General features: G+C 36.2%; 2 protein-coding genes and 1 long non-coding RNA gene across 3 annotated transcripts; 2 read left to right on the top strand and 1 right to left on the bottom strand.

Annotated features, from left to right (window-relative positions):
* Positions 1-32,552: 32,552 nt before the first annotated feature.
* Positions 32,553-39,200, bottom strand: LOC129283157 (uncharacterized). The gene is made up of 3 exons (XR_008586675.2): positions 39,098-39,200; positions 38,626-38,756; positions 32,553-35,011 (listed from the first exon to the last, which is right to left on the bottom strand). It is a non-coding gene; the product is annotated as an uncharacterized LOC129283157 (long non-coding RNA).
* A 30,480-nt stretch (positions 39,201-69,680) lies between these two features.
* LOC129283345 (uncharacterized) lies at positions 69,681-119,848 on the top strand. Its single transcript, XM_054919183.2, has 6 exons — positions 69,681-70,263; positions 74,593-74,919; positions 75,879-76,004; positions 112,304-112,384; positions 113,130-113,203; positions 115,613-119,848. Exons 1-6 carry the CDS (start codon positions 70,194-70,196, stop codon positions 115,802-115,804), a joined length of 870 nt encoding a protein of 289 aa, XP_054775158.2. The 5' UTR covers positions 69,681-70,193; the 3' UTR covers positions 115,805-119,848.
* A 10,460-nt stretch (positions 119,849-130,308) lies between these two features.
* Positions 130,309-137,880, top strand: LOC129283037 (uncharacterized). Its single transcript, XM_064113995.1, has 5 exons — positions 130,309-130,610; positions 131,597-131,802; positions 132,256-132,445; positions 134,169-134,371; positions 135,715-137,880. Exons 1-5 carry the CDS (start codon positions 130,544-130,546, stop codon positions 135,802-135,804), a joined length of 756 nt encoding a protein of 251 aa, XP_063970065.1. The 5' UTR covers positions 130,309-130,543; the 3' UTR covers positions 135,805-137,880.
* Positions 137,881-144,179: the final 6,299 nt, after the last annotated feature.

Below are 144,179 nucleotides of genomic sequence, written 5' to 3'. Positions count from 1 at the left end.
CTCTAGGGTGTCATTTTAACACCTCGGGGTGTGGTCCTCTATTAACACCAACTGGTGTCAGTTTTAACACCACAGTTTTTACAGTGTACACTCACTGTTACACGACTGAACAGTATGATTAAGAAGTATCCCGAAACACAAAATTAGGGAACATTGAATCTGCCAATGATGCTATAATTCATTGATCTATTGTTTTTTCAATGAACAATCCGAGGAAATCAATCAATGAAATAGTCCTCATTGATTCACCTTTCAAATTATCTCCAATCCTACTTCTATACGATAATGTATTAATATATATTTGAAATATTTTTGAATAATTTTTATACTCAGGTGAAGAATCATTTGAGGGTTTCCTACATCAGGAGATTTAAAACGTGGAACGTTGTGGCCCAGTGGATTAGTCTTCGCACTTTGAAACAGAGGGCCGTGGGTTCGAATCCCAGCCATGGCGTAATTTCCTTCGGCAAGAAACTGATCCACAATGTGCTGCACTCAACCCAGGTGAGGTAAATGGGTACCGGTTAGTCCAGATGCTGGACCTTCGAGATTTTGTTTTCCTCCACACACTGCGCTCTAACCACTGTTCGCTTTTCCCATTGATCGCGCGATCCCTTCGGTAGGAGGGTAAATTGGGGGATCGCGCGATCAATGGGAAAAGCGAACAGTGGTTAGAGCGCAGTGTATGGAGGAAAACAAATCTCGAAGGTCCAGCATCTGGACTAGGTACCGGTAGGAAGTAATTCCTTAAAAAGTTGTGTGCGCCGGCTATGAACGCCTAGCTTAGCCGGGTAATATAGGAGCGCCTTGAGCACCTAACAAGGTGGATATGTGCGCAATATAAATACCCTATAGTATTATTATTATTAAAAAAGAAAGAGATGGTCTCACTGGAAGAGCCAAATCATATAATCGAGGTTAAGATAAAATACATGTTGGAAGAGTCATCATAGAATGAAAAAAAAATAATATTTTGCTTCAGATTTTAAGTCAAAATATATCTTAAAGGGGAATGAAACCTTTGAAACAAATAGGCTTGTGTCGAAACAGAAAAATCAAAGAATGAGAACAAAGAAAGTTTGAAAAAAATCGGACAAATAATGAGAAAGTTATGAGCATTTGAATATTGCAATCACTAATGCTATGTATATTCTCCCATTGGCAATGTGACAAGGATGTGTGATGTCACATGTGAACAACTTTCCCTTTGATGGAGTCTAAAATACCCCAAAATGTATCTTTTTGCTTTTTCTTAAAGGTGATACAAACTCTTTATCCATGATGTATTTTTTAAAATCTGTATTACATACCCTCCTATAGAAATAACACGTGATCTACTGATAGATGTGATAAAAGAGGCAGTTTAAGTGAAATATATAGTAAAGTAACGGGTATAGTTGTTATATTTCTTCTATGCCCCCAGGAGGGGCCGTCAAAGAAATAAAATCATTGTCATTGTCATTGTAATTGTCAAGTGACATCACACATCTTTGTCGCATTGCCAATGTGAGGATCTCCATAGCATTAGTGATCGCACTATTCAAATGCTCATAACTTTCTCATTATTTGTCCGATTTTTCTCAAACTTTCTTTGTTCTCATTCTTTGATTTTTCTGTTTCGGCACAAGCCTATTTGTTCCAAAGGTTTCATTCTCCTTTAATGACCAAATCGAAAGGTTGATTAAGTGGTAAAAGAGGTAATCCCTTTAATGACAGAGGACACGACGTTTAACAACTGAGGTATCATGGTATAAAGCATGGTGTAAAACTTTAATTCAGATTTTGAATCTGAGACAAGGTTACTAGACAATTTAAAGGTATTGTTTAACTTTGTGAGCAGCCGATTAAAAAAATTATCAAACCAAGATGAAACATGTGTACAAGTGTATGTATTAGAACTAATAAACACTGAAAACAACCATTATTGAGAATGAAAAGCTAAAAATACAAGGCAAACCCCGATTTTGTAAATAGGCGTCTTATAGACGCCTAAATAGTACACATAAGTGTATGGGATGAAATTAAGATGGTGTTTTCGGTCACTTTATATTTCAATTTTTGAAGCACTAAATAATTATTTTCGAACGCAATTTTTTTTGGCTTCATTTTTGTAACATATCACAGACACAGGTGACAAGTGTGACCTTCTAGCTCAGATTTTTTTAAAGTCAACCAATGTTAACCAATCACTTTAAGGCCCCATTCCAATGGGTAAATACTAGAATGCACTCTTTGTGCATCTTTATTCTTAGATTAGTACTTTGGGGGAAAAAAGCAATCAACAAAAATGAATTGATACTTGAAGCGAAGAAAATAGTGGCGTTCAAATACTTATCTCTCATCGTACAAAATAACTTTCATGACAACTCTTGAAAGTGAAGTTTGGGTGCTTCAGCGTTTGAGCACGATGGAGGTAATAATTGCTGTCAGAGAAGAGCAGCTGCTTTATTGAGGTCAAAATAAGAAATTATTCAATTCAATTCAATATGTATTTCAATCATAAAAATCATCAACTATATATACACAACAAAAGAAGTAATTTCCCCCTAAATCAAATTGCTGTAACTTTTGAACAGAATTATTTTTAGATATGATATTTCGCAGGTGGTTCATTCCACTTATGAAGCAACTCCTGGTGAAAAATGGGATTGATCGGTTGAGTCATGCATGAGTAATTAAAGATTGAATTAAAAATGACCATTTTTGAAAGTCACAAGAGTCGATTTTCAGATTGTGCTAACATGGCTAATACAAATTTGGGCAAAAGTTGTTTTTAGGTGAATTTTATGGTGTTATGCTGTTTTACTATCCATCATTTAGCCACTCCACACACAGTTTTGATATCGTATGTTCATGGTTGAGTGAGCACAATGTATTGCAGGGGCCGCGGAAGCGGGGAGAGGGGGGGGGGAACTTTTTTCCAAAAGCATGTACAAAAATGTAAAAATGACCATACGATTTTGATTTTTTGCATGGTCACCCCCCCCCCCCCCACTTTGAAAACCGTTCCGCGGCCCCTGTATTGTGACGTGTCCTCATAGGGGATTATGGTAGTATCCTCTACAACTTGTTAGATCATGTTAACATTTGAAAATGTTGGTGTCTCCCCCGATTAGCCACCTCCTCCATTTTAAAATTCTGGATCCACCACTGATTTGTCCATAAATTAAACTGATCATGAGAAATTGTTATGAAAAGAATACATTTATTCATTATAAAGAGTATTCATTCCTAAGTTTTCGAATGTGCTCGCTCAACCATGAAAATGTTTAAAGTTCGGAAAGTGTGTGGTGATAGAAATGATGGATGATAAAAACAACAGCTATCAAAGTCACATTTGAAACCGAATTTGCCCCCAATATTCACCTTATTACCCTTTATAATGAGTCTGTGACATTGAAAATACAAATTTTCCCTCTTTGATGCGTGCACACTCATCCATAAAAAACAAATCGATCTGATTTTTACACAGAATTCTGACCATAGATTGATAAACATTACTGCCAAATTACATTGGTAAAGACAGCCTTGAAAAAAAGTTCAACCCTATTGAATAAGGGGGCTACTTATTCTTAAACAAATGCACCCATAATGTACACAAGTCTATGAGAGAGGAAGTCAACATTTTAACAAATATGAAATGAGGGTTTATTTCATGGACGATATTTGTTACTTCTGCCAACAGTTATTTCATGAAACTTCGCACATGGCTTCAGAATAACACTATCCAAAAGGTGCGCACACCAAATAACCATTCGATACGGCACAGAGTGAGGCAAAGGCCTTGAACTTTCTTCTCATTTGCATAATTTTTTAATATTGTGTGCTCACTGATGCATTAAACAGCGGAATTTTCATAAAAATCAAAACAAATGAACTATGCAAGGAGATTTGTGACAGATATCCATAGTTCCAAATTGCATTTTTTCCAATAACGTAAAAAAGAGCTAATCACATCCCACATGTTCATTCAAGCGTGAATGTTTAATTAAACGCCTTTGAATCATTGAAGCATGTTAATTGGTCATGAACATAACGAAAAAAATGAGAAAAGATAATTTTTCAGTTACCAAAATGAAACAATACGTGCCTATGATATTTGAAAATCGTATTTTTTGTTTTCAATAAATGTTCATTGAACCGTGAAACAATGAATATTGTTGAAGATACTCTTCCCAAAATAACAGTCATCATATTCTATCATTTTTATTGATAGAAATGTTTAAACAATCCAATTATAGCAAATTTGGACTTGTGTTTATTCAACCGTGAAATTTAGCAAAAAAGTTGTATCGTCTTTTAGAAAGTACCTTTTACAAACCTTCTGACTATTTTTCATGATGAGAATCTGGAATTCGTTCCAATAAAATGGAATCAAAGTAATAATATTTGGCTTGTGACTTTTGAAAAGTGACATGTTTGCCTTTTGACGGTGCTCACTGAAGCATGACGTAAAATACGTCCATGACATTTACTCAGAGGATAGCTTATAAAATTACCTACACGCTCATGTAAAAACATATTAAAAACTCGCATTGGTTCGGAAATTATTGATGTTTTTTTTAAGGGGGGACTTACTTTTTTTGTTGTGTATATATACAAAGTAACATGAAACAATCCAGATTTAATCTTATGAATGAAATTGGAGACTAATATGAAAGTTAAAAAAACTTGTAAGTCATAGTCCCCCATAGGAATTATAATTCCTGATTGTCCATAAAAGATGTACATTCAACAATGTTACAATGAATTTGAACAAAATTCCCTTGCAATTTAGTGTGCTATAAGTAAGAGAATTACTGAATACATCAAATATAATGTATATTTGATTATATGATTGATATCCAATATTATATCTTACATAGATTGAATCCTGTAAAGCGATTGGTTCAAATAGCATCATGTGACCAAATATATTTCAACTATGATGTTGCGTGACGTCAGACCTCGATATATTTTTTCGGTATACCAATATTCTGACGTATTCTGGCTATTTAGCTAAACTCTCGGGCGCACCAGCCAGCGAGCTCTCTCTCCCGGGCAAGTCCCGCGATGCGTCGGCGCAGGCACTCATCTGCGTTCCGCTGAGCGCGATGGCTCGGAGAATAGTATACAAATATTCAATGTTGATGAGTGCGATCGTTCCGAATATTGCATGAGTGTGCAAGTTGAAACAGTCTATTCAACGACGCGAAGCGGAGTTGAATAGGCTGTATCAACTTGCAAGAATGTAATATTCGGAACGTCGCACGAATACAACATTGAATATTTGTTTTATACAACACCGATAGCTTACACTTTAGACTAGATCTAGATCTATAGGTCTACAGGTGTAGTAGATGACTACCGCGCATTAGGTCTTATTTTGCTTACAATGTTGTCTTTTCCGCGTCGAGTAGATTTACTCCAGTAATCCCAGGAGAGTCAAGTACTTTCAACATAGATCCATAAAGTCATAGATCCATGAAGTCTAATTTGTGAATGAATTCCATAAAACCCAGAAGGAAACCCAGAAGGTACGCAGCCGTACCCTGGGAATAATTTGCTTAGCAACGTACGTACGCGCATTGTGTTCAGCTTAGCAACGTGTATGCGCAGTGCTACGTACATCGGTCAGAGATATACAACAACGTGATTACGTGCGTATACCGCTAATTCACTTAACGTGTACGGGCCGGGGCTATCAATGGGTTCAGTGTGCCCAGGGATCTTGCAGTGCTGGCTCATTTACTTAAGCGTGCTATAGTCGACTATAGCACGAGCGTGCAATAGTCGACTATAGCACGGCTGGCATATCTTAGCGTGCTATAGCTGTTTCCTCTGAATGTCATGTGACACGCTTTCATCCAATCAGCTGTCAAGGATCTATACATGTGTTGTATAATAGGTCATTCAAGGCAAATAACCGGACTTTGCAAGCTCATCGCATAGATTTTGGTTATAAATTATTAACGGTAGGATATAAAACAAACATATCAGGCGTTTAATTCGAAAGCATAGTGGGAATTATTAATCCTCGCATACAGTGGCGGATCCAGAGGGGCACAGGGGGCGCCCCCACTAATATTTGAGCGGCGCCGAAGGCGCCGCTCAAAAAAAAAAAAATAAAAGAAAGAAAAGGTGCTGCTTTAAAAAATAAAAATAAAGGAAAGAAAAGAAAAGGCGCCGCTTAAAAAAATATACACTGATATAATATTAGCAGCAGTAAAGGAAAGACTATCCCCCAGCAAAGCACAATCATATCATCTTCCTTATCTTTTCTTTTACCCACTGGGCAATTTGTTACCGATTACCAATTTTACCGGTTATTACCGGTAATATCACCCGGAAATTTGAGTAACACCAAATATTACCGTTATTACCATGTTATTACCGAAATTATAATTCCTGTTGATACCTGTTACTGTTATCACCCTGATGAAACCTACATTTACCGAGTTACAACAGGGTGATGAGGGGTAATAAGGGTAATGTTGAATGACTTTGATTGGTTATAACATTGCAAACTTTAGTAATAAGAGCAATCTTACAGCAATCCCAGCGAAATTTTCAAAGTCCAAAAAATTACTGTTATCACCCTGATGAAACCAACATTTTACCCAGTTACAAACAGGTTGATAAGGGGTAATGGGTAATGTTGAAACGCTTCCATTCCCAGACAGCAAAGTATCTGGATCATATACGGTTCTTATCTGGGATATCTGGGTCCCATATGGGCCCACATGGAACCCAGATGAAAACATATACTTGAACCCACATGGTGCCCAGATAGGACTCAGATGGAAACGAGACCTCCAACCCATGCGGAACCCATTAATATTGGGTAAATGGAGTAATATCAGATGGTAATATCAGGAAAATGCTGGGAATATTAGTTACTCATGAATATTCATTACTACAATAAATGGCCAAAATTTTAGCTAATATAGCTGTAATAATTAATGTGTTTATGTTTATGCAATTATTCCACCCAGAAAATTTTCAGAAAAATGTGTAGTTTATATATCATATTAGTCATAATCATGACATTAATTTTAGAAAAATGTTTTAGGGTTGAATAATTGTTAACCATAATTTGTCAAGTGTTGTAAACTCGCTCAATATATAGAAGTAAATGACAGGGTTTGGTGGATAGGTGTAGGATATGATTAGGATTAGGATGTAGGATTTTAGGATAGGATAAGATGATATGGCTTAGAGTATGGAGTTGTAAAAATGTGCTTCAATGACCCTAATGACACTAATTGTTTTTTTAATGAGCCGACATTAATTGGGTAATAATGGGTAAACAGAGTAATATGAGGTGGTGATATCATTAAAATGCTGGAAATATCGGTTACATCATACTGGGTAATATTGGGTAAATGGAGTAATATCGGGTCCGGGTAATAACGGGGAAAGATTGGTCTACTATTTCCCCGTTACTACCCACTGGTGTTACCGTGGTAATAACTACGTTATTACCTGTTACAACCCGGGTAATATCGGGTAAAATGCCCAGTGGGTAACTACCCTTTTCCCAACAACTTCGCCGGTTAAAAATAATCAGCAGTGCGCTGCCTGCATATAAAGGCCACCGCACACCTTACGACCCGACCAGTCGCCGACTGGCTTGCGACTGAGTGAGGGGAGATGTGACGTCACAGCGCATGTCAGCTTCAGAGTCGCAGACCGGTCAGAGACAAGTCGCAAGGAAAATCGGAAGGATTTGACATGTCGAATCCTTATGACTGGATCGCAAGCTCAATCCAAATTCCAGCCAATCAGACAGCAGAGTTATACGACGCGTATATGATAAACAACGCGCATACGCAGTAGTAAACGCATTCTCTTTGTTGTTATGCCAAAAAGCAAAAAGCGCATGCGTGAGTCGCAAATCGGATCGCAAGGTGTGCGGTGTCGAGGCTTATGACTACCTTGCGATTCATTTCCCCTCACCCAGTCGCAAGCCAGTCGCCGACCAGTCGGGTCGTAAGGTGTGCGGTGGCCTTAACTGGCGCCAATCAAGAACAATCAGCGCCACCTAAATCTAAATCGGCGCCGGACAAGAATAATCAGCGCCATCTGGTTATAAATCGGCGCCGGTAAAGAAAAATCGACGCTGCCTGAGTTCTTAACCGGCGCCGATCAAGGATAATCAGCGCCACCTATATCTTAATCGGGGCTGGTCAAGAAAAATCAGCGCCATTTGGTTATAAATCGGCGCCGGTAAAGAAAAATCGGCGCTTCCTGAGTTCTTAACCGGCGCTGATCAAGGATAATCAGCGCCACCTATATCTAAATCGGGGCTGGTCAAGAATAATCAGTGCCATCTGGAGATAAATCGGCGCCGGTAAAGAAAAATCGGCGCTGCCTGAGTTCTTAACCGGCGCCGATCAAGGATAATCAGCGCCACCTATATCTAAATCGGGGCTGGTCAACTTAATCAGCGCCATCTGGTTATAAATCGGCGCTGCTTGAGTCTCAACCGGCGCCGATCAAGAATAATCAGCTCCACCTAAATCTAAATCGGCGCCGGACAAGAATAATCAGCACCACCTGGTTAAAAATCGGCGCCAGTCAAGAATAATCGGCGCCAGTCGATTATGAATTACCGCTGCCTGAATCTTACGTGACGTCGGTAAAAATAATCAGCACTACTTGTTCTAAATCGGCGCCGGTCAAGACAAATCGGCACTGCCTTTGTCTTAACCGGCGGATTTGTCTTGACCGGCGCCATCTAAATTTAAATCGGCGCCGGTCAAGTCCTCGGTTGGACTGGCAAAACTACTATTTTTCCCTCGGGCCGGTTCGGAAATTATTGATGCTTTTTTTAAGGGGGGACTTACTTTTTTTGTTGTGTATATATACAAAGTAACATGAAACAATCCAGATTTAATCTTATGAATGAAATTGGAGACTAATATGAAAGTTAAAAAACTTGTAAGTCATAGTCCCCCATAGGAATTATAATTCCCGATTGTCCATAAAAGATGTACATTCAACAATGTTACAATGAATTTGAACAAAATTCCCTTGCAATTTAGTGTGCTATAAGTAAAGATAAAGTCATAGATCCATGAAGTCTAATTTGTGAATGAATTCCATAAAACCCAGAAGGAAACCCAGAAGGTACGCAGCCGTACCCTGGGAATAATTTGCTTAGCAACGTACGTACGCGCATTGTGTTCAGCTTAGCAACGTGTATGCGCAGTGCTACGTACATCGGTCAGAGATATACAACAACGTGATTACGTGCGTATACCGCTAGCCGCTAATTCACTTAACGTGTACGGGGCTATCAATGGGTTCAGTGTGCCCAGGGATCTTGCAGTGCTGGCTCATTTACTTAAGCGTGCTATAGTCGACTATAGCACGAGCGTGCAATAGTCGACTATAGCACGGCTGGCATATCTTAGCGTGCTATAGCTGTTTCCTCTGAATGTCATGTGACACGCTTTCATCCAATCAGCTGTCAAGGATCTATACATGTGTTGTATAATAGGTCATTCAAGGCAAATAACCGGACTTTGCAAGCTCATCGCATAGATTTTGGTTATAAATTATTAACGGTAGGATATAAAACAAACATATCAGGCGTTTAATTCGAAAGCATAGTGGGAATTATCAATCCTCGCATACAGTGGCGGATCCAGAGGGGCACAGGGGGCGCCCCCACTAATATTTGAGCGGCGCCGAAGGCGCCGCTCAAAAAATAAAAATAAAAGAAAGAAAAGGCGCTGCTTGAAAAAATAAAAATAAAGGAAAGAAAAGAAAAGGCGCCGCTTAAAAAAATATACACTGATATAATATTAGCAGCAGTAAAGGAAAGACTATCCCCCAGCAAAGCACAATCATATCATCTTCCTTATCTTTTCTTTTAACTACCCTTTTCCCAACAACTTCGCCGGTTAAAAATAATCAGCAGTGCGCTGCCTGCATATAACTGGCGCCAATCAAGAACAATCAGCGCCACCTAAATCTAAATCGGCGCCGGACAAGAATAATCAGCGCCATCTGGTTATAAATCGGCGCCGGTAAAGAAAAATCGACGCTGCCTGAGTTCTTAACCGGCGCCGATCAAGGATAATCAGCGCCACCTATATCTTAATCGGGGCTGGTCAAGAAAAATCAGCGCCATTTGGTTATAAATCGGCGCCGGTAAAGAAAAATCGGCGCTTCCTGAGTTCTTAACCGGCGCTGATCAAGGATAATCAGCGCCACCTATATCTAAATCGGGGCTGGTCAAGAATAATCAGTGCCATCTGGAGATAAATCGGCGCCGGTAAAGAAAAATCGGCGCTGCCTGAGTTCTTAACCGGCGCCGATCAAGGATAATCAGCGCCACCTATATCTAAATCGGGGCTGGTCAACTTAATCAGCGCCATCTGGTTATAAATCGGCGCTGCTTGAGTCTCAACCGGCGCCGATCAAGAATAATCAGCTCCACCTAAATCTAAATCGGCGCCGGACAAGAATAATCAGCACCACCTGGTTAAAAATCGGCGCCAGTCAAGAATAATCGGCGCCAGTCGATTATGAATTACCGCTGCCTGAATCTTACGTGACGTCGGTAAAAATAATCAGCACTACTTGTTCTAAATCGGCGCCGGTCAAGACAAATCGGCACTGCCTTTGTCTTAACCGGCGGATTTGTCTTGACCGGCGCCATCTAAATTTAAATCGGCGCCGGTCAAGAATAATCAGCGTCCCCTGGTTCCAATAAATAGGCGCCGGTAGAAAAATGAAGAAGGGCCTATTGCCAACCAAATCTAGATCGGCGCCGGTCAAGAATGATCAGCGGCACTTGGTTATACATTTTATTGTTGAATGGTCATAACAAAGCTTATCGCATGCCCTTACAGAGTGGACTAGGGCGGGGGAGTTGCCCACAGATGTCATGAAATCTTTAATTTGTTATTAAAAAAATTCCAGAATCATACAAAAGCGTAGAGCAAATCCTTTAATTTTGATCTTATTTTCCAATGCTTTAATTAAAAAAAAAGGTCAGTCACTTTTCTTCTTTACACATTCCACATTGTGCCACCTCTATGGCCTTTAGTGTAAGACAGCTACCATAGTGTTTTATGAAGATGATTCGATATTTTAGTCCAAAACTTTGCTAAAACCCGTTGCTATTACCGGGAGTGTATAATTACGCAACCATACGTATATTCGTTGGACCTTAAACCACTAAATATCATTTTCAACGTATAAATACAGTTTGCAAATACCTTTGTTTTAATGTTTAAATTTTTACGCCACAAAATTTGATTTATTTTCATCTTCCATTAAGTTATATATTATTCATCTGATCACTCAGGAAGAAGTTAATAACAAAGATAACGATACCTGTAAAACTGGAGAACTATTTCCAAAGCTCTGTCTTGAAGGATCTCTTTCTGAATTCAGGTCATAAGCATCATATCCAGTTTCATCAAAGTAAGATAAAAATTACTCATCATTACCAATAGACCAGTTCGTATTTACACATGGGCAATTTTGGTCAAATGACCCTACATTTCTTTCATTGTGATAGGCAGATTTCAAAGCAAGATATGATGTAAGAATGCCTTACATAGCAGGATGAAGAAATTGAATAGACCAGGGGAGTGTTTCATCAACATTTTCATCCGACAAGTTGTCAGATCTGACATCTTTCTCTGATGTTGATTGGCTGAGAGGTACTGTTACTATGGTAACTGTCGGATAAAATGGGACTTGTCGGATAAAACGTCCGACAAGTCCTTTCATGAAAAGCCCTCCAGGTGACTAGAATAGCACACCATTCAACACTCTATGAAGGTATTTGTTGCATTTCTAATTTGAATGCATATTATAGCATGTTATACAATATACTTTTCAAACTGTGAGATACCAGTCGTCCGTGGACGCATTGTTGTTTTTTGTGGATGTAAATGAAAAACACAATTCAAAAGAATACATGAATAATCAAAAATCAAAGTTGGTGCTTATCTCATTAAATTTTAAACCACCGTGTCACAAATGACAAATGTACAAATGACCTTCGTCTGATCATGCGTAGAATCTTCCGATCATGCGCAGAGTGGAACTACGAACTGGCTTAATGAAAAGCATCACAATATATACCAAATTCTGTATATAGGCCTATACATCATGTACATGAAAATTGAATGATAATATATAAACCTGGATTGGTGATGTATTCCGAATGATTCATGATGTAGTATCATTGTATATACAAAGCCGTCGATCCTGGGGGGGGGGGGGGGGGGCAGGGGGGGGGGGGCGATCGCCCCACCAATGAAATTATTGGGGGGGGGCAAACATATCGTTTTGCCCCCCTCCCAATAATTCCGCATGTGCAAAAATAAAATAAGACAGTAATGTTACACAGAAATCAGCAAGCGAGATTGAGCTGCACAACTCGTTCTTTATTTCAAATCGTGCTCAAATTGTCCGCTTTTCAGATTGGAATATAAAAATTTTCAGCTCGCGCTTCGCGCTCGCATCATTTCTGTAGCAAAACCCCATACTTTTCATGATTAAATAGGTGAATAGAATGTCCCGTTTTCAGTTCTAAACCTCAAAAGAACTCCCGCTTCGATTTGCAATAATCTTTTGTTGGATATAATCTTGTTCTGTATTAAGAACGTCCAATAAACTCTTTTTTTTTTTCAGATCGAAATATCAAAATTTTAAGCTCGCGCTTCGCGCTCGCATCTATTTTTTTTTAGATACCCATCTTAATCATCGTTACCAAAAATGCTTAGAATATCAAGCTTTCTGGTCAGAATATAAAGAAATTTCAGCTCGCCCTCGGCACTCGCATTATCTGTGTAGTGAGATATGTATCCTCCTCAAGAGTTACTACAAACAGTCCTAACAGGCACCTTTTTCCTGTTTCCAGGTCAGTATACTATAAAAATTCAGCTCGCGCTTCGCGCTCACATTAATTTGTTGGTGAGATATGTGTCTCTATCTCATGAGTCATATAAATAAACAAATATATAAATAAATATATATATATATATATATATACATATGAGTGTGTGCGTGTTTGTGTGTGAGTTTGTTTATTTTGTGTGATCGAGCGCCTTTGGAAAGTTCATTCATGATTTTGCCCCCCAATCTGAAAAAAGGATCGACGCCCCTGTGTATATATATAGTATTTAAAAAAAATGTATCTCAATTAATATACAAAGTATTGACCTCATCGCAATAAAAGGGTTAGTACACGAGATTTTGAAATCGCACATAACATGCATAATTTGTGTTACTTTTTGCTTGTTTCTTTCTTTAATAAGTTTTTCAATCTCTCTCTATATGTTTTTGAAAGATTATATGTTTAAATGTATATTTTCTGTTATAATGAGATATGTTTAAGTGGACTTCAGGGAATGGTCGTACATTTCACGAAAACTATGAAAAATGTGCAAATGTGAGATGTGCACCAAATACTTTTATTACACTTGTAAAAAAAATAATCGCCCCATTGAGCAGCTCGGTCCGTTTACTCTATCGTTTTTTTCTTTTTTCAAAAATATGTTCGAGTCTTGCCCCCCACCCCCCCCCCGAAATATTATCCGCGTGTGGTCATGCAAAATTGCATGACTGGAAGTCCTACATTTTGAAAAGAGCATTTGACAGGGTCAGACTTTACCCCTTTTTCAACATTTTCTTTTATGGCGCCGGTGAAGTGCAAAAATATGTGCGCCGCTCGGCAGTGCGCCCCCCCCCCCCTTCGCCAAAAGCTGGATTCGCCTATGTCCTCGGTTGGACTGGCAAAACTACTATTTTTCCCTCGGGCCTTCGCCCCTCGGGAAAAATAGTAATTGCCAGACCAACCTCGGATAAATAATTCCACTATACTTTCTCAAAGCCTGATATATTTGTTTATTGTATTTCCTTTCAAATTGGAAGTCCATAACAGGGCATTTCAGACCTAATAATAATAATAATAATGGTATTTTATTCAAAGACTGTTCGCAGCAAGAGCTGAATTGTACAGAACTTTTACATTAAAACACAACATAAAACATAACAGTATCAAAATAGAATTATAAAAATACACAAAGCATGAAAAATGTACTTTGGGGGTTAATATGAATCAACATAATATTTTCAAATATAAGTAATTGCAGAGGTTTCAAAATTTGCTTAAGATATAGTACATGTATACGAGAAAGCGGATTGGAAGGATTTATGATGTAAGTGAATTGGATTGGATAAATTTGACTTGAGAATATCGATATTTCGAATTAGTAACGTATTCAGAGTATAAGGAGAAATGGAAGTGGGTAACAATGGGTAAATAATTAGAATAAAGTTTTATATACAGAGAGTTTTGTATACTTATTTCGTTCTACTGAAACATTACAGGTAGTCGCTGAGTATTCTAATTCAATAATAATAATAAAAAGTCACATTGCATGGTGAGATAGAGAAAGAATTGGAGAGAATGATGGAGGAAGGGAAAGAGAGCGAGAGAAAGAGAAAGAGATGGAGATGGAGGGTGAGAAAGAAAAAGAAGAAAGAGAGAGAGAGAGAGAGAGGAGATATGGAAAAAAAAAGGATTTAGGAAGAGGTCATAATACAAATCACAACAAACTGATTGTCTTTTTTTATCTAGGATTCATTCAATAAGCTAATTAGATATGGGATTGGACTAAGTTTGTACCTTTGTGTTCTGCATTTAATCTGATCGTAGGGAGCAATTCTTCGGAGTGATTTTGTGTTTAGTCTAGGATTAGGCAACCAGGATCTGAAGGTGGGTGAGTTTTGTAGGGACTTGGCAAATTTGATACACAAGTCCCGTCGTCTTAATTAGAGTGATTTCAGGTTTGTGATTTGTAGGGCATTCTCATAGGTGATGTACAGTGGGCCAAGAATAATTCGGAGAGATCGTTTCTGTATTCTTTCGATTTGTGCTCGCTGTTGGGTAGTCAGACCTGGGTGCCAAACTGGCACAGCATACTCCACCAAAGGCCTCACGTAACCAGTATAAATGGTCAGTAGATCACCCTGTTGGAGTTTAAAAGGTCTGAGCTGCCTCAACATGTAAATTCACCTGTTAGCCTTAGCTATCATTGAACTAATGTGGTCATTCCATTTCAGGTCTGATTGGATAAGGATACCAAGTATTTTCATCACATTTACTTCGTTCAGGGTCTGGTTGCCTATTTCAACAATCAGTGGTGGGGGTGGATTATTCCCAAAGTCCACTCTCATCACTTGACATTTACTGGCATTCAAGTTCATTTTATTTGTATTACACCATACATTTAGCTCATCAAGTGTGTCTTGTACCTCACTGGCTGCACCCCTCGTTTTCACTTCACCTAGTGTCATATCATCTACATATTTCCATAACTCCATTTTGGATGATGCTAGAGCATCGTTGATAAGAACTAGGAAGAGCACCGGGCCAAGCCGTGTACCTTGTGGTACACCTGCGCTCATAGGAGTAATGTCTGATATGACACCTTGGTAGCGGACGCACTGGGTACGACCAGTGAGGAAGTCTATGATCCCTGGGATGATACATGGACGACAACAGAGATCCATAAGCTTCGAAATGACGATAGAATGGTCTACTCGGTCAAAAGCCTTTGAAAAGTCGGTTGTGACTAGTGTAACAGAAGTTGATAACTTATCGGTATGTTTGGCTAGGAAGTTCAAAATGTCAACAAGACAGTGGGTTGTTGATCTACCTGGCCTACTTCCAAACTGTTTCACATCAAGGACCGGTGATATATCAGTCATTAGCCACTTCGTGATGAACAATTCTGCAACCTTCGCGAAGTGGTCGGTGAGAGCTATGGGTCTCAGCTTGTCGATTCTGGCAGGTTGTTCTTTAGGAACTGGCACTACTATTGCCTGTTTCCATCTAGTAGGCACTACACCCTCCGCATACGAACTGTTCAGGATGCTGCATAATGGAGAACTGAGTTCACAGGCAAACATCTTGATCAATCTTGCAGGAATGCCATCTGGACCTGACGACTTTCCTGGTTTGATACGTTTAAGTTCACGATACACTTCCCACGGTTGGACAACAGGGGGCGCCGTTTGTGATGGGAGGAAGGTTGGTAATTTCGAAAGATCCAGTTGAGGAATGTCAGCAGCAACTTGAGAAAAGTGCCTGTTGATGGCGTTAGCTACCTTTACAGTTTCCAGCTGATTAATCCCTGGAGCTTGAATTATTTATTAGAGATGAGTAAAAGGCCTCACATTTTTCTGATGTTGTCAAGGGGTCTGTAACACACACAAAAAAAAATGGGACACTCTATTCATGTTTTGTAAATCATGAAAAAAGATGGAAAATTTAGCCATTTCCAACATTAATAATGCGAGTGCAAAGCGCGGGCAGTAAATTTTTGATATTATGATCTGAAACTGGATAATTTTAGCAGGTTTTGAATAAAGATCAAGCTGCGTATCTCAATAAACAAACATGAGTGCGCGTGTTTAAGAGTAAGGCAGAATCTGGGCATTCTGAATACATTTCATTTTTTATCATGAAAATCAATAATTCGAACGCGAAGCGCGAGTGGAAAATACTTGATATTCCGGTATGAAAAGGGTGAATTTAAGTACCATCTAAAGCACCGTGTAAGGAAATTAAGAAGTGGGTATGGATAGCACTTAAATGATACGAGTGCGAAGCGCGAGCTGATATTTTTAATACTATTTTGACCTGAGACCTGGACATTCTAGGCCTAAGGACATTTTGTCATCATATGAAAATGATGACTATTCTCCTATTCCTCTTCCTAAGCGCGATATGAAACTTGTCGATATTCCTTTCTGAAAAAGGGACAATTTTTTAATTAGGAATTCATGAAAATTTTATCTATCGTATTTATTAATGCTATAAGTCTAATGAGTGAGTGAAATGTGTTGGCATTGAGGCCTGAAAATTTGATATTTTAAGTACTTTTGTCATCATGATTAGGATTTATGAGTTGATATATTTTCAACTATAATGCTAGCGCAAATAGCGAGACGAAATTTTTGATAAACTGTCATAAAATAGGATTTTAAGTAATTTGTTATACAGTGCGTATCAAAAAAAAGTTTACACTTTGAAAAAATCCTGTAAAATTATACATTTGTAATATCCTGAAGATTTTTCTACATTTTAACAATGGTACAGATCCATTTAAGCAAATGACGATATAACTATCAAAAAATATTTCCGCTTGAGCACCACTTGCTTTTGAAAAGTTAGCGAAAAATGATTTGCGCAGAACTTTGAAATAGTTGTGCGAATAAAAGTAGACCATAATCATGAAGAACACATGGAATTTAGCTAGTCAAATTGATATGAAGATATCTTTTACCTTTTTTAACTTGTTTCCTTGCCCAAAACACTTCGAAGAGTCATGGTGCATTGTGCCCCACCCCACTCCCCCACACACCGAGGCCTTTGAGACGATATTTGCTTTATACTGAGCTGTGATTTACATGAAATGGCTAAGGCTTGATTTTCATTTTGTTAATCATTGTCAATCTTAGGATAAGTGTGGAGAAACAAGTATAAAAAATGAAATGTTAACCCACTTTCAATGATAAAAACTTAGTGAAAAATGCTGAAGATGTCTGATGTAAACTTTTGTTCAGATTCAGTTATGTCCTCAGATCCAGCTGGCACAAAAAGGGTAAAGGTTGTGATTACTAAGTGTTGAAATTTCAATTGGGGTGGCAAAATTGTTACAAAATGCTTGAATGTATCCGTTTTATCTAAATTGACTAAAGGTGCAAGGGAAATGTATGAAAAATGTTTCGCAGGGTAAGTTTGATTTCGCCCTTTCCCCTTGACATAGCGTGAAAACAAGCGTTTCTGCGCAAACAGATTTCTGCGAGCTTTACGAAAATGGACAGTGCTCACTCAATTAGAGTAACATTCTGTCAAAACTTTTACTTGCATTGGATAGATGAGACCCAAACCCAAAATTATATGTGAAAAAATTGCCCACATGTTGTATATTTTTTAATTCACAGAGCTTTTTCAAAGTGTAAACTGTTTTTTGATACGCACTGTAGAATTGATATATAAAGAATCTTATGGAATAAACAAAGACAATATGTAGACATACTTGGCAAATCAAATAATGCGAACGCACAGCGCAAAAAGCTGCAAAAGATATTCACTCAATAAAACGGACATTTTACAGAGCACTTCAGTCAGACTGCAGGTCCCAAGAAAGTGGCTTCTTTCATCCAAGTGATATTCATGACTTGAGATGTTTTGCATATTTAATGAGCTTGATGCGGACCAAAACACCTCTTTTCATTCGGTCATTGCTGCTCTAATTGTGCATCGAATTTCATGAATTTGGTACCATTGTAAAGAAGAAGAATCATTCTTTCAGGTCATGTGTTTGGATTTATTCAAAGATTTTGTAATATAGGTTAAAATTTTGATCTAAAATATGCTACAAAATAAATATTTTCACCTGACAAAAGCTGCTATTTTCACACTTTATTTTTGTTTGAGCCCAAATGATTTTTATATCATGATAAAGCTGAATATGTATGCTTTGAAATGATATAGGTTTCAAAATAAGAATTGGTTTAATCGGGTCAAGATCACACTTTTCATTTGCCAAGTACATAAAGCAGCTTGAAAACAAGAATACTGCACTCTGATTGGTCAAAGAGACCGCACACTGGCAAATTCCAACGGTTCCAGTGCCTGGGTTCGTGGGAAGGTCACACTTCCCATGTGGTAATCTCCTCAAATACCCCGCGCCTGTTGTTCTGTGAATCTTATCCAGCCAATCAGAACTCTGGATTTCAGGCAAGTACAAAATTTCAGAAATCTCGTCTTGTACCTTGGTGGGAAAAGTGTGATCTTGACCCGATTAAAAGGTGCTGCATATCAAGAGTGGCATTGTGAGAAAGTACAGAAGTTCAGCTTTATGTTGATATAAATATCATTGAGGCTCAAAATAAAAAGTTTTGCACAATTTGCAAAAGAAAACAGAGGAAGAAAATTCAGTTTTGAGGCACATTTTCAGGCCAGAAATTTACTTATTTAACAAAATATTGTATACAAAATAAATGACCAATATGAAAGAGTAACTTTTACTCTATCTGATGGTGCAATAATATTTCATTTAACTTGAGGTTAAAACAGGTAAATTCTTAGAGAAAGAAAATCTCACGAATCACGAGATTTTGCAAGGAGGAGGATTCAGCCACGAGATGATTTGGATGAATCTGGCCTTTTTGCTCATTAGCATAGGGACCTGCGGTCTGACTGACTTAAACAATCAATTTGTAATTTGGAAATCCTATAATTTGAAAAGAGCATTTGACAGGGTCAGACTTTACCCCTTTTTCAACATTTTCTTTTATGGCGCCGGTGAAGTGCAAAAATATGTGCGCCGCTCGGCAGTGCGCCCCCCCCCCCTTCGCCAAAAGCGCAAAAGATATTCACTCAATAAAACGGACATTTTACAGAGCACTTAAACAATCAATTTGTAAATCTAACAAAATAATGAAAGCTCGATGTCCGAGCTGAAATATGCATTGTATATTTCAAAACTTAATATTTTAAGCTCCTAGTACATTATCAACCTATTGATCAAGATATGTATTTCATCGAACAGGCTATGCGAGCGCGAAGCGCGAGCGAATTTTGACATGAAACATATTTTCAAATCATTTTCCAAGTCTTCCCTATACCTTATTTTATTCATTCGTCTCCCTCCTCTTATTTTTTCCTCTTCTTTTTTCCTCTTTTCCCCTTCTTTTTCTTTCTTTCCCCCTTTTTTCCATTTTTGTTTGCTCCTCCAATAGGAGGGGGCAAAAAGTAAGGTCATCTCCGCCAAAATACATGTATTATTTCGATTTTTAATGATGTATTTCTTTCCATCATAAAAGACCAAAAATCGTAGGGGGACAATCGATATTGTGTCCCCCTACTATTTTGTCCCCCTGTCCCCCCTCCCCCCCCCCCCTGGGATTTCCGCCCATGACTGGTATAGTTATTTACATCGGTATTCTTTTTGTTTGTGACAAAACAAACCATGATTAAAAATGTCTTGTTCTAGAGAACATGTGCATGCAAGAAATCGATTCCTAAACTTTCATAAATGTTAGTGGTCAGGTCAGGCACCTATTGAATGTTAAAGATTTACTTTATTCCGGTGAAATAGTTCTAGGCATATCTTCATGAATATTCAATGAGTGGGCTGATGATGTCACATCCCCACTTCTTTTTTCTTATGTTATTACATGAAATCATATTTGTTTCATTTTTCATGAATGTATAAAATGATGTGTCTTGATTATAATGAAATATGTTGCAGCAATAAATTACTAATGCACAATCAGTTGTCAATCCAATTGTTTTAGTTCTGGGTAGAAAAAGTTTGAATAAACCTAATTTCATGTAATAAAATACAAAAGAACAAGTGGGGATATAACATCATCTGTTAATAATCTGTTACCTCTAAAATACTGCAATAGCCTCTTATTGACTTTTATGTCAACGTTGATAAAATACACTTCGAAATTATAATATTATAAAACAACAAGCTTAATGCACCAAAAATGTGTCTTTATCACATGTACATTTTTATCTAAATAAAAATGACCTCCTATGTGATTGTCAGTCTGGTTTCAGGCCTCTTCATTCGACATCTACCTGTTTGACAGAAATAGTTGATTTTATCTTGAATAACATGAACTCTGGTCGAATAACAGGGGGTCTATTCTTAGACCTACAGAAGGCGTTCGATGTAATCCCTATAGATTTGATTCTTGACAAGATGTATTATTATGGTATAAAAGACTCTGAACTGCAATGGTTTAAAATGTATTTGACTGAAAGACAACAATGTGTTTCAATAAAAGGAACAACAAGTTCCTTTTTAAATGTAAAGACAGGTGTCCCCCAAGGGTCGATACTTGGGCCCCTGATTTTTTGTTTATATGTCAACGATTTAGGAAACTTACCCTTGCATAAAAACACAAAACTCTGTTTATATGCAGATGATACTACTGTCTTTAACAGCGACAATACAATTATTAACATACAAAGAAATTTACAATCCGATCTAGACTTAATTGCCAAATGGCTCAAAATTAATCGAATGTATTTACACCCACAAAAGACTAAGATCATGATTTTCGGTAATAAACGTAAATTACAAAATAATACAATCACAATAACATTTGAGAATACAACTTTGGAACATGTTGATAATATTAAATACCTAGGAATTATTTTCGACTCTCAATTAAACTGGTCTTTGCATATACAATACATCTCTTGTAAAATATCACGCTCTATCGCTTGCATAAGAAGAATTAAACACTTAATCAACAGAAATCAATTAAAACAGTTATACTTTGCGCTTATATTGTCATATATTGACTATTGTTGTACAGCATGGGGAAATTGTTCGAAAAGTAATATAACCCGATTACAGAAATTGCAGAATAGATATGCTCGCTTGGTTTTGAATACAGATTATTCAACTTCACAATGTTCTTTGTTAACTACACTCGACTGGCAATCCGTTGAATAAAGGATTAAATACCAACAATGTATTCTAATTTACAAAATTTGGAATGATTCTGCACCAAAATACTTGAAACCATTATCTGTTATACGACCCATTGTTTATAATACTAGACATTCCGCCCAAAATCGTCTACAAATACCATACCCTAAATCTGAATACAAAAAAAGATCATTCTCATTCACTGCAAATTCTATTTTCAATAAATTACCATTGTCCGTACAAAACTCTAAGTCCCTAAATAACTTAAAAAAACTTTGCAAAACTTTCATTAACATGCTCTAACTTTACAACCTGGCCTAGTTTGGGAGGGAGGGGGGGGGGGGGGCTATACCACGTGCAGCTACACCTAATTATGGTTTTTGTTTATATTTGTGCTTTTGTTTATGTTTTCATTTTTAAATTTTAATTATGATTTGTGTTATGTTATCTATTTCATTATATTCATTTTCTGTAATTTATTCATTTACTATGTTTGTGTTCTGCTTTTCATTTATCATGTTTATGTTTCTTTTTATTCGTGGAGGGCTCCGTTGTAAAACAGTTTTGTAACTGAACCGGACTACCCTCCACTGTTCTTTTTATCGATTTTTTTGTTAAATAAAACATGAATAATAATGTCAAGTCATTCTAAATACTATAAATGTTTTTATGAAACATTTTATATGTTGGTAACATTGAATGTCCACGTTGAGATTATGATCTTAAGGAGATTATTTTGGGAGCTAACATAATTATATCAAATTGAATTCTGGTATTCTTGATTTGCTTGTAACATGCTATCCTCTGAAGACTTATACGAACGTTACGTAATAAAATTCGTAAATTATACAAAGAGTATGAAGTATAATTGGAATTCTATTAGTAATAATGAAGTATAAGTCGAAGATCGAGGATCCCGCCCTGCATGAAAACAATTTTATTTCCTCCCTGATAATTACAGAAGTCAATTTTGAAATGCAGTACATTTGTTGGAATATAAAACGCATACAAAAATATCATAAATACCAAATTATTATTTTGTTACATGTACATTTTGCAAAATTACTTGAGTGGATTGGAAAAAAAAACCATGTCAGTTGTTAACAAGATCCTTTTGTTTTGTATGATCTTAGCCTTCTTTGAAAATATGGTTCCTATTCATTGGTTAGGACCTTTTATAGACACCTGGCCCTGTGTGGATTTTTGAATGCTTTGAATTCCATTGTGTGAATTTTACTGCCTCACACCTGGGAAATGCTATCCCCATCGACTAATACTTCAAAGAACTGTAAATCATATCATAAATTTTCTACATTGCCACTCTCACGGACTTCCGGGCGGCCGATACTACCCCATCTACGTCGAATCAGCGTTAGTCTGAAGAAGCCTGCACACGAAGCCTGCAGAACAAAGAGATTATAGCTAATCTCTTGTCACAGGCATACTAGTATCAGTTTAGAGCAACATCGAGTAATGTATCCTGACAATATCCTTGGTATTTTGGTAAAAAGTTATTTTTCCCATAAAAATGTCAAGATGGCCGTCAAAATTGCAAATTTTCAATGGTCTGCGATGTAAATGTATAAATTCATTCACTAGATACTTTCGGTAATATAGTTTTTAATGGTCAATTTTTTTCTTCTGAAATGATACACCAGAAACACATTTCCGACTATACTATTTCGGAACCGTCTGTAAAGAATGTGAAGATGATTATATTCCACTTTGTCTGTTTATATTTATATGAACTTCTCTCTTGCAGTTGGTTGAGCACTTTACTTACACGACTAGGCCAATGTATTTGGTGTAACAGCTAGGTTATGTCGACCATTGGAACAATAATCCATTTTTTAGGTCTAATTGTCAAAACTCTGCGTATGTATACCAACTGAGCCAACACACCGGTAAATATATATATACATATTGTTATGTGCATGTCGCGGAACAGTTCACTGGTCATGACATCAATTTTCCGTAAATTTAGAAACCTATAAAGGGTGGCGAAATATCATCTCACCCAAACTTCTGTGGCAGTTTCTGTTAATATATTTTGTATTGCCTGGCTCAGGTTTAGTGACTGCTTATTCATTTTAAAGTAAATTTCTACCCATTCGTAGTTTCAAGTTTCAGTATTCTTATGATGAAGAGAGGCATGTTTGAGAGTGGTTCAGGGTGGCGGATGGGGTGGATGCGGTACACAGACTTTACACGCTGTTACTACATATACTACATATACTTATGAATATTGATAACAACAAAACAACAGCAGGACGAGCAATTAAAGAGATTATGTTTTTGCCTGTTTATTAACAAAAATCCACATACTTAACTATTACGCTATGAAGTCAGTGGTGAATTATGAGTATAAAGGGATTTTTTACGGTACCGGTATAATATAGTAACAGATTTCGACCATTTTATTTTGACAGATGATAAAATGTTAAACCTTAACGTGCATTTCTGTATAAGTGCAACCTTTCATTACTGATACATCATAATGAACAATATGGGTGCGATACAAGCTTCCGAATGTCTACGACCCAATCATCGACCATTACGTCACTAAGGTCAAATCGGGTCACATCGCTGACAAAGGTTGCAGTTAGTAGCTGAAAATTTCGAGGTAACTCTTCGTTATTTTCTGTTTTTTGTGTTGTGAACCAAAGTTCAACAAAATCGTTAACAATATGGGTTGTTTAGATCATGAGAGTATGACATTTCTTTTATGAATAAGTAGTTTGTTGATGGCTGTTTTTTGTGAACAACTCTAAAGAGAGTTTCTCGGCATTCATAGCATTATCTCGTGATGAAATACACGTATACACCCTTCAAGAACTGGTAATATTTCAATGAACAAAAATATATGAGTGGGTTAAAAATATGTCACATACAATGGTGTTTATATCATAACCCAGGGGTGTTCAAGGAAGGGAAAAAACTCAAGCACAATACATTCGAAAATCTATACAAAATCTAACACAAAAGAATCCCAATCATTGACCGTATACCGATTTACTCCTGCATATAAGCGAAATATAAGTGTTTATCATTTTTGTATCTATGAGCATTATTGTGGATCAGTGTCTATTGCAAGTTTTATATAAGTTATGGACAACAAAAGGGAAGCCCTTGCAAGGTTTGCATGCCAACATCCCGGAAAATAATCGTGAAAAGGGAGACATATAATATAATTTTATGAATAGTTACAAAGTATCAGCAGTTTTCGACAGTTTTGCGCTTTTTTTAGAGTACAATCAATATGAAGGTTGTATAATTATGAAAATATTGTATAATAATAACTCATTTCTATGCTTGCGTGAACCTGAGATATTAACTTTTCATATAACTCGAATTATTATTATTTTTGTTCCCTTATACCTGTTATGCCGACGAACTAGACAAGCCAAAGTAGAATCTGACTTTATCTTGTTGATCCAAGAAACCGTCGCCAAATAAAAATGCTGGAGAAAGCTGGGTAAAAAAATATCCCACGGAGAACAATTATTATTTTGGTTAATCACCCCCCCCCCCCATGAACATCGATCGACACCCATGAATGAAGAAGTCCTTAATGCATGATTGTGGTGCCCGCGTGCGAAATTATGTTTTCCCACCACAGTTCTCGAACAAAATATGAATATTCATGACTTGCGTCTTCGGAATAAGAGTACGCATTAATTATTGTCAGTGCCTCGATCAGTGGTCGTTAGCGTTCACGTTGCCACGAATGAATCAGCACCCTCAAATTACCGGTACCCTTACATTAGTTACATAGGCCTTATAGGCTTAGATCTATATCTAGATCCAATTCTTAAACACTTATCAAATTAGCTGCCATTAATGACAAGACAAAATGCTAGGCTAGGGCTTGTTACACAAGATAATAGCCACCTTTCGCAATCCTCACGGACGCTAATATTGGGTCCCCTAACACAAAAGTTAACGCTTAATCAGATTTTTAAGATTGATTGTACATTATAGTCAATATAATCAAACGTAGAAAACTGCTCTACCACAATCAATGCTAAGCTTTGTGTTATAGGCCCTACAGATCTGCTTTTCGTGTGCAAAATTCTTTCCCGCGACACCCGCACCATACATGCATGTACATTACGACTGATGGCTGGAGATATTCGAAATGCAGGACCTACAATAGATTATGACATGGATAAGAACGTGGTTTTTCAAACAAATCGAGTACATATTGAGTGAGGAAAGAGTTACTGAATTAAGGCTTAGATATAGATCATTACAGTCCATCAAATCGATATTGCATTTAATGTGAATTATTGGTGGATCTCTGGCAATTGATTCCATGGGTCAAATTACCTCTCCAGACGAAACCATTTCGCATGCGTTGATTATAATAATAATAATAATAATAAGTATTTCTAATGCGCACTTTCTAATGGATCATTACTCAAGGCGCTACATATTGAATAAACAAAAACATTGGAAATAATCACAATCAAAATCATCAAATATAACATTCATATGAGGAAAAGACATGGCCTTCACTAATATGATTGTAAAAATAGGTAATATTTGACACTTGATTGGAATGTCTTCAGAGTGTTCATATTCCTGATAGTACTTGGCAGTCTATTCCACATAACTGGGGCCACATAGCTAAATGCCCGATCTCCATAATGCTTGGTCCTGCTACGCGGAATCACAAGGGTGGTAGATGTGGAGGATCGTAAAGAATAGTGGCACTGCTTCACGACAAGGAGATCCTTGATGTAAGTAGGTGCTGCATCGTGAAGAGCTTTGAACACTAATGTCAGGATCTTGTATTCAATTCTTCTTGACACAGGAAACCAGTGGAGTTCTTTTAGGGTTGGAGTAATATGTTCGTATTTGCCCACTCCTTTAAGAACTCGGGCAGCGTTGTTGAGTATTCTTTGTAGTCTTGAGGCCGAAGAATGTGGTAGACCAGCAAGCAGGGCATTACAGCAGTCCACTCGCGACGTGACAAGGGCATGGATGACTTTTGCAGCATCTGGTTCAGAGAGGAATCTGCGAATCTTCGCTATGTTTCGCAAGTGATAGAAAGCACTTTTGCAGGTAGACGAAATATGTGCATCCATGTTCAAAGACTTGTCAAAAATTACGCCCAAATCTCGAACAGTATTAGAAACAGGCAGAACATCTCCGTTTATTGTAAGTTCTTGCAGGTCGAAAGTGGAGTGCTGGTGACGTGAACCAATGAGGAGAAGATTTGTTTTCTCATTGTTCAGTTTCAGGAAATTTCTCTCCATCCATGTCTGCATATCCTTTACACAGTTCTGAATACGAAGGTATGCATTATTTTGATCAATACCTTGATCGAAAGCCACATAAAGTTGAGTGTCGTCTGCGTAGAGATGGTACTTCATGTCGTGATGCCGCGCAATGTCTCCAAGAGGGGCTGTGTACATATTAAACAGCACCGGTCCTAGCACAGATCCCTGCGGCACACCACAATCTATGATGCATTTCTCGGATGTGGTATCCCCAACTGCTACCTGCTGTGATCTCGCCTGCAGATATGACTGAAACCATTTAATAACATCACCAGTTATTCCAAAGCGGTCAGACATCCTTCTCAGAAGTAACTCGTGATCGACAGTGTCAAACGCTGCTGACAGATCAAGCAGGACAAGAAGCACCATCTGCTTTTTGTCTACAGCTGTTAAGATATCATTTGTTACTTTAATTAAGGCAGTTTCAACACTGTGGCCAGGCTTGTAGGCCGACTGCAAGTCTTCAGTTAGACAACTGTCTTTTAAGTAGGTACAGAGGCGGTGAGCTACAACTTTCTCCAGAACCTTTGAGACAAATGATAGCTGAGAGATGGGTCTATAGTTAATTAGACAGTCAGGATCAAGGGTGCTCTTCTTCAGAATTGGAGACACAAGACCAACCCTGAAGCATTCTGGCATTGTAGCAGATGACAAGCAGATGACATTTGGCGCTTTCTTCACCATCCATGTAGGTACTGGATCGAGAGCACAAGATTTGCTTTGTGATGATTTGATGATCTTTACTATTTCAGCACTTGAAGCTAGCTGAAATCCTGTCCATTGATGCTCAGGAGGTGTTTCAGACATCCTGGAAAAGAAACTCAATCCAATCATCGGTTCTCTTATATTGCGAACTTTTTCTTGGAAAAAGACACTGAAACGCTTTTCGATCATTTGCTCGCGGTTAACAATTTTCATTGTCTTAACTGGAGCATGAACATCTACCATGTCCTTCATTGCAGTGTGGAGGAGCTCTGCTTGTTGGTTGACGTTTAAAGCTAATGTAGTCTCCCCGATTCAACAATGTCGCAACATCCTCCAAGAAAGACGGCAAATCAATCGACCGAAGCTTCCTATATCTCTTAACCACGACGCGCTGCGTTGGCTTGTTGAGTTTACAGAGAAAGTGAACGGCTGCATGGTCTGATAAAAATGACCCAACTTCCACTTTTCTGACCGTTTCACACTGGGATCTTGTGATGATAAGGTCGATGACATGTCCTGCCATATGTGTTGACTGGCTGGTGTGTTGCGTGAAGTTACTGTCATTAAGTCCATTTAAGAAGTTCACTGTCTCTGGATTATCTGGAGCATCCATATGAATGTTAAAGTCGCCCATGAGGACGAAGTCTTCATTCATTATTGATAGTTCGTCAAGAATAGGCATGAATTCAGGAAGAAACTTTTGTCTTGTTAGACCATTTTGATTAGACGGTGGTGGTCTGTATACTATGACTAGTATTAGGCATTTATTTCCCATGTTCAATTGGAACTTGGCACATTCGAAACTCCTGAAAAGCTGAACAGGGCGTTGTAAAATCTGGATTTGATTTTGTGCTATGAGACCAATTCCACCGCCCCTTCCTTTCCTTGGGACTGAGATGAAGCTATATCCCTTTGGAAGAAATTGCTGAGGAGTAGCATCATCTCCCTCGTTTAGCCAAGTCTCTGTGAGAGCCAAGACATCTATCTTCTTCTCAATGATGAATGATTCAATGTCTTGTGTCTTGTTACATACTGATTGAGCATTAAGGAGTACACAATGTGCATTAACCAGATTCTTGCCAATGCTGTGTACATCAATCAGGTTATCATGATTCGCACCATACTGACCGGAAGATAGACATGATTCCCGATGCCCTACGATGACGTTTATTTGCTTGTGCTTTAACTTTCTTCTTCCTCCTCGTTTTCCATGATGCACTCTGAGACGAGTCCCATTTCTTCGTTTGAGGGTCCGGAGTGAGAATTTGTCGCCATCAGTTGCGGTGAGTAGTTGAGCCAGACTCTCTCTTTCTGGGTTGAGACTAAGAAGAAAGTTCCTGTCATACATTATATGATTATCTATCGAAGTATTATGTACTCATCATGTATACGTCTGAACACGTACCAGCCTTTTGTTTACTCCTACACAAACGATATGCCTCTAGCACACAATGTAATGGGCATTGTGTTTTACTTTCCCCAGAAATGGGGGATTAGATTTGAATTCCCGGGGGGACCACTTCCATCGATGAGTGGATACCAGGCACGACCATGCGGTTTCGAAAAGCACCCTAAACAAGGGAAGCAAGGCTTTTCCAGATTATGAAAATGCATCTCTTAACAAGTATTTAGCTTGTTAAACCCTACAAGTATTGAAAACATATCCTCCTTTTCAGTATTTTAAACATCGTTTTTGACACCCTTATAACGTTACATAGGCCTATACGTAACGTACTTGCCCACTCTTTCCCTTTTTACGCGTGGTCTTCTTCTTCTTCTTATGTTGGTTTGAGTGGCGATTAGTCATATTTGACTATTGTCGCCATTGACTCTATTAATAAAAAATCTCACTTCTCACATAATGATATTATTACCAATATGATTTATACATATATGAAATATTATTCTTGTGTATCCTTCTAAGTTCTAATATGGAAAAGGATAATTATGGTATGTACAAAAGTTTGTCGTAACTCTTGTCAAAATGGCATATAAACAAATCTTCACCAAAAACAAACCGCTATCTTCAGCTCAGTTCCAACTAGTATCCGCCTGGTATCCACTCTTCAATGGAAGTGGGCCCCCCGGGCAGCCTCTCGAGCTCTGGGAGGAACCAAATGTGGCTTTGGAAAGTGGTCCTAAATCGGGTATATCGCTGTTACCATAGTAGCAACCAGAATTTTGCACACGAAACGCAGATTGAATGTTTCCGTTCCAGATGCGAAACGAAAAAAAAATATCATGTCACACAATTTGCATTGCAGGACAGAGTTTTACGACCATGACGACGGGCCCAAAGTCTCTTCCAAAATCAACTACCGTCGCAAATAAGCGTTCGCGTTCTCCAACGAAAGGTCGGGAATGTCGAAGCAACTTGGATTTTAAGGCAAATGGATAACTGCATAATCATTGTAACCAGTCCTTAAGTATTTTGAACCCTTGAAATACTAGTGTAGACATCAAAATAATATCCCCAGGTGAATGTTTATTGTTCTATATCCACATTTAAGTAACAGCAGTAATTTAAGACCCCATTCTTTAAAGCAATCCTGGATCTTTGGACATATACTTCACACCCGACTGTTATTTCAACTTGACCCTTTAAACTCTACTGTAGACACCAATATCAAATACACAATGTGCATTTCGATTGAACTATGTCTACTTTTAAGTAACCACAGTCAATTTAGACCCTGCCTTTTGGAGGCCATATTGGATTTTTTGACATATTAGACCACTGACTGTCCTTATAACCTGTCCTACTGTATTATTTGACCCTTATAACCAGTGGTTTAGACACCAAATGACATCTCCAAGGCCGACATGAAATAAGCTACCGGTATGTCCGCTTTTAAAAATAAGTATCAGCAGCCAATTTAGAATCAATTTTTAGAAACCACCTTAGATTTTTGACAAACCAGACCATTGACTGTCCTTGTAACTTGTCCTAATGTATTATTTGAACCTTGAAGCCAGTGGTTTAGACACCAATGACATCTCCAGGCTGATATGAAATGAACTATGTCTGCTTTAAGTATCAGCAGCCATTTTAAGATCATTTTTTGGAAGCCATCTTGGATTTATGGACAAACCAGACCATTGACTGTCCTTGTTACTTATCCTAATATATTATTTGATCCTTGAAACCAGTGGTTTAAACATCAAAATCACATTTCCCTGGCCGATATGAAATGAGCTATGTCTGCTTTAAGTATTAGCAGCCATTTCAGAATAAATTTTTGGAAGCCATCATGGATTTTTGACCCACCAGACCACTCACTGTCCTTGTAACTTTTTCCAATGAATTACTTCACCCTTAGAAATCATTAAACCATTTTTGATGCCATCTTGGAGTTTCCAGATACCCTGGTGTCCTTATCACTCTACCCGTGTCAACAAATTATTTTACATCCTAGACCATGGAGTATGAAACGAAATAGGATTCTAGGGTGGATAACAAGTGAGTCGTATTCATTAATTTTCAGTGAATGGTTGCCATCTTGGATGCTATCTTGAACCACTTTCCCTGATGCGGATTTTGGTAGATTTTTAGTATAATATTCCTGAGGTCAAATAGTACTAAGAACTGTTGAAAAACAATTTGTTGCAATTTTTCCGGGTATTTTTGGTCGTACATTGACTGGTCTATAGGCCCTACCTTAGAAATTGAGGCACAGTGCAGGTTTGTAAGTTCGGAAGTTTTCTAAATCTTGTGAAGAATAATGAATAAAACATTACATATTATTTCAATGCTGATTATGTGCATGTGTGTGCGTGTGTAGGGGGGCATAGAAATATACTTTATGTGTTTCTTTCTGTCTGTCAGTAATTGGAAATTGGCCGAGAAGTTGATATGGCAATTCGAATAGAAGTCCTTTAAAGTGATTGGTTAACATTGGTTTGACTTTTAAAAAATCTGAGCTAGAAGGTCACACTTGTCACCTGTGTCTGTGATATGTTACAAAAATGAAGCCCAGAAAAAATTGCGTTCGAAAATAATTATTTAGTGCTTCAAAAATTGAAATATAAAGTGACCGAGAACACCATCTTAATTTCATCCCATACACTTATGTGTACTATTTAGGCGTCTATAAGACGCCTATTTACAAAATCGGGGTTTGCCTTGTAGTTTTAGCTTTTCATTCTCAATAATGGTTGTTTTCAGGGTTTATTAGTTCTAATACATGCACTTGTACACATGTTTCATCTTGGTTTGAGAATTTTTTAAATCGGCTGCTCACAAAGTTAAACAATACCTTTAATCGTAAATTGTACTCTAGAACGAGTGGCCGAATGGTGAAAGTTGTATGCCAGTCAGGGGGGGGGGGGTATGGGAGGAGGTGGGAGATATGGTTGGTTTGATGGTCATCTAACTGGAAGTCTTCAGATATAAGCATACTAGCCGTCTCGGGATGATAAAAATACAATAAAACTATTCAATTTTTTAACCAGTCGCAAAATTGCTAATACACCGGATTTTAGGGGGTCTTGAGATATGTTATCCCCCCCCCCCCTCAGGCACTGGGTGAGGGTCGGGAAAATTTGAACCCTATCACTTCCTGATAGATTGGACCCAAGTGAATCCAAAATGCAAAAAAAAATAATAAATTTTGGCACAAAAGTCCTACAGGATCTGTGTCATGACATAATATCATCATGATAAGTTATGGCGCCATTGAGTGTTGTAGTAAGGTTTTCACTGCATAAAATCCTGAAATGGGGTGGATTTTTTTACATCAATTGACCAAGAATAATCATATAAATTACACGTAATGTATTCCTCTGTTATTTTTTTTAACCCTTCCACAGGGGTCCTTTATTGAAATCCCTATAATACATATTTTTTTACAATACATGATTGAATGATTAACACAGTATATGACACACAAGTTGAATATGTACAATACAATATTCCATGAAATTGTCGTAACATTTGTATAAAAAAAGCAAAATCAAAGTGCAAAGGAAAGAAAAAATCCATACAAGATATATATATATATATATATATATATATATATATATATATATATATATATATATATATGTATTTTAGAATGATATCTGAGAGACTTAATGTAATAAAGTAAAAGATGACCACCTTTTTATGAATTTCTTCTCTTTCAGATTTGTTTTATATATATACTTTTCCATACCATAATAAGATTTTATTTCAGACAAAATATGGTCGAAAACTGGAAGACAGTGTTTGCATTTTGCTGCGAAAATTTATTTTCTAACGATTATAAAAATATAATTAAGAGCACCATTGTTGTTTCCGTAAAAACCGAATAGTTTATTCTGGTTTGAAATTTTGATATGCAAATTGTTACGAGAAAACCAAATTTCGAGTTGAGACCATATTTCGTTTGTGTGGGCACAAGAACAAAAAATATGCATAATAGTTTCTTCATGATTATAACAAAAGATACATAAGTTATCTGTAACCAATTTAAATCGTAACAAAGCATCTTTCATATAAATAATTATATTCTCTATTTTGAACTGAAACCATCTCATGTTGACATCTGCAGTTGAATAAAAATGTATTTGATAGTAGAACATCCATATCGTGTTGTCAAAGTCAAACGTCTGTTTCCATTTGATGAGACTTTTACAATCTTTTAACTTATACTTCAAAAAAATATTGTAAATGTGAGCACAACCTTTTTTTACTTTAATTATCAAAAATAGTGCTTCTGGAATAATAGGCTCCATAGCTTTTGGTATTACATGTTTATTGAAACCATATCGAATGGCGCTGCACAGTCCATAATATTGAAGAAAATTGACGTGTACATTGTATTTGCGTTGAAGATCAAAATATGAGAGAAATTTTCCATCTGTTCCCAAAATATCATTAACAAAACGCACCCCATTAGCACACCCAGACCTGAAAAAAATATTACATTATTATTCATTTTAATTTTTGGATTATTCCAAAGGGCTTGACATGCAACGTCATCAACAATAAGGCGGGAAAGATCTGAAAAGGCCAACAATACCTGTGTCCAAAATGGGTTATTCATTGATATAGCAAGTGATTTATAATGCTCAGCCCCCATGAATAATTGAAAAGATGTATATGCTGCAGGCAAAAATGATTGAAACATGTGAAAAGTAAAATTTTCAGAACAAGAAATAAACCTTCTTATCCATGAAATTTTTTATGATTTGGAATGGATAAAAATATCACTCATCATACGATTGACACATTTATTTCCTACTGTTATTGGACTGTATAACAAGACATATTCATTTCATTTTGTAATCTTTTTGTCCTAATTATAGTGCCAAAATGGGGGAAATTACATTTTGAGGGTAATATTTCACAATTTTAGGGCATTTTTTGTAAAGTCCGCCCCCATATGGTAAAAGTGAAAAAATTGACATCACAACATCATCAAATATTATCATCGAATATTTTCACCAAAAATAGCATTCTAGGATTTTTATTTAGTGAATCAGAGCAAAAAGTATGATTTCATGAATAAATTAGCATAATTAATTCATATAAAATAAAAATATATGAATTCAGGTAAATTTACCAATGCAACTGCGTAGATTACGTCATTCTCTACCATCATGCAAATGTTCGTTGTGATCGCGCAATCCGCGGCTGAGATCTTGAAGGGGAAGTTCACCCTGACAAAAAGTTTATTGTAAAAATAGTAAAAAATACTGCTGAAGGTTTGAGAAAAATTCATCAAAGAATTAAAAAATTATTAGGAATTCAATTACCTGATTTGTGACGTCATATGCGAGCCGCATTCCTACATAGCGAATGGTAAAAAATCAATGAAATGTCATTTTCTCAGAAAATTGAAAATGGTTTTCACTGTACCTTTTGTATATCAATAGACAAATCATTTTACACCCGATCATGAATAGAAAACAGAATTAAGTCATCAGGAACCATACAAAATTTGAAATTCATGCATTTTATATTACATAACATATGGGGCAGCTGCTCATTTATGACGTCACAAATACAAAACTTTGAACTCTAATAACTTTCTTAATCTTTAACGAATTTTCCTCAAACCTTCACCAATATTTTTTTATTATTTTTTCTGCTATTTTTACAACAAAGTTTTCTTCAGGGTGAACTTCCCCTTTCCCCGGGAATGACAAGAATCAAAATACCCCGGGATATTTAGGGTTAAGGGACCCTTTGAAGCCAAAACAACCAAAAAATCAATTTTGGCAAAAAAAAAATCCTACGGGATTACACACCATACCGCACTTTAACATCTCATATAAATGTGCATCATTTTCCTCCTCTGCAATAAAGGATTTATATCTATGGAGTCGTGTCAAGCAGAAGTCGAAATTGATTGATAAGATGACCTATTCTTCAGGAAATGGAACGACGTCGTCCACGTTGCACTCGTTATCATGACAACACTGTGTGTATCTCTCATAACGGCCTTTTATGGCGATGGCCTCATCGCACACGAGTCCGTCTGGTTGGCAACCACGGATGACCTCCATCGAATAAATACGCATTGCTTCTGTGTCCACAAGGTTCCTTACTCGAGTCTAAAGTGATAAAAAATGATGATGGATCAGTAACTTGTTTGACGATGGGGCAACCAGGGCGCTGGGAACGATTTTTTAAAGTAGGGGTGCTGGTGTAAATTTGAAAAGTAAGAAAAAAAAGGGGGGGGGGTTTGCACGACAAAATGAAGGTAATTTTAGGTTAAAATGTTATTTTTTACACAATCTATCAAAATACCTGGGGGTACTGCATATGGAGAATACTACACGAAGTACCGCCCCTCCCCCACCGGGGGGGGGGGGTGATGTCATGGGGGCTATACACAGTAATAAACGGGGCAAATAGTGTGGGACAACTGGAGCAGCTTTCTCTTCTTCTTCTCCTTCTTCTTCTTCTTCTTCTTCTTCTATCTATATACTACTACTCCTACTACTACTACTACTACTAATACTACTACTACAACTACTACCACTACTAGTACTACTATTACTACTGCTACTACCACTACTACTACCCCTACTATTACTACTACTACTACTACTACTTCTACTACTACTACTACTACTACTACAAAAATCTACAAGCATCGCCACTATTACTACTGCTGCTACTACGTCTTTTGCTAATATTTCTACTACTTCAAAGACTAGTCCAGGATAGGCCCCATAGAAAATTGTCCAAACCTTGTTTTTTCATATAAACAATATTTGTTCATGGTTTCTTGTCAATTCGAGGGTGCTGATTACGAATCTGAATGATGCCACTCGTGTAACCTTGAGCATTTTCCGCAAATTGGCAAAATCTAATATGGCCGCCAAAATATGCAAGTTACCCATGAAAATCATAAAATTGCCAGTAGATTGGCTATAAAATGTATGTAATTGTGTTGCAGGAGTGAAATACTCTCTGAAAAAACGATTTTTGAAAAAATATGTATTTTCTTGATATTTAAAATGGCCGCCATAGACCGCTGTATTCAACTTTATGTACAATATGAATGGGGAAAATAATTTTCACAAAAGTGAGCACTAAATGCAAGTAATTGTGATTTTTTGTGAAGTAATGGATGAAAACATGATTGCTAACGAAATATATCATTTGTTATGTCATGTGTGTAATAAATGAAGCATTTTAGTATTCAAAAAGCCACCAAACGCCCTGACAGTATTATGTATAATGTTAATGGGGACAAAAGAAAATCACAAGAGTGAGTACTAAAATGCATATTATTAAGATAAGCGAGTGGCATATTGGCTAAAAATTCAATTTTAACGGAATATAATACTTGAGATGCAATTTATGTGATGAATGCTGTATTTTGAAATTCAAAATGGCCGCCATATGCCCATTATACATTATGTACAATGCGAATGGAGAAACTCATTTTCACGAGAATAAGTACATACAATGCATGTAATTGTGATATACGAGTAAAATATAGTCTGAAAACACGTCACGGTTTTCTAGCTAAACATATCATTTCTCTAGTCATGCATGAGATAAATGCTGTATTGTTAAATTCAAAATGGCCCCTATAGGCCCTAACAGTATTATCTACAATGTAAATGGGGACATGTAATTTTGTAAGAATTTGGATTTGCTTGACTATGAAATCCATATAATCCTTTTGTATGAGTAAAATATTATTTGAAAGCATGATTTTTATGAAATATAGCATTTCTTCTGCCATGTAAGTGATATATACTGTATTTTGACATTCGAAATAGCCGCTACAAGCCTTAACTAAATTATGCTACATGCGTTTAGGGAAACTTATTTTCAGTGGTAATCATAAAATATGCATGTTGCTGTGATGTACGAGTACAAATATTGTCTTAAATATGATTTCTAAATAAATACATCCCATGTTGCTCATGGAGGTAATAAATGCTGTACTTTGAAATTCAAAATGGCTGTCATAGGCCCTAAAAGTATTATGTACATTGTAATTTGGTACATATAATTTCGACAGAATTTGGCTTTGCTTGACTATAAGAATTGCATATAATTGTGATGTAAGAGTGAAATATTGTCTAAAACCATGGTTACTAACGAGATATATCATATCTGGTGTAATTAAGGTGGCAAATGCTGCATTCTGAAATCGTAAATGGCCGCCATAGGCCCTTTACTGTATAATGTACAATTTGAATGAGGACAGAGAATTTTCACAAAAGGGCATATGGCGGCCATTTTCAATTTTGAAATATACATTAATCACATAAATTTTATATAATATGATATATTTCGTGAGTAATCATGTTTTTAGACAATATTTCACTCGTACACCACCTTTTAGTCAAGCAAAGCGAAAATCTGTTAAAATCATTTGTCCCCATTCACATTGTACATAATAATGTTAGGGCCTGTAGCGGCCATTTTGACTTTCAAAATGCAGTATTTTCACCTACCTGGCAGGAGAACTGATATATTTTGTTAGAAATTGTACTTTCAGACAATATTTTACTCATAGATCAGAATTACGTGCATTTATGGTGCTCACTCCTGTGAAAATTGATTTCCTAGTTCGCATTGTACATAATACAATATATGTCTATGGCGGCCATTTTGAAAGTCAAAATAAAGTATCATAACACAAACTTAAAACCTGAATGATATATTTCGTTAAAAATTATGTTTTTTTAGACAGTATCCCAATTATTTATCACAAATAAATGCATTTCAGTGCTCACTCTTGTGATTTCATTGGTCCTCTTTCCCATTGTACATAATACTTTTAGGGCCTTTGGCGGCCATTTTGAATATCAAAATACAACATTTATCACATACATGGCATATTAAATAATATATTTTGTGAACAATTATGTTTTTAGTCAGCATTCCACTCGTTTACTTTAATAATATGCATTTTAGTGCTCACTCTTGTGATTTGTTTTTGCCCCCTTTGCTGTAGTACATAATACTTTTTGGGCCAGTAGCGGCTATTTTGAATATAAAATACAACAATTTTCCCATACATGACATGATAAATGATATATCTTGTTAACATTAATGATTTACATACATTACTTCGTCCATATATCACAATTACTTGCAGTTTAGGGAATATTTTTGTGAAAAATATTTTTCCCTATTCACATTGTACATAATAGGGTATATGGCGGCCATTTTGAATATGAAGAAAATAAATATTTTTTTCAAAAAACGTTTTTTCAGAGATTATTTCACTCCTGCAACACAATGAAATACATTTTGTAGCCAGTCTGCTGGCAATTTTATGATTTTCATGGGTAATTTGCATATTTTGGCGGCCATATTGGATTTTGCCAATTTGCGGAAAATGCTCAAGGTTACACAAGTGGCATCATTCAGATTCGTAATCAGCACCCTCGAATTGACAAGAAACCATGAAAAAATATTGTATATATGAAAAAACAAGGTTATGCCTCTTCTATCCTGGACTAGACTACTATATACCACTTTTTATATACTGCTAAAGCTGCTACAATAAATACTACTAAATGTTGACAACGACAAGAAAAACAATAAAACCAGCAATTTTTGTAATAAAAATGATAATTATTTTGCTTGCATTTGTTGAAGTGAAAACTCTCGCAATAAGCAGTTATCTACAAGCTTTATCCATATGCTAGACAGTATTGAATCATGATTTTAAGTGGTTTTAATTACTCACGTAACACTTTGTAACACCTTCGGCACATGTTTCAATTTCGTCTGGCATTTCAGATACGCAGTATTTGTTGTCAAGGTTGCTCCCAACAATATTCTGACACTTGGTACATTTGAGAGGCCCATCTGATGGCTCTGTTAATACAATCGATTGACTGATTAATTGATTGATTGATCGATCGATCGATTGATTAAATTGATTTTTTTATTGATTGATTGATTGATCGATCAATCGATTAATTGATTGACTGATTAATTGATTGATTGAATGAATGAATGAATGATTGATTGATTGGTTAATTGATTGATTAGTTGATTGATTCTTTCATTCATTCAATGATTAATTGTATGATCTTTACAAATGTTCATATATGCTCATATAGCGGCTATATGTTGATGAATAGACCAGTGCATTTTATTCTACCCCTTTTGAAAAGTGAATACTCCAGTAAAATGTCATGAAATATATTACACACCTTGTTTTTTTGTTTTGTAGTGATGGCATCCTTGTTTGATGGCATCCTTTTGTGCATCGGCACGATCGAGTAACTTCTGGAGTATAAAGTTCACGACATCATCATCGGCCTGCATTGAAAAATAAGGATAAGCCAGGGTGTTTACAAATAAAATAATGCTGATGCTGATGATAATAATGATTATATACCTGTATATATATATTTATATATACCTGGATTATTTTAATGAAGAGACATCATGCCCCCATTCCTCAATACATCTCAAATAGCCCAGTCCTTTTAGGGTTAAGTGATTTTCAATTATGTTTATCACTTTCACTGAATTACGTTAAGACGAAAGCAATGTTTACAGGACAACCTAGTTTGCAATATCCAGTAATACCAATAGATATAAAGTTTTTTTTTACGTTTTGACAATCCTTGGAATCGACATCTCTTACTCTTTTGAAGATATAATGGCGGAATTGCAAAGAACTTTATCCAACATTGAATCTCAACTCCATTTATGGAAAGCCAGGAATCTATCGTTATACGGGAAAATCCAAATTGTGAGAACTTACCTCCAATTACCTCTCAGCTTTTATAATGCAGCAAGCATTTTATCTGTCAAATTTTTTGGCGGACGAATTTGCCCCCCCTGTGGAAAATCCTAGGTACGCCACTGGTAAGGTGAACACATTACTGTATTAATACGGGGTGGCCCTGATAGAGTAAAACGTAAAGTTTTGGTTAAAGAATACGATGACGGGGGATTAAAGATGACTTGTATCAAATCGATTATTCCAGCTCAGAAAATTAAATGGGTTTCGAAACTTTTTTGCTCAAATTCGAAGGGTTGTCAAGACATATGCCTAGAATTGTTGTCACCAGTCATGCCAGTCGGTGGAGAATACATTTTTTTTAAATTTAAATATTGAAGTATCAAGTTGGTTGACGGACATTGTATAAAATGGATGTTTATTAGAAACAAAAATAGACACCACCAGTGAGTTTACATGGAAAATCAATATCAAAGGAAAATCTATTCATAAACCAGACACAAGAGAAGGGGATTCACTATATAGTTATTGAAATGTTAGATGAATTTGGACGTCCACTGCGATGGACGGGCGCGAAAGAAAAGGGGTTAAAGTTAACCGAGTATTTTGATTTGTCATGTTTGAAGCTCGACCGTTCTCACCACACGTTAACATGGTTAAATTGTAGTTTTCACTAAAGGGCGATTTTCACAACACTTTTCCACCTGCTGTCTAAACAAATTAAGAACTTCAATTTATTTTGTGGTAATATTAAAGTTCTACTAGGTAGTCATGTAAAAAAAATGGCAACCAACAAAAATATGTTTTCCATTGATGAATTAGGGATGAATAATGTTGCTTATCGTACGGGATATTTATGAGCCCCGTACGACACAAAACACTTTCACCATTACTTTAATTCACCTGTACTCAAGCATTTTTTTTTTTTATCAGTTTTTCACATCGCTACCCACATTAACTTTATCATTGACAAAAAAGAAAGTTTTTATTCTCAAGCATTCAGCCAAGAGACTACAAATTGTTGTTAAGATGTCCCGTACGACACGTATGGAATCGCCCTAAACTAGTTTCCAGTAAACTAGTTTTAGGAAGGTAGTGAGAACGGTGTCCATGATTGCTATAAAATGATTCCAGGAAAATAGAAGAAAAAAAAATACGACAAAATTATCATCATCTTGTTGAGTATCCTGGAGATTTTCCTTCTCTTTTCTGCGATTCTGCATTTAGACAGATTCATATATAGACAAGACAGTGTCTCGCCCACCAGAGGTAAAGGCGGTAAACATGGTAAAGGATCCAAATGCCGTCCGTCACCAACATTCTGACACATAACTTTGCAAAAATGAGTCACTTTTCGACCAAAGTTGGATTGTAGATGTACTTAGGGGACCTGCATGTTATGGTGCAGTCGGAGGTCACATGGTAAGGTCGAAGGTCATGTTCAGGTCAACGTTAAAGTTTATGTGCAAGACTCTATTATAACACATAAATCTGCAACTGTAAGTCGCTTTTAATCCAAACTTTGGTTGTAGAAGTACTTATGAGACCTGCATGTTATGCTGCTGACGGAGGTCACATGATAAGGTAAATGGTCATTTTGAGGTCAACGTTAAAATTTACGTGCAAGACTCACTTATGACAAATATTATTGGGTCCCAGTTATATCACAATGAACGTTTGATAAAATTCTGTTGCGTACTCTCGCAAATCGCGATATTTCTGGTTATTTTCACAAGTGGGCGAGACCAACGTCGCTTATGCCTTCATGTTTAAATATCAATAACCTTGAAACGTCCAAGGTGTTTACTCGTTTTAATCTACTTTACAACAATAACAGGCAACAGACTTCCAAAATGTTCACTCTTCCATTAAAAATCACTATTGACACCAGACTTCGAATCACACACTACAAATTTTGAATAGGAATGCAATGCGACACCCTAAACAGTCACTGATTTCAGTCCTAATTATTTCCTTTCATGCGAATCTATTTTATTTGGATTATTTGAACCATTTAAGGTCAAATCCACCCCAGAAAAATGTTGATTTGAATAAATAGAGAAAAATCAAACGAGCATAACGCTGAAAATTTCATCAAAAGCGGATGTAAAATAAAAAAAGTTATGGCATTTTGAAGTTTCGCTTTTTTCCACAAAACAATGATTTGCACAATTCAGTGACATGCAAATGAGACAGTCGATGATGTCCATCACTCACTATTTCTTTTTTTTATTGTTTGAATTATACAATATTCATTTTTTTACATATTTTGACAATAAGGGCCAACTTGACTGAACCGTATATTATCAAACAATGCTAATTCCACATGTTCAGGGAGGAATTAATTGTTGTTTCCCTTGACAATTAGGAGAAATTAGAATATTTCATATAATAAAATACAAAAGAAATAGTGAGTGGATGATGTCATCGGTCTCCTCATTTGCATACCGGCCAAGATGTGCATATAACTGTTTTGTGAAATTAAGCGAAACTTTAAAATGTCATAACTTTCTTATTTTCCATCCGATTTTGATGAAATTTTCTGTGTTATGCTTGTTGGATTCTTCGCTTTTTATCCTAATCGAATTTTTGTTGGGGTGGACTTGTCTTAAGTCAAGCCACCTCAGCATTTACTTTTCATATTTTGTTTGGTAAACAATTTATTCTATGTTTTAATACCAAGAGACTCTCCTGAGTTTGAAAACAATTTAATTATGTCTTATCTTATAAAGTCGATGATGCACTGAGGAAGTAAAAGCAAACCCAATAACGACACTGTAAAATGGCAAAACATAAATAAATATTTTCCATTGCAATATTGTCACCACTAAAGATTAGTATTTTTGTTAAAAAAATCAATCGCATTTTGTGAGCTTGTTTTATCTTCTGTTAATGTTGTAGGAATGTTGTTATGTCTTACGTTCGGTCATGTAATTTATGAAAATGTCATATTTTTGTTTTTGTTGCGCTATAGCCCTACCCCAGCGGTGCCGCCATGGCGACCATGGACTGACGGGTAATAAACCCTCTTTTTTCACTTCGGTCTATGGATCGTCTTGTCGGCGGGTACAACTTAAATCATTTTTTAAGTATAGAACAATTTATTTCCGATTTTATTATGTAACACACTTTATCAATGTTCTGATAATTGAAATGCAACGCATGCTTTGTATATCTTGATTCTTTTTGTGACGAATAAAAAGGGCAAAGATAAAAAACGATTAAACTTACTACTAGGCCTATTTGAAGGACAGGTCCACCCCAACAAAAAATTGATTTGAATACAAATAGAACATTCCAACAAGCATATAACACTAAAAAATTGAATCAAAATCGGATGTAAAATAAGAAAGTTATGAAATTTCGCTTAATTTAACAACACAGTTATGATATCTCACTGCATGTGATCCTACCGATTCATAAGAAAATACATGTATATTAAAATGCAGGGGGCCCCGTCTTACATAGAGTTACGATTGATCCAATCAATCGTAACTCTATGGAAATCCAACAGTGTCATAATTTTTTCTATAGGAAATTTGCACAATGTCTATTGTAAACAGAGATATAAGCTTAGCGATTTTTAAAAGAAAACATTGAATGCATGAACATCATAGTTGAAGAGAAAAAAACAAAAATTTGATTACTGGAAATTTGTATAGACCAAGTATCAATTTTCTGTGATTTTTCTAAATGCATGTAAGATAACAGGGTTTCTCGAGACTCTGCTGCAGGAACTTCGGGTTTTTTTAAAGAAAATTATAATCAGTGAACACTATCAGTGATTGTAAATAAAAGCATCTAGTAAAATTCAAATATAGTTGAAAGTTATTTAGTTACTTACATTTGTCGATGGGACAACCAAGACATGAACGGCCAAGAAAACGATCAAAAGAAGCTTCATTTTTTCTGTAACAATTCCTTTACTTTCAAAATACGGCATTCAGGAAATATGACACAAAGTATTATTGGTATATTTGGTAGGCCCATTTGAAGGTTAATGACTATCTTTGGGAATATATATAGATCTTTCCATTTCGAAAGAGGGAAGTACTCATAAATATTATTATTGATCGCTTGATTTCACAGACCATAAAAAACTTTTTTTTGCATAAAAGCAGGGTTTGAAGCCATATATTTAAGGTCACGGGGGTGCACGCGCACCTTTAGCATTTTCAGTGTGGTTTATGGTTTACGCTTGGATGATCGGGAGGAATTGTTTGAGACAGAGGCGTTGATCCTGGGTCCGGGGGGGGGGGGGCAAGGGGCGATCGTCCCACCAATGAAAATATTGGGGTGGCAAGTATATCGTTTTGCCCCCCCCCCCCATAATTCCGTAAGTGCAAAAATGACATTAATTTGTAATGTTACAGTACAAACCATAAACAGAACACAGTGCGCTTAGAAACATAGTAAGCGCCTTATAAATGTTATGTATTATTATCATTAATATTATTATGATTTCTCCGCTCGTTCCGCGCGGGAAATTTTTCCCATCTATCATTGCCATTTTTGTAAAGGTAGGCCCTACATTTACGCAGGAATCTTATCATGAAGGCATGGCAAACCCTTTTTTTCCATAGGCGATCCAAGCGAGTTATGTATATCTCTATTATTAATTCTAACAAACTACTTGAAAAAACCCTTTCCATGACAGTTGATACAAAATTTCGGCTCGAGATTTGCGCTCGCATTCCCATGCATCCTATTTACAGTAATAAAAGTGCTTTTAATGTTCAGTTTTCAGGCCTTAATATCAACAAATTTTGCACCCTCCTTAGGCTTATTTGATTAATAAATAAGATGACAATACATCCACGAATTCTTAATGATCAAATTGTCCCTTTTTCAGATTGGAATATCGACAAGTTTCATCTCGAGCTTAGGAAGAGGAATAAGAAGATTATTTATTTATTTTCATATATGATGACATTATGTCTTGCCTTGTTTAATTTATCTTATATACAATATCTGAATCGTTATCTTATATATATATATATATATATATATATATATATATATATATATATATATATATATATATATATATTGTATACCATGGGTATGAATATATTGTCATGATTGTATTATTTTTTGTATAGTGCATAAACATACGAAGCTTGACCCCATTAGTATTCTTCAAATATTCTATTGAACATTGTTAATTTCTATTTGTATCTGATAAATTTTAATCAGTTATTTATTTCAGGGGACTAAAACAAGCGAAGCTTTCCAGTGAGTTCCCTTTTTTCGTTTATGTTATTCATATTCTGTTATGTTCCTACTTACTTTGTCAATTTGTTTGAAATTAAGAAGAATAAATTCAATCAATCTTTAAAATATCCCGGTCCTAAATCAAAATAACACTAACATAATAAGCTAGCGCCTCGCGCTGGCACCATTTATTCATTGCGATCCATATCCACTTCACAATTTCTCTACACAGTGCTTGAAATAGTGCATAAATTGACTCTTCTTCAGATCAGAATATCATTTTTTTTTCAGCTCGAGTTTCGCTCTTGCATTATTGACTATCATATCAAAAGAAATGCATTAAGAATGCCCAGAATCCAGGTCGCATTATTAATGTTGGATAATACACAATACCCATAGGCGGATCCAGCTTTTGGCGAAAGGGGGGGGGGCGCACTGCCGAGCGGCGCACATATTTTTGCACTTCACCGGCGCCATAAAAGAAAATGTTGGAAAAGGGGTAAAGTTTGACCCTGTCAAATGCTCTTTTCAAAATGTAGGATTTCCAGTCATGCCATTTTGCATGACCACACGCAGATAATATTTCCGGGGGGGGGGGGCAAGACTCGAAAATTTGGTGCACATCTCACATTTGCACATTTTTCATAGTTTTCATGAAATGTTAAGGAAAAAAAAAAATGTTTTTCACAACAGCAGATCGCGAATGTGCCCCCCCCCCCCTTCCCCCTTGCTGCGTACGACCATTCCCTGAAGTCCACTTAAACATATCTCATTATAACATAAAATGTACATCAATTTAAACATATAATCTGTCTAAAACATATATAGAGAGAGATTGAAAAACTTATTAAAGAAAGAAACAAGAAAAAAGTAACACAAATTATGCATGTTATGTGCGATTTCAAAATCTCGTATATTAACCCTTTTATTGCGATGAGGCCAATACTTTTGTATATTAATAGAGATACAAGTTTTTTTTTTACTATATGTATATATATATAGATATACACAGGGGCGTCGATCCTTTTTTTAAGATTTGGGGGGAAAAATCATGAATCAACTTTCCAAAGGCGCTCGATATCACACAAAACAAACAAACTCGCACAAACACACACACACATATGCATATATATATAAATAAATATATATATATTTATATGACTCATGAGATAGAAACACATATCTCACCAACAAATTAATGCGAGCGCGAAGCGCGAGCTGAAATTTTTTAGTATACTGACCTGAAAACAGGAAAAAGGTGCCTGTTTAGGACTGTTTGTAGTAACTCATGAGGAGGATACATATCTCACTACACAGATAATGCGAGTGCCGAGGACGAGCTGAAATTTCTTTATATTCTGACCAGAAAGCTTGATATTCTATGCATTTTTGGTACCAATGATTAAGATGGGTATCTGAAAAAACAATAGATGCGAGCGCGAAGCGCGAGCTTAAAATTTTGATATTTCGATCTGAAAAAAATGACAGTTTAATGGACGTTTGTAATAAAGAACAAGATTATATCCAGCAAAAGATTATTGCAAATCGAAGCGGGAGTTCTTTTGACGTTTAGTCCTGAAAAGGGGACATTCTATTCACCTATTTAATCATGAAAAGTATGGGGTTTTGCTACAGAAAGGATGCGATATTCCAATCTGAGAAGCGGATAATATAAGCACGATTTTAAATAAAGAACGAGTTGTGTAGCTCAATCTCAATATACGACTGCATGGTTGCGTAATTATACACTCCCGGTACTAGCAACGGGTTTTAGCAAAGTTTTGGGCTAAATTATCGAATCATCTTCATAAAACACTATAGTAGCTGTCTTAAACTAAATGCCATAGAGGTGGCACAATGTGGAATGTGTAAAGAAGAAAAGTGACTGACCTTCTTTTTATTAAAGCGTTGGAAAATAAGATCAAAATGAAAGGATTTGCTCTACGCTTTTGTATGATTCTTGGATTTGTTTAATAAATTAAAGATTTCATGACATATGTCATTCTGTGGGCAACTGCCCCGCCCCAGTCCACTCTGTAAGGGCATGCGATAAGCTTTGTTATGACCATTCAACAATAAAATGTATAACCAGGTGCCGCTGATCATTCTTGACCGGCGCCGATCTAGATTTGGTTGGCAATAGGCCCTTCTTCATTATTCTACCGGCGCCTATTTATTGGAACCAGGGGACGCTGATTATTCTTGACCGGCGCCGATTTAGAACAAGAAGTGCTGATTATTTTTCCGACGTCACGTAAGATTCAGGCAGCGGCAATTCATAATTGACTGGCGCCGATTTAGAACCAGGAGGCGCCGATTATTCTTGACTGGCGCCGATTTTTAACCAGGTGGTGCTGATTATTCTTGTCCGGCGCCGATTTAGATTTAGGTGGAGCTGATTATTCTTGATCGGCGCCGGTTAAGACTCAGGCAGCGCCGATTTATAACCAGATGGCGCTGATTATTCTTGAACAGCCCCGATTTAGATATAGGTGGCGCTGATTATCCTTGATCGGCGCCGGTTACGAACTCAGGCAGCGCTGATTTTTCTTTACCGGCGCCGATTTATAACCAGATGGCGCCGTTTATTCTTGCCCGACGCCGATTTAGATTTAGGTGGAGCTGATTATCCTTGATCGGCGCCGGTTACGAACTCAGGCAGCGCTGATTTTTCTTTACCGGCGCCGATTTATAACCAGATGGCGCTGGTTATTCTTGTCCGGCCCCGATTTAGATTTAGGTGGCGCTGATTATCCTTGATCGGCGCCGGTTAAGAACTCAGGCAGCGTCGATTTTTCTGTACCGGCGCCGATTTATAACCAGATGGCGCCGAGTATTTTTATCTGGTGCCGATTTAGATTTAGGTGGCGCAGATTATCCTTGATCGGCGCCGGTTAAGACTCTGGCAGTGCCGATTTTTCCCGACTGGCGCCGATTTTTAACCAAATGGCGCTGATTATTCTTGTCCGGCGCCGATAAAGATTAAGGTGGCGCTGATTATTCTTGATTATTATGCAGGCAGCGCACTGCTGATTATTTTTAACCGGCGAAGTTGTTGGGAAAAGGGTAGTTAAAAGAAAAGATAAGGAAGATGATATGATTGTGCTTTGCTAGGGGATAGTCTTTCCTTACTGTTGCTAATATTATATCAGTGTATAATTTTTTTTAGCGGCGCCTTTTCTTTTCTTTCCTTTATTTTTATTTTTTCAAGCAGCACCTTTTCTTTATTTTACTTTCATTTTATTTTATTTGAGCGGCGCCTTTTTTTTTTTTTTTCAATTTTTTTGGCGGACGAATTTGCCCCCCCTGTGGAAAATCCTAGGTACGCCACTGGTATCAGTGGCGGATCCAGGGGGGTGGCGCAGTGGCAAAACAAATTTTCGGGGTATTTCATTTCTGATGTCTATTTCGAACAATAAAATATAGATGGATGGGTGGATATGATCAATTCCCCTTTTCTTCCTTTTTATTTGGGGGGCGATGAAGAAAATATCGGAGAATTTTTCTAATTATTTATCTTTATCGATGGATCCAGGATTGGATAACTGGGTTGGGCAGTGGACACTGGCGTACCTAGGATTTTCCAGAGGGGGGCAAATTTTTTTGGAGGATATTTCGTCCGCCCAAAATTTGACAAGCAAAAAAAAAGGATTCTTTACCAGAAAAAAAATTGACAAGCAAAAAAAAGAAGAAAAAAAAGGATTCCTTACCAGAAAAAATTTGACAAGCAAAAAAAAAAAAAAAAAAAAAGGTCCTCAGGTTAAAAAAGGGGGTACACGTCGGTCCCCTGTATCAGTTGTGACTCGTCGGGGGGGGGGGGGGGGGGCAGGGATACGTCCCCTGCATTAGTTGTGACTCGTCAGGGGGGCAGTCTGCCCCCCTGCCCCACCTCCCTTAGGTACGCTAGTGGCAGTGGACTAGAAAAAGAATAAGAAAATTGTGTTAGAAGCTCTTGGCTATGGAACGCCTATTTTTTTTCTAACATATACTGTCGAGAGCACCCATTATTCTATTTTTGGAGATCGATTCTGATATGGGTTCACTGTAATTGAATTTTATTCTGAAGTAATTCAGAACTTATTATCTATATAACGAATCAGTTGAAAAACGGTTTACCGATAGAGGGCCCAAAAGGGGCCCAATTTTTCTTTTGAAAAATTCTGACAAAAAAAAAAATGTCAAATAGAAAAAAAAAAATTCCCATATTATTTTGTGTTGTTGGACATGTTGAAAAGGTTCATCTCCCCTTGACGCCATGAGGCCAATTCGTTTTCTCTTCTTTTTTTTTTTACTGAACCGGGACTGACCCCCCCCCCCCCCCTCCCCTTCTCTCCCCCGCCGCGCCACTTTTAACAAAAAACGAACAAACAAAAAAACACTGAACTAAACATGCATAAAGTGGGTGGGCTGCGGGTCTTCTTCTTCTTGTCGGGTCACTACACAAGACCTGTCCAGTCATGCCAGTGGAGGGTACAGGATCTGGCTTTGGGGTTAAAGGACTCCAGGGGCCCGTCTTACAAAGAGTTGCGATTGATCCGATTAATCACAACTATGGAAAGCCAGCAAAGTCAACATATAAAATGCATGTTTGTTTAAAAAAAATCTAGATATGAATGTATATCCATAAACTCATTGATTTCTTGACAATTTGGTGTAATCTCTTTTGTTTACAAAGGTCATTTTGCAAATTTCTTGTAGAAACAATTATGGCACTAATGGATTTCCATAGAGTTACGATTGATTGGATCAATCGTAACTCTTTGTAAGACGGGGCCCAGATCTTCGGCAGTGCACGGCTCTGGTAGGAGGGGGCAGACCAGAAGGTGTTGCATCGGCTGATCCTCCCAACACTATGTTGTAGCCCCATTTCTGCATAAGGACTTTGCACCGTCCTGTCCCAGACCGTAGGCGAATAAAGGCGACCGCACACCTTCCCGATTTCAGAATAAAACGTAGTTGAATTTGATGCTAATATTGAGACTTGGAATATCTTACTGTGTAATGTTCGAAATCATCGTAGGAATACCTATGTTCAAATATGTGACTATGCTATCATCCTTCTTAGAATAAAAGCGAATTTAATATCCAGTCGTAATGACGTCATAGCAGTCGTACGATTGGCTACGATTTGAAACTAATTTGGCCTTTACTCCAAAATAAAGGCTTGCAATCTTTCAAAATGATTATATTAGTATTCTTTCAATCAATTTTAACCTCGAATAAAAAGATATGTTCCATTCACATTTTCAGAAAATGAGCAAAATGCGATTTGTTCCAAAATCGGATCGCCAACAGTCGTAAGGTAAGACATAGCCAGGTTGGCCATTCCTCGCGTGAACCCGGGGGAGTGACTCGCTAGGTCCATAGGAAAGCTTGTGCTGCGGGTGCCATGAGTCTAATTATATACAACAGGAAGGCAAAAGATATTCGTCCGACCCAACCCAATCGATTTTTTCTTTCAATTTGATATTGCTCAGGGGCCGCGGAAGCGGGGGGGGGGGGCTTTAGCCATTCCCCCCACTTTTTTCCAAAACCGTGTACAAAAACGTAAATATGGTCATATGATTGTGATTTTTGCATGCCCACCCCCCACTTTTGGCTCAACCCCCCCCCCCCCCACTTTGAAAACCGTTCCGCGGCCCCTGTTGCTGATTGACAAAAGTGTATGCACATGATTGAAAATCTAACACTGATTCGAGAAATGGTAAATACTGAACTTCCTTTGCCCAAATTGGAAAGATATAACACGGAGCCTTTAAAGTGCCATCGACTTGACGACTTGGCGAGATACTTTATCTTGCCATGTCGACATAATAACCTTATTATATGTCTACATGGTGAGATACGTTATCTCGCCAAGTCGACTTATGAAAAGTTATATGTCAACATGGCGAGATAACGTATTTCGCCATATCGACATAATAACCTTATTATGTCGACATGGCAGGATAAAAGTATCTCGCCAAGTCGTCAAGTCGATTCGTCAAGTCGATGGAACTTTAAAGGCTCCGTAGTATATATCAATGACTTTGGACCTATTTTTTGACTGGCGGGAGAATTAGGGCTATTTTACTGTTTCAGTTGATGAATTCGATCCCATATCATAGTTATCTTCATAAATTACGATTTATCTTTAAAATGAGCTGGCTACGTTGCCCTTTTCTGGTCAGATATGGAATGTCAGATATATATATCCTATCAAATGGTAGTAAGCATTCCACCCTCTAACTTCACGTTCATTTTTTATGAATTATTCAAAAGTGCCATTTCAACACACACGCTTATGGGTAATGTTTTACGCGCGTGACACCTGCGATCAAGCCTGCGACCACAACTTCAACCCTGGATTTAACGCTGTAACCTATATTAAACCTAAACCTAACCTAAAACCACCTTAATTCAAGCCTAACCCTAACCCTATATCTTAGACGAAATAAAGACCGGAGCAAACGTCGTGTCACCATACGTAGTATCCGATTACATACACATGTACCGAGGGTCAATTTAGAATCGGTTTCGTACGAAGACTGGGACCACAATATAATTTTTTTCACACACAAGAAATGAAGGCCTTAATTGTTCCCATGAACTTTTTTAGTTGCTTGTAACAAATTTTGTTCCCTGAGTGTGTAGGTAAATATTTTGATTTTGAATTTGTTTTCCTGCTTGTCAATTCGTTTTTTTTTTAAGCGGCGGCGGGGAGGGGGCGGCATGGCGGGCTTTTAATAAACCGTCGGCGGTCTTCCGAACCGTCGTATCACACATACGACGGTGCAAACCCATTTAAGAGAAAATCGATTTCAAAGTTTACTATAATTTTCACATCTAGTTCCCCAGCCGTAAACCATATTAATTGCTCGAAAAATACATGGTTGGAAAGACCAAGATAATTACTTGACAATCGTATCCTTATTTTTACACAAAAGCAAGGATCAGAGAAAATATCGGAAAAGAGCTACATGCCTGTAATTTCGGTTTGAGCGGTTTAGATTTCCCCCGTACAAAAACGCCATAGGGAATTCAACAACCCTGACCGCGATTTCAATGCGCGCGGTCAGTCAAAACGTCGTATCGCTTTTCACGTGCAAAGTCAATGCAGTGCAGGTGGCCGATACGACAGTTTGGCTGACCGCGCGCATTGAAATCGCGGTCAGTCAAAACGTCGTATCGCTCTGAACAGTTACAGTACACGTTTCCAATGGGATTTTCGCATTTTATTTAAAAAAAATATATGGCATCGCCGCAAAAATCATCTCATATCTCAGAAAATCAAATAAATTTCTTCCTAGAAATTTAGTTATGCGTAGAGTAGGACTTGTACTTTTATTTTCTGCAAAAATCTCAAAATCGATTTTTTTTTTTTTGGGACCAAAATTGACTGATACGACGGTTCGGATGACCGCCGACGAAACGATGGATCAGCCTCTGATATTCGTCCTCCACTCTCTCACCTTAAAGATCTTACTCTATATTTTGCAAGTAGTTATCTATAATCGTATATAAACAAACATGAACTATGCCAAGAAAATAGAACGTATTATTTCAATCGGTGTTACTTTTATGACGAGTAAACATTATCGTACGCAAATAAACATGACCACGCCAAGAAGATTGTTTACTACAGAGCTAGATTGTACTACACTACTGATAAAAACAATTGATATAAACCTTGATCATCCGAACTTTGATCTAAAAGGCGAAACTACGCCCTGTATATATAATGCGACCCATTATAAATCAGATGTATATAACTACATTTTTTACATCTTACCTTGTAACACTTCTATATGTTTACATCTTACTTTTTAAAAGTAAGATTGTGGGACCTTATTGGGGCCCTCTTTTGGTAAATATTTGATTCACTGATTCGTAATAATAAATAATCATTACTTAATAAATTCAGAATTACATTCAATTACAGCCGATGCGCAAAAAATATATCGAATTCGAGAAATATATTGATTAGAATCATGGGTGTGCTCGGTAAAAAAATGAATATATAGGCCTACCATAGCCTAACACACTTTTTTGTCTCTTTATCAATAATTTATCCCTAGGGGCTTCCACTGGACTCCGCTCTTTTTTACAAGTCGTTTTTTTTTCGGGAAGGCGCAATTGTTTTTGTAGTGGTTTTCTTTGACCTTTATTTTTTTTTTTTTTGGGGGGGGGGGAGCGGCAAGGGGGGGATGTTGGTATAATTTTTACTATACCACTGCCCAACCCACTTATCCAATCCTGGGCCCCGTTGCATAAGATTTACTATTATGGTATCTTTGCCATCCAATGGTAACTTTCATGGAATCCTTGATTTTGATTGGCTGATGAGCATCGTAACCATGGTAGTTACCATTGGATAGCTGTGCACAGGGCCCTTGATCCGTCCCTGACCCCTTCCAAGAAAGATAATCCGATTAGAAAAATCTCGATATTTCCCTCACTCCCCCCTCATATACAAACAGGGATATCAGTCAAAAGTGTTACATTATTTTCTCAAAAACTTTGGCGTTCAATGCGACTTTGGGGCGGGGTGGAGGAACACGCCCTCGCCCCCCAATTCTACTGAAGACGCTCACAAGCAGGAAATCTTATCCAAGACTACTTCAACATTATTAAATTGTGGCTGAGAAACAACTTTTCTACATCCACTGCATGTTTATTGATTTCTAACGAACTGAAGAAATTTTTGTTATCGTCTTGAAAACACTTTATAATCCCACGGGTTTTTTCTTCAAAATGCCATTTTTTTTGTTTGTATATTTTATGGATCAAATCATCATACTTTTACAATCAGGTATATGGAGTGGAGTGAGTGTACACCGATTCAAATATTTGCCCGCCCCAGTTTGGTTTAACGAATATTTTTAAATAACATCGATTCAAGTTCAATTTCAGGGGGTCGATTCCCGGGGCCCTGGGGACGATTTGTTTTTACTGGGAGTACTGACGTAAATGTGAAAAGCCCTATAAAAAAGGTGTCACTGCAAAATAAAGGTCATTTTGGTCCCGAGAAATTCGAACAGCCCCCCCCCCCCCGCTTCCCAGGGCCATGTCGATTCCCAATGATTCCCAGATGAGTATAATTTTGTGGACAGGTAGAAATGCAGGCGATGCCTTGAACTAGTGTTTTCGGAAATAGTTCACAAAGCACAACTCCAAACAAAACAGAAGTACGCCATCTTCTGGTGATATTTCAATTCCTTCTAAAATTTCCGACGAAATGGTAAATTATGTTGAGAAAGCAAGAAAGAAAGGGGTAGTGGTGGATCCAGGGAGGGGGGATGGTGCCCGCACCCCCAATCCTTGAGATAACATTGTGAAAATTTGGAAACGGACAAAAGAAAGCAGAACGAGGCCCTTTCGTCGAGGAGCAAGGGTGATTGGATAACTTAGTTTTTTTTTTTGGCATGATTATGAAATGTACACTTTAGAGTATAGCTGACCACGTGGAACTGCATGGCCAGTAAAGGCCTTGCGGTGAGTGGTAAATTTGAAACCTCTATTCTGATTGGTTATTGGTCAGCCCCTTAAAAAAAATGCGCGTGAAACACGGATCTTGATTGGCCGTGACCGTGACCGAATATTTTTCGGGGGGAGGGGTGACTGCGGGCAAGACGTATAAAAATTTTCGAAGAAACTTGAAAGCGAGGGAACGAAGCAACCGAGCATGTCATGGAGGCGATGTTTTAGATTTTGCATTTTCTTATTGTATTTTGTGCACACTCGTGGTGAATTTTGAGAATTTTTTTTATTAAAAAATGTAGGTTTTCAAAATTTCTTGGGGGAGGGCAACTTCCCCCCCCCCCCACACCCGCGCTGCGTACGGCCGTGCCCGTGACCGTCGATTTTCCTATCATTGTAAACATTTGTGTTCGAGGGTTCTGATTTCTATATTTACAGATGATAACGAGTGTCAAATATTTAGAGTGTTTATTTAGAGTTCATATAAGGCTACTGGAATTATTAATGCACTTTAGTCTCATAATAATAATAATGATAATAATAATGATAATAATGATAATCATAATAAAAGTGATCATTATTATTATTAATATTATTATTATTATTATTGTTATTATTGTTATAATTATTATTAGTAGTAGTATTATTACTATTATTATTATTATTATCATCATTATTATTGTTAATGTTATTATTATTTCTATTAAAAAATGCATTTGGTTAACGTTTCATTTCATTTCATTTATTGATTTCTGCAGCTTTTTTAATCTAGAAATTAACAAAGAAAATACCATAAACAGAATAGGTAACAAAATATTTAACATGCGAAATAATGAACAAAGTTGTATTTTCTATGACATTAAAAGAGGTTGCAGGGGTTGACCTCACGTCGACCCTGCAAAGCACTGCAAAAAATCTATACATGTACACGTATAGGCCTTAACAGAATAAGCCCTTCTTGCTGCCCCCTCCCTTAAAATTCCCGGGCTCCCCTCCCAATGTTTGTAAGAAAAGCGGCCAGGAAACGGACAGCTTTCAATCATCTTGTTTATAACATCAGTATCTCATTTCGAACCACCTGAGACACTGAGTGGTTTAGGTTGTTTACGTTGTCATTATTGATTTCAGTAACATTATCGAGTTATTTATAAGGATAAGTTACCAAAGACTTATAGGTCCATTATAAACTGACATGCATTGTGCCCCCCCCCCCAACAACAAGGAAATAATTGGGGTGTGCTGTGGCGACCCCAAAATCTATCCACCGGAACCGAATCAGCTGCATCATCCGAATGCGCGTATTCGGGTGGTTTCGGGAGTATTCTGTTCTGCCTCCGCGAATGCGAGAAAATTCAGGAAGGATTCGGGAACATTCGAATCCACCAAAACCATCCGAATCAGGCCAGATTTGGCTAGAATTTGTCCGAATTTATTCGTGAGAATTCGGTTTTGATGTAACCCTGGCTCCAGTGGCGTAACAGGCGGGGGGGGGGGGCAGGGGGGGGGGGGCAAGCTGCCCCCCTGGCGGAGCTCACCGGGAAAATTAAAAAAAAAACGGGGAAAAGAAAAAAAAGGGGGAAGAAAGGGAAAGCAAAGAAAAAAGGGGAAAGGGGAAGGGGAAAAGGAAAGGAAAAGGGAAAAGAAAACTAAGAAAAAACATAAAAAAGGGAAAACGGAAAGATAAAGGGAAAAGGAAGGAAAAAAGAACAAGTGAGAAAGAACAATTCGCCCCGATATACAAATACATTAGCATGATTAGTAAGACAGGGAAATAAATTAAAGATGACAAAAAGACAAACAAAAGCGGGAAATAAAGGCAGAATGGAATTAGCCAAAATCTAAATTGGAAAATAAAGAATATAGACAAGATAACGTACACTACCGGGCTGCCGAGGATTGAGATAACGAGCGGGAAGAAAAATGGATGGTATATAGCATAATGTCGTATGAAAGTCTATCATAAACTTGCTAAATCTCCAAAGGCTCTGTCCAAGAGTCAAGACCCCGTGCAGTGGGGGCTCTGTAACGGGCCCCTATATAGACCCTTCCTGCATTAAACTTTACGTTGAAGTAGTGGCGTACCGGGGGGGGGGGGTGGTTCCACAGCCAAGGGGATATAAAAGAAAATAAAGGAGGCAGCGAAATGAGATGAATGAAAAAAAGTATATGACATGACATTTGCTACACTCTTAAAAATGTTGGGCAACATACGGTCCACACAACAATTGGTTAAAACTTTATCCAATTCTGGGTAGTTTTACACCAATAATGTGTGCTTTGGGTGAAAACTACACAGTATTGGTGTAAAACTACCCAGAATTGGATAAAGTTTTAACCAATTGTTGTGTGGACCGTATGTTGCCCAACATTTTTAAGAGTGTATAATGATGTAAAAATCTGTCACATAATTAGAATTTCATTTTAACAGGCCTTATTTTTTCTGGCTCGCTTCGCTCGCTGGTGACTTTTTACAAATTTTCCCACATTTGCTATGGTGTGCCCCTCACAATATTTGGATGATTACGATACACAACTGCATTGAATTTATGTGTTGAGTTAAAGCTATATAAAAATACACGCAATTTGATTAAAATAAGTGGCCATCTGTAAGGTTTAAAATGGCTTTGATATCAAGAGGTTCCGGGGCTCTGCCCTGGACCCCACCCATAAAGCACTGTTATATGGATGAGTTTGGACCACGGCCCCCAAAAGTTCTACAACCAAACAAAAAAGAGGAAAGAAAGGAAAGTGTATTATATTTTTCTGAATATCACGTTAAAATCTATCTTCATGTTAGATTCTCATGAAAAGGTGATTTTTTTATCTCGCTCGCTTCGCTTTCTCGGGACCTATATTAAGCTACTTCTTGCCAGAAGCGCCATACTCGGCCCCCTCGAGCATACAGAGCTTCGCCCTGATGCTCACAATCATAACAAAAATCCTGTTCACCGTGGCGTACAAAAAAAGAGAGAAAAAAGGAAAGAGAGGAGGGTGAATATGATTTCATCTTTTTAACATTATGTCAAAATCTATCACAAAATTTGATTTTTGCAATAAAAATTTCAATTTTTTTTTGCTCGCTCGCTTATTTGCCCGATACGCCATATCGCCCCCTCAAAATTTTTGCACTATGATGCCATTGCCTGTTCCATGATATGACCGGGAAATTTTTGGCTCTTGCCCCCCCTGGCCACCGACCCCTTATACGCCGCTGCGCTGCCTGGCTCCTGGAACTGAAGTTGCGATGAAATGAGTGGCATAAGAACCAGATGGTGCTTTGCAATTAGGGGTGCTTAGGAATGGGAATTTGAAATGAATTAGGGGTCTTCAAGAACTGTCACCTTAAAATGAGGGGCTTTGGCAGGAGGAATAATGGGTTGGTCAATTAAAAGGGGTGAAGATTATATTCTTTAGAACCACTGTCAAGGCGTGAAAAGGGGACGCGCGTACCCATACTGTCATTTTACCTGAGCCCCCCCCCCCTCCCTACCGTTCCCCTGGTGGAGTATCTTCTTTCAGAATAGGTCAGCTGGGTGTGTGTGGGGTGGGGGGAGGGGGTAATCAGTAGTGGATGCAGGGGTGTACAATTTTTCATAAAGACGAGGTCCCATGACGGGACCAAAAATGAAAACTGAAAAATTCGGTCGACATTTTTCCTCCAGAAAATCTGACGAGCAATGGAGAAAATAAAGGACAAAAATTCTAGGGGCGGATGCCGAGAGCCTTCTCTTGTACATTGGCAACTCGATCTCCCACGGGATATGATTTTTTGGCAGGGTGCCCCTTAAAGGGGTATACTCCGGGCTGAACATATTTATGTCTAAATAGAGTATTAACTGTGTTAAATCTAGCAATATTTCGTAAAAACAGCAGTGCACATCGTCATGAATATTCATTAGGTGGGCTGATGATGTGATATCCCCACTTTCCCTTTTCTTATGTTATTACATGAACTCAAAATTATTTCATTTCACACATTTTGTGTAGTGATTATGTCACTCTTTTGATAAGATAAGTCTCAGCAATGAATGTCTAATTGCATTGAATCAGTTGTGAATCCAATGTTCATAGCTCTTGGAGAAAAAAAAAATCGAAAAACATAATTTCACATAATAAAATGCAAACGAACAAGTGAGGATATAATTATATGCCATCATCAGTTTGCTCATTGGATATTCATGAACACATGGATGTTTTACCGAAATAATACCTTTAAACTGTCATAACTTTGTTATTCCTTGTCCAATTTTTATCAAATTTTCGGTATTTTATTTTTTCTGTTCACATCATAGTACTTTCAGCCTTGGATATTTAAAGAGTCGACGAGAATTTTTTTGTGTGAGTAGGGGTGAACACGGTCGCTCTCTGGATTCTCTGTGAAATCTTATCTCTTCTCACCATACGTGCTTCACCTAACCTTGGACCTCTGTCTGTCCTACGCACAAATTAAAAGGGAAGTTAACCCTATTGTAAAAATAGCAGAAAAAAAGATTGGTGAAGGTTTTAGGAAATCCATTAAAATTCAAGAAAGTTATTAAAATTTAAAGTTTTGGATTTGTGACGTCATAAACGAGCAGCTGTCCCATATGTTATGTAATGCATAAATTTAATCTTCTTTAATCCAAAATTAAATCCTGGCTATGCGCTTGCTTAGTACTGAATCATTCAAATCTACCATGATCTATGATAAACTTAACTACCATGATTAACTTAACCAATCCAAATGATGTACATGAACATCATACCAGACAGAGAGACAGTGGATATTTACGCGTGCCCAAGTTTCGCACTGATTGTTATAAGTGTAGTCCAATCTTATCTTCAATATTTGAATGGAATAAGCTTGATAATTCAATTAGAACAGCTCCTTCTGTCATTTCATTTAAGAGAATGTTTAAAAGAACTTGTAATTTATAAATAACTTGCGGAACATCCACTGTTGTGCTTATTTTGTGTTAGCATGACCTTGATGATTTGGTGTATATTATCAGTTTTTTCAAGATGTCCTTCTTAATTAATTTGATTTATTGATATTTTATTATACGTCAAACGAGTGCCCGTCTGCGTTTTGTTTGCTGCTAAGTTTGTTAATGTTTCGTTTTACATTCAAATCCTAATGTGAATCTTAATGCTGTAACATTCTGTACATACGTTATGCATTTTGTAAATATGTTTATTGTTATTCAGGGCCCCATGGAAGACCACTACTTATTGGTGAATGGGCTACCCTGTCAAAATATCAGAAAAAAAAAAATAAAATAAAAATAGTAGAAATTCTCATTGTTACACTCACACACACATATACTTTCTCTCTCTCTTCCTCTTTTTATTGTCTTTTCTTTATTCCCATCTCTTCCGTGTTATAATATCTGGTTAGTCAGAATTCATTGTTTTTATGTTATTTGGCCGCATGTATTTTCAATTTTGGTTTATCATCATGTGGATGAATGTCATAATTCAATACATGCGCCCCCTACATGATAAACAACCTTTCTTTGTGTTTTGATATTTCTTATGATGTAGAATTTGTGTAAATTGAGCTTTTTTATTTGATGTTGATTGTATTTTTATGTAAATGTTTGTAAAGGGTAATGCAATTCGGCTTTCCAGCCGCTATAGATACCCTTGTTGAAATAAACCGTTTTAAATAAATAAATAAATAATGGTTCGTGATGACTAATTTTGGTTTTCTGAGTGTGAAATATTTGTCTATTGCTATACTGAAGGTACAGTAAAAACCATTCTCATTTTTTGAAAAAAAAATTATATTTCATTATCTTTTACAATACGATATCTATGAAAGCTACTCGCATGATGTCACAAATCAATTAATTAGAATTCTATTAATTTTTTTAATTCTTTGATGGATTTTTCTCAAACCTTCGATAATATTTTTGATTATTTTTTCTGCTAATTTTACAATAAACTTTTTATTTGAATTTGAATTTCAGTTCATCGTGATTTAGCCGTGAACCAGAATAGCCTGGTGGTTAAGTCGCTGCCCGGAAAGCAGTAGATATGGCAGGTTCGAATCCCACTGGTTCCAATATTTTCTGACTTATGATTTTCATTACAGATCGAGCATGCGATCTTAAACACATAGGAGTAATGCCGAAAATTTGCTTACAAATAAACTTTTTGTCAGGGTGAACTTCCCCTTTAATGTGTTGGAAATATGAGACGATCAGATCACTCGTCAGTAAGAGGAAATATTAGAAAATACGGTGAACTAAAGTGAGAGACGGTGCCATGAACAGTACGGTGTATCTACGGGGGGGGGGGGCAAAGGGTGATTGCCCCTGGCGCCAATTGGAAGGGGGCGCATAAGGAAAAGACAAAGGTTGCGAACACAAATAGGTGACGAAAATGGCGAAAGAATTCTGCCAATTTTGCACGCCCCTCCATTTTTACCGCGTTTAGGATAAATGTAATGTTAAAAAATATTTAGATGTTAAAGGTTAAAACTTCCGTTCTTATACTGGCTGTCAATCTCTTAATTTTGCTTCCCGATTTACATGCTTACAGGTTACATCAAGCTTCTTCTTTTAAGGGGTTTTTAAGTCTTTAAAACAGTCGTTATACCATCGTTGTTATTTTACTCCCTTTGATACCTTGTGTGTCAAAGTTTCTTCTCGCTCAATGCCTAGGGCCTACATTAACCGAATCCAGTCGGCTACCAGAAGAGGGACCCTCCATCCTTCTGAGCACCTTTTTAACATGCAGAAAAAATGTTAAAATGATACGTATCTCTAAAGAAATGAATAATAATAATTCAAAGCCAGAGCTAGAAACTTTTTATCGTGAACATATCTAACAATAAAATGGTAATGGAATGCTTTTGTTCAAAATAAAAAAAATGATATACTAGGAGCGAATGCAGCTTTCACCAATGTGAGGCTGAAAATATTTTCATTCACATTTTCCTTGATTAGCCTCCAAAAGCTGATTTTTTTATCCTCACAAAAGATGAAGTTTTAACTACATCTCGGGTTTGTTCTTACAAACAAGATAAGGCCTAAAGAAATAGCGCGAAGAGCGAGCCAAATTTTGGAATATTTTATGTGCAATGATATAAAGTTAAATGATTATGAGCAGTTGGTTGTAATCATGAATAAGATATGTATGTAACTAAATAATTAATGCGAGCGCGAAGCGCGAGCTAAATATTTCAATATACTGATCTGCAAAGGGACCTGCATATACTTTCTTGCTCAATGCCTAATGAGTAATGGCCCTACATAATCTGCAAAATAATGCTAAAATTCATATCAATAAAACCTTCTCCAAACCGACCATTGAGAGGCAATTCGAAATAACTTTATAAATTTGATCGGTTTGAAGTCGGTTTCTTTCGCTGATTGGGGTGTGTCCGGTCATCCACCAACGAAACCGACCAGTAATATGCTATTGACAATAACGTAATAACTTTGATCGGTTTTAAGTCGGTTTCTTTCGTTGATTGGGTCGTGTCCGGTCATCCACCCATTATGAGATCCGTATCCTCCCATCCAGGTACGTTCGAAGTACCGGGTTCCTGCCATCGCCCACATAATGTCCTCACTCCTGAATCATCCGAAGATGATATCCGATGTAATTCCCAGCAATGTCATTACAGTTACACCAGCGAAACCGACTCAAGACCGATCACAGATAATCGTTGTCTATAACAATGCTCGATTTAGAATCGTTTTATTTCCAAATTGGTCTAATTACCAACTTGTCTACTATCATTTGGTCTATCATCAATTCGTCCACTATCCACATGGTCTAACTGCCATTTCGTCCCCTCACCATTTCGTCTAATAACCAGTTGGTCCAATAGCCATTTAGTCTATAAACAATTTGGTCTCGTTGGATAAGTGTTAATTGGGCGAATCGAATGAAAATAAAAAATGGGTATTAGACCTACTGGTTATTATACGAAATGGTCATAGACGAATTGGTGATTAGACGAAGTGATTATTGGACCAAATTATTATTAGACCAATGGTTGTAAGACGAAATGTTGATGGACAGAACGGCATTAGACTAAATAAAGATAGACCGTTATGATGTGTGGACGAGTTGGCAGTAGACGACTCAGGATTTTCCCTTAGAATCAATTTCGTTGGTAGACTGTAGCCTGAATATAATTTTTTCACAAAAACGAAGGCCTTAATTTTTCCCCTTGTCGATTTTTTTTCTCAATCGCTTGCAACAAATTTTGTAATTGGAAAATGCTCCCGAATGTGGAACAGTATATTTTTTATCATAAATTACTTTCCCTGCTTGTCAATTCGTTTTGTAAAGGGCAGCGGGGGGGGGGGGGGTGGGCGCCAGGGCGGGCTTTTGATAAATCATGGATCCACCCCTAATCTTCATCCTCCACTTTCTCACCTTATCGATCTTACTATATATTTTTGCAAGTAGTATTCTTTTTATGAGTAAATATTATCATAATATATAGACAAACATGAGCTATGCCAAGAAAATAGAACGTATATTCTATAACGAGTATACGTTACGTACGCAAATAAACATGAACCATGCCAAAAAAATAGATATCGTTTACTACCGGGCTTATTTGGTAATACACTACTAATAAAACAATATATGAACCTTAATCATCCGAACTTTGATCTAAAGAGCCCTTTATAATGCGACCCATGATACATCATATCGTATGACTGCGTAATATGTTCACATTAATCAAGTGAACATTACTAAATATATATATATGTTTCAATCAAAATCAATGGCCTACAAATGGGGGCCAAATTTTTTTCACAACCAAGTAAAAAGAGAGGAAAGGAAAGAGAGAAGGGTGAAATATATTATTTTCTGATTACTGTGTCAAAATCTATCAAAAAATTTGATTTTTGTAATAAAAATGTGGATTTGCTTGCACGCTCGCTTCGCTCGTTCCCAACTTTTTATAAATTTTGTCCGATATGCCTCTCGCCCCCTCATTTTTTTTTGGCTCATTACGCCACTGATCAAAATATCTTTAAAACTTAATCAAAATATCTCATATATTAAAGGTTATATTATTGATTTAACGTCCCCCTCCAAGTATTTCTTTTCATTGTCTATAATAAAGACATTTCGAACATGTCGGACACATAAAATTACCATGATTACTTATCAGAAAGCAGATATGAAATTTGTTTCCTGAACTTTTCAACCCATTTCGATTGAGAAGTAGCTTATACCCAAAATGTAGAAATATGTCATCTATTGCAATTTGTCAGGAACTGGACAGTTTTTTTTTAATATACGTCTTAATAAACAGTTCATAAGAGCACATTTCCACGATATACAAATCACTTTGATATAACATAAGTATATTGGAAAAATTCATTATATTGATTATGAATTATGCCAATATATCATAGATTCTTTACTGGATCTTCCATGACTTAATGTGTTTGATGACATTTCTTTTTATATGTAACTAAGTAGAACTGTGTTAAGCTTTACAAAATTACGAGTATCATTAAAATCGAATATATGTATTGAATAAATAGATTAAAATGATAAATCTATATTATTGAAATTAACGAGTCTAAACGCGCTATTTTTCTCATGCAATCGATAAATCAATAAATCTCCCAATCAATAGTTCACGCAGATGAAAATCGCACTCCACACAAGTGTAAGCGAAATTCACTTTGAACCCTGGTTATAGTTTTACGATGTTTTCATGTTGATAACACTAATAATAGATATTCAATGACCTATGATCATAAATATCATTTTAATTTACATGTAGTATTGGATGTGGGATAAGGTTTATATTTGCTCACGATGGATTGATTAAATGGGTGTTATGCCAACTTTGACACGTATTTGTTAAAAGTTGTAGCCGATCAGTGATCGGAGAGAAAAGCAAGCTTTTACATTTTACAGCGAAGACGAACCATGCATGCAGCCTATAAGCACCACCATTAGTCCATACCTAATCAAATCTGGCCAGGTTCACTCTAAAAATCAAGGATTTCAAATAAATCCAGATCGGCTGTGGATAGTGACCGGCCGAATATTAGATTTAATTTTTAACCTTGTAGATTTAAATATAAATCTAAAATATTTGAATTTAAATCTTTTGAGATTTGAAAGTTAATCCTAAAGATTTGAAATAAATCGCCTGGCCATTATCCACAGCCGATCTGGATTTATTTTAATTCCTTGATTTTTAGAGTGGAAATTCCTAACCCATGATACAATATTCTGTGCAGTGTAGTAATATGATATAGGCCAACTCCTGTCAAATTACTACTCGATATATTCATACCAAATTACCAATTAGCAAAACATACATTTCTTCTCAAACCATTTTAGTTCACACCCCCCCCCCCCTCTCTCTCTATATATACATGTGTATATACATATATATATATATATATATATATATATATATATATATATATATATATATATATATATATATATATATGAATACATATGTATAGAACTGTTTAAAAATAGGCTTATTCTTGAGATGTTTATTTCAATAATATAGTTATCTATTGCACACAGTCAATGAGGGATCGGTGTTGGTAAGTTCGAGATCCGTATATCATATCAATGCAAATCATGTAGTTTTTATGACAGTGTAAACGGAATGGTATCCAAGTAACGAAAAGGAATAATTGAGGTGGTGCTAAAACCTCTCCGCTGAAAAGAAATTTGGTTTTATTCCCGCCAAGGCGATTCATAACGGGGTAAAATGCACTATAGAATTCACTAAGCTAACGATTCCCTTTTCATGATCATTAGCCAAGACATATCGCAGTACAAGTGCATGCATTGTATATGTAAAAATATACACATAAGGAAGAAATCGCATTCCTTACACATGTCAATGTCATTGGCCCGTATTCTGAACTCGGGTTTGAATTAAACCCTGGTAGGTGTTTCATAAAGCTGTTCGTAAGTTAAGAGCGACTTTAAGAACGACTGGTATCCTTTCTCATGGTAAATGAATTGCACCATTAAATGTTCAATGGTGATTACTTAGCGGGTAAGAAAGGTTCACCAGTCGTTCTTAAAGTCGCTCTTAACTTACGAACAGCTTTATGAAACGGCCCCCTGGTTTAAAGTTGTGGTTTAAGTATGGAGAGCCAATTGGAGCACAAATACTTAACAGTACACGTTCAATATATTAACTCATATGACACCCAAATTTTTCATAATTGTCTGGGAATGATAAATGATGTATTTTCTTCATAATGAAAGCAAAGGGAAACAAAATAGTGAACATGAGAAATATACAATATAAACAGAAGTTTGGAACTTTTGGCTCCCCATAATTTTAGCACAGAGTTAGACCGTGGTCTAAGTTAAACCTGACTTCAGAATACGGGCCATTGTGTGATAATTTATTCTTTAATTTTGTTATCTGTTCCTCAAACATGACTTGTCAAAGATAAAAAAATATTACCCAGGTTATTACTGGAAACAGAGCTCCGGCAAAGGAAACAAAAATAAAATGAAAACCAAACAACTGAATTTTCAACGAAAAAAATCACCGCATATAGGCCTACCAACAAATATCTACTTTGAAAAGGGGGTGGGTTCACAGGAGGTCGAGAGGGGGTGGTCAGTAGGGACACTGTCATTATAATTATTAAAGGTCAAGTCCACCCCAGAAAAATATTGATTTGAATAGATAGAGAAATATCAAACTCCCACAACGCTGAAAATTTTATCAAAATCGGATGTAAAATAAGAAAGTTATGACATTTTAAAGTTTCGCTTATTTTTCACAAAACAGTATGCACAACTTAGTGACATGCAGATGAGACAGTCGATAATGTCCCTCACTCACTATTTCTTTTATTTTTGATTGTTTGAATATCATACAATATTTCATTTTTTACAGATTTGACAATAAGTACCAGCTTGACTGAACCATACAGTATTAAACAATGCTAATTCCACATGTTCAGGGTGGAATTAATCATTGTTTCACTTGACAATGAGGAGAAAATTAGAATATTTCATATTTCATATAATAAAATGCAAAAGATATATTGAGTGGATGACGTCATCAGTATCCTCATTTGCATGTACAGACCAGGATGTGCATATAACTATATAGTGAAATTAAGTGAAACTTTAAAAAGTCATAACTTTCTTATTTTACATCCGATTTTGATGAAATTTTCAGTGATATGCTTGTTGGATTTTTCTATTTTTATTCAAATCAACTTTTTGTTGGGGTGAACTTGTCCTCTAAGATTGTACATGGACTTTAAAAACAGAACCTAAACAAATATATCCTTTGATCTCAGAGTACCTTGAACTAGTACTTTTGTCATGGTTTTCATTCCATTAATAATGGCTAGAATATCGTATATGGTGACAGGGTAAAATAATTATATCATGCTTTATCATAAAAACCACTTCAGGCTGTTGTAAAATATTGTCAAATTTCTTGATTTTGACTTCTTTTGATACCATCTTACTCCACGCGCATACACAGCTTGGCAGTGCTTTTACGTATACCATGGACCCCCCCCCCGTGCTATGGTAATGACCCCCAACTAAAGTTCGGATAATTGAAATATTATCTATCTGTATATAAGCTCCCAAAATTGGTGAAGAGGGAGTGTGGGTGAATTATTTCACCCTTCCTCTATACATGTAATAGGTCCATGCTCTATACCACTATATTTTGCATTTTGCACTTGTTGATATTACCAGGCTGGGGCCGCATGTCATATTTTCAAGGGCCTTTCTGAGAATCAGCTGAGGATCAAATCTGATTATGTATAGCAACATCATTCTGCAAATATTGTGTCATATTAAACAAACACAAGTACATATATTGTTTGCAAACATTAAAGTTGAATAGGAGATTGAAGGGTATAAAGTACAAAGCGTATACAAAATTTGATAAGACCAATCTTTGTTATTTTCAACAGGTTCAGTTAAGTTTTTTTTGTCTCACCTGCATAGCAGAGTGAGATTATGGGCGCCGCTTTTCCGACGGCGGCGGCGGCGTCAACACCAAATCTTAACCGAAGGTTAAGTTTTTGAAATGACAGCATAACTTAGAAAGTATATATACCTAGTTCATGAAACTTGGCCATAAGGTTAATCTAGTATTGCTGAACCTGAGTTTCAGGTCACATGACCAAGGTCAAAGGTCATTTAGGGTCAATGAACTTAGACCATGTTGGGGGTATTTGTTGAATTACCATCATTACTCTGTAAGTGTATTGGTCTAGTTCATACAACTTTGACATAGGAGGAATCAAGTATCACTGAACATCCTGTGCGAGTTTCAGGTCACATGACCAAGGTCGAAGGTCAATGGACTTTGGCCATGTTGGGGGTATTTGTTGAATAACCATCATGACTCTGAAAGTGTATGAATCTAGTTCATAAAACTTAGACATAAGAGTAATCAAGTATAATTGAACATCTCATGTGAGTTTCAGGTCACATGACCAAAGTCAAAGGTCATGTAAGGTCATTGAACTTTGGCCATTTTGAAGGTAATTATTAGATTGCTGTCATAACCTTCAAAGTTTATAGATTTAGTTTATAAAATGTGGATATAGGGGTAAATCAAGTATCACTGACAAGTCTTAGGTCGCATGATCAAGGTCAAATGACATTTATTGTCAATGAACGTAGTATTGTATCATTATATGAATGGTGTTTTTTGTGAATTATTGTTTTATAGTAGTTTTCAAAGTCAGCACTGCTGCTATATTGAATCGCGTGATAAAGGTGAGACTGCCAGAGGCGCTCCACTTGTTTTTATTTATATGTTTCTCGGGTCAACACAGTCCAAGTATAAACAAAAATAACAAATCAAACATAATTAAACTATTTACAAGTAATCATAACATCATTAGACCCCCCCAAAAAAAATATATAGATAATAATAATTTTATATAAGTTTATTTTGCTTGTGTTTTTATTTCCGACGTGAATATAATAATAATAATGGTGATGATGATGATGTTGATGGTGATGATGGCGATGATGGTGGTGATGGTGGTGGTGGAGATGATGATGATGATGGCGATGATGGTGATGAGGATGATGATGGTGATGATGGTGATGATGATGATGATGATAGTGATGATGATGATGATGATAGTGATAATAATGGTGATGATGATGGTGATGATGGTAATGATGATGATGGTGGTGAGGATGATGATGATGATGATGGTGGTGGTGGTGGTGGTGGTGGCGGTAGTGATGGTGATGATGGTGGTGATGATGATGATGGTGATGATGGTAATGATGGTGATGATGATGGTGGTGATGATGGTGATGATGATGATGGTGATGATGGTGATAGTGATGATGATGATGGTGGTGGTGGTGATGGTGATGGTGATGATGATAATGGTAGTGGTGGTGGTGGTGATGGTGATGATGGTGATGATGGTGACGATGATGATGATGATGATGATGGTGATGATGATGATGATGATGGTGGTCATGATGGTGATGATGATGATGATGGTGATAGTGATAATAATGGTGATGATGATGGTGATGATGATGGTGATGATGATGGTGGTGGTGATGATGGTAATGATGATGATGATGGTGATGATGATGATGATGATGGTGGTCATGATGATGATGGTGGTGATGATGATGGTGATGGTGATGATGATGATCATGTTTATAATAATGATGCTGATAGGATATGATTATGATAAAAATGATAAAAAGCACTAAATATTCTCTCGAACCCTGATATATATCGTTCCCCCTCCCCTCTATTTACTAGTCTGCAGGCACAGACCCTGATTGAAACTTTGATCATCAAGTGGGTCTTGACACAAGACTAGGGCCTTCAGTACACAAGTCGTCAGCTGCGTATTCAGGCCACTTAACTCGAGTGAAATGTCAATTTACGTTTAACGTTGAGGGGGAAAAATGGGGGGGGGGGGCGAGGCTGAAGCCTCAAAGCCTCCCTCTCCGGTTTCGAGGCACTTGACAGGCTATATCATTCATTTGTGTTTGTGCTACACCGGGGTGCTACGTATACGTAATAAATAAGTGGGGTGTGTAATGTTGGCCTTTTTTCAAAAGGAATCTTTATTTATAGATACTGACACGACAAATTGCGATTTTTCAATACATTCATGTTCTTTACTTTCATGAGGGGGGTGGGCCCCCTTATCCACCCCTCGGATCAACGCATGTCACTTTCCCCACACCGCCAAAAGGTCAAGCGCATCACAGCCCAGATTTCCCGCGGGATATGTTCAACATACGCTTACACAAATTGGCCTGGTAACGGGGAATCCCCGACCCAATGACGTCGCGATGCTCATGTGTCTGCACTGTCTGCATGCCTAGCCTGAGGCCAGTGAAGATACATTGCATGATGGGGTCTGGGGATATCGTCATTTAGATCAAACAGCATGTTCCTTGAAACATTCGATTTTTAGCTTTCATCGTGTTCACCTCAATTTATGTTTGTGTTAACACGCAATGTTCGCGGTGTTAAGGCGGTCATAGTGCAGTTGTATTAATAGAGTTCTATTTATTGATAACTACATTGACAATTGTTATCATTGATAACTACATTGACAATTGTTATCATTAACAACAGTAGCTGCTTTATGTCTAGAAGGAATCGACGACAAGGGGAGAGAATTCTGCACCACATTGCAGCAAAAATACCTAGTGTTGAATCGCAGAGTGTCAAATATATCTTGAGCTCGATTTTTTTAACCAACATGTGATATCAATTTGTGCATTACTTAGCCCATCTTGTAGCATTGCGCGTAATAATACATAGCTACTGTTCTATAGCTAGATAGAGTGTGAGCTGTGTATGGACTAAAGTATAAAGCCGTGTGAGCTTGGCCTTGTGTTGGACGTGTGCTGCGGCGCCTTATTATATTGATGAGTTTTTGATGATGGAGCTCCATGGATTATTCCTCGGATTTATTATCTTCGTTTCATCGTGGCTTCTCTGTAAAGCAGGTAAGCGATTGTGTAAGCCTTCATCTACACAGTTAAAAGGGGGCATGCTTAATTCATTGAGAATTAAATATTGAAAATAAAACTTTAAAACACTTGTATTAACTGAGCAATGATAGTAAATCTATAGCGTTTTCCCTGTTTTGTACAAGCTTTTATGCACAGATTCATCAGGAATACGCACTCTAAAAAAATATTGGGTAAAAATGCTCCGTGAGGGTAATTATGTGTCCAACCAAAAATGGGCATTTCTTTGGGGCATTTATATTTATCCAATGTGATGAAAATTTTGCCCATTTAAAAGAAATTGCTGCTTATTTTTTAACCTTACTGCATGGACAATATGCTTTTCACATTGGGTAAAATACCGCCCAAATTGGTTGGAAACATAATTACCCTACCCTCATATGCTGGTTAAAACTTTATCCAATATTTTTTTACAGTGTGCCTATTCGTCTGTAGGCCCATAAATTGAAACTAAAACTCAAATACAGAGACACCTTGAATGGCTAGATAGGATCTAGAAATTGTGATGACATTTTCAGCGTTATTGTATGATTTCACTCTTTCTATTCGAACGAAATCTTGTGGGGGGTATACTTCCCTTTGAAAAGTTTGAATAATATATACTGTAGACATGGTAGATCTAGGCCTATCTAAAAAGGAAAAGGATATGGCATTAGTTCACTCCGGAGTTCACTCTTTTCATCATGATATGGGATGATATGTGCATGTTTCCGAAACCTACAAAAGTACAATAGGGGCAATTTTATTTAAGGCCTGTATATATATGCTATATCAAACAAATGCGGATCCAAGATTGACCGGGGGCGGGGGATTTGTATTCTGACAAATTGAAACGAGCAAAGAAAAAAGTCTTCACTTGCGTATATGCACAACATCATGACACTGGGAAGCGTGGGTGATGGGGGCAGGCCAGGACCAAGACACAATAACATTTCGGGGCCATATTGGTTTTGAACAATACCCGGCCTCCCAAAATATTGTTTCTAACCCGGCTAAATAAGCGCCTGGCTGGGGGGGGGGGGGGGGCTGAACCACCCTCAAGATTTGTCTGGGGGTACTGCTTGTGCTATATGGTATAATCTGGTTAGTTTGGTATAAGAAGAAGAAATTTTACAAAAACCACTTTCATTTTTCTTGACATACTTTTTTTTTGCTTGTCAAATTTTTCCTAACCAAAATCACCTTCATGTTGGACTGGAGTAAAAACGATGAAAAAGATGAAAACGAATACTTCCATCACTACTGGGGGTATATATTTCTGTGAGGTAATTCAAGTCATGATTTACACTTTCAAATTAATAAGGACAACCTTTGGAGTTGGGAAATGTCTGATATAGCACTAAGATTGTCATCCCAAATTTACCACTGGTAGTACATTTTGGGGATGCAATCTTGCACCTTAAGTAATTGAAAAATGTTTAAACGGTGCACCTTTTCATTCGTCTTTGCACCTGAAAACACCCGTTTGCAGTCTTACAATATTTAAGGTGCAAAAATGCACCTTTATGTTGCATGTGTTAAAAATGTACATAGCTCCCTAACGTTGCATAAAGTGTGCAAGGTTGCATCCTAATATGGTTCAAACTGCACAGTGAAGATTATAGGGTTCAATGTTGCAACACAAAACTTGAAAAAGTGCCCCCAGTGTCGCATAATTACGAAGGGTGCAAAATTGCACCTTTTTTAATATTAAAGACGAGTGTGTTGATAGTAACATGAAAGAAACATGCCTTGTCGTAGGGGACAATAATAATTATGTTTGAATTTGGGAAATGTTGGCTGCTCCTTTGTCCATAGTCTCTCTTTTGGATGAAGCTATTGTTCGTTTATCATGTTTACTCCTATCTTTTCAATTCAACACCAAAATGACGCGCGTGAAATTTCCCCAATACGGTGAATTCCATATTTGGTTTTGCCATTTGTCATTGTTATAAAACTTAAAATAGTAATAATAGTAATGTTACATGGTATTTCTATAGCGCACTTATCCAGCCCAATGCTCTGGGCGCTTCTTTAAGCTAGTCTACAGATTCCGGTGCTCACAGCTTTTCAAGGAATTACTTTATGCCGGTTCCCATGTACTTCGTGGGTTGAGTGCAGCACATTGTTGACTATTTCTTGCTGAAGGAAATTATGTCATCACTAGCGGCGTAATAGGGGTCGTTGGCCAGGGGGGGGGGGGGGGCAAGAGCCAAAAATTTCCCGGCCATATCTATGAACAGGCGTAATGGTGTAATGAGGCGACTATTTTGAGAAGGCCAGATATTGCGTATCGGGCAGAATTTATCTTTTAAAAAAAGTTGCGAGCGAGCGAGCAAAAATTTTGACCTTTTTTATACAAAAATCCAAATTTCTGATAGATTTTGACATGATATCCAGAGAATAATATATATCACTCTTCTCTCTTGAGATTCCTTTTTTGTGGTCTGTACGCCACTGTGAACTATAGCACATGTGCTAAAAAGCTGCTTTATATAAGTCCAGAGCGAGCGAAGCGAGCGAGAAAAAAATCACCTTTTCATGAGAATCTAACTTTGAGCTATTTTTTGACATTATATTCAGTAAATAAAATCATATCCTACACTTTTCCTTTGCTTTTCTTTCCTCCCTTTTTTTGTTCTTGTTTGTAAAACTCTTTGGGGCAATGGCCCAACCCTTCCATAGGCAGTGCTGTGCGGTTGGGGTCCGGGGCGGAGCCCCCGGAAATTCTTGATATCAAAGCCATTTAAACCTCGCAGATTGCCGCTATTTTAATCAAATCGCGGGCAATATACATAATATAGTTTTTACACAACACATTTATTCAACCCAGTTGCGTAATGAACAAATATTTTGAGGGGGCAAAACATAGCAATGTGGGAAAAATTTGTAAAAAGTCGCCAGCGTGCAAAGCGAGCTTGAAAAAAAAAATTGCCTAATGAAATTAAATTCTAATTATGTGATAGATTTTCCCATTATATTCAGCAAATAGCACATTTTCATTGTTACCATTCATTTCATTATACGTTGTCTCCTATAATTTTTTTTATTTCCTCTTGGGTGTGGAACCAAGACCCCCCCCCCCCCACGCCTGTATGTCAGTAATTGAACGTGATTGAACGGGGCCATTATAGAGCCATATGAAGGTTATAAATGAAGAGCCCCTACTGCGTGGGGTCTGGGGCAAAGCCCCGGTAGCTTATTTGCATAAAATTTAGAAAACTTATAGCACAATGTTGTATGCAGTCCATCTTTCTTCCCGCTCTTTAATTTCAATCATCGGCAGCCCGGTTGTGTTATTAATATTTTTCTTGTCCCTTTTCTTTGTTTTCCAATTTAGCTTTTGACTAATTCCATCCTACCTTCGTTTCCCGCTATTGTTTGCCAATTTGTTATCTTTTAATTTATTTCCCACCGTGTTATTGCATTACATATAGGCCTATTTCGGAATGATTTGTTTTTTCTCAAATGTTCTTCTTTCGTACATTTTCCCGCTTTCCTTCATTTTCCATTAAAAAAATATGTTTTTTCTTCGTTTTCTTTTCGCTTTTCCCTTTCCATTTCCTTTTCCTCCTATCCTTTTCCCCTTTTCTTCCCCTTTCCCTTTCTTTCTCCCTCCTTTTGTCTTTTTCCCGTTTTTCTTTTATTTTCCCGGTGAAATCCGCCAGGGGGGTAGCTTGCCCCCCTCCTGTTACGCCACTGGCCATCGCTGGGATTCAAACCCACAACCCTCTGTTTCAGAGTCCAGAGACCACAATGCTGTTTCCCAATAATTATGAAAAGAACAAAAATTACTCGAATAAAGTTCCATCGGTATAAAACCTCGGTAGATGCAGCTATCGCATCATACCGATCCAAGCCCAGTTTCAAGCCCGTCAACCACGTCGGGCATTGTCGACTACGGCAGTGAAAATGAGCCATAATACTGGGGCGATCTTTTGAATATTTACATGCAATCTTGGTTCGAAAAGATATTTTCAATATTTTCACAGAGGGGGGAAATAGGGGGTAATTAACCATGGAACAAGAATTGATAACTGTTCCTGTTGGCATGCAGTGTAGGGTAAACCAAACGGTTTGTCATCAAATTCCTCCCTCAATGGATGGACGAGACCTGGATTCCGTTTCATAAATTTCTACAACCGATTGTCCATCAGTCAATCAAATCGAAGGATTTCGCTAGCTTTTAACAAATGTTAATGCAAATTTGATATTGTGACAAGTTGTATGAAACGGGCCCCTGCTACGAGTTCTTCAAACGGTTGATGTCGAATCCGCCACTAATGAATATGATTTGGGGATCTTATTCTTTATCTCCTGTTCCAGGTGTCCATCCGAAAGATCCCGTACAGACTGCCGAGATCGGGACAGAAGGCCGAGTTATCTACGATGTACATGAGCGGTTAGAACCGGATCCGAGCCACCTCTGCCCGGATTTTGAATGCAGAACCCCGCACGGTCCGTGCAACAATACCGACAAATACCAGGTTGTCAGTTTCAGCGAACCGACACACACTCACTCCGGTTATGAGTATGAATGTGGTATCCGGATCACAGATGTGTCGGATAGCGATGCCGGTGTCTATATGATCTGTAAAAAGGCTGTAAACGGCTGCTTGATTGGTAACGACATGAACGTGACCTTGTCTGTCTGTAAGTTTCCAATAAATTAAAAAGTTTCACAACTCCCTTTGTATTTTAAGATCACCACTCCTTTTCCTGATAATAGCGAGTTTTCGCAAACGTCGGGGACGCGACATTTAGGGTCCGGTAACACAAAAAGTTAACGATTAATCATAGACTCGATTTTTAAGATTGATCGTACATATAGTCAATAGAATCGAACGTGGAAAACTCTTCTACAATAATTACTAAGCTTTGTGTTACAGGCCCTATAGATCTGCTTTTCGTGTGCAAAATTATTTCATGCGACACCAGCATGCCATTCCAAATTGTTAAAATCCCGCTTTCATGCAAGTACGACTGGTCATCATAGCATGTGCCCGCTTGAGCTCGCGGCGGGGCTGTACAATCATGACTATGGCAGCTGACTGGAGACATGCGAAACGTAGATTATGACATGGATAAGAAAGTGGTTTTTCAAACAAATCGAGTACATACTGAGTGAGAAAAAACTTACTGAATTCAGACTTACTGATTTATACAGTATAATCAGTCCATCGAATCGATGTTGCATCTAATGTGGACTATTAGTGGATCACTGACAATTGATTCCATGGGTCAGATCAGTAATATACCTGCACATTAACCACAAATATCTAAACATTATAACCAGTACCGTAACTCCCAGCATATTCGGGTTTGAAGTATACGAACTGCGGTTGGTGTAATGCGGTATTTGAGGTGGATTCGAGGGTGACATTTGCGGTTTTCATCGACATATTGTTATATCCTGTAGTTATTTTCATTTTATGATAGAAATTAGCTATTGGAATATCATTGTAGTACGACACTTTAAGAGTTAATTTCTTCTATAATAATTTACTTTTCCAGTTGGAGTATTTCAATTCATGTTGTGTAATGCTATTTAATGCTAAATATTCTTTAGATATTAGTGATCTTATTTTTTTCCATTTATTATTTCTTTATAGGGAGAAGGGATAGTCATGGTCGCATTTGTACAACAACTTTCGATAGTACAACCAGGAAACGGTCAAACAATTGTACATTGCTTACAATAATAGCACCAACAACAACAGGAGCAACAACAACGACAGGTAATTCCATTTCTTGATTTCTTTGTTGTGTGATGTTGTTGAGATTGCGCGGTATATTTCAGTCACTGTCCGTCCCCCATTTGGATTCTACCAACTTGTGTAAACAGGAGCTACTGTCCAAGAGGGCGATATAGAACCTCCCTTCCCTCCCCCCTCTCCCACCCGCCCCGAAATATATGAGGCGCCGAATGTACCAATATTATATAGAACAATTATTTGTTATATAATCATTATTTATTAAATAATAACTATTATTTATATATAATTTACATTTTATTTGTAAATAACTACTATTATATAAAATATCATTTCTAATTATTTATATATAATTCCAAGTAATACTTCATTATTTGTAAATAATAATAGTTCGACATTCCATTATTTATAAATAATGATTATTTGTTTTTCATTATTTATAAATAATGATTATTTGTTTTTCATTATTTATAAATAATGATTATTTGTTTTTCATTATTTATAAATAATGATTATTTGTTTTTCATTATTTATAAATAATGATTATTTGTTTTTCATTATTTATAAATAATGATTATTTGTTTTTCATTATTTATAAATAATGATTATTTGTTTTTCATTATTTACAAATAATGATTATTTGTTTTTCATTATTTATAAATAATGATTATTTGTTTTTCATTATTTATAAATAATTTGTTGAGTTTTCCATTATTTATAAATAATGATTATTTGTTAAATAATGAAAACGTCTACTTCATTATTTATAAATAATTTTTTCGAGTGCACCATTATTCTCATTATTTATAAATAATCATTATTTAATGTTCGAGTTTTCCATTATTTATAAATAAAGATTATTTGTTAAATAATGAAATATCTACTTCATTATTTATAAATAATAATTTTGTTTCAATATCCCATTATTTATAAATAATCATTATTTATAAACAATTTTTACAGTTTGCCATTATATACAAATAATCATTATTTATATACAAATAACCATTATTTATTAAATAATGCCATTATTTATTAAATAATGCCATTATTTATTAAATAATGCCATTATTTATTAAATAATGGAAAACTCGCTATAACATGCAAATGTGGGACCGCCCATGATATGAATATTCATGATGCGATTTCCTTTTTCGTGATTTTTCTTCACAAATTTTTGTCCATTTCCTCTTCATAATGACATTTCTTGAAGCAATTTTCTAGGGATATGGTCTGATTGTAATATTCTTCATTTTCTATATCACTTCGTCTTCGTAGAAATATCAAAAAGTGTAATTTTATACGATTTTTCCTACAGTTCACAATCCCCATAGGCGCGCGTGTACGGTAGGGACAACCGGTGAATCGACGGAGTGCTCTTCATCGAAATACTACGTTGGTTGGTCCCCGGAAGTGGCGGGCGGAATTTAGCCCGAATCCTCGATGGAAGTCGATCAAGTGCATATGAGCTGAGAGAGTGAAATATCAGTGTACTTGTACAGGCCCTTCTACTTTTTTATAAATATTTCTTGTTGCTTTTTTTGTTAAGTTAATTTTTCCTGGTGTAGAGATAAGTTTCAGTTCTAATAATGCACTTCAAATACATTTTGGAGTGTCTGTTTGAGGCGTTTGGGGCGATTTCACCCTGGCCCCAAAATGCTCGCAACGACAATACGGGGGCATGATGACCCCTAAATTTTTAAAAACTTATTTTTCTATTGAAAATTATCACAAAATTCACCAAAAGTGTGCACGAAAGCCTTCGTATTTCACTTTTAAAACTCCGAAAAGTGCCCAAATGACAAGCTTGGTCGCTTCGCTGTGTCGCTTTCAACTTGAGAACGTTTACGCGTCTGCTCCCCCCCCCCCCCCCTCCTCCGAAAGAAATTCTGTATACGGCCATGCTCTAAAGAGCCTGGCACATTGATTTATGTATACTTTCATTTTCATTATTTTTATCTCATTATCAACATGGCCTTACGCAGAATTTTTTCCAGGGGGGCCGGGGCCGGAGCATGACGCGCGTAAACTTTCTCAAAAAAATCTTGAAAGCGAGACAGCCACGGGACCAAGCCCAAATGACAAGCTTTGTCGCTTAGCTGTCTCGCTTTCAACTTGAGAACGTTTACACGCGTCTGCCCCCACCCCCCGAAAGAAATTCTGTGAACAGCCATGCTCAAAAGAGCATATGGCACATTGATTTATATGTACTTTTCATTTTCATTATTTTTATCACATTATCATCATGGCCTTACACAGAATTTTTACCGGGGGGGGGGGGGGGGGGCAGCTAGGACGCGCGTAAAGTTTCTCAAAAAAATCTTGAAAGCGAGACAGCGACGCGACCAAGCTCAAATGACAAGCTTGGTCGCTTCGCTTTCTCGCAAGATTTTTATGAGAAAGTTTACGCGCGTCCTGCTCCCCCCACCCCCCCCCCGGAAAAAATTCTGCGTAAGGCCATGATGATAATGAGATAAAAATAATGAAAATGAAGTATACATAAATCAATGTGCCAGGCTCTTTAGAGCATGGCCGTATACAGAATTTCTTTCGGAGGAGGGGGGGGGGGGGGGGGAAGCAGACGCGTAAACGTTCTCAAGTTGAAAGCGACACAGCGAAGCGACCAAGCTTGTCATTTGGGCACTTTTTTGAGTTTTAAAAGTGAAATACGAAGGCTTTCGTGCACACTTTTGGTGAATTTTGTGATAATTTTCAATAGAAAAATAAGTTTTTAAAAAATTAGGGGTCATCATGCCCCCGTATTGTCGTTGCGAGCATTTTGGGGCCAGGGTGAAATCGCCCCAAACGCCTCAAACAGACACTCCAAAGTGTATTTGAAGTGCATTATTAGAACTGAAACTTATCTCTACACCAGGAAAAATTAACTTAACAAAAAAAGCAACAAGAAATATTTATAAAAAAGTAGAAGGGCCTGTACAAGTACACTGATATTTCACTCTCTCAGCTCATATGCACTTGATCGACTTCCATCGAGGATTCGGGCTAAATTCCGCCCGCCACTTCCGGGGACCAACCAACGTAGTATTTCGATGAAGAGCACTCCGTCGATTCACCGGTTGTCCCTACCGTACACGCGCGCCTATGGGGATTGTGAACTGTAGGAAAAATCGTATAAAATTACACTTTTTGATATTTCTACGAAGACGAAGTTATATAGAAAATGAAGAATATTACAATCAGACCATATCCCTAGAAAATTGCTTCAAGAAATGTCATTATGAAGAGGAAATGGACAAAAATTTGTGAAGAAAAATCACGAAAAAGGAAATCGCATCATGAATATTCATATCATGGGCGGTCCCACATTTGCATGTTATAGCGAGTTTTCCATTATTTAATAAATAATGGCATTATTTAATAAATAATGGCATTATTTAATAAATAATGGCATTATTTAATAAATAATGGCATTATTTAATAAATAATGGTTATTTGTATATAAATAATGATTATTTGTATATAATGGCAAACTGTAAAAATTGTTTATAAATAATGATTATTTATAAATAATGGGATATTGAAACAAAATTATTATTTATAAATAATGAAGTAGATATTTCATTATTTAACAAATAATCTTTATTTATAAATAATGGAAAACTCGAACATTAAATAATGATTTATTTATAAATAATGAGAATAATGGTGCACTCGAAAAAATTATTTATAAATAATGAAGTAGACGTTTTCATTATTTAACAAATAATCATTATTTATAAATAATGGAAAACTCAACAAATTATTTATAAATAATGAAAAACAAATAATCATTATTTATAAATAATGAAAAACAAATAATCATTATTTGTAAATAATGAAAAACAAATAATCATTATTTATAAATAATGAAAAACAAATAATCATTATTTATAAATAATGAAAAACAAATAATCATTATTTATAAATAATGAAAAACAAATAATCATTATTTATAAATAATGAAAAACAAATAATCATTATTTATAAATAATGAAAAACAAATAATCATTATTTATAAATAATGGAATGTCGAACTATTATTATTTACAAATAATGAAGTATTACTTGGAATTATATATAAATAATTAGAAATGATATTTTATATAATAGTAGTTATTTACAAATAAAATGTAAATTATATATAAATAATAGTTATTATTTAATAAATAATGATTATATAACAAATAATTGTTCTATATAATATTGGTACATTCGGCGCCTCATAGAAATATGCCAAATGTTCACGGCGCCATTATCTCTCGCCTTACCCTGCACCGTCTATTGTTTGCTATCAATAATAGTCCCTGTCAGCGGCCTCCACTCCGACAGAGAAGACTAATTATTAGCATTCATCTTCTAGATTGGTAACACATATAGCCGTACGCAGAATTTGTTTCGGGGGGGGGGGGGGAGACGCGCGAAAAAAAATCGAAGTTATCCAAAAGGGAGGGGGTGAAGCGACCGACCGAGCTTGTCATCATTGCATAATTTTCTAAAGTTAAAACAAAAAGTTTTTAAAACATTTTTTTGAAAAGTGTGTGAAAATTTTCAGTAAAAAAAAGCTCTTTACAAAATTTAGGGGGGGGGGGCAACTGCACCGCTGCCATGTGATACACATCCTTCTTGTATACCATGCAGTGGGGGCATTCTTTACAAAATTAAGGGGGGGCAAAATGTGGCGTACAGGGGTTAATTTCTCGATAATCAGCAAAGCGAGAGAGGAAAACAATTTCACGCGTTGAAATGAAAATCTGTTTTTGTGACATTGCCCACCTGACCAACATTATAGGATAGGGGATGCATTTCTCTTATTGTCTTTTAAAATGGTAAATTGATGTCTACAAAGCCTTTATACTTGTGTCAGAAGTTATGTCCCAAGGAGACACCAAATGCATGGATAGAAACACAATAAAAACAATTATACAACGCTGTTTACTATATGAACCTTACAGTAATTGTTTAAACAGTTTAAACAAGTGTCTAAATCTTAAGCAACAAAGTTTAATTTTCAATATCTAATCTTCAATAAATTAAACAAGATTGTTTAAACGGTTAAACAAATACTGTAAGGTTCATATAGTAAACAGCGTTTTTACTGTGTAGATACATAAACACAACTGATATTGACTCGTTTATTCCAATGCACCAATATTCAACAAAAAATGAGTCATTGTGACAGTATTGCAAACACTTATAAAGCTTTTGAAGGCCACCCAGAATACGCAGAAGAGTAAATATTAGCGACCTCAAACACTTAAATTTGCTTATACCGTCTCAGGAAATTATCATTCAGCTTACACAGTCATTTCAATCACTTCCGACCCCCTTCATATATGTTTATTTTTAACACTTAAATTGGCTTATCATCGTGGATTAACACACGTGATAATTACTATCTTCACCCGCTTTCGATAATTTTTGTTTTTCGTCCATTTTGTTAGTTTTATTTGAATTTTGTTTTATATTAAAAAAATTCAGGGCCTGTTGTGTACATTATAATAAAAGATGATCAAATGCCAAGAGCACATTCGTCTCGAGGTCTCTCATGAATTAATACAATTATCACGGTAATCTTTGCCTTTTAGATATAATTAAAAAACAAAGAAAGCAATATCATAATAATAAATTAAGAAAACAATAAATCTGATAGTGATAAGACAAGGTAAATAAATGCTAAAAGCACACTTGCGCCCCCGGGGACCGCGTAACACAAACGTTAGTGATTAATCGTACGCTTGGTGTTTGCGATTAATTGTACATTTTAGTCACGGCAATCAATCGTAGAAAAATGTTCTACTATCATTTCTAAGCTTTGCGTTACAGACCTAAGGTCTGTTTGACATTATCTAATAAGACCAAAGGCATATTGGAGAGGAATTCATTTAGCATTGATTCCCTGCCGCCCACGTACCACATTTTCTTGTTCTGGGGTCGTTGCAGAAAGAGCTGCGATTAAACGCAAGTCAAAAAATCAATCGCAAGTCCCAAATGCGCTCTGTTGATATGTTGAAAATCAAGTTGCGCATGAGTTTTAGAGTTGCAATTGATTGCAACTCTTTCTGCAACAGGCCCCTGTTCTTCATGAATTAATTTAGAAATTACTCCATATATACTATAGCTATGATTGGGCGAAAATAATGGCTAATTTACCCATGCATAGCAAGCAGGTGCAGTTCTATTCTAGGAAGTGGAACTTCCCCACATTTTGTAGCTCTTCTTTTTTTGCTTCAGTGATCGGAGCAAGATGACCCTTTTTCAATTGTTGAATAGCAGAGGTAGCATTGAAACGGTTCACCCCCCCCCTTATACTAGTTTTTCTTCTTCCCTTTTTTCCTTCCTCTTATTCCCATTTATAATACTCGAAAAATCACAGGATCCCTGCCCCTATACCAACGCCTATGGGCAGACCGCCTGCGGTTTGTTGTTTGATTTTTTGCACGAAACTGACAAAAGTGAACGGGGACGAAAATGGGTCGAGGCGTTGACATTCACCAGCGTGCGTGTACAGATATTGATTGTCGAGTCTTCTTTCTCCACTTTTTTTTTTGGGGGGGGGGTCTGCCTCTGCCCCTCCTGGCAAGTGTTGACATTGGGGACGAATGTGCTGGGAATGTAACTTCCTGCATGGAAACGCGACAGACTACCTGGCGAATAGTTCCATCAACAAAAATGCGACATGTGTTTAGTGTTTACGGGGGATACATGAAAAGGCATGCAGGGATTATTATCATGTTCAAGAATATAAGTCAAATTACTGTTGTTCTTTGGAGTACTTTGGTCTATAGAAGAGAAAGAGGTTGCTTTGTCCGGTCACTCTCAGTTTCTGTGAAGCATTGCTTTTCCAGGCTATTTTGTTCTAAAGCACACACACCCACCCCTATCTCTCTCACATTCTCCGCTCTCCCACACCCACATACATTCCCGGAGATTCTGTGAATGCATGCATTTGCGGCAGTTAAAGGTCAAGTCCACCCCGGAAAATGTTGATTTGAATAAATATAGAAAAATCAAAGTAGCATAATGCTGAAAATTTTATCAAAATCGGATGTAAAATAAAGTTTTGACATTTTAAAGTTTCGCTTATTTTTCACAAAACAGTGATATGCATAACTCGGTGACATACAAGTGAGACAAATAATGATGTCCCTAACTCACTATTTCTTTTGTTTTTTATTGTTTGAATTATAAAATATTTCATTTTTTACAGATTTTACAAGAAGGACCAACTTGCCTGAACCATGGAGTACATATTAAACAATGCTTATTCCACATGTTCAGGGAGGAATTAATCGTAGTTTCACTTCGCAATGTTGAGAAAACTAGAATATTTCATATTTTATATAATAAAATACAAAAGTGGATGATGTCATCTGTCTCCTTATTTACATACTGACCAGGATGTGCATATAACTGTTTTGTGAAATTAAGCGTAACTTTAAATGTCATAACTTTCTTATTTTACATCAGATTTCGATGAAATTTTCATTGTTATGCTTGTTGGATTTTTCTCTTACACAGCCTTTTTAATCACTTCCAAATCAATTTTCTGTTGGGGTTGACTTGTCGTTTCTAAAGGTAATTGATAATTCATGGCAGCTTGATTCTGAGCTGCAACATCCTAGAGAATATCAGTGTGTGTGCGGGTGTGTGTCTGTTGGTTGTATTTGAATGTAATGTATGTGGAGTGTTGGGGAGGGTGTGTGTGTATATGTAGGTGTACAAAGTATGGATTGGGTAAGGGTGCGTGTGTGTGTGAGAGAGAGAGATATATAGAGGAGTGAGAGCCAAGGGAAACTGAGAGAAGAAACGAGAGAGGGGTTGAGAGAGAGAAGACGAAGGAAGAAGCCGGGATGGAGTGAATGGCGCCATCCGCGCAAAAGTGACGCGTGACCACATTCAAGGTGGAAGATATAGCGTGACAGGCGCCACGTCGAAGGTTATGGCGTGATCACGAGTACATTTCACGTTTCAAGGGGCTGCGAAGGAGCTTGCTTTTGGACGAGTTTCACATTCATGAAATTAGAAACGGATTAACGGACTATGAAGTTAAGTCATTCAAACATGTAATTTACCCGAGGGGAAAGTCTTTTGACACTTGTATACCCGAGACAGGAGGTATGCATAGGACAAACTCATTAGGACAATCCCTCGTAATGGACATTACACTATGAAACTTTAGGCACGGTTCCACTGCACTAACCATGCAAAGAGGATTTAAAACGTGAAAAATGGCAACCGTTTGAAAACGGTATGCATCCGCCGTGTACTCATTGCAAGCGTGTTTCATACGCTCATTTCATCGGACATCCGTCCACTGTGATTTCATCCGCGCAAAAAAGTTAGAGCTGCAAAAAACTATCATAACGGATGAAATTTCCGCCGTGTTTGATGTAAATCCGCGACAAATACGAGAAACAAACGTTCTATCTTCGTTATCACCCCCGTAAACATCCGCTGTGTGGCATTGCATCCTCGCAGCTCATATCCACTGCAGCCGAAAACGGAAAGAGGGAGGATAAGGTACATGGAACGTCTATACATCGTTAGTATGCATCTCGTGTAATCATGGTAATCAAAACATACAAAGCGCTTTGTTTCTGTAGGGCGTACGTGATGCATCCGTTTCATCCGCTGTTTCCGCTTTGCGTCCGTTTCGCAATTATCCCCGGGAACCATTCGGAGCTGTCATCTAATTTCATCCGCTTTCATCGGCTAGTCTTCCGATGAACATCCCCGCTACATAATATACTACCCAACCCCGTTCTTTTCAAATTTTGTCCATTTCTGGAGATGAAAACGGATGTATGGATCCACCTCCAAAATTTTGCTCGTCTCTGCCCTTTATACATGTACATACGTTTTGTGTCCATCTACCAGTGGAACTAAAATACCGACTTTTTATTTATTCTTTTAAAATCGCATGGAGAATGGATTGGAATATTTTTACCAACAGTTAGTAGAATTAGAGTTTAATCATCTTTGGGGTTGGTTAAAAAAAGTGTAATCCATAACCATAAGATCTAAGGACGGACTGAATTTGATTATTTAAGTCATAACACTGTGAATGAGCACTTGCTTGTGTAGCCCCCCAACTCTGGAATAGCTTACCCCTGGAAGTTGGGAAAGCACCTTCCCCAAAACAACATCAAATAAAAACTCAAAACACATCTATTTCATTAATAACAATTAGCATTCTAAGATTCTGAAGTTATAGCACAGCAGAAAAAATAACGTTAGTGTATAGTTCCTGCGCTCAATAAATCACTATTATTATTATCATTATTATTACCATTATTATTATTATTACCATAATAATAATAATAATTATTATTATTATTATCATTTTTAATGAACTCCCAATTCTTTTCAGTCGTATATGCCACCATATACTATGCAACCGAACTTGATTGCTTTCCGTCTTGGAGACAATGTTTCTGCCCTTGATCGCCATGATCCCCTCATGTTAATATCTAGTCTCCAAATGTAGACCCACATCTGCAGTGTGTGTGTCACAACTGATTCAAGGAGTCTGCATAGCAGACTAGGTATACAGTCTGAAATGGCTCGCTTCGCTCGCCCTTTCAGGCTATAGTTTGCTTCGCAAACCAGCATCAGCACGCTTCGCGCGCTGATATCCCACCTCACAAGCCATTCAGAGTCTGCAAAGCAGACTAGTTAATATCCGGAAGGCCTCGCTCTTCTGGACCAATGCCTGTCTTAAACAAAGATTGATGAACGTTATTAAAATGCAATTACTATTCTCTGCCTTGTAAAACATTGATACAAATTTCCTTCCTTCCTTCATGTCCCTCCTTCCGCACTTCCTATGACAGTTCGAATTTATTCATCCTTTCTGTTTAATCTCTTTTCATTGACCATTAATAAATAAAAAAAATGTTTTTTTAAGGTCCTGTAAATTTCATAAATGTGCTATAAATTTCGTGGGAATAAACTGTAATATTCATAAATTAGTATTTATTGCTTGCTGACGTATAATGACCCATATTGTGTATGGACATGTGACGGGACACGATTGCTTACTCATGAGTCAAAGATTTCGACGGATTTAAGCTATTCGTATTAAGCCCATTTATTTTAAGCTACTTTCAAAATCAAGGTCCATTAACCTATTCAAAATTGTCTTATGTATTATCATTAAAGGGTCTGTATATCAATATCTGCTTGACCAAACCACATTAAAATAACAATAATGGACTACTTTCGAAATTCAATTCGCCTACTTTCCTCGGTTCTATGTCGGGAAAGCCTAGAACTGGCTACCATGTTATCATGAAGACAAATCAAGTTTTAAAAGTATTCATGAATATGTGTTTCAAAAAACAGTGTTCTGATTGTGCAATTTTTAACTGAATTCCCAATCAGGGCTCCGTAACACAAAGCGTAGCGATGAATGGCAAATATGAAAGAAATACTTCTGATTGGTTCCTGGTCAGTATTTCTAACCGAACGCGCGTGTAACGTTGATCTTGATTGGTCAGTCCATTTAGCGATTGATTGCTAATCTTTGTGTTACGGAGCCCAGATCAACTCATATAGACCCAATTGTATTTTCGAAATTTCTTCCTTCCTTTATATTTTTGGCGCAAAAAAAAATTTCTTGTATGCTATAGATTACCTGTTAAGTTTGAATTTATAATGAATGTAATCCAGCTAATTACTAGAAATGAAAAAAAAAATGATTTAATGATAAAATCTTCCCGCTATTGAAAACAACGCTGGGTTCTTAACTATAATATACTACTAAAACCAAAGCTATAGCAATAAACACTTTGACAATGAAATATACTGACATTTTTCTAAATCATGCTGACTCTTCGCATTCCTTTGTCCATGTTTATCTGAAACTCGTCAAGGGACATTTAAAAATACCTTGTCAAAACATTCTCTCTTCAAAATTGAAATAAAACTGAAGGGGTTCCCCCTCTGGTGTCTATTTTTCCACATTTTTAGTCTAATAGGAAATCTAGGCGATTAGAAACTCAATCTTACGCCACTTTATTCCATTCTATCGTAATCGTATCACGTTTCGACTTTATAAGAACCTTCTCAGGAAACTGTATTGCCCCTCAGACATTAACCAATTCATACGGGTTTCCTCTTGTCTACTGTTTCTATCAAGTACTTTCCCAGGACATGAGGCCTATTGCAGGAAGAGTTTCCAACAATTGCAACTCTGAGGCCCGTTTTCTGAAGTCGGGTTTAACTTAAACTCAGGTTTAAAGTTGTGGTTTAAGTATGGATAGCCAATTGTTACATAAATCACTCATTTGGCTCTCAAGTCATCCATAATTGTCTAGGAAGTATAAAAAAAATAAAACTTGTCTTCACCATCGATGAATCAGGAAAGAGCGCAGTTAACATTATAAAAACAAACAACTTAATTAAAAAAAATTGACACTTTGGCTTCCCATAATTTTAACACAGAGTTAGACCATGGTCTAAGTTAAACCTGACTTCAGAATACGGGCCCGAATGACTAACGTATTTTGACTTTTCAATCAGTCAGAAGCGAGGATTCTGACCCATTCGGAACGTGTGATAACTTCTTGCACTTGCCATTGATAAGACGTTTTGTGAAACAAAGCCCCTTTCCGATTGATCAATTTCTTTGTAACATCCTCTCACCATGCTCACGATATACAGTACGTCCCACAAGCAAGGAAACCCGCTTTGACATTAAAATTTCAAACTCATCTTGCTCATTAATGCTTGAAGTGATTTGTCTCATATTAGGTATCACAATAAAGGAATAATTGAATTATAAGATTATGTAAATGAAATATCATGATTTATTTGACTCGGAAGAATAAAGACATGGGAATCCCGGTTTCCCTTTTTCTGGGACACACTTTATCAGTTTATATTTGTTTTAGGCCTATATAAACAAAAATGATAAACATCCCTTGTTCTTTGATATCTTTAATTTTCGATGGGGTGTCGTAATCCAATTTCCTTCTGTCGAACTACTAATATTATTGTTAATATTATTATTATTATTACTTTATTTGGCAGAATATGAAACAAATCAAATGCAATGATGAAAAAAATCATTTTTTAGTAATATCATGATCAAGACTCCTGAGGATTAGATTCAGGTTTATTTCTTTTTTTCAACGATGATGTAATTTTCTTGGTATATAAGAAATATTTGTCCGGGGGTAGTTCGGGGGGTAGACTCTCTCCAAATAAAAGCACATAGACCATGATCATGACATTTAATTGCATTAGAATACTGTATATTGTTAACATGGTTGTGTCCTAAAGCATATTTGAAAAAAAACACGACACCCCCCCCCCCCTCAAAAAAAGAAACAAAATATCCGTAGTAAATCTACAAGTTTCTTTAAGGACAAGTCCACCCCAACAAAAAGTTGATTTGGTTTTGAAAGTCATAACTTTCTTATTTTACATCCGATTTTGATGAAATTTTCAGCACTATGCTAGTTTGATTTTTCTATATTTATTCAAGGCAGCATTTTCCTGGGGTGGACTTGACCTTTAAATGAAACATTTATTTTTAAAGGGTTTGAATTAACACTTTTTCAAAGATAGTTTACGGCAGATTTGTTATTGGCAGATGTAAAAACGATTAGGCACCACGTGATATTAGATTGAGGACATGATTATTCCCAGATAGCATTAGGGCTGGTGTAGCACTAATATTTCCCAAGGAACGCCGATTTGCAAATTACCCACAATGGTATGTAATCGTTCTTGTCATGACAGCTGAGTACTATAATACCCTTTTTACACAGGATTTCCATTTCACACATGCCAAATTGTTATCGCTAACCCCGGATAAGGAATGCTTGCTTTTCACACACGAAACTCGCTAACCCCGGACTAGTGGTTTTTGTCGATCATTCGTAGTACAAGTACTTCACTCGTACCTTTTTACACACGCTAAAATTTCCTTAACCCCGTACTATAGGTGGGGCTAAATTGCCATTTAGCCCCACCTATAGTACGGGGTTAAGCTTAGCCCACTTTCGTTTTACACTAGCGATCTTAACCCCGTACTATCGCTCTTAGCACCGCAATTGCTGGGATAACCCTGCTTTTTTGCAGGGCCAAATAATCCCGTACTAAAGGTGGGGTTAGCCCACTTTGCAAAAATGCTGTGTAAAAAGAAAGTGGGCTAAGCTTAACCCCGTACTATAGGTGGGGCTAAATGGCAATTTAGCCCCACCTATAGTACGGGGTTAAGGAAATTTTAGCGTGTGTAAAAAGGGTATTAGGCAACCATTTTGTAATAAGCTTCAGAATCATACCATGGACCTGTAATAGGTCCATGATCATACAAACAAACTATTTCAATTCTATTATCAGACTGTCTCAAATTCTTTTGGTAATATGCCGAGTTCAAATTCAGCAAACGCTTATTTTTTAATTAAAAAATAGCAAATATTACATTATAGATTTTTTTCATTCGTTAATTGACATCGTCTGTTTTTTCGCATTGTGTGACGTCTTTATGAAAATATCTCCCCTTTCTGCATGTTCTGGTGAATATTTTATTTCTTTCATAAAAAATATGCCAAATACAGATGTGATACATAATTACCCTTCTACTGTGTATTAATAGTACATCCTTGCAGTTTGTTTAAGCTATATTAATTTTATTATCAAATTGAAGTAAAACATATTTTGCGATTTGTTTTCTTTAAGTTATAGGGCACGTTTCCTGAAAAAGAAAAATGACAAGCAAAATAAAAAAAGGTCTTCACCACTTACGGGATGGATTTTCCCGTCAATTAATACTTTTGACAAAAAAGGAGAACAATTGTCTTTTTTTGTCGGGGGACGGTAAAGGGGGTTGATATATGCGAAAAGAAGGCGACATGTATATCTATGCTTGGGCATGTTGGGAATAATCTGCGTTGATGATGAGCGATGGATTCACAGCAGTCTGTAAACCACACTTTGATTTCGAAAGACGGCGATGACCCCCCCCCCCCCCCACCCCCGTTGTAATCTTTATTGCTGAACATGAATGTGCTCATTTATTTTCGGAAATATTTTTTCAGCTTCATTTAACGAAAACAATGATTTATGCCATGTTCAGCCAGCGTATTTACCCAGCCATACATGATTGTAATCACCGGTTTATTGAATTCTGCCCTATTGGCTTACAGATTGAAAAATTTCCCCCCAATCAATTGCTGAACATGATAAATCACCCAGATCCAACAAAAGAACATGATTATACGATTCCATGATGCCATCAGCTGACATAAATACGACGTCACTACGTGAATGGGTATTCTTTTGTACTAAAAAGAGAGATTGCTAAAGCAATGAATTTCATCTAAGATGATACAGAATTTGAACTCTAGTGTTTTTCATGTTTCAATGACTATATCAAAATGTTCTAAGGTTTTATTTTAAAGGGAAGGGTCCTACGTAGACTCGTTTGCTATTAGCTAGTCTTGGCGTAATTTTCCTCAGCAAGAAACTTATCCACATTTTGCTCCACTCAACCCAGGTGAGGTGAATGGGTACCCGGCAGGAAGAAATTCCTTGAATGGTATAGAGCGCCTATAGGCAGCCCATGCAGCTTCAATTCAATTCAATTCAATTCTTTTATTTCATTTCCATTCAAAAAACATAATACAAAGTAACATAAAGTAATACAAATCAAGTACAATTTTACAGAAGGGCATTCTTACTTCGTAAAAAAAACAAAACAGAAAAAAACAGTATAATATAGAGCATAAATGGAAATGAGGGGGATCCACTAAAAAGCAAAGCTTGTAAAGTGTGGATCCCCCTTGGAAATGAAAAAAGTATAGTAGACTTATTCTGATATGCGTACATAATTATATGTATTACAGCTAAAGCCGGGGTACCTATAATAGCAGGGCCAACTGGGAGAACAGTTATCAGAACGGAAGAGACTTCCCTGGGTAAATATACCCATATTATCATTATCATCGTCATCATTATTATTATTATTATATATGCATATACGTCTGATAGAACTATTTTACTGTGAAATGTATCAAATCTTATCTTTGCTATTTTGACCCCAGAAATGTTTAGAAATGAATATGTTTGCAAGCAACGTGTTATCATTTTGTTTTCTTGAAAACGTATTTCACAATAAAATGTAGTTAGAATCAAATTGACAAATATGAAATAAATTTGGTATCTATAGCCTTGTTGGGTAACTAAGAAACGTTTGGGCACGCTTTAGGAGAGCGTTTTATGAACATTTTTTGTAAGGCAAGTTTACGAACTTGACAACTTTACTTGATTCTGATTGGCTGAGAAGCCTGTTACTATGGTAACCCCCCCCCCCCCCCCCCCCCTCGGGAGCGTATCATTAATGTTTTGTCGACAAGAGTCGTCGAACTAAAGCCATTGTGATTGGCTATAAGAAGCACAGTTCCTGCATGTTGTAACTGTCGGCTTCTTTGCCGGAAAAAAAGCACCCGTCAATGCCTTCCATAAGGGCTCATTGTGTCGTTGGGATACTGCTTTTAACCTTTAACATATTTAATAAGGGAACTATCTAACCTCAGGTCCATACATTATGCTACCAGCATAATGGGAAGTTGACTGACATCAAGTACGTGTCAATTTCCCCGCCATAATGACAGTCTCGCCATGTTGCCCTTGAACATGCCGGGGAACATGTATGTGGAGCATCATGTTGTTCACTGAAAGAACGATGGGGTGGCGGCTGGGGGTGGCGGCTGGGGGCGGTGGAGGGGGGCGGGGTAGTGGTATTGGTGGTGGTGGTGGTGGTGATAATGAGAGGGAGATCCATGAAATTTGCTCCGGCGACAATTGCTCCGCTCTAAATTCCACACACTAGCTAATCGAATGACCAACTTTAACCCTTGATTTAACACTATACACTACCTTATAAACCCAACACAAAACCCTATTGCAACCCTTACCCTATATCTTAGACAAAATAAAGCCCAGAGCAATTATCGCAGGAGCAAATGTCGTGTCACCGTGTGGGTGGGAGAGGGGGGGGGGCAAACGAAAGGTGTGATTAAACTCACAGCTGACCGTCAAGCCTCCAACCTATTCATCATCAGACACTAATCGGTTAAAGTGGTTTTGATGGTTTCAAGTTGCTTTAGGAGTTTACGTCTCATAATTTTATTAAAACAAAAAATGAATTACAATGCAACAAAATGATGATGTACAATTTTTAATCATAGAGGGTATTTATTGAAGGCATGATAACTGTATTCGCGTTACAATTATTAATAAGCAAAACCGTTAAATGATTCATCAAATTTTACATTAACATAAACTAAAATATAATAGGCCCATTCTGTAACTCAAAATATCTAAGAAAGGGTGAATTAATCGACATGGTCGACAAGTGCTTCACTGATATACATAATTATGTAAAAAATAATTTGCATGGTTATAAGCCGATACAAACTCGAGAAATGGAGAACCAAATGAGCTACAGGCCTAAACAACAATATCGAATTCTCGGTGGTAGTAAAAAAATATAAAACTATTTTACTTTGTTTCACAAATTCTTTCACTACTGGGCCCGGCAACACAAGATTATTGATTAATCGCTCATTTGAAAGAGCAATTCTGATTGGTTCCTAGTCAGACTACAGATCAAAACGCGCATGCAACGATGATCTTGATAGGCCATTTCATTTAACGATTAATCGCTAAAAAAATGTGTATGTTACGGGCCCTGGGGAGCGCTTCATGAAAGGACTTGTCGGACGTTTTATCTGACATTTACTAGTAACAGTGCCTCTTAGCCAATCAGAATTAAGAAAAGATATCAGATCTGACGACTTGGCCGGTTGAAAATGTAGATGAAATGCCCCATTGGTCTCAAGCAAAAACCATGGAGTATAAATTCATGATAAAACCATGGAAACGAATATAAGGACACAATCGTGAGGATTCAAGTTCAATTCGCTCTTTAACTCTCCCGTTTTTTGAGACAGGGAGAGGGGACTAGTATTTTTGCAATAGATCCTGTCCTTAAAATTTCAGGATGATACAGAACTTTCACTTTCCATTTCACCCTCGAAAAAGGTGGCAATGATAACATTCGTGAGCGATATTGACCTTGATAAAAGAAAGTGATCTTCCTGCTTTGGTTGTGAAACAAAATAAAGTCATAGTAATATCAACGCCCATCTTAATTTGACGGCATGATTTAGTAATCTAATCCTTAGTTTATTGCACCTTGTATATTCATTCAATTCAATTCAAAAATGGTCTTTATTGATAATCAAACATGTTAACAATCATACATGAGAAAACAGCAAGAGCTGGAAAAATCATGTTTACAAGTTGGTGTTGGCACATTATTAAATACATAGTAAAAACCACAGTAAAATGCATTTAAAAAGGCTATACATTTAAAAGTTAATGCAATTTAAATAAAGCATAAAAGGTAATGAATGAATGAATGTAATATGATAATTGCATACTTGAAGGAGAGGAGACTGACACTTATTCAAATGACAAAAATAACTGTATGGTGGGGTGGGGTGACCATTTTGCATTGCCTTTCCTAGTCTACACACTCATCTTTTGTTGAGTATGTCAACCAAAAAAGGCAATGGACTGTTTTTAAATCTTGTTGTTCTTATTGGAAATTGTTGATAGTTGTTTGTACGACGAAGATATATGTTTGTATGTTTTTTCTTAGGTAGCCATGTCTTACACAAAGGATGAGTTGAAAGTGATTTTGCAAATTTTTTACACAGTGTCAGTCTTCTCTCCTCAAGTGTTGGTATATTACATACCTGACATGCATTTGTGTATGTGATGTAATTATGTCCTAAGATAATTTTACAAACTCTCCGTTGTATTCTTTCAATAGTATTATTTTGTTTTGCTGTAAGACTGCTATGAAAAACTGGAGCACAATATTCTAAAATTGGTCGTATATAACCCATATATATTGTCACTAAATCCTTCAAAGGTAAGTTGAACTTTTTCAGTTTCCTTAACATATATAATTTTCTATTGCACCTTTTAACCAAGTCATCGACATGTAAATTCCATTTCAAATTAGATTGTATAATAACTCCAAGAATTTTGATACTTTCTACATTACATAAGGCAGAGTTATTAATGGCAAGAACCTCAGAAGTGATGGGGTTTTTCATAAAAGTAATATGTAAAGTAAAACACTTTGAAGGATTGAGTGACATATTATTTGATTGTGACCAGGATTGCACTGAATTAAGTACTGATTGTAATTGCGAAGTGTCGGTTGATTTACGACACTGTACTAAAGACAAATCATCAACATATTTAAAATAGTGTATAGGAATATTTTCACATAAATTATTTACCATAATTAAAAAAAGGATTGGGCCAAGTCGTGTCCCTTGGGGCACACCGGCATGATTGACTTTGATATCAGAAAAGATTCCATGATATAATGTACATTGCTTGCGATATTCCAAAAAACTTACAATCCAATTTATGATCCATGGTTTTATGTGCATATTAATCATTTTTTGAATTAGAATATTGTGATCCAGGCGATCAAACGCCTTTCTAAAATCTGTACATACAACAGTGGACACAGATTTTTTGTTTTCTGCATTGTCATAGAGATGATGTAATAGACCAACAAGATAATGTGATGTAGACAATCCTGGTCTGTTACCGAACTGGTGCATATCAATTTGTTTCTCAATGTCTTTCAATAACCATTGAGCCATAAAAGATTCGGCGAGCTTAGCAAAATGTGAAGTTAAAGCTATAGGACGTAAATTATTGATGCAAGGTGGGTGAGATTTTGGAATGGGAGTTACTTGACCGAATTTCCACTGTGAAGGTACTATTCCTTGTCTAAAAGATATATTGAGTATCCTAGTAACCGGTACACTCAATTCACATGCAAATTCTCTAATAATACGAATGGGGAGATCGTCTCTGACAGATGCTTTGTGTAATTGTAATTTACGCAATTTACAATAGACTTGCCAACAACTGATCTCAGGACTTTCAAACTGAGAAGGTAAAAAAGCTGGTAATGATCCTCTATTTAGAGGAGAAAGATCAGAAGCAATTGACACAAAAAAATCGTTGATTGCATTAGCTGCTTGTTTATCATATTGATCATCTTCAATGTCAATACCAGGAATCGTGATTGGAATATTGTCTTGATTACCATTTGTAAGTATTTTAATATGTCTATACCAGGCTGAAGGATTATTTAATTGTTCCTTTTTTATACGAGTGTTGTAATAATTAGTTTTTGCAGCAGAGATAGCTTGAGCAATTTTATTTCTTAAATGTCTCCAAAGAGTGTCATTTTGTTTTTTAAAAGCCTTTTGTCGGTCACGTATAAGTGATTTGATAAAAGGTGTTATCCAAGGTTTATCAGTCTGACTAATTTTTACTTCTTGCGAAGGTAAGTATAAATCAAGTTTATTTTTTATGCTATCGATCAACCTGGTATACATTATTGATAAATCAGATGTATTTAAAAAGACTTCTTCCCATGTTTGTGCTGTCAACCATTGTCCAAACAACCTTAAACCACTGTCCGTTAAAGGACGTACAATTCTAATTTTCTTATCAATAATTCTTTTAGAAATATTAGAAGGATACCAAATAACACAGTTATGGTCGCTTCTGCTGACTGGCGGAAGAATAAAAACATTTTCATAAAATTCAGAAAAGTTTGTAAAAATCTTATCAAGTATATTGTGCCCTCTTGTTGGTTTATTTACAACTTGTTTAAACATGTCATCATTTAGTATTTCTTGTAAATTCAGATCATTAAAATCACCAAGCACAGTTATCCCTGCATCAGGGTATTTCACAAGTAAAGAATCAATTGTTGAGATAACATGATCTGTATAATCAGCCTCATTAGGGCTTCTTGGAGGAAAATAGAGTACACATAAAATGATACTTGAAATTTTCCTGGGTAAATGAGGGGGTCTTAACATAACCCATATTGCTTCAATATTCTGTGGTACTTTAATGTCAGTTAAAAGACGAGGATGAAATTCATGCTTGGCAAGCAGAGCTACCCCACCTCCTTGTCGATTTTTACGTGGTCTAGAAAAAGTTGCGAAACCATCTAAATGTAATAACTCAAGAGGTGAAACTTCATTTTCCCAGGTTTCTGTCAATGCTACTATATCAACAAAATATTCTTTTACAATGATTTCAAGCTCATCCAATTTGTTGTTGATCGATCTTGGATTAGTCAAGAAAAATTTAGGTAAAAAATATCCACTGGTTTCACTTCTATGCAATTTAATTTGACGAAGATTGGATGAATTAACATGAACTCCCTTTTTGGACCGATATTCAATTCTCGAACGAACGATAACTGGTATTGTGCATTGATCATCATTACAAGCAATTTCAGGTGTTGAAAGATGAACCGGTTCCTGCCCTATTGCGATCAGGGTTTTTCTCTTTCCTGCTCGTTTGCCACGATGATGAAGAGGTTCCCGTTGAATACCAAGATCTTTGATGATTTTCCATGTTGTATGTGGTAGATGTAGTGATTGTTTATTTGTGTTCTGTAAGCCATATAATTCAGATGAAGAATAATGATATTGATGATTGTTCCTAGTGACGTTAGCTGGACCGGGGTTAGGCTTTATATCACCGCATATCAAGAGTTCAATTTGAAATGATGAGTTGCTGTTACTGTAGTACGGAATACGTGTAGATAAGTATTTATGGTGAAACAGTTTAGATGTTGGAACCCAATTCGGCTTGTAACTTTGTAGAGAGCAGACAGGTTGGTAACAGTGTTGATTTCTGCACACACATAGTAACATACAAACAAATGAAATGCTCACCACCGGCTTCATGCTGCATAAAACACAATAGCACTGGTCTATTCATGTTGAACCAGCCTATGCAGTTCATGGCTGAGTGGATATGCTGTAAGGTGCTATGCTGGGTAAGACTGTGCAATGAGTATATGAAGATGGATGTCTTACCAAACCAATGTACAGTGCAATAATAAATTATCCTTTGTACAGCAAGTAAAACGTTGTTTAAATCCACAAATGGCTCAAAAAGAAGCTATATTCCTCAAAGTATCCAATAGATTGAGTCATTCCAGAGGATGAGTAGTATTTGAAATTAAAAAATCACAAATATTGGGAGCAATAGTCAGCTGCCTGCCAGGCGCTTTCAATAGCCAATCTCGATGTTAGCCTATAATGGTAATGGTAATATAGGTCATGTAGGTCGGCATTCGGTATTTCTGTATATATACATGTATAATAGTCTTATTGTTGGTATTCTCATGATTAGGGAATGATTATGAATATACACGTAGCCCCTTTATTTCCCCCTCTCTACGGGGATAAAAAGTTAACTGACATTTTCTGGATTTTCACCTTTTTGCACAAAATAAATATAGCTTACAGGCATGCAGTCCTTTTTCTTATGTACTAATATTTTTTTAATGGAAAGAGGCTAAAAATCTTATACATTCATAGTTACTGCTTTTGCCCTTTTTTAAAGATTCAAAGATTCTCCGTGTAAGATTGAGAGCAGTTACTTGTTATTTTTCTCTCAAAAGTTGTAGCTCATGGCATGTGCTAATAATGGTAATGCGGTCGCAGAAACCAGATTTTTCTACAACAACTTTTTTAAACCTGGTTTAACATCACTTTGCTTATATAGTGGTACTCTCTCAAAATCGAGTGAATATTTCCTTCCTCATTTGTTGTTGAGTGAATGTCACTCGTTTTGAAGTGGTTTTTTGTGAAATGTTAGTTCATTCACTCTAAATTCATTTTGAATTGAGCGATTATTTGCTTCACTACCAATGGGGGTGAAAAGCCACAGAAAATTCACTCATGTTTGTTTAGACTAAGAGTATTCTAGCTATGATGGACATTCCTACTACAAAATGATTTCGAAGGTAAACTTGCTTTTAAGGCTGTGAGAAAAAAAAACCGTCGAAGACTTTTAAGATCCCATTTTCAGCATGGGGTCCTCTCAGCTTTCAACCCCATACCAAGGAAACTTCGGGACAAATTACGTCATCGCGATGCCGGGGAATCCCCTTCAAGATTCCCATGATGCCAGTCGCCCATCTCCCTCTGAGATGATCAGCGTTAGTCTGCGGGAACAGACACTAAATGTGTGAAGGGTGTCTGGAATATGAGACTAACATAATGTGCACGCAATAATTGGTGTTGGTTGAATCATGGACCTGTATGGTTGAATTCGTTTTATTTACCGGACCGCTATAAGAAAGCATAGGAATTACGGTTTTACGTCTTCTCCATCAGATGTGATCATAATAGTTAAGGATTAATACTTCTTGCTATTTCATTTAGCTGTTATCATTGCTCTGCAGTGAAATGCGCTTTACTAATTCGATATAAGGTATTCGATATGAGGTAAATGGGTACCGGTAGGAAGTAATTCCTTAAAGGGATGGTCTGGGCTGAAAATATTTATATTTTAATACATAGAGTAGAATTCACTGAGCAAAATGCTGAAAATTTCATCAAAATCGGATAACAAATAATAAAGTAATTGAAGTTTAAAGTTTAGCAATATTTTGTGAAAACAGTTGTCATGAATATTCATTAGGTGGACTGATGATGTCACATCCCCACTTTCCGTTTTCTTATGTTATTACATTCATTATTTTATACTTGTGTGAATAATATGTCTCCCTTATAATGAAATAAGTTGCAGCAATAAATATCTAATGCACTAAATCAGTTGTCAATCCAATTTTTCTAGTTCTTTGAGGAAAAATTGTTGAATAAACCTAATTTCATATAATAAAACACAAATTTTAAAGTTTAGCAATATTTTGTAAAAACAGTCGTCATTAATATTCATTAGGTGGGCTGATGATGTCACATCCCCACTTGTTCTTTTGTATTTTATTATATGAAATTATTTGTTATCCGATTTTGATGAAATTTTCGGAATTTTGCTCAGTGAATTCAAGCTGTTTGCGCTGTGAACGCCTATAGCTTAGCCGTGTAATATATGAGCGCCTTGAGCACCTAACAAGGTGGATATGTGCGCAATATAAATACCCTATATTATTATTATTATAACATGAGAGGGGTCGACACTTTGACTTCAACAATCTACAAATCAGACCGTGCCGTAACTATGATCACTCAACATGCTCAAGACAATATAAGTAATTCATGAGTTATGGCACTGCATCTTTAGTATGGAATAAAAGTATTTAGTAATCTTAAGTGCGTCATGAGGGGGGTGAACAAAATGTTTTAGAGAGAGGGGGGGGGGGTCCTGTAAGGAAGTCAGAGAGAGGGAGGAGAAGGGGCACACAGAGAGTTCGATCATGATTGTGTAAACATTTATTATAGTAAGTTTGTTGAATATTTCATCATATCGACTTGTACATGAATGTTTCAATACAAAATCTAAAACATTGAAAAGAAGTAAGAAAGAAAGCCATCTAACCTAGAAACTTATAATTTGATCGACAAGCAGACCGAATTATACACAGTAAAAAAAAATATGCAACGCTGTTTACTATATGAACCTTACAGCAATTGTTTAAACAGTTTAAACAACTGTTTAAATCTTAAGCAACAAAGTTTAATTTTCAATATCTAATTTTCAAAAAATTAAACATGATTGTTTAAACGGTTAAACAAATACTGTAAGGTTCATATAGTAAACAGCGTTGTATAAAATCTTAAACAGCGTTTTTACTGTGTAGGCTTGCTTTGTCATGCTTTCTGCTAACATCCTTGCATCAACCAGTGCAATTTACATAAAATAGACATTATAAGATCAACGTTCACATAATCGACCAATCAGTGCATTGCGTTCTAACATTGTTTGCCGAGACTGCTTCGGATTGGCTAAACGTATTGAAAGTGGGAGTGTCTTGTGAGGTCAATTCTTGGGGATGTGAGTCATGCATCATCGCAAAAATCGGGGGAATTTGATATTCTCTCGAATTTCCTGCCGTTTGATTTCGTTGAAATGTTCAGGGAAAATAATTGGAAATTTGATGATTAGAATAACGAATTGTTAGACAAATCCCGGAAAATAAGTAAGAAGGTATTTCTTGAGCCCCGGCCGTTAATAAATAATTGGAAATAGATTCTCAAAATAAAAACTGATCTTGAAGACATGATACAGATATCGCTATTTCAGGATTGTCAATATAACCTTTGTTTGAGTTAGATTTTACTGAACTTCTGATTTAGAATATTGGTGTGACCTTTCTTTACTACGTGACTACCGTAATTCAGACCGCTGTTGTAGACCGTGGGCGCGCCGTGGTCTAGTGGTTCTGACTCTCGCCTTTCAAACAGAGGGTCGTGGGTTCGAATCCTTGTTTTCCTTCAGCAAGAAATGTATCCACACTGTGCTGCACTTGACCCAGGTGAGGTGAGTTTAATGCACTGAGCGCCGGTGATGGTAGCTCGAGCTAAAATAATATCAGCGCTTTGTATCCTCAGGCAAAAAGCGCTTTATAAATCCAGCTATCATTATTATTATTATTAGACCACAATAGACTGAACGAAAGCCTATTTCTGTCCATAATCAAGACGGTCACTCAGCCAAAGTCGACCGACTCTGGCCATTGCTCTTGAGTGAGACAATGTAAACTCCAAAATTAATTAATAAATGATAAGACTTTGATTCAATCACTATAGACATGCGTGCATAAATTTATATATACACGTATCAAAACAGATTGACTTCATTTATATTTCCAAGATTGATTGCCCAAAGTAAGGTTCAGTTTTCAACCACGTTTGTGAGTTTTGAACCAAATTCGGCCATTTCTGTCAGTTTCCTCCTTTTCATCTATCCCCAAATAAATCATCACCTAGTATTATCGTGCTGGTATACTCATGACACGCTTCATTATTCATTAAAACTGCTTTATTGTCATCAGTATAGATAAAAAGGGTTATTGGCAGTGACTTACGTGTAGAAACATCAAATTGCAAATTGAATTATTTCGGTCATTTAGCTCTGTAATACCCCTATTATGACGTCGACTTTTGGTCGTCTACCCCCCCCCCCCCAAATGCTCTGGCCCCGCTCCTGGTTTATACCAATATTGTCCGAGTAAATGTACGTCTTGGTGATAGACCTAAGACCTATCTTGGACTTTCATTTATAATGTATTCTCAATGTTATTCCTAGATTATTTTTCTCATTTTTTTTCAACCAAAATTTAAGAGTTGACTTTTCTGTTATCGGGTAACATGCCGATCGAACTTTTTAGTTCCGGGTGGGGGGGGGTGCTTCTTTTTTCACTCAAACGCCGGAAGTACAGTGTGTACATAATATATATATATTGATTCTCGCTATTCAACATAATAAAAACACTTTTTTAAACCGAAGTCACCGAATCATTTGTGGATTCTCATTTTCTTGCTAATAAGCCGTGGTACATTAACCGATGTTTATATAGTTCACCTATCATGCTCAATGCTAGATTTACACAAAAGAAAATGTTAAATAGGACAAAACCAGATACAGCTGAGTCAATTGTTTCCTCATTTTCATTGCCCTACGTAATGATACATAAAATTCAAATGGTGTCGGCTAAAAGCCAGTCTGATGTGCAAACCCTTCACTCGAGTTAAGGGTCTGAATTGCAGCCTACTCATGCCTGTGTTCTGTACTGAAGGCCCTGAAACAGCAAGTTTTGTATGTGCTAGTCTTTGCGTGGAGACACACTTGTTGATCAAAGTTTCAATCAGGGTCTGTGCCTGCATGCAGAATACATGTTTTTTATATATTTTTTTGTTACGCGTGTTGTCGTCACGCCAAGGTAATTTCCATCGCTCTTTTCTACAGAAATACCCCCATAGTGCTCAAAAATTCAATGACACCCCATAATAATGATTAGAAACATTGGCTCGGTTTCAATAGTTAGGAACAATTAAGCTCCGGAAGACAATCCGTTGAGCTAGATACACCAAGGAAATCATGGAAATCATGCCGTGAGAACTATGAAATTTGATTATTTTGCTTCAAATCACATTTTCTTCATTCATAAACATGATAAATGTCAATAATCAACAAGCAAATCAGTGCACTTACTTAACTCTATTGTAACCATGTTTTTCACTCATAAACTGAAATTGTTGTCCGATTTCGTATTTGTATGACTCATAATATTGATGGAGGGATGGGGTGGGGGCCGTTTGTGTACCCCCCCCCCCCCCATCTTCCCATGCTGTAAGTTTGACTCTCTTCATAATTTCTAGGCTGATGTGAGGGATGAACATCTTAAACCATCGTTAAAGTTGTATCAATTAAATCATGCGCTACTGTGTTTTGTGTTTGTTTTCAAGCTAACACTGTAAAAATGCTTTTGAAAATTATGCACGTTTTTTAAGCCCGTCAATCTAACAACTATTGCTTTAAAAAAGTATTTATAATCTTCAAAAAAATAAACAGTTGTTTTGAAGTTAAAATAACGTGTTATTAGAGTGATGGACTTACAGAATCCCATATATGATTATTTTGATAAACCCCAAATTTTGGACCTTCCTGCCACCATTTGGAACCACTTGGTTGCTATGCAAATTTATGCGACTTGTAGATATCAGATATTGTCAACAGGTTAATAATAGCTTCCCAATGCATAACTATATAAAACCAAAAAGCATTTCTCTAAATAATATCTATGATGAACCTTCCAGGAAATAGATAATTTGACATCTTGGGTTGCGAGAAGTAAAGATTTGGTATTCATTGAAGATTCAAACTATTTATTTTCCGTAAAAACGTAATTGTGGTGAAATAGTATTTCCAGAAACCGAATACACACTGATACATGAAAAGGACCATTAAGGTTATTTGCTTGAGATGGACTTTAGATGGATTTTAGTACATCGAGGGAATCGAAATCGTTTTTTTTTTATTATCGCAATATATACACCTGCTATATAGTTCAATATACAGAAAGGGTATTTTTAAAGCAATTAATCATGATTGAAATGAATTCAGTGCATTAATCATCATTCCAACAAGAGTACCCTATAGTATTAGTATTTACTAAATGAAAAAAAGACGTTACCCAATTCTTTAAAACATGACGTTTTCTTTTCAAGAATACCTCATAACTTAAAGGTCATTTATATTTTAGCTTACATCTGTCAATATTTCAATAGAAAAAAACACAGGTGGTTAAATCTAAGCCTATATTCCCCCGCGGGTATTCCCAATGATCATAATAATTATGTTTCATTGGGTTTGGACTACACAACAATCGTTTTTGCACCTTCAATAAAATATGGATTTTTTTTTTCAAGATTTTTTTTTCTTCTTCTTCGGCGATCAAAGGGCATATCGACATTGCCATTGATATCATTTCAATGACTTTTATATACTCAGAAAAAGATGGGTTGAACGATAAGTGAAAATGATTGTTATTATGACATCAATTGAACTTTACACAAATAACATTTTCCCAGATAATACGGGCTTGTGTATACTGAGCTCACGTGTTATGGCGCAAATGAAATGTCAAAAAGACAAGGAATTTTGTCTTGTACAGTATTCAGAATTGATCCGGTAAACACTTCAGATTGAGTACAGATACAGATAATTGATATGATGAATATAATATTATCAGGCCCCGTAACACCTATTGTCACTAAATTGTATATTTCAAACATTCCCCTCGGTTGACTGTATTTATTATTTTTTTTACAAAATGAGTATAGCACCTTGGTCATTGAAAGTTTGTAATTATAGTCGAGACCCCATTCACATCTTCCATTGGCCAAGGAACCAGGGGAGGGGGTGGCTGCTGTGGGCGTACAACCCCCTCTTTTCTATGATTATGGACAAAAATATGAAGTCTACCATCCAATTGTGATTATATGCATGTTCGACACCCCCCCCCCCTTCGGCTCAGCCCCCCCCCCCCCGCACCTTTAAATGTCTTCTGTGACCATGTCCATATTCTTAAACTAGTTTTGTATAAACCAATATGTGTTCTTGTTATATGAGTTCAAACTTGTTGTGCCTCCCCCATGACCCCGTAATCATGTTTATAATGTTTTTTAATAATTATTTTCAGCCTTATTACTAATAAAGACTATTAAGAGGAAATTAAATTAGCCATGGTACATTAACCGATGTTTATATAGTTCACCTATCATGCTCAATGCTAGATTTACACAAAAGAAAATGTTAAAAAGTACAAAACCAGATACAGCTGACTGAGCTGAGTCAATATATCCTCATTTCCTCATTTCCATTGCCCTACTTAATGATAAATAAAATTCAAATGGTGTCGGCTAAAAGCCAATCTGCTGTGCAAACCCTTCACTCGAGTTAAGGGTCTGAATTGCAGCCTACTCATGCATGTGTTGTGTACTGAAGGCCCTGAAACAGCAAGTTTTGTATGTGCTAGTCTTTGCGTGGAGACACACTTGCTGATCAAAGTTTCAATCAGGGTCTGTGCCTGCATGTATAATACATGATCATGTTTTTTTATATATTTTTTTTGTTACGCGTGTTGTCGTTACGCCAAGGTAATTTCCATCGCTCTTTTCTACAGAAATACCCCCATAGTGCTCAAAAATTCAATGACACCCCCATAATAATGATTAGAAACATTGGCTCGGTTTCAATAGTTCATGTAGTTAGGAACAATTAAGCTCCGGAAGACAATCCGTTGAGCTAGATACACCAAGGAAATTATGCCGTGAGAACTATGAAATTGGATTATTCTGCTTCAAATCACATTTTCTTCATTTATGAACATGATAAATGTCAATAATCAACAAGCAAATCAGTGCAGTGACTTAACTCTATTGTAACAATGTTTTTCACTCATAAACTGAAATTGTTGTCAGATTACGTATTTGTATGACTCATAATATTGATGGAGGGATTCAATTCAATTCAATTCAATTCAATTTATTTTCATTCTTCAACATAATACAAATAATTACATGATAAATCAATTCAATTCAAATAAAAGGGATGGGGTGGGGGCCGTTTGTGTACCCCCCCCCCCCATCTTCCCATGTTGTAAGTTTGACTCTTCATAATTTCTAGGCTGATGTGAGGGGAGAACATCTTAGACCATCGTTAAAGTTGTATTAATTAAATCATGCGCTACTGTGTTCTGTGTTTGTTTTCAAGCTTACACTGTAAAAATGCTTTTGAAAATTATGCACGTTTTTTAAGCCCGTCAATCTAACAACTATTGCTTTAAAAAAGTATTTATAATCTTAAAAAAAAATAAACAATTGTTTTGAAGTTAAAATAACGTGTTATTAAAGTGATGGACTTACAGAACCCCATATATGATTATTTTGATAAACCCCAAATTTTGGACCTTCATGCCACCATTTGGAACCACTTGGTTGCTATGCAAATTTATGCGACTTGTAGATATCAGATAGTGTCAACAAGTTAATAATAGCTTCCCAATGCATAACTATATAAAACCAAAAAGCATTTCTCTAAATAATATCTATGATGAACCTTCCAGGAAATAGATAATTTGACATCTTGGGTTGCGAGAAGTAAAGATTTGGTATTCATTGAAGATTCAAACTATTTATTTTCCGTAAAAACGTAATTGTGGTGAAATAGTATTTCCAGAAACCGAATACACACTGATACATGAAAAGGACCAATAAGGTTATTTGCTTGAGATGGACTTTAGATGGATTTTAGTACATCGAGGGACTCGAAATCGTTTTTTTTTATTATCGCAATATATACACCTGCTATATATGTCAATACAGAAAGGGTATTTTTAAAAGCAATTAATCATGATTAAAATGAATTCAGTACAATAATCATCATTCCAACAAGAATACCCTAGTATTATATTTACTATATGAAAAAAAGACGTTACCTAATTCTTTAAAACATGACGTTTTCTTTTCAAGAAAATACCTCATAACTTGAAGGTCATTTCTATTTTCAATAGAAAAAATCCACAGGTGGTTAAATGTAAACCTATATTCACCTGCGGGTATTCACAATGATCATATTAATGATGATAATTATGTTTCATTGGGTTTGGACTACACAACACATCAACAATCGTTTTTTCACCTTCAATGAAATATGGATTTTGTTTTCAAGATTTATTTTCTTCTTCGGCGATCAAAGGGCATATCGACATTGCCATTGATATCATTTCAATGACTTTTATATACTCAGAAAAAGATGGGTTGAACGATAAGAGAAAATGATTGTTATTATGACATCAATTGAACTTTACACTAATAACATTTTCCCAGATAATCAGGGCTTGTGTATAACGAGTTCGCGTGCTATGACGCAAATGAAATGTCAAAAATACAAGGAATATTGTCTTGTACAGTATTCAGAATTGATCCGGTAAACACTTCAGATTGAGTACAGATACAGATAATTGATATGATCAACATAATCAGGCCCCGTAACACCTATTGTCACTAAATTGTATATTTAAAACACCCCCCCCCCGTCGATTGCATTTTTATTTTCAAAATGGGTATAGCAACTTGGTCATTGAAAGTTTGTAATTATAGTCGAGGCCCCATTCACATCTTCCATTGGCCAAGGAACCAGGGGAGGGGGTGGCTGCTGGGGGTGTACAACCCCCTCTTTTCAATAATTATGGACAAAAATATGAAGTCTACCAACCAATTGTGATTATAATCATGTTCAACAATCCCCCCCCCCCCCTCTTCGGCTCAGCCCCCCACACCTTTAAATGTCTTCTGTGACCATGTCCATATTCTTAAACTAGTTTTGTATAAACCAAAAGTGGTCTTGTTATGGGAGTTCAAACTTGTTGTGCCGCCCCATGACCCCGACAATGAATATATTCAGCCTTATTACTATCATAATGAAGATTATTAAGAAGAAATTAACCGCTACAAGTTCAAAGGGGTTTTGCCATTTATCCCTCTTAGATTCACACGAGTGCATTGTTAATTAAAGGTCAAGTCCACCCCAAATAATTGTTGATTTGAATAAATAGAGAAAAATCTAAGTACCATAACGCTGAAAATTTCATCAAAATCGGATGTAAAATAAGAAAGTTATGACATTTTAAATTTTCGCTTATTTTTCAAAAAAATAGTGATATGCACAACTCAGTGACATGCAAATAAGACAGCCGATGATGTCCATTTATATTTCTTTTGTTTTTTATTGTTTGAATTATACAATATTTCATTTTTTACAGATTTGACAATAAGGACCAACTTGACTAAACCATATAGTATTAAACAATGCTAACTCCACATGTTCAGAGAGGAATTGATCGTTGTTTCAGTTGACAATGAGGAGAAAATTTGAATATTTCATATTTCATATAATAAAATACAAAAGAAATAGTGAGTGGATGACGTCATCAGTCTCCTCATTTGCATATCGACCAGGATGTTCATATAACTGTTCTGTGAAATTAAGCGAAATTTTAAAATGCCATAACTTTCTTATTTTACATCCGATTTTGATGAAATTTTCAGTGTTATGTTTGTTGTGTCGGTAATTTCCTGGGTAATTTCCAATGGAATTTTGTTTACAGCCAATCAGCTACACGGAGTTCAGTAACTTGATGCAGTGAAATTCATTGCTAAAAAGTTTCGTGAACACTTCCTAGATTTTCATTGTTTTTTCAACCTGAACCCTTCTTGGGACTAGAACTGCATTGTGGGAAACCCCGAATGCTACGTGTGGCGACCCCGAAAAAAGTAGCTTCCTTGTCAATATTTCCCGACGTTGCACAGCATATTTTGAACAATATGTCATCAATATGTGACAATTTTTTGTGCCAGGTCCTTGACATGACGCATTTTTGTTGTTATTGAATTCAAATAGCATTGATGCTTGGCGAACATCATGGCGAATCATGAATCATGCCGGTGCACAGCCTTGAGTCCTCAATAGCGGCGCAATTGTTGTCGCAGTTCAGGTGTACACGCACCGGGGATTTGCACAATTATTTGTAGTGCTTTTCCACATGATTCAGGGCCAATTATGGTCACAGTGTTAAAGGAAAAGTTCACCCTGAAGAAAAGTTTGTTGTAAATAGCAGAAAATATCATTAAAACTATTGGCAAAGTTTTGACGAAAATTCATTAAAGATTACGAAAGTTATTAGAATTTTAAATTTTGGATTTGTGACGTCATAAACGAGCAGCTGCCCATATGTTATGTAATATAGAATGCATAAATTTCATTTTTTTGATGGTTCGTGATGACCTTGGTTTTTTTTTTCTTTAAGGGCAGGTGTGAAATGATTTGTCTATTGATATACTGAAAGTACAATAAAAAAAACATTTTCAATTTTCTTAGAAAATGACATTTCATTGCTTTTTTAACCATACGATATGTAGGAAGGTGCTCGCATTATGACATCACGAATCAAATAATTAAAATTCTAAAAACTTTTGTGTTCTTTGATTGATTTTTTCTCAATCATCCAGCAATATTTTCTATTATTTATTTTGCAATAAACTTTTTGTCAGGGTGAACTTTCCCTTTCAAATGGGGAAATAGCGAAACATTGTCATTGCAAAATGAATGCAAAAGTCAGCAAACCCCCCCCCCCCCATTGGTTCATGCAGCGTGATCATTATGACGACTCTGTTACTGTAAACACTGCAAAAAACATTGTTTTTAACGAAAATAATGAACAGTGAATATAAAAGAATGGGATTTATGTTTGGCCATTTCAGCAACTTCGAGGTTCTTTTTTTGGGGGGTAATCTTTGATATGATTCCGCTAGTGCTAAATACCTGTTTACAAATATATTCACACTGTATACTTTAGATAAAGGTCGTATTTGACAACCCAAATGATTTCCAGACATAGCAACAAAATAATGAATGCAAACTAGATATCAAATGTAGTTATTGCGAGCAGGGTTGAGAAAATACCTCGTTATTATTGACAACTACTGGAATAAACATCGATGAAAATGCAAACTGTTTGCCACAGCAGCCATGTCAGCCTCGATGATTGTACTTATTAATGAATAATAATAATCATAATGATGATAATAAAAATAATAACAATTAAAAAAATGATGATAATCATAATGATAATAATAATAAGAATAATGATAACAATACTAATATAGGATTTGTATAGCGCACGTATCCACCTTGCTAGGTACTCAAGGCGCTCCTATATTACCCCGGCTAAGCTAGTCTAACCGGTTCTGGTGCGCACAGCTCTTTGAAGAATTACTTCCTGCCAGTACCCATTTACCTCACCCGGGTCGAGTGCAGCACAGTGCGAATACATTTCTTTCTGAAGGAAAACACGCCATGGCTAGGATTCGAACCCACGACCCTCTGGTTGAAAGGCGAGAGTCAAAACCACTAGACCACGACGCACACACACACACACAAAATCACAATTGTCTTGCAACTTTAAATAATAGAATTAATGTAAATGTGAATAAGAAGCATCAATGACTTGAAACTGCGTCTGTTGGGAGGGGGGGGGGGGCAAGCGTCAAGTGACTCACTTTTTACCCCCTTTATTATCTCTTCCCTCCATTTTATATTTACCGATGAATGAATTGCTTCCCCCTGATCAAAATCAAGGATATTCCGAAGTGGGAGCACTTTTTTCCGATGAAAATTTGTCAAGCCAAAAAAAAACTTTGACAAGCCAAAAACAAAAGAGAAAGGTTTTCACTTAAAATCGGAGGTCATTTCATCCGCGGAAAATTTGAAAAGCAAACAAAATGGGGGGCACGGGTCGGCTTTGCCCCCCCCCTCCCCCTCTCCTGGATCCGCCAGTGACTGTCAGATTGTTTTCAACTCTTGAACTCTATTATTTAAAGTTGCAAGACAATTGTGATTTTTGTGTGTGACCCATAATTTATTAAGAAGGCATAAAGATGCAAACAGTTTGCATTTTCATTGATGTTTATTCCAGTAGTTTTCAAGTTTAGATTTCTATTCACTTATCTCTATTATTTGATTTTTTCCACCTATTCTCCGTCGCCCTTTATTCCTGAAGCACGCGTGACAGCATTGGGAGAATGACATGACTCATAAAGTAGTTCCCATCTTATAAATTGAATTATAGACGCTGGGGAAAACACCATGTATCACTTCACTATATATTTGTATTGAGAATTGAACATAGAATGAACTCACTGCAATGTCTCCCATCCAATAAATATAGACCATGTCTACTGAAAACATTTTGGTGAATTGCCAATTCGTCTACTGCCAACTCGTCCACTCACCACATGGTCTACTTTCATTAATTTTAGTCTAATTCCGTCCGTCGACATTTCGTCCAACAACCATCTGGTCCATGCAATAACCATTTGGTCCAATAAGCAATTCGCCTAATCACCATTTCGCCTATGACAATTTCGTCTCATAACCAGTTGGTGTAATATCTATTTTATTTTCATTCATTTTGCACATTTAACACTTAGTCCAATTAGACCAAATGGTATGTGGACTAAATGGCTATTCGGCCAACTGGTTATTAGACGAAATAATGAGTGGACGAGTTAACAATTATACTATTTGGATAGTGGACGAACTGACGGTAGACGATAGTAGACGAGTTGGCAATTGGACGAATTGGCGTTAGACGAATTGGAAATAAACCAACATTTCCAACCTCTGGATTCGTCTAGCGTTTTTCTCTTTCCTCTTTATAGGAATTCCGGTGAGTGATGCAAAACTATACTTTTTGATAAATTATGTCCCCTTTATTTGTAAGACGTTGAAAAATCAATCAGTCTTGAAGATACTAACCTCAGGTATATTTCCGAAAGAAAGAAGCGACCCCCTTTCTCCACACACACACACACTGTATTATAAATTGTTGTTTTAAAAGTCACATCATAAAGATTTACTTAAATTCGAGGAAATTTATAATGTTAAAAAATAGAACACATTGATCCAAAATACCACTTTCGCGAGTTTTAGGGGGGCGCAGAACCCCCATCAGTACGCATTAAGCCCTTAATATGAGAAGGGAAACTAAAGTGATTGACCTCCTTCTAAGACCCCGTTAGCTTGCTCTTGTTACTCTGCATGAAGTAATTGGTTTACTTGGGTCGGTGCCATTGGACAACCTCTGATAGTGCCCTGACCCCCTCCCCCCTCAAAATTGTGAAAATCCCCTGAAATCGTCTATTTTTCTAAACATGGTTGTGTTCAAGATATTTAAGAAGGGAAGCGAGAACTCGTTCTGTCGATAAAGTAACGCTTTATGAAGAAAGGATATCACTGATTGATTTGGAATTGTTGGTGAATTATACACATTATTGGTATTGTCTGAGGTGATGGTTTTTTAATTATTGGTGTAAAAAAAAAGAACCATAATTTTAGTAATTTTCCTCATTTGAAATGTCTTATTTTGTCATATTCACCAAAACATCAAGTAATTGTTATTATAATTATCATTTGTATTATTATTATTTGTATTATTGTTGTTATTATTTGTTTGGCGTCACATATGCCTGGGAGGCATTTCAATATGACCGGCAGGTCTCTTTATTCTGATATACTGAAGTCGCCAAAGTGGCAAAATATCTTTCATGTAACGCCCGTCACCATGGTAACGCTGAAATTGCCCCGAACTGGAGTAGAGGTCGGCTTGCGCAATATCGTATTACAGAGGGGATTTTTCGTATATCAAAAATAGGGGATGATCAGAGCATTGTGTGATGTCATGCTTTGTTATTCTGATTTTTAACAGAAATTTCAAACATATAACAACGTAGATCTCATTAAAAAAAAATCCCGTTATGGTTATCGAATTCAGGCGCCGGTCTTGGGAGAGAGAGGGAAAGAGAGAGAGAAAGGGAGGGGTATTGTATCAATTGTCGTAAACCTCTAAAAGTTAGCTTACGAATACGAAATTAAAAGTTTGACATTTCCCCGGGGAATTTCCACAAACTCTTTGATTCTGTTATGGAGTTTACTCATCGAGTGGTGGCGCTATTCCGGATCATGCTTTTTGGGGGTTGGTTTGTACATTTTGTATTGGCCTAAATAATCAAAATGTATTCAGCGAACACAATTGTTTGATTCATTCTAACACTCTAAAACAATCTTTTTGCCTTTTGATAGTCTCTTTATCAGATGCTCACTTAATATGATTTCTTATCAAATATTTGCTCAATCTTTGACAAACTAGAATCCTATCATGCCTATAGAATCTGCACATTTTGACTAGTTTACAGTCATTTTATTTCATATTGTTCGCCCCAGCCTCTGGTGATATCTATTTCAGGTTTGAGAAGATTATTTTGAAGGGTGTGGAATTTTTAAGTTGGAACCTTGGACATTTTAAGAGAAATTCGTGATTTTTCTTCCCTTTACGGTACTATTATTTTTGTTTCTGTTTTATGTTTCAGGGGAGGTTGCTACAACATCTACCGATAAGAACACCGTACAAAGCACAGAGTCTGGTGGTGGTTCAGGTGAAAACGATGCTGGTAAGTGATTTATAACTCGTATATTCCTATCCTTAAAAAAATCGAAAATTCTTTTAAAAATATACACGGGAGCTCTGGGCGATTCAGTCCCTGAAATGATCAAAAGATCCCGCTTGAAAATAAAAATGAGCCCCCGAGAATCCAGATTCCTTGCAATGTTAAGGCATATCCAATGTTGCAAATTCAGGCAGTAGGTTGTGAAAAGTGGCCCCCGAAAAAAATCCTGTTATTTAATGATAATACAAGAGAAAGGAGATTGAGGAGGTTAACCCCTTCCTCAAAAGTAATACTTTACATTTGCTATTGCTTTTAATCTGTATTTAAATTTTAACCTCAAACTTGGAAAATGAATTGTGTAGTTGATATAAATTATTATTCATGGTTGAAAGGGATTTTGATATCGTTGAATAAACACATGCAAAGTCATAAAATTTGTCAGAAACTGTTTTCTTTAAAATAAAAATATGCTAAAACTCCGTTCCGGTATTTGAGTAATTTGGAAACCATGCATCCGCATGGGTAAACCTACATGTATTTGTTGTAATTTCTTTGGAGAGCGAAAAGCATTTCAAGATGTTATGACTCCCCCTCTTAATACTTAATACAATTTTTATCCATTTATTTGTTTTATAAATTACTTCTTAATAATGTATCTTCCCACCCCTTATTTTGCCTTTCTTCTGAGTGCTAATTATGAAAACGTGGGGCAATAATTTTTTTTTTGAAATGTTCTTGTTTTATACAGTTGTAGGAAAACCAACAGAGGAGGGGAAGCAGTCGTTGTGCAAACGGAAGATTGTGTTTACTGCTGTGGGAGTTGTAAGTTATATTCCTCATATGGCCGTATGCAGAATATTCCCCTCCCCCTCCCCGCCGCGCCCGGGTGGGGGGGGGGGGGGCAATTCGCATAGATTTTCTATTGGAGAAACTTGATGCGAGCGAGCGTAGCAACAGAGCCTATCATGGGAACGCTTTTTAAAAAGATATTGAAGGATTTCGTGCACACTGTTGGTGGATTTTGTGAAAAATTTCGAAGTTTTGACAGAATGATAAGAAGAGCAAGGATTATACGGTGTCTGTTCCTTTAAAAATAAAGCTGAGCAAAAAATATATTCCTACATTGAAACTCCCCAACAAACTAGTGCTATATATTTCTAAATTGCCCCCCCCCACAAAAAAGAATCATAATGGTGGTGAGGGCATCATAGACATAGGTAGTACATATTTAATTACACTTTTGTGAGTTAAAGTGATTGGCTAACATTGATTTGACTTTTTAAAATTCTGAGCTAAAAGGTCACACTTGTCACCTGTGTCTGTGATATGTTACAAAAAATGAAGCCCAGAAAAAATCGCGTCCGAAAATCATTATTTAGTGCTTCAAAAAGTGAAATATAAAGTGACCGGAAACACCGTCTTAATTTCATCCCATACACTTGTGTGTTCTATTTAAGTGTTTAAGACGCCTGATTACAAAGTCGGGGTTTGCCTTGTATTTTTAGCTTTTCATTCTCAATAATGGCTGTTTTCAGGGTTTTTTAGTTTTAATACATGTACTTGTACACACGTTTCATCTTGGTTTGATAATTTTTTTAATCGACTGCTCACAGAGTTAAATAATACCTTAAGTGAACAGTTTTTCCCCAACCATTTTTTTTGTTAGATTAAAGTGAATTTCCTTCCTTCCAAAATTAAATCCTTTAATCCTATCACGTTGCACACATCCTCTTCAACAGCCACCAAAAAAGGAAGAAAAAATAGATCGTTTTCGGCACTTCTATTTTACGCGTTTTCTTGATTTCGGCATATTTGTTAAAATAATCAAGCTTATACAAATTACACATATATTTAAGACTCATATACATGATATTCATCGTAGTCTTTTATTTCTATGTCCACAATCTTGATTTCGAAACGCCTTACAATATTAATACATTTCAAAATTATCATCAAATTCTTAGATTTCATTTTATAATCCTATAGCTAACTTGAAGTAGATATAAGTTTGGGTATACTTCTTAAGGGTCAAGTCCACCCCAGGAAAAAAGGTTGAATTGAATAAATAGAGAAAAATCAAACTAGCATAATGCTGAAAATTTCATGAAAATCGGATGTAAAATAAGAAAGTTATGACATTTTGAAATTTCGCTTATTTCTCACAAAATAGTGATATGCACATCTCAGTGACATGCAAATGAGACAGTTGATGATGTCCCTCACTGACTATTTCTTTTGTTTTTGTTGTTTGAATTATACAATATTTCATTTTTTTAGAGATTTGACAATAAGGACCAACTTGAATGAACCATATGGTAATAGACAATGCTAATTCCACAAGTTCAGGCGGAATTAATTGTTGTTTCACTTGACATTGAGGAAAAAATTTGAATATTTCATATAATAAAATACAAAAGAAATAGTGAGTGGAAGACGTCATCAGTCTCCTCATTTGCATAGCGACCAGGATGTGTATATAACTGATTTGTGAAATTAAGAATAACTTTAGAATGTCATAACTTTCTTATTTTACATCCGATTTTGATGAAATTTTCAGTGTTATGCTTGTTGGTGTTTTCTCTTTCTATTCAATTCAACTTTTTTGTTGGGGAGGACATGTCCTTTAAGAAAACGAAAACAAAATGCCATGCAAGTGGATGCTTCTTTTGTGATTATGGTGTCTTAACCCTTCGCGCGCTGATGTAGCAATCTTCCACATTCGTACAATTAAACTCAACAATCATAATAATTAGCTTTCTCCCCTACCTTCACAGTAGTTCTTGGATAACATCTACATGATAAAAATAAGTATCAATAGCGCAGTCTGGAAATCTTAGATTATAGAAAATAACATGGAAACAATTGTCATTATTTTCCCCCAAAAAATCATTCAGCATGCAAAGAGTTAAAATCGGCTTATTGCATGCTTAGTTCGAGTCACAGGTTGTAGCATTTATCTTTGTCATTTCAATTCTAAATGTGTTTCTTCATCATATTCTTTTCAATTTCAATTTCTTCATTCATCATAATCATCACTATACTTTGTATACTTTCACAGCTGTACTCGGCAGTGCAAGCTCCCTTGTAAATTTTCCTCATTCCGATAAGTAAGCCTAAATACCACCGTTAACGTATTATTGTAAATCATAAACCCAAATCGTAAATTCACTCATGAAAGATTATATTTGAAAATGAAATTATTCTAATTTGTCTTTTCTGTTATTTCTACAGCTTTTCTTCACGTTATTTATTGTGGGCATCTTCATGGTGATTTGGCGGAGATATCGACGACGCCGCTGCGGGGGAAGAAGAAACGACTATGAACTCGGCGTACAGAATCCAAACGGGTTTGCCTCTCTGTCACAACTAAGCAGCAACAGGCAAGCCATTCACGGCGATTCCGAGGACAATGAGAGCGACTGATTTAAAGAGATATATTAAAGAGAATATACATGGTACTCTGCCTAGGTCGAATCTCTTGTCATACATAGTTTCATGTTTTGATCTGAAATAATGAGTTATGCGATTATTCGACTCATGCATGGAAGGTCGTTGTAAGTGTATGGTGATATATACCACAGATAAGTTGGTGATAACTATACTGATAACCGTAGAGGTGGACGTGGTGACCGGTAACATGTAACCAGCATACGAACGTAGAGGGCGTCAGAGCTTTGATCTTGAATAGGAAGACTTGTTGCAGAATCAAGAAGTATTTTGACCCTTCAAAATCCATGCCCGGGCCTATGTTCATCAGATGGAGTTTAATTAGACGTCGTGATGTGTGTGGCCATGAACCATGAGGATCTACATGTCAAGGTTATATCGACTGATCAGAAGTTCAAAGTCATGTCCTTCGGATGCACACTGAAGATTGTAACATGGATATTATAAACTGATTTAGTCATAGACGCAGTTTCGAGTCACAGACATGCATATCATGGAGGCGATGGCCTTGAAGGTATGACACCAGAGTCTATAAAAGCATTTGAAACATCCTCAGTAATGGTCATCATATTGCTTATGTAATGACTTTGACGACAGCCAAAATATTACCCGTTATACATGGCCGAGGCCGGGCTTGATGGAGAAATACTAAACACTGCCAAAGTGGGCGATGCATCTTTAGGTCATCAACACAGATTGTTTTATGGTGTTGTAGTTTATTGGATCCGTCGCCAGTGTTACTGTGGATCTACTGTGGATCCAGTGTTACCAAACGTCACAGAGACACTTTGATTTGCCACGCTCGACACAGGTGTAGCCATTGAACCATTTCATGGTCCAATCTGTGAATGCATAGAGTTCTGGCTGGCTGGCTGGCTACTCACCAGTAGCCAGCCATATATATACATATTGATATTTGTAGAAGGGAAGATGGACAGTGTAAATTGCAACAATTATGTTCACTTACTCTTCATTTTTTAACCTAAAAGGGTAAATAGGCCCTCATTCATCATGGCTATATGTTTGTTATTATCAAGTGAAGCGTGTGCATGTTTATGTTCCATAGTGTAAAGTGTGTATACGTTTCCTTTATATTTGTTAGTGTTAATGCGTATCAATAGCGCCATCTTCGATCAACGACTGATTCATTTTTTAAACCAAACAAAGGTTACCAAAGTTACGGATGAAAACTTTTCAAGATTTTGTGAACACAAGATGAAAGTAATGCAATGTTAGATCATCAATAGTGCTAGATATATCAATGGTAATTTTTATTTAGTTATGTATATCTATACTTGAATTGAGTGGGAAATTTTATAGCGTAATTATGTATTTTTGTATTTGGATGACATTAATGTTCTTTTTTATAGGAATTTTAGATTATTTTATATTTCAAAGATCCTTTTACCAAATTATATTGTTGATCGAAGTACTTTTATTCATATCTGATTTATAAACTTATGAATACTAACATTACAGAATGGTGCAGTGAAATATATTATCATAACAACACCTTTTGTTGGGGAAAATTGATTTTCCTTTACCGGTATATTTGCATTATTTCATTAAAGTTAAGGCCATATCATGTTTGTCAAATCTTGCCATTTCCTTTGAATAGGGATACATTTGATCTTTATTCAAGTTCTTTTTGGTTTGGTTAATTTGTCTTTGTAAAAGGAGTTTGAGCATTATATTGAAACACAATGAACTATACATATTGTTGTTCCTCTTTTATGAACTGAATTTAGTTTTTGTTTCATCATACACTGCCAATCGAAAAGGAGTCTTCTCTTACACATGTACATCTTTTTATATATTCATATTTTGAAGAGAAAAGGAAAAATCTGGATATAAGATTTATATTTTAGGAAAAGAATATTGAAAAAAAATTGTGATTTTACACTCGAGAGAGGCATTCGTTTATCACCGGCGATTTTCTTCTTTATACTTTGAAGAGAAAAAAACCATAAGATGTCAATTTTCAGGATACAGATTATTTATTACTAAAAATGTGAATTTGCTGCCCGAGTTCGTATTCTCTGCAAAGTGGATGTTGCATAGATCGCAAACTGTAGTGGTGTATATAAGCTATGGAAAACCGTGCCCTGGGTAGCGTAAAAATTACTCCCTATTACTCAATACTGTTTTAGCAAACACTGACGCTTTCTACAACGCGGCAATTCCTTTGAATATGCAAGTCAAATCACAATGGAGAGCTGAGAGGCTTTTTTGTCGAAAGCTTGTGGAACCGGCGGGACAGCAGATGGTCTGAAGATTTGGACAGGACGAAAAACTGCAAACAAAAGTCGTTTGTCCAGACGACACTGCTGTTTTGATTCACTGATTATCGACTGAGACTTCTTTGTAATTAAAGGGCTTTTGACAATAGATTGTCTGCGTTGTGAAAAGTGTCTGCATAGGGATGGCGAAAATGCCCTATAGTGATTAGGGCGAATGGCGCAAAAAATGCTCCCCTTCCAATAATGATGATGTCATTAACGGTGCAATCGCGCCCCTACCATCTTTCATGGCGATTTGTATGATTGTTTGTGAAATTGATCCGTCATTTTTCTTCCATATTTATGTTTTTCCTTTTTATTCCCCATGTTCTTACTTTTTCCTTCTTGCACCCCCGCAATATATACTCCACCGGCAAACTAAGCTTAAGTTGAGTTGGGGGATTCCAAAAGGGAATTTCTCTGGTTGTAAAACAAATTAGGCTAAATAAATCCATTGTGCAATACAGGCCTGTAATTTGGCATAAGTCTCTGTTATATCCTCCTCGTTTATTTATGTGTCTTTGTATATTTTGAGGGAGTAATTATAATAGGCCTACTCGTGTCTGTTTGGGAGAATGGCATTAAAAGGCCATGAATGTGTTTTTTTTTCTCACTGCCAGCAAATGAAATACAGAAACAAGTTTTAAAGCAAAATGAGGCAGTTCAATTTTAAATGATTTGCAAACAACTTGTCTACCGTTAAGAATTTGTTTACAAACTCCATCTTGGTCCTACAATCGTATTGCGATTGTGTCACATTCATTTTTATCATATATTTCATTTCCAATAGAGTAGAATTTCGTATTATTTGCTTGTACCTTTATGGAGATACATGTATATAATTGTATCATTTTAAAAGGTTAGAATATATTATGATATGGTCATATCAAAAATTGATTTACGAGTATTTGAATCACTGAATAGTTTGTGTATTACCATAATCTCCTTTGAAATATTCATAAATTTTCATTTTGAGGATGGTTCTGAAGTCGCACTGATCTTGTGTACCCAGCTTTCCATTCTTTTGTGATGGTACAGATACGAATCTTGGGGTTGTGTTTCACAAATCATTGATTGTGATTAGGTCTTGTGATTTAGGTTAGGACTTGAGCTGGTGCTGTTATAAGTGAAAAACGTGGTATGTTGGCTTTAAAAAGTAGAACGGATATATTTACGATAGAGTGAGAAAAATAGTTACTGAAAAAGTTACCATTGTTCATTTCCGGGTAAGAGTGTTGAGAGCTGGACTTTCATGGCGATATGCAGGCATACATTTTCTTTTCAAATTATGATAAATCTGTATTGCTCTGTTTAAATCTTCCTTCAAATTACGCATTTCAGTTACACAAAATATTTTGGATTACTTATACTTATGCTAGAGTTTTGCAAGTAATTTGCATGTTTTTGTGTAAAATCAATCATACCAAGAACAATTCTTGATTCCAGATATTCCAAGAGTGACATACTTATGTTTATAATAAGATAATGCTAGAACTCGCAACCTTTGAGTAGCTTATTGAAGAGGGGGATTTTTTTTTCATAATGTACATAAATTAAGAAGGTGCCTGGAGACATAACACAGCAAGGGACACAAAACCAAACTTATCTTTATCTAATTTTATGCAGTTTTCTATGTCGTATTCTTTTAAGTCAACAGGACCGTGTTGAAAAACAGTGTATATATTACCTGAACATGTTATCCTGAATAAAGATGTTTTGATAAATAAATAAATAAATTTACAAAAAATGAATCTTTCAGAATTTCTCTTTTTAGCATTGCGCCCTCTTGTGTTAATAAATAAAAAACCTTCTATAGGTCTCACGCGCGTAAAACATTCCCCATAGACTTGTGTGTTAAAATGGCACTTAACAAAAATTCATAAAAAATAAATGTGAAATTAGAGGGTCGAATGTTTACTACCTTTGGATAGGATATATATCTGACATTCCATATCTGACCAGAGAAGGGTATCGTAGCCAGCTCATTTTAAAAATAAATCGCCATTTATGAAGATAACTATGATGGGATCAAATTCATCAACTGAAACAGTAAAATAGCCCCAATTCTTCCGCCAGTCAAAAAATAGTGCCAAATCATTGATAGATCTTCCCAATTTGGGCAAAGGAAGTTCAGTAGTTACCATTTCTAGAATCAGTGTTAGATTTTGAATCATATTCATACATTTTTGTCAATCAGCAATATCAAATTGAAAAATTTCGAATGGGTTGGGTCGAACGAATATCTTTAGCCCTCCTGATGTAATTAGGCTCATGGCACCACAAATTAGTCGATATTCTCAAACGTATGCTTTTATTTCAGTGGCGGATCTAGGGGGCGCATCCGGCCCGTGCCCCCCCCCCCCTTGAGAGTCACAGCAAATATGTTTTAATGGATTATGTCTTTCATTTTGCTTGTCAATTTTTACATGGGACAAAATTACTTTTTTAGTGACCCTCCCCCTTTTTTTTTTGCTTGACCATTTTTTAAAGTGAAAACACTTTTTTTGTGCTTGGGCAAAATGTATCCCCCCTTTTAAAAATACTTGATCCACCCCTGATTTGTTTAGTTCAACGATGATGGTGGTGGTAATGAAGATAATGATAAAGATGAGGAATCTGTCTTGTGATGACGACGACGTCGATGATGATGATGATGGTGGTATTTACGCCAATCGTTAAATCCATGTTACTTTCTGTGTCAGTATTTCAGTTATTAGTAATCAATAAATCACCCTTTCTTTGATTTCATCATCACCAAATTCTCTCCCATGACCATCATCATCTCCATCATTGTCACCATCATCCTTATCTCCATCTTCATCATTGAAATTATGAACAATTATTACCATTCTGCTTTGTAAATGTATTAATTAATTCAATGAGTTTTAATCAGAGGTTGTCATTTTTTCGAGCAATCTGCTTATAATGAAAATCCTGCAAACTACAATGTTTAAAAATTTTGGTAGTAGATCATATTTGTTTAGAATGTTTTTTTTTCCATGTCTTTTTCTTTTTGATTCAGGCCAAAAAACAATAAACCAATATATTTTGTTTGTTATGTAATGATATATGTATTACATACGAATGTTATGAATGCAGAAGAAAACAATAAATCAAATATTGATATAAAAACTACATATTGTTTTGTCTGTATGACATTATAGACCTAATTTATCGTCCTTATTCACCCAAAATATTATACGTGCATGGATAGAATTATATCTATCTTTGACAATAATAACTATTATATTTCAATATTGTCTTTCTTCCAAAAAATTGAATGTTATTTTGTGTATATTTTAGATTTCGAATAGAAATAAACATATCGATTTAAAGCGGTAAGAGGGTAAGTTGGTTGTAACAAATTTTGATGAAAAATATTGATTGTTGTAAACAAATAATTGTCTTGATTTAACATTCTTTATACACTTTTGTGCATATATTCGATTTTGGTGAAATTCCATTTATGATATCGTTTTGCATTCTTTATGTTGGTTTATTTATTTCATAATGTTAAGTGTTTTATACTTGTGTTCTAGCTTCCGTTTGTACAATATTATTAATGCCTGTAAAATCCTACTTTACGTTTTTGTTTTTATTGTGTTTTTTTTCTCCTTAACATGTTGAAGAGGAGACATTCGATTTCCAATTTGTACAAAATAAATACATTAAAGAGTACTTCAAAACAAAAATTGTTGAATTTCATTGTTTTCTTTTGGTTTATTTTCCGTGGGGAATGAAGAAAAGGTCACTCGGGGGGAATAAATACTTCTAATTATTTTCTTCAAGAATTTGATTTTCCGATCATGGCGAGTCGATCCAGACTCGATCAGTAAGCGCCCTCTTTGATCATGAACGGGGAGGTTGTGGGTAGTTGCAGATCTAATCATGTGGGTCCATTAGGATAATATACATATCTTTTTTAATTTGAATATATCGATTTTGATATAGCGTATATACTGTGGCGTCGTGTCGTATCATTCATTATTCAGTTTCAAATATGATCAAGGATAGATAGGTTGGCGGGTCTGATAACGGGGAAAGAAAGCTTATCTTCATTTCCAGAGACGGTTTACATTTTCCGGTAACATTTTCCTACAAGAAAGTCGGTAACATGCATCATTACTATTAACTGCTGGTTTGTACGACCTTGTCATTAACCCCCCCCCCCCCCCTCCCGATTAAACAAAATAGCATCCATCAATGCGAAATAAGTAGAATAGGTGAATACATAATGTAGTCCCTAAAATATGCAATGAATTTTACTTCGCCCAATGAGCAATATTATATTATTCATACATTTTAAATATACATTTGCACATGCCCAAACACATGCAAACACGTCAACTGTGCACATAATATCAGGCATACAAGGTCCTTGCATGTAAATATCGTATTAATAATATCTGTTTATAATTTATGTAAGTCAATGCCCGATTTGTATTTGACTTCGTTTTCTTTTTTTTGTTTATTTCGCTATTACGTTTGAGGCCGCTACCCTAGTCAAGCACTGCTTATGGTAGCGGTCTCCAGCATTTTTTTTTGTCTACTCAACAAAGTACAACTTATAATATTGCAAACTAATACTATCTATATACATTTTATGCCAATGAATTACTATTTGTATTTATTTTTGTAAAAAGAAATGTATCACTATTTTGTTTATGTTGTACACTATGTTTGTTAATAATTTATGTTGGAAAATGCTGAAATAAAATAAAATAAAATCAAAATTTAACCCCCCCCCCCCGGCCAAAAAGTAAAATTTGTGACATTTCTCCATTCTTTGCTTTAAAAAATGGACTTGGATATGCAGATGAAACGTTTATTGAAATGCGCCCCCTCCCAAACCCGAGGCCACCCCTTAAAATCCTGCATCCGCCACTGTGAGGAGCTATGAAGATTGTCAACCTCTCCCCCCCCCCCCCTCGGTTCGACGAAGTATAAAGCAGGCATGTTCCACCTTCACCTATATACTTTCCCCCTCCGGGCAAAAATAAGAAGATGGGGGCATTGTAAGGATAATGCAGGGGAAGTTTGGACCAATAGGCCTGTACTACTCCAATAAGTTACGTCCCGGACGCGAAATTATTTTTCCCACCGAGTTCTGGACCAACATATGAATATTCATGACTTGCGTCTTCGGATTGAGAGTACGCATGCGCGTGGACTTGGCCTCGACCAGTGCCGATCGTAAGCATTCACGTTGCTCAGAATGAATTAGCATCGTCAAATTACCGGTACCCTTACATAGTTACATAGGCCTTATAGGCTTAGATCTATATATACATCCAATTCTTAAACACTTATCAAACTAGCTGCCATTAATAGCAAGACATGTGCTAGGGTAGGGCTAGCTTAGGCTAGCGCATTAACTTTACCTCAAATCTGGACCTGTCTTATGCCTAATACTAATAGGAATAGCCGACTAATGCCATGGTTAACTTAATTAGAACTTGTTAATTCCGAACTTTAATTGATTAGATTCCTATCCTGTTCATATTCTTTATAAGGCGCTATGAATGTCCAGTTGTTAGGTTGGAAAATAAAAAACTTTCAGCTCCCGCTTCGCGCTCGCATTCATTGTTTAGATTCTTATTCCGTTCATTATTAAGTGCTAAGAATTTCCAGTTTTTAGGTTGGAAATCAAAAGCTTTCAGCTCGCGCTTCACGCTCGCACTAATTGTTTAGTTTTCTATCTTGTTCATATTCTTTTTAAAGTGCTATGAATGTCCAGTATTTAGGTTGGAAAAAAAGTCAGCTCGCGCTCGCATCTATTATTTATTTAAATTCCTATCCTGTTCATGATTTGAAAAATGTGTTACGAATGTCCAGTTTTTAGGTTGGAATATCAAAAACTATCAGCTTGCGCTTCGCGCTCACATTAATTGATTAGATTCCTATACTGTTCATATTCTTTTTAAAGTGCTATGAATGTCCAGTATTTAGGCTGGAAAATCAAAAACTTTCAGCTCGCGCTCGCATCTATTATCTAGTTAAATTCCTATTCTGTTCATGATTTGAAAAAGTGTTACAAATGTTCAGTTTTTAGATACTTCCTATCCTGTTCTTAATTTGAAAAATTGTTACGAATGTCCAGTTTTTAGGTTGGAAAATAAATATAAGCTTATTTGCCATGGTTTAATAATTATGTCTAGTCCGTATACAAAACCAGTCCTAGATCTAAATTTTTTTATCTTAGTTCTAGTCTAGTCTCTATATCTAGAATCTGATCTACGCTGTATCAGCATGGAACCACTAGTGTACCAATGGGGGGGGGGAGACTGTCCCTCTGACGAGTCACAACTGATTCAGGGGACGTGCCCCCTTTGAGGAGCCAAATTAATAATTTGTAATGTAAAAATGCAATGAAAAAGACGTATGTCCCCTTTTTTTAACGTGAAGATCTTTTTTTTTTTTTTTTTGCTTGTCAATTTTTTTTTCAGCTAAGAAATCCATAATTTGGGGTGAAGATCCTTTTTTGGGGGGGAGGGGGGGGGGGGCTTGTCACATTTTTTCGCGGACGAAATATCCTCTAAAAAATTTGCCCCCCTTTTGGAAAATCCTAGGTACACCAGTGCGTGCATGGAACGTATTCTAACGTCAGGCACAAATTAACGTCAGTGATCTTGATCCCCGTCTTCACCCAAAATTAAGGATTTCGTAGCTGAAAAAAATTTGACAAGAAAAAAAAAGATCTTCACGTTCAAAAGAGGGGACATACGTCTTTTTTCGTTGCATTTTGACATTACAAATTATTAATTTGGCTTCTCAAGGGGGGGGGGCACGTCCCCTGGATCAGTTGTGACTCGTCAGGGGGGCAGTCTGCCCCCCCCCCCCCTTTGGTACACTAGTGGTTCCATGCTGATAGCGCGTAGATCAGAGTCTAGATCTAGAGACTAGACTAGAACTAAGATATTTATTTTAGATCTAGGACTGGTTCTGTATACGGACTAGACATATTAAACCATGGTAAATAAGCTAATATTGGTCCAAACCTAATCAAACGTAAAGTTCGGAATTAACAAGTTCGAAGTTAACCATGGCATTAGTCGGCTATTCCTATTAGTATTAGGCATAAGACAGGTCCAGATTTGAGGTAAAGTTAATGCGCTAGCCTAAGCTAGCCCTACCCTAGCACACGTCTTGCCATTAATGGCAGCTAGTTTGATAAGTGTTTAAGAATTGGATGTATATATAGATCTAAGCCTATAAGGCCTATGTAACTATGTAAGGGTACCGGTAATTTGACGATGCTAATTCATTCTGAGCAACGTGAATGCTTACGATCGGCACTGGTCGAGGCCAAGTCCACGCGCATGCGTACTCTCAATCCGAAGACGCAAGTCATGAATATTCATATGTTGGTCCAGAACTCGGTGGGAAAAATAATTTCGCGTCCCGGACTAAGCCCCCTTGACAGGCTCGGGGAAATTTGGGACGGAAGTTATGTCAATAAAAGCCCTCATTGTGACCCCTCCAGGGCTCCAAGAAAAAAAAAACACTTTTTATTTTCAAAGCAATTGATATAGATATCATGACGAATGAGAGGTAGCTAATGTTTGGGGGTTCAGTCTGATCATTTCCTAAAGTTGCGTCCCAGATTGAAGGGCTTGGGGAAATTTGGGACGGAAGACATATTTCCAATATACGCCCTTAATTACTTCCCGTCTACATGGACTTACACTAGCGTAACTACGGGGGGCAGAGGGGGCAGACTGCCCCCCCCCCCCGACGAGTTTTTTTTTTTTTTTTTTTTTTTTGCAATTTTTTTTATGGACGAGATCCTTCATTTGTGGTTGAAGACCTTTTTTTTTTGCTTGTCAATTTTTTTGGCGGACGAATTTGCCCCCCTGTGGAAAATCCTAGGCACGCCACTGTCTAGAGTTCAAATAAAGTGTCTTTCTTAACAATTAATACATGCACATAGCTTATGGCAAGTTGCAGGTAACCTAGAATGGTTTTCAATTTTAACTCAACTTTCTTTTCTGATAGCCTTTTTGATGCCTGTGGTATATCAAACTAGTTCAAAGAATACCAACTTGACAAAATACTCAAAGTTGTCATTATTTTTATAGATGAAAAAGCCCTCTATTATGTTGCGTGAAAGAAAGGTTGAACATTGACGGGGACAAACTTCGTTCTGAAAACGTCTTACGTCGAATTCTTGCTCTTGATAAATTTCTTTATACTCCAAAAAATATTGGCAAGAAATGCTCAATGAGGGTAATTATGTGTTCAACCAACATTGGAATTTCTTTTGGGCATTTGTATCTATCCAGTGTGATGAAAATTATGTCCATACTAAAGTAATTGCTGCTTATTTGTTAACCTTACTGGACAATATGCTTCCCGCATTGGGTAAAATACTACCCAAAATTGGTTGGACACATAATTACCCTCGTGCTGGTAAAAAGTTTACCCAATATTTTTTTTACAGTGTATCATTCTATTTCTCCCCTTTTTTAAATGGGCCGAGGGCGTTTGGACTGTTTGAAAGCCAAGACGTGTATAGGTAATTATCCTAATACCCGAGCACAATGAAATATATTAATTGTATTAAATAATTAAATGTATTAATTTTTTGTATAGTGCATAAACATACGAAGCTTGACCCGATAAGTATTCTTCAAATATTCTATTAAACATTGTTGATTTCTCTTTGTATTTGATAAACTTTAATCAGTTATTTATTTCAGGGAACTTACATAAACAAGCGAAGCTTTTCAGTGAGTTCCCTTTTTTAATTTATGTTATTCATATTTTATTTTGTTCCTATACTTACTTTGTCAATTTGTTTGAAATGAAGAAGAATAAATTAAATCAATCAATCAATATATAATATGTTTTATAAGATAGTAACGTGGAAGCTTCTTTTTTGGTAAACCGTCCTAATATATATATATAACCATGACAGGTCAGTGGTACTAGTCATTAGCAATATGCCTGTTAGCCTAAATTATTGACTGGTCACATAATAGATCTATGTTAAAATCTAAATCAAAAACAAGAAACAAGTGTCCCGATGTCTGGCACTCATTTCCCAGTGAGATCAACCAATCTTCATTCTTATCGACATTTAAAAGGAAATTACAAAGTCAAAATCTAGTTAAATATTAGTCGGAATTTAAAAGGCAACTTTTGGTTAAGTAAGGGATGTGTTTAGGAATTCTCTTGGGCAAGTTACATTTTAATTGTGCTTTCTTTGTATGTTATTTAGCAGTTTAGGTATATGTATTCCGCAATCATACCTTTTCAACGTCTTTGCAGCTTTTTGTTTTTTCCCCATATTTCTCTTACAACATAAATTTTATAATTTCAAATTGATATACATATTCACTATATTATTGATTCAATTATTATATTTTTATTGTTTGAATGTACTTATTTTGTATTGTTTTTATCATGAGACATTAAATCAATCAAATCTCAGCCAATCTTTTTATTTGGATTCATACAATAGTTCATTATATTAGCCCGTTCATGCAAACTGCTCAAAAAAATGTATTTGTCAAATAAAGTGATAACATTTACATTACCAAGTAGTAGCACATTACCATCTGGGCATTGTAGCGTACGCCTGTAATCCCAGCAGCAATGTGGTGAAGTTACAAATTGATACAGAGGTTCGAGCCCTGTTCACGTCTTTCGGATGGTGATGTTAACGGTCAGTCCCAAATTTAAATAATCATATCTGATTGATACACGTCTGAAAATAACTTAATTACACACATACCCCCCCCCCCTCACAAACACGAAGACAAACAACGTGAAAAAAAATATTTGGTAACTTTTTTACCACCACGAGGGTAATTATATGTCCAACCAATTTTGGGCTGTATTTTACCCAATACGAGAAGCATATTGTCCAGTAAGGTTAAAAAAATAAGTAGCAATTACTTCAGAATGGGAAAAACTTTCATCACACTGGATAAATAAAAATGCCCCCAAAGAAATGCCCAATGTTGGTTGGACACATAATTACCCTCATGGAGCACTTTTACCCAATATTTTTTAGAGTGAACGCTCAAGAGAGACGCATTACATTTCAACATCTAAGACGAGTATTTGGTAATTTTGAACAAAATGTATATATTTTCGATGGCGTCAACTTGAATGTTTTTAAGAAGACTATTTGAGTGAAGAATGCCTAATTACCAACAAGAGGCAAAATTTGTACTCACGTCATCAATATTTCAATTGCATTTTAGACAGCAGGCCTTTGGCCCTTTGGGAATATTAAACAAAGTATATATATTTTTTTCAAATGACGACAGTTATTGTGAGTAACGGTTGCGAAAAGAAAGATGACGTTCACATACTGGACCAATTATAACAAAGAGAAGCAAAGGACGAAATTGATGATATTTTTCAACAAAGGAAAAAGGAGTACTTGCGTCAAGAATGATGCAAAATTTCTGGCTCGAATCTGGGGATGTTGGAAAAAACACCGTTTTTTTAGTGATAAACATAATTATTCACAATGCAAGACAAGTGGTTTTGAGAGGGGAATCAGAGCCCAGATAAGTGATGCCAAATAGTGGCATGAGATTACAAGTGACAGTTCCAGCCCAACAAAGGAAACATTTTGGCAAGCACAAACAACACCAGATTGGACACAATATCAAGTATCCCCCCCCCCTATGTTTGGTCTTTTACGATGGAAAGATATACATCATTCAAAATCGAAATTTATTTATTTATTTATTTATTTATTTTGTTTTATTTATTTTATACTGCAGGGTAGGCCTGCAGTATAAAATTTTATACTGCAGGGTAGGCCTGCAATAAAACATGTATTTTGGACGAGATGACCTTACTTTTTGGGTGATGACCTTTTTTCTTTCTGCTTGCTAGTCAAATTCTCCGGCCCCTGGCCCCCCTACCATTGGGGAGAGATTTCCGCCCTAGGTTTACCCTAAAAGTGCAACAAAAGATAAATTATATAACGTTTTTACGTTAACGCCATATCTGGCACCCTAACATTGCACTACACTCGTTGGGCCACTGACACCCCCCCCCCTCCCATTAAAAAAAATCCCTCACTAAAATGATATTCCCCTAATCATGAAAACCTGAATCAAGTGAATGAATCAAGCAAGACACCCATCAAAATTATAAAGATCTCTTTTGTTGTTGTTAAATGATTTGAATACAATTCATTTGGGCATTCCCTTTTTTTTCTACTCGGGCATGGAGCATCATGATCACGATGATTACACTGTGAATGTTCCTACCATTATGGCAGCGAGTCCAAGCTTCGCGAGCGGTCATTATCTATAAAAAAAAAACTACTAAATGTCTTTAAAATCGGACATCATCAACATGAAAAGCGACCTTAAATTACCCTCTTCCCCAGGTTTCTTTAGAACGAGTTCAGTATTCATGACAAATATTGACAAAACATTGGCAAATTTGTCACCATTAGCGCCCGTTCCAAAAAAAATGTGAACTTTTCAACAAGCATTTTGATATCATCATTTTGCAAGCAGATATTTTTAAAAACAAATATGAGTAAAACGTGGTACTGACCGATTCTATATAGCATTTTGCCGTCCATATGATCTGATATAAATATCTTTTGAGCTTGAGTTTTTGTTTAAATCTCCACAAAACTTTGGTCCGCGAAGTTAGATCACACTTTATCAGAACAGTTTACTTTGCAGCACAGCGCACATTCGCCGATCGGAATAGGATTTTGAGATCGCGATATATCGGCGAAACCTCTTGACCTATCACATTTTTCGTCAATAATTTTATAGTTAACGATCATGCCATCAAATTGGTAGCTATTATTTGAACTGGTTTTGTATCAATTGTGAATAATTTGTGAACGAGTTTTAGCCTGATAAATATTTATTAAATGTACGCGAAGCTTGGAGACCCCATCATAATGATATACCACTATAGGGCCTAAGTTAGTCGAAAAAAACCCACCTCAATTATTGTACTCAACGCTTTTATTTCAACACAGTTCGACAAACATACCCCCTAAGATTGTTTATTGTCCCCATATTTATTGTTTCAACAGAGTTTGAAAACAGTCATCCAACTATTGACCCCCAAAATTTGTCGGTTCTCAGACGGCTCTAGGATCTCTGGGAATTCCCCCGATCAGAAATACAGCTGACGGAGAACACTCTCACTCTTAGAGATGGTGACGTCATAAAGGGAAATTCTCATAATGAACGTTTTTGTGTAGCTTTTGTCTTCATGTATATAAAAGCGATGGTAAAACTTTCACTCATCATAACATTGATATTGGCTACAAGATCGAGCTCCATACAGAATCTGTTCATTCAGCCAGAATTTAAAAAAATCTAGTTTCGAAGAGATACTTCTCTGTCTGATTTCTTGTCGCGAATATTGTTTTTTGCACGATCGTATTAGGTCTTTGATTTCTTCGACGGTTTTTATCCTGATATATTTTCAAAGGATGGATATTCTTACGTCATCGACTTTGGTTCTTTACATTACCGTGACTTACTTCATGAGCTCACAAGGTAAGAGTTGTCATGCATAATATTTGATCAGCATTTTTTCGTCTTCATAGTGAATATTTCTGGCGCTATGAATCGGGGCTACAGCGAATTATCAATCATACTCTGTTCAGCAGCCTAAATGCTACCCCTACTACTACTATTGCTATTTCTACTACTACTACTACTACTACTACTACTACTACTACTACTACTACTACTACTACTACTACTACTACTACTACTATTACTACTACTACTACTTCTACAACTACTACTACTACTACTACTTCTACTCTGCTATTGCTACTACTCCTACTACTACTACTATACTACTACTACTACTATTACTACTACTACTACTACTACTACTACTACTACTACTATACTACTACTGCTGCTGCTGCTGCTGCTGCTACTACTACTACTAGTATTACTACTAATACTGTTGCTGCTGCTACTGCTACTACTTTTACTACTACTACTACTACTACTTCTACTACTACTACTGTTACTACTACATTGTACTTCTTCTTCTACTACTACTTCTAATACTCTTCTAAATCCTTTGCCAATATTATTCACAATATACACTTCCGTTGCTGCCAAAACACAATATGCTATACGTGTAGTTCTTAATCATGTTGAAAATAAATGGTAATGCTTTGAATAAATGAAGTCAATTATAATAATCACTATTGTTAAAATTGTGAGCTAATACACACTTATAAAAACTTCCTTAAAACAATAGCATAATGATTAAAGAAATAATAATAATAAATCGGTAATAAAACTTGTATTAATTGAATAAATTTTCATACATGTACGCCTACATTTAATATAACCGATATTCGTGATAAAGAAAACAAAGCAAGCCTCTCTTCTATTTATTTACATTTTTTTCGGGGGGGGGGTCGTCTATAAAAAAAAATGTATAGGCCTACATACGGAATTCGCCGTATTTATTTTTTTCGAGTCTACATTTATTTATTTTTCTCATCTCTTTATAGCCCAGTTAGAACTTCACTACGCCGAACAAGAACTCGTTGGATTCATAGGAGAAGATTTAACAATCGTCTGCGAGGCCGATTTCCAGGACACAGAAAGTTTACAAGAAAAGATACAATGGCTTCGAGGGTCACCTGTGGAAGAAATGGATATCGTTGCCCAAAGGGATCGACGAATCTCTATCGATACAGATATTACAAGCAATACAGTAAGTTGAATGGAATAGAGTATTGCAATTAGCCAAATATTGGGGGGGGGGTGACGGATAGAGCAAAAACTTTTAATAAGATACGACCGAGCAAATGTTTTGACCTATTTATATACACAAATCTATTTTTTCATAAGGGTTGGCATACTCTTTTATGAAACAGTATGGCATTTCACTCTTTCCCTTTACCGAGTTTCTCCTTTTTTCTTGGTCATATATTTTTTTAGGGGCTATGGACACAAGCCCCCATTTGTGCACCAGCATGACCAGTGGCATAAAATTTATTTACTTTTAATAATTATAATGAATAATAATCTCTAACAAAGTTTCTAAGCCCTGCATACTATTACCCTCTTACCATTATATGATACAAAAACCCATACTGAAAAAACGGGGAAATTTCTTTTCCAATTTTTTATTGTTTATTCTCCCCTTCCTTCCTTTGATTTACAGGGGGCTGAAGTGAGAGTGAGGTCAAATCTCACAATCTCTGGTCTGGTTCTAGGAGATTCAAGCAACTATACTTGTTGTAAGAGGGATTCGTACAATTGTATATCATGGGATACTCGACAACGGAGGCAGCTACAAGTGGAAATTCACCAAAAACAACGTGTTCAAGTTTCACAAGTTTCACAAGTTTCAGGTACGTAGCTGTGTTAATAAATTAACCCCCCCCCCCAAAAAAAAAAAAAAAGACGAGGAGAAAAATATCAACATTTAACATGGTCGCCCTGACGTCCACTTGGTATTGATCATTCAAGGCAGGTTTGGTGTAAATATATCAATGTATTTTGACATTTCCTTTCTGTGACGTCCCATACAGCAGCGACTATATACTGAGGTCCCATATTAGGCTTAAAGGTCAAGTCCATCTCAGAATAAATATTGATTTTAATGAATAGAGAAAAATCGAACAAGCTCAACACTGAAAATTTCATCAAAATCGGATGTAAAATAAGAAAGTTATGGCATTTTAAAGTTTCGCTTATTTTTCACTTAACAGTTTTAGGCACAACTCAGTAATATGCAAATGAGAGTCGACGATGTCCCTCACTCACTAATGCTTTTGTTTTTTTTATTTTTTGAATTATAAAATATTTGATTTTTTAAGATGTGACAATAAGGACCAACTTGACTGAACCATAAAATGTTGAACAATGGTAATTCTACATGTTCAGGGAGAAGCAAACTTTGTTTCACATGATAATGAGGAGATAATTAGAATATTTCATATTTCATATAATAAACTACAAAAGAAATAGTGAGTGGGTGGCGTCATCAGTCTCCTCACTTGCATACTGACCAGGGGAGCGTTTCATGAAAGGACTTGTCAGACGTTTTATCCGATAAGTACTGTTTTATCCGACAGTTACTATGGTAACAGTGTCTCTCAGCCAATCATAATCAAGGAAGGTTGTCAGACCTGACAACTTGTCGGGACGAAAATATTGATGAAACACTCCCCAGGATGTGCATAATGTGTGGAATTAAGCAAAATCCGATTTTCATGAAATTTTCAGTGTTATGCTTGTTGGATTTTTCTCTTTTTATTCAAGTCAACTTGTTGTTGTCTTTTAAACATTATACTCATCGATTCGGATAGATATAGATTTCCTCTCAAAACATTGCCCATTTCATTATGATCTTTCTTATTTTACATCCGATTTTCATGAAATTTTCAGTGTTATGCTTGTTGGATTTTTCTCTTTTTATTCAAGTTAACCTGTTGTTGTCTTTTAAACATTATACTCATCGGTTCGGATAGATATAGATTTCCTCTCAAAACATTGCCTATTTCATCATGATCAGTGGAATGATTATAGCCATGACAACACATAAATATGTAAATAGATGGACGAGTAAAGTCATTTTTAAAAGAAATAAGTTCACTTTCACAAGCATCTAAAATACATTTAAGAATATTTTATTCATAACATAATTGAAAGTTAAAAGTAAGCGGTACAGAAAAATCTGAATAAAATGTATGCAAAAAACATAAATACGAAGATATATATAAAAGGAAAAATGAAGAAACTTAAAACACATTGAAAATGAAGGGAAGGAAGAAAAAAAAGAAAAAAAGAAAGGAACAAAAGATGAAGCACTGCTAGAAAGTGGAAATCAAGCCTGGTGAGAGGGAGTTTAAAAACAGTATCAGAATAAACCACAAAGGAAAGAAGACTAGAATAATATAAAATATGATGGAATATTTAATTACAGTACAGAAAATGAAAGAAAAATAGAAAGAGTATCAGAATAATCTGCAAAGAGAAAAAATAATTTTAAAAATCCACCTTGTTATCAGTTTAAAGTAAACTATTCATGCATAATTATTATAAATAACTTTATGATATTTCTATTTTCAGATTTGGAAACATCTACCAAATCCAGCCTACCAGTTTCCACAGTGGAAACACTCCTCGCATCTACCATGTCTACTGTCTCTACAACTATTTCCGATGAAATTAATGATATCCCAACGATATCAGGGGGTGGAAACGGGGCATTCCGTCAAAATTCTCGGGCGGTATACACTGTAGCTCTTCCATGCGCTATAGTGTTCATCTCGGTAAGGTTTATTGCAATTTTTACTAATATTTTGTTTAACGGAATATCCAAGCATCGTAGAAATTCCGTACACTAAAGGCCACCGCACACCTTACGACTGTTCGCGATCCAATTTTGGAACAAATCGCATTTTGCTCATTTTCTGAAAATGTGCATGGAACATATAATTTCATTTGAGGTTAAAATTAATTGAAATGATACTAATATAACCATTTTGAAAGATTGCAAGCCTTTATTTTGGAGTAAAGGCCAAATTAGTTTCAAATTGTAGCCAATCGTACGACTGCTATGACGTTATTACAACTAGATATTGAATTCGCTTTTATTCTAAGGAGGAGGATAGCATAGTCACAGATTTGAACATAGGTATTCGTATGATGATTTAGAACATTACACAGTAAGATATTCCAAGTCTCAATATTAGCATCAAATTCTACAACGTTTTATTTCAAAATTGAGTCGCAGACCAATCGTAAGGTGTGCGGTCGCCCCGGCGGCCGCACACCTTACGATAGGCAGTGAAGAGCTGCGTAAGGATGGCGCCACTCAGTGGCGTAATGAAACCCCCAAAACATTTGAGGGGCATTTCATGGCGTGCGGGGCAAAATTTGTAAACGGTCATGAGCGAGTCAAGCGAGCAAGCCAAGATTTTGACTCTTAAAGAACATGACAATCACATCTACATTCTCCGTATTATGTATCGGAAAAATTCAAGCCCTGTCCACTCGAAGATGACATTTCAAAATGCAGTAGTAGACTCCCCCAAAATGGTTTAAGTTTTGGGGATTTTTCTTTGAATATTCACATTGTTAAATCTTTATGCTCAGTCCTGTAAAAAAATTCCCCATTAATCTTCAATTACCTTCATTCATTTGACTACTGTATCAAACCGGATATGGTATTCCCCGAATGGACGTTGGCGGGAAAAGACTTTCAACTTTCCTCAAGAGCTGTTTTCCGGCTGAATGTGTTTTACAATGCCGTCTTGTTCAAACAAGATCAGTGTCATTGCAACATGTTTGATACCCTTTCGTGCTACGATTTTAGGTCATTTTTTAAAGGTTCTTGTCAATTAAAATAGAACAGTAAAAGTTGTAGAATGTTAATGGATTCATTACACATTTTTTTTCAGTTTCAAGTTAATTCAACCACTCATTGAAAAAGATAAGTAACAAAGTATTTATACAAAATGTACTACAACTAAATGAAAGGCTTTAGACCCCTGGGAAGCAACGTTTGTGAATGAGGGTTCAACATAAAAACACATTGTAAGTAATTGAAATTAAAGGAATATACCATTAAATGTGAAAATATAGTGTTTTTTTACTTCATTTTTTTTACCAGACGATCGTGGTTATCGCTATCGCCCGATATCACTGGAGGAGGAAGCATGTTGAGACTCCCGTCGAGACCTTCGCAGCAGAAACAGTCTAGTTAAATCTGACTGACTTACATGACGAACTAACCAAAGGTCCGATGCACCAGAAATATTACAATTTCATCATTGGTATAAGAATTGATTTTGTTTTGAATGGTTTTGTTTTGATTTTGTCTGTAATGGCCGGTACACAATGTGGGGAGGGTTTCACGAGAAATTCTTGCTCTTAGCCAATCAGATGCAAGGATTTCAGTAGCTTATAACATCTATTGGTTGGTGTAAAATCACTGACAGCGAGACCTTCCCTGTTCTATCAGATAATTTTAGGCTAATTCAATGATTGGGATTGTAATTAGAAATATATGTAAAATGTAATATTCCGTTGATTGGCATTTTTCATATTGAAGTGTTTATCAGTGTTTAACGCAGAACCAAGTTATACATGCAATTTTCTTTTAAGGAGCTAATGTTTAATTTGATTATTTTTATATAAAAAACATATATATACTATCCTGAACAAGTTCCCTCGTTTTTAATAGATCATATGCAAAAGGTGGGCGATGTTTACGAATTCCAGGCACGACTTATACCACTGCAATGCCTGTTTGGGAATTTCTTGCAAACAAAATGAGAAGAAAAACATGAATCAATAAATCATAACATTATATAAATCATGATGACTTTGTTTTTAAAAGTCAAGTACCTTTTCGACGGCTCTTTCCACCGTTGATGATACATAATATTATTTGTTGTTTGAAGGTTTGCATGGTGTTATGTACAATCGCTGATGTGGTTTACGGTACACCATGTGAAGTGTTGTAGAAACAGTGGATAGGAGAAGAGAAGAAATGGATAGGCGAGAAAGTGGAGATTTGAGAGTAGAGTATTCTTTCTTGAAAGTAGTCCTGAAAAGGACTGTAAACCAGGAAAGATTGATGAGTTGAGAACAGCTTGAGTAGTAGAGCTAGTGAGGAGATGCTGGCTTGAGTCGGCGAGTAGAGATGATGAGTGGTAGAGAGACTCGACGTTTCGGGCAGGTTGACTGTCCGTCTTCAGGAGTGTACCGTAAACCACATCAGCGATAATATTATTTCTTTCTTTTTTAAATAATATATAATATTAAGAACACCAGAAATATGAATCATGCATTTGTGTAGATGATTATACTATTTTGTCATATAATTTTTATGGATTAGTTTAATACTTGCATTGGCCTATTATTGTAGATCGAATATGTGATGTATAGAGAAGTTGCAATATGTGTAAATAATCAGTGTTTGTTTGTGTGTGTGCTAGTGTGTATATAATCGAACATCATGTAGATGAAACAGATTCATCATTTTGAACTCTTTAAGGTGAAACCTAAGGCTGATGTCATCCTTTCAATATAATTGCAACTTGGTTTTATTCACTTTGGTTTCAGAAATCAAAATTCTAGATGGATTTGATTTTTCAAGATTTGATTTTTTATTATTATGGTCCATGTATATATAATTTCTATAAAGCAAAAATATTTCGGAACACTTGTGCAACCATCGGTTTTTACGAAAGAAAACAAACTTATCTCCATGCACAATGGTATGTGAGTCAACGTTTAATTATTATGATTTGATCATGTTAATTTACATTGACTTATTGTAAACGCATAGATGTAATAAGAAATGATTTATAATGATAAGAAAAAAAGTTCTTCATTCCACAATCACAAAAATTTGCCAGGTTTTAGCAAGATAAAGACCGTCGTCGTTTTATAATTATGATTATGAAAGATGCCAGAAGGTGCAAAATACACCTGTAAAAATATGACATCGATACACAATGAAGACTGTGTTGTTGATTGGTCAAGATGACCGCATCTATCGTTTTACTCTGGGGTTTTAAATTCTTGGTGTTCGTTGAACACCTGTGGGTGTTTAATATTACAACACCTTTGTTGTTTCTTTTACACTCTTTGGTGCTATGTTCAATATCTAGAGTGTAAATTGAATACCTCAGTGTGTGGTTCTCTACAGGGATACATCAACGGGTGTCAGATTTAACACCTCAGCAATTATCAATGTAAAGTTGAACCTATTTTTTTTGTATAAATGATTATCAATATTGCTTATCGTATAGCCAACACCCCCCCCCCCAAAAAAAAAAAAAAAAAAAAAAAAATCTCATGAACCAAAATGGAAAATGTCCGGGGTAATAAGGTACACATTATCATACCGATTATACGTTTTTGAACTGAAGTAACTTGTGAATTTGAAATTTCGAAAGTTTTATCGGAAATCATTTAGAAAAACCCGATATCCTTTTCAAGGCCACCAAATATTATCATAATTATAGGGTAATGTGAGTCCCTCTTAATTACTTTCACTTTTTTTTTTTGCTCTACATTTTATAATCTATAGTCAAGTACTTCACATACAATTTCGTCTCCGTTATGCATATACACTTTCACTTTCGTTACGTAAATCTTTATGTCGCACACTGTGTTAACTTTTGATAACGTAATGGCGTATAATCTGCAGTCTTTACACTATTTTCATAATTTTGTATGTGTCCTTAAAGGGGCTTTCACAATTGCTCATACGATCGTTTGCGATCACTTGGTTAAAATATATGTTGCACAGAATCGCAACGGTTGTTAGCAGTCGCACCACCAATTGTGAAAGGGGCTTAATTGATGAGTTCTGATTCAATGTGTTACAATTTCCGATGTATGACTCTTTTTTTTTCTAGTCATAGTCATTCATTATTTTTTAATTTCATTCCTCTCTATTCTTAAGTTCGGATTTTAAGTCAGAATCAATGCGACGTCGGTATTATGGTCGACATCGCTTACAAACACTGTTATTAGTTCGTCAAATTTGACTAGGAACTGCACCAATTTGGAGTCACTACTGTTTCAAGTCAAAGTGACTCGTTTACAATTTAATTTTAATCGGAATTGAGTGATTTTACAGCTGATGCCACGCCACACCAGTCCGAGTCACTTCATTTTGAATCTGAGTCACTTTGACTCGAAGTATATAGAGTGACTCCTGGCTGACAGCGTTCCGAGTCAAATTTGACTCCACAAAAGTAAGAGAGAAGGCCCTACTTACGGTGCACTCTATTTTGGGGAAATTATGACCTGGTTGTTTTTAAATTGGCCAAATATCTGGTATTTTCTGATATGGGTGGAATTCCCGATCAGAAAATTCCCGGTAAAGCGCGGAACTTGACCTTTGACTATCAATGCTTTTATTTTTTTTATAAATCATGTCATTGTGCATCTTTCCCCGAATTATGGGATTCCCCTGCTCGTTCCCGTTGCTTCTTTGATTCTCAGGTAAACCTCATGCAATAGCCATTCGATAGTGGCGGGAAATATATATAGTTGATGTGATGTTTTGATGTTGATATATCCTGTCGACATGATTGTCCCCGATCATCATGATGTCACGTAAGAGTGTCGGTACATCATACTACATACAGTAGACTACTCGACATGTATAGGTGGTGGAGGTCGAAAGTCATTTATGGCGACCTTTGGGTTTCCCCGTCGAATGTTGTGCTGAGAAGTGGCATTCGTAAGGGAATCGAAGCCGATTTTACTTCCGAAAACGAGCAGTAATGTGAATCTCCTCTTTTTGTCCTATACCTAGCTGCACGATTAATGAACAAAGAGTGCTTTGCTATCATCTCCCCCCCCCCAAAAAAAACAAAAAAAAAACAAGATAAAACAAAACAGAAGAAAGAAAGAGTGACTGCTTTCATTCTTTTCCATTCAACTTTCCTTTCGAACGGCAAGTTTTAGAAATTTCCATTTAAAGTCCTGATCAGAGCGTTAATTTATTCGGTGTAAGGAGTAAAACAATGTTAGTTTGTAGCCTTGGACATTGTTTAATGTTCCCTCAAAATACTGAGAGAGGGAACCCCCCCCCCCCCCGCACTTAACTCTTTCCAATCACTATTGCTTAACGAGACATTAATCGAAAGTTGCTTCTTTCCCACTCCGTCGGCTAATTATGACCTACAAACTATTTTTATAATAAAAAAACTGGTATAGGATTAAGAAGCCAAAGTTATTTTCAGTTTTATATGGAATCTATAACCTTGATTGAAAGTTTTGTTTATATTTTTGTTCAACCTTTCTTTTCTCCCACGAAGTCAGGATGTTTGGTTAAGAACTATACATCCGCTTTCACTTTGGTCCCAGAAATTTGAATTTGGTTTGAGTTCATTTTGACGGATTTCTAAATTTTCTTATTTATTATCATCATCATTTTTGTAGAAAATAGTTCTGAACATAAATAGATCTTACGAGAGAAAATATATATATATAAATTTGTAGTATTCATCGCTATGCATAATACGTATGAGAATTATATTTGAAGATGTATGTAAATTGACTTGTACATGTTGTATATATATACATGACTTGTAATAAATGATTTGTATGAAAATGCAATTGTTCATTAAGAGTGAGATCCATTCATTTGTGTTCATACTAGAATAACAGTACTATAAAACTATTAACAATAAAACTAATCTACATTCTTTATTTGCAGGGATTTAAAATAAATCCAGATGGACTGTAGTTAGGGGCCATTCGAATTATGAATTTAGTTGTAATTCTAAAGATTCATTTTTTAAAACCAATTGGATTTAATTCAAATCCCGGGATATTTAAAATCGCTTTTTAAACTAAATCCAGAATTAGATTGGTCCCTTACTACAATCCATCAGGATTTATCCTAAATTCACGCAATTTAGAGTATATATAGATTGGAGTCATAAACCAAATTGATACACTGCAAAACAATCCGGTTTTGATATAACACCAGCCCGGAATCTATGTATGTCCATACCAGAGAAATTTTAAACAACACCGCTTTTGGTATTAGTCTAACACCAGATAGGTGTTTATACAACACCAATTAGTATTAAAACAGCATCGGTTTGATTCCAAACTGGTGTTGTTTTAATACTTCTCTGGTGTGGACATGTATAGATTCCGAGCTGGTGTTAAATCAACACCGGAGTTTTTGCAGTGTAAACCAAATTGATAACTTCTTGAATAAACACTTCTTTTTAATAGTGACCAAAACTCTCGGGGATCACGAAAGCTTAATAGAGAGGCTTTGACATTTTAAATTTGTTGCGGAAAAATTGAGATAATTTATATAATAATCAATTTTTTGAGAAAAATGTGCTAATGATAAGCGAAATATGATAATGACACCGAAACCCCGAAACCAACAAAATAATGAAATGCGTTTGGTATATATTAAAAAAATAGAAGAAAATTTGACAATTCCTTCTCACCACCAAAAAAAATGAACAGACCGCGGGAAGAATAGATTAATGGCATTGTTGGATATCGTTACAGAAATTGGTCATTTATTTTACTTTTTATACTTCATGTCGATATTACAATTTGAGAAATTCAGATTACTCTTTTTAAGTTATAATCATTTTAAAGTAAACAAAAATAGTTTTTCATAGATTAAAAGGAAAATGACATATTCAAACACAATTTATGTCTTATATACAACGTAAAATGGTTGTTTGACTTTTTAAGCAGTCTTGATTCGGATGTTAAAACGGAAAATGGAATATTATTTTTTCGTATATACTGGATTGATAAAATTGGTATTGATATAGTAATGAGTTGTAATTGTTCACCAAAACATTTACGATTTATTGAAGGTAAAATACTTGAGTTTTATAACGAGTTGCTTTATACTTGGTTCACCGTCAAACAAACAACAATTTCAAAAGAAAAAAGTATTTCTTATAAAGGAGTGTTAAAAGAAATGTTATGGCGGAATAATGATGGGAAATGTATTGTTATTTAAAAATTGAATAAGATCCAACTGATTACTACATTTATTGATGATTTAGTTAGTATTAACCATTTTCTAAATAATAAAGAACTTAAAGTCAAACTTGTATAAAAGGATGGTAGATGGTTAAGGGAATATGCCAAAGTGAGAACAGCAATTAATCAATTAAGAATGAATGGATCAAATGCATAAAAGAAAATGAACAAACAAATAAACGGATTTCGAATAGACAAATACAGTTTACGTATACTGACGTACTCTACTGTGAAACTTGTAAAACACGAAGTAAGCGTAGAGAGTGTTAAATTGAAACAAATTCATAATGGTCTCTTGACTTTAAAGTAGAATGAAACCTTTGGAACAAGATAGCTTATGTGAAAACAGAAAAATCAAGGAAACAGGTCAACGAAAGTTTGAGAAAAATCGGAAAAATAATGAGAAAGTTATGAGCATTTGAATATTGCGATCACTAATGCTATGGAGATCCTTAAATTGGTAATGCGACAAAGATGTGTGATGTCACTTGTGAACAACTCTCCCCATAACTTTAGTATATATTTCACTTAATTAAACTGCCTCTTTAATCACATCTATCAGTAGATCATGCATTCTTTCTATAGGGGGCATGTAATACAGATTTTAAAAGAATACATCATGGATAAAGAGTTTGTATCACCATAAGCAGATAAGAAAAAGAGACATTTAGGCATAGAGATATATACTAATAACGCTAGAGGGCGTACTTCGTCAAATCGCTGTGATTACGCGGAGACCGGCCGCCATTACTCGATAGGTCTTCGTAGCCTGCCATGCGCGTACAGTACCTATGGGGCATGTACAGTGATAGCACAGAAACGGAACAAAATGATGACATATGAGCGCGAAAGCAAATGGAAAAGTTAAATAGTTTTGAATATAATTAATTAAAGTTTAAATCAACAAAAAATCTAACAAAACGAGAACAAAAATATGCCTATATAGGAATATCAATAGCGAATATACAGGTAAAAAAACATCCCCAATTGTTTTTGCTTTGGTCATATTAAATATTTCGATAGGTCGCTACATTTATTTTTATGACTTTTATTTTTTAATGATTTGGAAGGGATGAATATTAAAAATAACATGTGTAGGCCTAGGCATAACCATGATGCTGATAATTTATTTCTTCATTTTTAAAAAAATAATTGTTATATTTTTTTCCATATAGACACATGGACATCATAATAGGGCATAACTCCTTTTCCCCATGGGTTTAAACGTCGATGTAACCGTCATCACAATAACTCGTGAGTCATAAAAAATGACTTTTTATTGATAATATTTGAAAATGATTTACGCATTGGTCCAGTTAATTGATGAATCTATAAGTAATATGATTTAGATTTCCAATGTTGGCAACCATCTGATCATTTACGTGCAAATCAATGTAGAAAGTTTGTTGACAGCAAAATTTGCATATCAAAAACGCGCATGCAGTTGTACAATTTTGTAATGTACAGTAGGCCTAATGGGGGAAATTATGTTTACAGTTTTGCCTTGCAAATAACATGATAAACAAATTGCAATACGTGTTTAACGCAACATAAAAGAGTTTCACTTTGATTTTCTGGAAAATCTAGCCTTGACCCCCCCCCCCCCCCCCCCGGCTGAAGTAATATGCTGATCGGCTGACTCTCTTGACATATCACTGGTGTTTATGATCCTTTGATTGGACAAATTATGTGAACAAATCAAGGATCGAATAATAAGGAGAGCTAGGAAGAAGGAGGAGAGGAGAAGAAACAGGGCGGGAGTGGGATATAATTTTAATTTGTACTATACTACAAGGAATATTATTACTTAAAATAAAAAAGTTTTGCAAAATTGTGGGTACAAAAACCAAAAATATTAAGCAATGATAGGCCTATTGTAAAACTGACAAATACTTGGAATAAGATATCACAATTATTGCCGGCTGTTGAGTGATCCTAATTTAACCTAAAGTGATACCTGTCAGGGAGGGGCCCAGTCGAGCCCCCTGTATTTGTATACTTTTATTTTGATTGTGAATTTTCTTGGGTGCGTATATATGCCACATTAATTACATCCCACCCCCTAAAAAGCGAATGAAATAAACTGATTCTAACTTAAAGCGAAGGGTATTAAGAGGAAAAAAAAATTAACAATAAAAAGACATTCTAGATGATTTTCTAAATCAATATTTCATTTTCGGTGCGATATAGGCCCGCAGATGTAGGGAAAATAATGTTCCTATGAGAAAAAAAAATAACAAGTGCACTGAAAACCCAATATTACCATTGATGGTGTAACGGGAGGCTCACCATGATGTAAAATTAATAAGATGCCTTTAAATACTCTATACTTGCTAATAAAATAGTAATCAAAGATCAAAACACTTATACAAATTATTGTACATTAAAAAAGACTAGTATATACTTCATACAAATTAATGCAAGTTACATGTAGTTGGCCATTTATGCTCAATTTTATAGGCCTACTGTTTTTTTTTACGAGAAAAGAATATTCATCTTATTGTAGGGCCTATCCGATTTATATTACTTTGTATTATGTTTGAATGAAAATGAAAAAAAAATGAATTGAAGTGAAGT

This window comes from Lytechinus pictus, chromosome 19 (assembly GCF_037042905.1).
Source record: "Lytechinus pictus isolate F3 Inbred chromosome 19, Lp3.0, whole genome shotgun sequence".
In the NCBI taxonomy this organism is placed as follows: domain Eukaryota; kingdom Metazoa; phylum Echinodermata; class Echinoidea; order Temnopleuroida; family Toxopneustidae; genus Lytechinus; species Lytechinus pictus.
Note: the sequence above shows the minus strand (reverse complement) of the source record. Positions and strands in the feature narration are given on the sequence as shown.

Bases quoted from the DNA above. Each gene is read 5' to 3' on its own strand.
- LOC129283345 (XM_054919183.2), top strand. From the start codon at position 70,194: ATGATGGAGCTCCATGGATTATTCCTCGGATTTATTATCTTCGTTTCA. The intron at 70,264-74,592 runs GTAAGCGATTGT...CTCCTGTTCCAG, and splicing joins GTGGCTTCTCTGTAAAGCAG to GTGTCCATCCGAAAGATCCC. The intron at 113,204-115,612 runs GTAAGTTATATT...TTATTTCTACAG, and splicing joins TGTTTACTGCTGTGGGAGTT to CTTTTCTTCACGTTATTTAT.
- LOC129283037 (XM_064113995.1), top strand. From the start codon at position 130,544: ATGGATATTCTTACGTCATCGACTTTGGTTCTTTACATTACCGTGACT. The intron at 130,611-131,596 runs GTAAGAGTTGTC...ATCTCTTTATAG, and splicing joins TTACTTCATGAGCTCACAAG to CCCAGTTAGAACTTCACTAC. The intron at 132,446-134,168 runs GTACGTAGCTGT...TTCTATTTTCAG, and splicing joins ACAAGTTTCACAAGTTTCAG to ATTTGGAAACATCTACCAAA.